Source organism: Prosopis cineraria, unplaced genomic scaffold, assembly GCF_029017545.1.
Source record: "Prosopis cineraria cultivar Desert tree isolate PC_DT_omini unplaced genomic scaffold, ASM2901754v1 PC11, whole genome shotgun sequence".
NCBI classification, from domain to species: Eukaryota; Viridiplantae; Streptophyta; class Magnoliopsida; order Fabales; family Fabaceae; genus Prosopis; species Prosopis cineraria.
In genome coordinates, this window is record NW_026555342.1 from 21,190,002 (window position 1) to 21,311,839 (window position 121,838).

Consider the following 121,838-nt stretch of genomic DNA (forward strand, 5'->3'; position numbering starts at 1 on the left):
GAATCACTTGAGTGGGACCAACGACAAGCTAAGCATCTCCTTCAACCATACTTTGTCGATCCCTTTTGCAGGTATGGTTCTGAATGTCCTTGAAATTACATAATGAGAATTAATAATTGTAAATATGGGGGAAGAGGGCAATATGGAAAATAGATTTATGTTTAAAATATTAGAATCAATCTTGTTCGAAAAATAGTTCTGTAAAGAGAAGCAAGAAGGCTAAGCTCAATAAATGTTTGAAATGTCCATATTTATTTTCTTGTTGCCAGCTTTTCTCAGGGGCATGGATATTTGTATTTCATTCTTCAAGTTTATTAAATTTTATGAAATCTATTCCAATTGAAAAATCTGTTGTTCAATGTATCATTATAGTTATTGTTATATTTCTCTCATATCTCTGTTTCCTGCTTCACAAGAAAGTGATGCTAATAACAAATATGCGAGAAAGAGAAACATAATATTATGAATAAATATATATATTGATTCAGCGATTATCTTAACTGTTTTTATCTGCAACATTTGATTGATTTATGTTCTTTAAATTGTCGTAGTTCTGTGACATGGAAATGTGCAGGAACAGGTTTGGTCCAAGCAGCAGTTATACTGTGTGAAGGCAGTATCAGAATATATATGGAGCCACAATCACCCCTGAAGTGTTGCTTAATAGTTGATTCCAGGAGTGTTGTATATTGTTTGATGACGTTTCGATGCTTGGTGAGAAAACATTTGTGTGCAGTGTTGTTTGTGACTGCGCTTTTTTTCTTCTATAAATATGGACTCTGGTAATTCTGAGTAAATTTTATAACTATTTTCATATTTCTTATAAGATTATGGAAAATATTTGGGAATTCCTCTTCATGGAAGAGCGTCTTTCTACCTAATTTTCTCTAACTGGAAAGAAAATTTCTTAAACATTGCAGGTGGCTTTGTTTTATAATTAAATATGTGATTACTGTGATTAATTTCTTGCTACAACATACAAATAATGTTGATCCCAAAGGAGCTACTTGATGAGATTGATAAATTGTGTAGCAATTTTCTGTGGGGCAGTTTTGATGAGAAACAGAAAGTTCATTTAGTTTACAAAAGCAGGCTTTTATCTTTAAGCTTTGTTGGAAGATGCAGACTAATGAGAACTCATTGTCAGTGAAAGTCTTTAGGACGACCTAGCATACATTTATCATTGTGACTAATAATACCTTTGATGCAAGGAAAATAATAATTGAAAATTTTATAAGATTTGGATATTGTTTAGAAAATTTGAAGATTAATTAGTAATATTTTTATTTTAATTACCATCATATTTGAATTTATGTTACTTTTCAGAAATTACTATTTTATTTACATTTAATTTTGAGATCTTGTATTTAATTAACTCATAAGTTAGGTTAAGACTTATAAATAGTATATGAACTCATTTGTTTTGTACATAAAAATTGCTATCATTTTGTCTTATTTGGGCTTTTCTTTTCTCTCCAATTTTGAATTTTCCAAGTTTTCTTTTAGCAAAAAAAAAAAGGAAAAGGAAAATCATATTTAAGGACCATTCAAGTAAATTATTTACAGATAATCATTAATAACAAGTTTTATTTGAAAAAAATAATTTACATTCTTATTTTAATCATAATTCATTCTATATTGATTATTATTTGTGAATAATTTATTTTAGTGGTCCTTAGATGTGATTTTAAAAAAAAAAGGTAGTGAACATATATGTTTAACTATGTCTCATATCAATTTTCAAGGAGAATGACATTTAATTCTTAAAAAAATAAATTAATAACAGTTAGATTTTTGATAAAAAAATTTATAAAATAAATTATAAATATCAACTTAAACAATTACAAAAACAAATTTCTATTAGCATCTAAAAATTATATTTGATATTTAAATATTTATTTGTAATTAAAACTCCTGAATTTATAACAATTTGGATTGATGTTTTTAACTTATTTTTTAAAAAAATTTATTAAAAATTTAATTGATATTAATTCAGTATTTTAAAATCTAACTGTTATTCTTTCTCAATATTTACACTCTAGCCAAAAAAAGATCAATATTTACACGAATCTAACGGTGAACACGTTTTAGGGCCATTCAATATTAAAATGCGTTGGTCCCACCCACCCCTGAATCAATTTGCTTTAATCTTTTTCCCAGTAACCAAACAGAAAAATATCAATTCCTCAAGTAAAATCTTGAGTATCGCACAATTCTATTTTATTTTTATTATTAATAATAATTTTGTTGACAGATCATAATTAATATTCATTTTCATTTGTTTGCTTCTGGTTCGCTACATGAATATTCTATTCAAAAGATGAATAGATTGCTAATAAAGAAGGTAAAATAAGAAATTCCATGTAGGGACAATTTTTATTTTGCAACCATAGATAATATCTCAATTATGAAAAAACACAAAGGAGTTGAAGAACTTCCATGGTAATACGAGGGAGGGGGGATTCAGGGGGCGTAGGAGGAAGGTGCAGGGTGTGGCATTCTCACCTGCAATATATATATATATATATATATATATAAAGCCAGATTTATGAGAGACAAATTTGTTTAAATATTAAAAATTTAAAAAAATAATTTAATAATTAAAAATTGATAAATAATTAGTTATGTTTTAATTTTCCTACCATATTTTTTATTTTTTGAAATCATTGAACAATTAACTTATTATTATTTAATATTCAAATGAATTTAAAATCTTAAAATATCAAAATTTAAGGGGTGCAAAATAGAAAACGAAGGCGAAAAATATAAAAAATTATGCCCACATATATATATATATATATACACAAAGTACAAACTTGCTAATCATCAGAGTTTTTGTTCTATTATCAATACTGTATCAGTTTAGTAAATTTAAACTTGAAAATGCAAATAGTGTTGATGTTAGAACTTCCACTAGAAAATGTTTTATTTTTTTTCAATTTAGATTAGTTTAAATATTCATTAAATCCCTTCAAATTGATAAAGGCTTAGGATATCAGATGCCAATATTACACTAAAGAAATTACACAACTTGCTCTCTTTCGTACAAAGTTATGTCGTGTAAGTAAATGATTTTGAAATTTTTTAAGCATCATAGTCAAATTGCCCATAGAAATATACCGAAAGCCAACTTTGCTTGTCTCTTTGCTCTCTCTTTTTTATTTCTTGCCACTACGCACACATGACAAAACTTTCTTATATCTAAGGCATTATCTTTTTTGTTCTAATTACCTGACATTTATGTGCTCTCTCACTCAATTTCTCACCTGATTGGGTGAGATTTTACCCCTGAAATTAAATATCAATTCATTGTTTGTTCAACGTGGATCGCAGAGAATGAAGGACATGGAAGAGTTCACAAGAGATTGGAGGAAGGAGATGCTACGTATAACCCAAGTGGGATCTGAGCTTTGTGTTCTAAGAGAAGCTTGGCAGGTTTATTTCCTCTTCTTCTCTTTCTTGATTCTTCTCTTTGTCCTCTGTGTATTTTCAATTTTTCCTTTCAGATTAATTAATCTTCATGCTTCTGCAACATCCAATGTCTTCTCTATTCCAATCCAGCCCCTGCCCAGTCTAATCCAAAGCATTGGACAAAAAAATTGATGGTTATGTTCAGGATGTAGAGGGATGTTTGTGTTATGGATTAATTAGTTTCAATAAAACTTACACTTATAGTCTGTACAAATATTCATATTCATTTTACTTTCAGAAAGTTACTTGACATTTTCAGAAAGGCAAAGATTGTATGGGACTATAGGTACACAATTTTTCCCCCCAAAAGGGACTTTTTGAAAGTACATAAATAGGGTTTGGAAGTAGATTTGAAGAATAGAAAAATTTGAATTTGCAGGACTCAGTGAAAACATTGTAATGTACAATGCATGCATGTATCAACAAGAGAGAAGAGAAAAAGAATTCTCTCTCCCATATTCTTGAATGAAAACTGGAGCTTCATTAATAATGAAACATATTCAACCAAAAAAAGATTGAAAATGAACAAGTGTTATGTAACTTATTATTTCTTGATTTAATTATTAATTAAAAAATATATAATTGTTGGTCTTGGTAGTTCCTAGACTTTTTTTGTTGTTGCTTCAAGTCTTGTAAATTTCATCTATTTGTAAAGTTAGTATCTATATTTTTAAATATGACTATAGGAACTTAATGATAGTTAAGGAATGCATAAATTATATTACTTCTTATGCATAAATAATGATGAGTCATATGAGAAATAAGTAGAATGAGGGAAAAAAAAATCTTGATGTTAAATAAGAACCCTTAAACATGCAAAAGATGAAGCTTTGAAGGAAAAAGACACCATAACTAGGATAGGAAAATAGAAATGTTAGTAGCCATTTTCAAAACTTGTTTATCCAAGAAAGCCTAATTCTGGAGACTAAGGGTCTCTTTGTTTGTGTTCCCAATTCTTTTTTTTTTTTCAATTCGTTTTGCAATGCAGTTTTTAAAATTATTTTTAAAAAAACAAAAAAAATATGTTTGATTGTATTAATTTAAAAATAATTTTGGAATTGAAAAATTGGCTAATAGTGATGCTCATCAGTAATTAATGACAATGGCTTATGACAATGATTAGTTAAAGTAACAATTGTTTTCATTTCAATAATCAAATGCAATGTATTTGAAAACAAAAACTGCTTCAAGATATTTTAATTTTTAAAAATAAAAAATTTTTGAAAACAAAAACATATTAAATTCAAAATATTTTTTCAAACGAGTTTTTTTGTTAAAAATTATTTTTTAAAAATAAAAACTATTTTTAAAAATAGAAACCAAACATGGTCTAAGCTTGATACCGATTCTACCATTCACTCTCTCTCTACGAAGCTTCATCCGGCTGAGCAACACATTATGGAATCCCTAAAAGAAATTTGCACATTTCATATGAAAATATAGTGTTGAACGGTCATTCTCACTTTCCGTTAAGAAACAAACGAATCACAGTTTCAACTTTGTAGGAAATGGTGGCTTTTGAAGATAGCTTGAATCTCTCTTGCGTGAACATTTGGTGCTAGCCAAAAAGTCATGGTAAAAAATAAATAAATAAAATTAAAATTAGTAATTCAAGTTAAGTCTAACTAATAAATCCAAATAAAATTAAAAAAATCTAGGGGCAGGTTTGGAAATTTTAAAAAATTTCTTTTCTCCTAGCTTATTTGGATCATTCAAATAAGCTTAAATCTAAATAAGCTTAACCTGAATATTGAATTTTTTTTATTATTAATAAAATAAAATTAAAATAAAATAAAAACTGAAAATATTACATTTTTAATATAAAAATTGAAATATATGGCTATATATTTATATAACAATTCAAATATTTATGTTAATCTGAATAAACTTGAAATCTCAAAATGTTAAGGACATGCTTGATTATATAAGTTTTTTTATATGTTTAAATATTTTAAACTCAACCTAAATAGCTTGCTAGAATTAACAGTTATAAGATAAATCACAACCTATGAACCTCAGCTTCCTCTTTTTTTGCTCTCTAATATCTATATCTACAAAATCCATCACTACCCCACTCCCCACTCCCAAGGTCTCATCAATTGCTGCTGCCACTCACTTCCGTAAGTAAATCTTGCGCCCATACAGGCTTCAAGCTTCAAACGAAATAAGGCTTCAAAGAACTAAAACCAGTCGACCTTATCACCCACGTGCGTAAATACATACAGATTAATGCAACATATTACAGAAACATAAACCCATAGCATCTTGAAGGCATTTTTTTTCTTAATATAAGATAAAATTAAAATAATTAATGATTTTTTCCAATTTTATCCCTTGTTCATATATTAGCTTTTGAATTTCTACATAGCAATTTAGTATGGTTAGTTAATTGCAAAGAAAGATAAAATTTTAAATATATAATTACAATTTCTTAATAAACGTGAAATTGGCTAACTTTGTCTAATAAATTAAATAAATATCATATAAAAATTAATAATTTTCTGGCCAATCTAGAGAGCCAGTGTTTAGTTGGTTTGTTTTTTTTTTAATTGCTTTATCTTTGTTCAATTCTAATGTTTCTAATAGTAGATTTCATATGAATATTTGAAAAATTAAAATAGCTTATAAATCTTATTTAAGATCAACAATCTAGTTTGAATGGATTGTTCATGTTATTTATTGACTGTAAAATGTTAAAATTACCTTCGTTACAAGATTTCAATAATTAGTTTTACAATTTTTATAACATCATAATAAAAATATCATCATCATCATCATCATGGCACCATTATGCCTGGGCTCACGTGTTAATTGGCACAGGTCTGCCGTCATTCTTCCACATAAGGCATTGACTTTGCCTTCAACCATACCAAAGCTTCATATCTTCTTTCATATTGCATTCTTGTCTTCTTCTTTAACATCTTCTCTATTGTTCTCTATATTTTCTTTCGTGTTCTTTGCATTTTCTCATTTCCGTTTTCCTTTGTCTCTGATCTAAACACCGAAAAAAAAAAAAAGATCCTGGATTTACTGCTTTTGCATCTTTCGATCGCTGGCATTTCTCCTTCAAATTGATGTTCCTATTTGTTGATCTCTCCTTATCTTCTTTCACAAGTTCATCTCATGTTTCTGCTGAAACCTTCAGATATATATATATATATATATATATATTTTGGTTACCTTTGATTTCTGTAAAGCGTCAACCTATTTCTTCAAGTTGTTCAAAACACCTAGAAAAAGGTGGTCCCTAATGCTTGATCTATGTTGGAACACTAAGGAAAGCTGATTATTTGCTGGTGGTAGATCGGAGGTTTATATATATACAAACACCTTGAAATTGCAAAGATTAACAATATTCAAATCTGTCACTGTAAGTTGAAAATATGAATTTATGTCATATGTAGTTAGTCAGTGTTTAATTGATCTATTTACTAAATTCAATTTTAGCCCACATTTGACAACAATTAACACAATAAATGTTACCAAATTGAATATCAACAATAATAGGTAACGTTTTTAAAAGAAAATGCTATTACTTGACGGAATATAACTAATTAGATAGCATTTCAAATGAGTATGGTGTTTTGTTAGATTGTTGAAGTGTGAGTGAATTTAAGTAGATGTGAGAAGTTCTATGTTGGATAAAGCTAAACTTAAAAACTAATATAAATTAAAAAAAAACTTATAAACTTGAACCTTAAAATTTTGAGTGAAGATATGACGTCTTTCTTCTAATCTTCCCCATTGCTCCTTTGCGGATTCTCAGATGATCACTAACCATTTTTAACAATTGGTGTCAAAGCTTGGCTTTGTTTGAAACTTGTAAGACCCTTATTATGCACACATTTGATCCCAAAATTTGGACTTGCCTAAATTGCAGTAGGGACTCATAATCCACACTGTTTAAAGCCCGAAAATGGAGTTGGCCCCTAAAAAATAGAGACTTAATGTTTGAAATGTCTTTAATATTGGGAGCTTGTAAACTCACATTTGAAGGGAAGATTGTTAGGTTGTCTAAATATGAGTGAACTTAAGTATATGTGAAAAGTCCTACATCAAATAAAGTTAAACTTAATAATTAATATAAAATAAATAAAAATAACCTATAAACTTGAGCCTTGAGATGTTGAGTTAAAATGTAGTGTTCTTCCTCCACTCTTACCCTTTTCTCATCCCGTTTCCTAATGATCACTCCCTATTCCTAACATGTTCAAAATGACTTGGTTTATATTTTCTCTCTATATATATATATATATATATATTACCATCATATCCTAAAAATGACGGGCATGTTGTTGAAGGAAGTATTTAGTTTCTCAAATTCCATCTATCTTCATTTATACTCTTTGAATCTTTGCAATTGCGTGGCGCTGGCTAATGATTTGGCAAATATTTTCGAAGTAATATTTTATATAATCATTCACTATTTAGTTACTTGAATATGTAAGTGCATATTAAAAAAAAAAAAAAAAGAACAGAGCATCACACATACTCACATAGCATTGTACTTCACCATAAGAACATTGACCTTCATTTTCTGCTTCTTCTATTGAATAGCATATTCATACATTCATATATATAGAACTTTAACTAATCTGTTGATGACCTATGAATGAATGCTTTGGACAATATTCAACCCTGAAAGAGACAACAAATGGGACTTGGTTTTTCTCCACTTCCTATCTCAACTTTTGAATCAATTTTTAAATAATTAGGATTTAATGCTTCATAAAATTATTATTAAAATATTAACTTCATGAAAATAAATAAATTTAAAATATACCAAATTTGATCTAAATTATAATTCAAGATTTAATATTGTAATTAAAAAATTAAAAAATTATTTTATAAGACGTTAACCAAAACTTTTTAAGATTACAGAACGCAGATAACTAGGGGCAACAAAATCCAAACCACTAATGATAAGATTACCTTTATAATGGATTTTTGGGCCTTGGCAAGAAAAGATAAAAATATCGTAGCAGTAATAATAATAATGAGATGATTAAGGTTTGTTTAGTACGTACGTAGGACCTGTGGTGGAGCAAGCAGAGAACCAAAATTTCCAAAAATTTTAATTTTTTTTCTTTAGTATTGTAATGATATTATACATACTACTGCAAAAATTTAGTTGTAATGAATAAATTTATTAAAAATTTTATAATTTTTATAAATATAAAATATAAATTAAAAGTTGATTGTGTAGATGTGAGCGTTCATCCTCCATTCCTCCTTATGACAAAGCCCAACAACGCCTTTCACGTGCTTTTCTTCCAGCTTCCAGTCTGAAGGGAACGGTTCTCTGCTCATCCAAGAGATGAGATCTGAATCGTTTAAATTTAGATTTTAATCTGGACAATTTAAATTAAAAATATTATTTTATATTAATTTATTAAAATAAAAAATTATAAAATAATTTTAATAAATTTTTTGTTTGATTTAGAAGGTATAATTTAATATTAAAATTTTATAATTAATTTATATTGATTATTCGTATGAACTTTAAATAGTCCAACAATTCAGATATAATATCTAAATTATACATAATACATCTAAAAAATTTAAAATATTCAATTATAAAAATTTTAATGTTAAATTAGTCCTTCTAAATTAAATTTAAATTTAAAAATAAAAAATTTATTAAAATTATTTTAGAATTTTAGAATTTTTTTATTTTAATAAATTAATATAAAATAATATTTTAAATATGAATCATTTAAAAAAATTTGAATGCCTCAGATCTCATCTCTTAGATGAGCACGCATTGCTTATCCAAGAGATGAGCAGGGAAACTGTTCTCCCAATCTAAAACATTATTTTTCCCTTTGAAGATATGGAAGTAGCTAAGCCATGAAAATCCAATAAATTGATATATAGAGTATCACGGTCCTCACAAGTATCACAGCCTCCGTAAGGCCTCAACACCAATTCCTCATCACAACTTCCTTATCCAAAGAATATCACTTCTTTCTCTTTCAACCTCTCTTGCCTACAGTTTTGTGTTCTACCTACTTCACCTTTTCTGTTCTCTGAACGAGCGAATTTCAACTCTGACCCCTTAAATTATCAAATTCCTTGCGTGTTCGTTGTGGATCGTAGAGAGAAGAGTAGAAACTTAGCACATAATCAAACATTTTGAAGAGATTGCAAGAAGAGGGTGATATTGGTGGGAAAGACATGGGTGATGCGACGCTGTGACCATTATTTTAGTCTGCAGAAACAACCCAAGTGGGGTCCGAGTTTCGTGTTCTAAAACAAGCTTGGTAGGCTTATTTCCTGATTTTTTTTTTCTTTCCTGATCTCTTTGTCCTTTATGTTTTTCCATTTTATTCCTATCATACATGTGTACTAGCAGGTCTTTGTTTATTATTTTTCTATTTGGGATACCGTTGTTTAGATATATTATATTCTTCCTCGTCATGTTGTACCCAGTGTGGTTGGGATATTATAAAATGTTTATGAATATTTCAAAAAGCATTATTATAAATTAATAATTAGTAAAGTATCCGTGCTATGCTCGGATTTTATATTACAATTTTTATAAATTAATCCAAAAAAATAATTTGTAGTATATATTTTATTCATATATATCATCCTATATGCAATGAGATTGTGTAATTATAATCATTAATATTATATACATATATATATTTTAAAGTAAAGTAAATGGTAAAAACTAAATGTATACCTTGTAAATGGATGCAATGAAAAGTAGATTAATAAAAATTTATAATTATTTAGATCAAATTGTTGAAGGCATCTCTATAAATAATATTGAAAGTTATATCTTTCGAACAACCATTCTCATTGAGAATTAATATTTTTAGACTCTCAATACTTCGAATACGAGAAACAATAACGTATAATTAATTGTTAGTGAAAACACGATGAGATATGTACAAACCAATATGAGACGGGATCTAATCTTAGCTCTTATTAATGGGAATTGCAAAGGCCAACACAATGAGAAACTTTCTCCATTTCATAGTAAATGACAAGTTGACAACCTTGAATTAGATGGACATATAATAATACATGGTATATATACTTTCATCCTTATAATTGATCCAAACATTTCTCAGGCTTCAATAACATGTTTTCTAGTTCATGTAATTATCAAACATGTATCATTACATAACTCCATAAACTAATCAATGTTCAATTCGAATTAAAATAATTGGGCCATCCATTTTAAGCTTTATTTCATAATTCAAGATGCATGACATTGTAATTTAATTTAGAAAATATGTATAATGCAAGTCATTAATTAAATTCATATCCTCATCATCTTTAGTAATACTATTAAAGCTCAAGTATACAACTCTCTTTTTGAGTAAAACCAACACGTAGATATTTACCTTTTCAACAACAGCTAACGTAGGAGCTAATATAACCTTATCTTTAAAATATGGAGAATTATAGATATTAGTAAGAAAATTTGAAAAAGTTGAATTAACAATGGACTTTATTGGATTATTTAAACCATTAAGTAATAAAACAATTGAGATTTTAATATCCATAAATCCTTCATTAGATCCAACCACAGTTCTATTACCAATTGATATAACTCAAATAGCAAAATCCATAAGAGCACTAATAGATGCTCTATTATTTGTTGTTAGTAGTTTCATCTTTATTGTTAGTGTAATAAGTTGACAAGTGTCTCAAAAACAAAGAGTTAATGGTTGCAAAAACAATGTTTTCTCTTAACTCACTTAGAATAACATGAGTGCCAAATTTACTTGAAATCTTCATCAAACACAGTTAACTTTTTCTTCAAAAGGAGGATCACTAGCTAATGTCTGCTTAACTTCAAAATATCTTTTAAACATTTATCAAAAGTTTCAAGACAAAACTTGTGTGTCATTAGAGCCTCATCTCATCTAATTAATAACTTGTAAACTAATAATTTAGCCAAGTTACTCCCCTGTTTCATGCTACATATAGCGTATTCAGTCATAGAAAGAGGAATACAACATTTGAGTGAGTTATATATCTTCTTGGGTGTATTAGAGAAGTCATCTCGCATGATGTTACATTGATAATTATTTTATCTCTAGATCTTAATGAAGTATAAAGTGTCTACCAAACATACATCTTCCTAGTACTGCCATATCAATATAAGGAAAAGAAAAACATTTCCTTTATCAAATTCCATGGCGTCAATAATTTTATCATAAATCTTCTTGTTTTTTTTAGAAGTTAGACTTTGAAGCAACCTTATCATATCATCATATATAATACAACCCTATCATAATTTAGTTCATTTCTTATTAATTCATTTTCACCTGCATTCAAATTTGACATGTTAAGTAAAAGTATAAGCTCATAATCTTTAAGATTTTTTTATTAAATTATAGTATTTTCTCAATTTCAATTAGAGCTTGTAATATGAGTCAAGTCAGCAGGTCCAACCACGCCAAAGAGTGATGGGTTGGGTTGTACAATTTAGAACTCAGTTAAATGTTGGCTAGCTTTAGCTAGCATTATTTAACCTGACCCTATCAACCCACGAGCTAATCCGCTTATAATTTTTCATTTTAAATTTTTTATTGTTTAATTATCCATTCCTTTCTCTTCCAATCTTCTTCATTTTATTCTAACATCTAATTGGAGTAATCTTCCTTATTTAATTAGTGTGATATATAGCTAGAGTGAAATATATTTAGTAGCCAATACCATTTATTTTAATTAGAGTAAAATAAAATCATCTGATTATCTCCCTTCCATTTTCCTAAATTTACATGGACCTCCCTTTTATTTTTAAATCTACACTTTAGTTTAATGTTTAGCCCTGATAGGAATATTCAAGTAAATATTTTAAAATACTTTAAGTTTTTTAATTTTAATTATATTAAAAACCCTAAGTATTAATTTTCCTTTATAATTTATTTGTCTATACTCTCCCTCCTTCAATTTAAGTAACTTTAAATAATTAAATCTGAAAATTTTAAAATAATTAATTTAGAAATTTTGTAATCAGATTAATAAAATTTAAAGAAAAATAAGCACAAATTATATTAACTAATTTATTCTCATTATATATTACTTTCATATTTCATTAAGCTTCTTGTATATAAGCGTTTAAAATATTATTTTAGACAACTTGTACATTTATATTTTAAAAAATTATTAAACAAATGAGTTTGAAAAATTAAAAAGTTTAAAATATGAATAAAATGTTAAAATATATATATGCATTAACATTTTTTAATATATTGAATGATTGTCAGCTAACATATATATTTAAAAAAGGTACTTTGACTTAATATATGACTTAACAATTAACTAATAGTTAGGTAAAGGGAAATAAAATTTTTAAAATAAAAATGAGATTTGTGTTTTGAAAATATTAATTTTAGTCAAGATTTTTGTATGTTTAAAAAAATATAAAAGACATATCTTTAATTAAAACAAATTATAAAAGAATTAAATTTATTTTACTCTTTTAATTATTATAATATATATGTGGATGAAAATCCAAATTAAAATTGACAATCTTTTTGGAATTTTAATTTATCTAGCTTAAAATTCATAATTAAACTTAAAGTCTTTTATATTAAGAACTTAAAGTCTTTTTATTATTAACTACATTATATTAGTAATACAAAATAGCTGAATATATTGGTCAATATTATTAGTTTATCCTACTAAAATTATAATATTATCAATATTTTAAATACTTCTCCAAGTTAAGATTAATTTGTTGAAATCATTTTACTAAAGATATATTTCAGAGATAATTTTTTTGCACATTTAATTGGTCAATATTTTTTACACTTTTAACTTATTTAGATTACATATTTAAAATTTAAATTTAAATATCTATTAATTAAATAAAATGATTGGTTAAGTAAAAATATCATTGAATTAATTAATACTATTTTTAATAGTCAAATATAAATAACATTATTTAATTAAAAAAATATGAGTATTTTTAAATTTGAAACTTCACACAAGAAATAATCAATATCTTACCCTTTTGATAATATTTGATTTTATGAAAATTCATCAAATTTTAATATTTCATAGTAATTTGAGTTTTAAAGATTTAAATATAGATGAAGAGATGGATAAAAATAATTTATATTTTTAAAAGATATACTGTAACTATATAAATTTTTTTTTACATAAATATTTAAAAATTGAGTTCAAACATATCCACAAACCAACAATCATAGAATCACTAGAAGAATACTAAAATAAAATCTTACATTTATATAAATTAGTCATGCACAATAGACTCGAGAATGTTACAAAGTTAATTAAAGGGTTGAATGACCAATTTGTCTCTTAAACTCATTTTTTGTGCAATGTTTTCTTCTAATTTTTGAAGACAATGTAATATCATTCCTACAGTTAATAAATGATAACTTTAATCATTAGTTGGCAAAATAATTATTGAAAAGGACCTTAAAAATTATAAAAAGGAGACCAAAATTTTTTTTCTTGATCATTCTGTGTATTTTTTCTCTTTGTCTATATTTTTGGATCTTTTTTCATAATTTTTTATTTAATTAAGGTTCAAAGTTAACTTACATTTGGAGCAACACTATCCTTTAATAACCCTTAATTAAATCCATAAGTGTGAAAAGGAAATAGTAAACAACATCACTTATTTATAATTGGTATAATATCTATATGGGAGGAAAATTCTATTTGAATTTGACAATCTTATTTAAACTATAGATCTTTAAAACTATATTGGTTAACATTTTGAAATTTAAATAAAATTTTTTGAGATCCACAAAATAATATTAAATATTATCAACCAGATAATTTTTTAACTCATATAAATATAAAAAAGAATATTCTTTTTTAAAATCAATTTTTTTTCAAACTGGCCCATTTATAATTATTATAAATTATAATTTGTTTAAATAGAGTATTTATTATTTGATTTAAAAAAATAGGTGTGGCACAATTTAAAGCACTCAAAAAGAGACACGTGTTACAATTTGAAGTATACATAAAATAACATGTGACATTTAAAAATATACATATTAAAATAATCATTGCCTAGTTAATTTAATAACTTTTTTGTAACTTCTCACGAAAATATTTTATACATAAGATCAGTTTAAATAATTAAAATAACTTTAAAAATTTGAATTACATTTAGTATAAATAATTAATATGAGTACTTTTAAATTTTAAAATTTAAAATAGAATTCATCTTTAAAATTCAAGTTAATAGATCTTTAATTACTTAAAATAAGATGCTAATCTATCAATATAAACATTTAAAATCATATTTTAAAATAAATTTAGCTATATAAATATATATTTCACACACACACACACACACACTCTATGACACACACACACACACACTGTGACCATTATTTTAGTTTATCTATAAATATTTAAAATTTTTTTCCAAACTTATTTATAAACTAACAGCAAAAACCTAACTTCTCAAGTATCAAATCATATATAAGATGCATACAAAATTATTAATAAGAGTTGACCCAAATCTTATAAGAGCTCAAGTTCATAAACTCATTTTTTGTAAGTCTGATATTTATTGATAAGATTTAGGGCTAAGCTTAAAAGTCTGTATAGTTTTTTAAAAAAATTAAAAATTTTAGTTATACTAATACATATATAGATTATAAAGTACCTTAATTAAACATCTAAAAGACAATAATAACCTTTGATGTATAATCAAAATAATATAAACCACAAAATATAATATAAGCTATACAAATCTTAATTTTCTATCATCTAAAATGTAAATATAATGTTAAAGTATTTTGGTAGAAATTTATTTTTGACTAAAAATTTTAATATGATTTAAAATTGATTAGTTGTAATTTAACATATATTTAAAATTTTACTGAAAATCTTTTTCATTTGGATATGAATGATAAAATTTCATCCAAAAACTGTTCTTGATCTCTTTTCATAGCTAAAAAAATCATATAATATTGTATCCTTAAAATAAAGATATTAAATAAAAAATTAATGATATATATATATATAAAAATATAAAGAAATTTAATTATTAAAATATCTCATAATAAAATAATTTTTCAAAAGTAAAAAATTAATTTTAAAGTAAAAATAATGTTTAAAAATAAAATAAAATATTAAATTGAAAATACATTGAAAACGAAAGATTAAAAATAATTATATTATATTTATAAAATTTATCATAAAAAATAAAATTTAAAATACTATATTATAATATCTAAAAGAACATAATTTAAAGTTGCTAAAAAATATTAATTGATTAGTGTTAAAATTTATATTTTAAAAATAATTTTAATATTAATATTAATATTTATTATAATTATATAATATTTTTTGTATTTATTAAAAATCCTAATTTATTGATTGTATACAGTAAATAACTAATTAAATGAGAGAAAATATTATAAATCTAAAGATATTATATAATTGTCTCATAACGAAATAATAATTTGAATTTCAAATAGATAGATCAATACATTTTATTAGTTATTTTTTAAGTTGGACCAGTCAAAATATAACAAGAATTTAATTTTATTATTGTATGAAATTTTAAAATAATCTACTTACTCCATTTTAAATTGTTCAATTTAAATTTCAAATAGATAAATCTATTTAACATAAAATAAAAATCTATAAAAATGATAAATTATCTGGAACCCAACTTCATACTCTGAATCTATTAAATAAATAGGTCCAAAAGAATAAATAACTCTTTCAAACCTATTTATTTTATTTGATAGGAGAGTTGTACATATTAAATAAAAACATTATTATTTTCAAAAAAACAAATTCAAAAAATTTAAATACATACCAACTATGTAATTATCATTTGTTGCCTCCTTATTTGCAAGTTTTAGAATATTAACAAAATTAAACCCAAAATGATAGATGGAACCCATCTCAAGATGCAACTTCACATTGGTAGAGAATATGAAAGTTCATCTTGTAAGGATGATCTATTGTCTTACATGATCAAGAACATTGAGAGCCCCTAAATTTTAAAATTTTGTATATTTTAAAGAGATGCAACCTATTTTCAAAAATGTCTTGCAAAAGGCTTTCAAATGATTGCCGAGATTTAGTCACTCTATAGCAATGTTGTCCCATAGATAAAATAAGTATCATATATTAGATATAATTGATGTAATCAAATTATAAAAAAGAAGTACAACATAAACACTTACTCCATCATTCTCGAAAACTAATTCAACATTATTGAATTCTTTAGATGTATTTCTGCCTGTTAATCTTCAAACGTGAATCACCTTAATTACAATGCACTAATCCTTTTTTGTTTTATTGATGATACGAATTGCATAAATCACAAATGTAAAAGCTATGAATAGTATGAATAATAGTTGAGAGAAGAATAAACCTAATGCAATTAAAAAATTGAGTTGGACATGAAGGTATGAAATGTGCTATTAACATATCCTAGTAATTTATAATGCAATAAGGCTCATTTAGGAGGGAAAATTAAGAAGTAATTTAATTAAAATATCAAAATAATAGATATTAAATATTTATTTTTTGAGTGTAGATATTAAAGGAATTTGAATTTTACCAAACTTAATATATGAATTTAACATAATGAAATCCTGATTATTAATATATGAAATTAATAGTTCAAACAATGGGTTCAGAATTCAAATTATATAAATATGGAAAAAATTAATATATGAACTTAATATAATCAGACCCAAATAATTAAATATATTAATATCTATACTTTATCATAAATATATTTTTTGAAATTCATGAAGATAGATTTAAATAGTAAAGCACATATTCTTTTTCTAAATATTTAAACAAATGTATATTAATTTAAATTTGGATCCTAATATATAACAATATATATATACTTGAAGTTATGAACCCGGGTTTTCACCATATATTTAGGTTTGATAGAGTTATTAAATAAATATATATTAATTTGAATAATTTAAAGGAAATTTAAGGAATATTAAGTAAAACAAAGGAAATTGTGGTTCTTTTTATTAATCTGATTGATATTTTTATTTTTTTGGCATGAAATTGCTAGATTGATTTTTAACTGTAATATGAAGTCTGAAGAATTCCTTACCGAATCATTTATCAAAAAATATTGATACTTAATATTACTAGATAAATATTAATTTACTAAGTCATATATATAAAAAATATTGAATCTAAATTTTTGTCATATATTAGGTTGGATAGAGTTATTAAATAGATAGATATTAATTTGAATTTAAACATGACCATATTTAAATTTTAAATAGATAAAAATAGATTTTTTTATGCATATAAAAATTAATAATTCATCCCATACGAAACTCCAAATCTGAATAATTTATTTTAAATTTCTCAAAAAATAATAAAACATTCCAAATCTAACCTCAAATTTGACTCCAGAGTGCATAATTGCATGAAAGATATCCCGAAGCATAAAATTGTAGAAAATTTAAAAATGAACACGTGTTTATTATCTAAAACTATTTTTTAATTATGATTAAAGTGACTTTATTGTTCAATGTTTTGTGATTTCTGTTTATAAAAAATTGTGCTTACCACAATTTTTAAGCTATTGTCGAGATTTCTCTCCTCTTCTATCATATCACTTTTATCTTTGTTGTTGCTTGAGTTCATTCCATAAATTTTTGTTGTTTCATATTCTTGCTCATTTTATAAGAAGAGTTTGTTTATGTAATAATCCAAAAATTTTAAAAAAAATTAAATATATAATAATATGTATTTATTTTAAATATATTAATTCTTGGCATAAGCGAGAAAGTAAGGGAAGTGTAGCGGTGCCTGTGCAGGTAGGTAGTTTTTGGTAGGTCTCAAGTTCGAATTTGACGGAGACTAGAGGGAGAATTATGTTTTGGTTTTTGTTTTTTATTTTTTTTATTTTTTTTAGTAAATTACCAAAGTGCCGTTCTCTCAAATATGATATAGTATCTTCCTCTTCGATTTTTCCAGAGACCTGCGAGGGAGAGAGGGAAGCAGCTCTGATCCAATAATTATTCGATCGTTCTACTGCACCTTCTCCTTCGTCCTTTCCGATTACAACCTTCGCCGGCGTGTTTGCCACAGCTCCGTCCGGCACTGATCAGCAACCCATGGCTTCCGTTTCCTTTCTTCTCGTCTGTTCCAGCCCGACGAAAATCTTTCTTCTGCGCTGATGGTGTGATTGTGAGGATGAGTGTAAGATGGCTTGCTTTCTTTTGCTTGCTTTATCAGTCACCGATCTGTTCACCTCTTCTCTGTGCTCTACGACAGTCTCTTTTCCCTCCTCTGTACAGGCGCAACTTTCTCTTCCTCCCCCTGTTCATGCGTGTTGGTTTATATGAGGTGAGAAGCTTTGATCTCTTCTCCTTTCCTTAGAAAATTTATGTGCGTGTGGGTGAAGTGATGGAGATGAAATTTTAATTTTTTTTTTTCTTTTGGTTCTGCTGCTGCCCGTGCTGTGTGGGGAGGAGAAAAAATGAAAATTCAAAGTTGGGCTAGAAATGTATCTTAAAGTTTCATCATGGTATATACGGGTCTGAATTTATAAGCTGAAGTAATTTTATTTGGATTGATTGATTTTGAGGATTTGGTGGGATGAAGTTGGAAGAGAAGGGTTTAGGCATAAAATTTGAGGTTAGTGCTTATAAGGTGTTCGATGAAATACTTGTTTGAAGTTGCTTGATTTTAATTTTTTTAAAATTTTATTTATTGTGATGAGAGGCATGATTGATTCAAAATTTTTTTAGGTGAGTTTTATCTTGAGCATTGCAAAGAATTTGATTCTTGAGTAATAGTGTGGTTAGTTGAATTTTTAAAAATTTTATATTGTGCAATTTATAAATTCATAATTATAGTAGTGTTTATCATTTGATCTTGAGAATATATTTAAGGTGTTTGAAAAATAGGTAAAAGAAGTATGATAAATTTAATTATTGGTGTTTGGAAATTTTGCACACAAAGTGTTTGACACAAAATATAAGAAAATCATATCTCATTTAAATAGTAGTTATGATTGGAGTAATATGAAGTAAATTGGTGGTAAGTGATGATATTTGGAAAACCCTTAAGATATGAATTTTGGCTTTTGAATTTTGAATACTTTCAATTGGTTGGGATTGTGTCAGTAGTGAAATAAAGTTTATATTACTACAGGAAGCAAATTGAGGTTTTATTTATACATTTTCTTATAGGGTGTGTGGAAAATGAGTGACTTGATAAGAATTGAGGAAAGAAATTATTGGATTTGAAATTTAGCAAGTAAGTGAATGGCACCCCAATTAATTGATTAATAAAAGTCATTCATTGAAATTATTATATTTTTATGTATATTGTTGTTATCAACAACTATGATATATGTTAGTAATCTTGTTAATTAAATTATCTATTTTTTATAGATTATAGAATAATTTTAATGGATAATTAAATTATGATTTGTGTTAGTATTTTTCTCGAAAAGATATACTTTTAAGGTTGATGAAGGAAATTTTTTTAATTATCAAATTCTTGAAATTTTTGGCTGCTCAACAAATGCAAGAATGGACATTATTTATGAAATTTTATTATGACAATTATTGAATTGAAGTATAAGATAATTCATGTGAGTTTGGTATTGAGAAAGAAAATTATATTTTAAAAATGATTATTTTCTCGCATGTTTGAAAAGTAATTTTTAAGAGGATTTTAAGTAGGATACTGTTGCTAACGATAGTTCCGTTAGCCCCTGGGGTCTTGGATAATGACTAGCTAGTTTGAATTTTGTGAGCATCACACTCATGTTTGTTATTCGTGGGCCTCGTACTTGCGTTTGATTTCGTGGTTTTGAGCCGTGTTTGGTTAGTATTACTCTCGTAAACTGTGTGTCCACGTTTATTTTCGTGGTATAAGCGACGTTTGGTTATTTTATCCTCCTGAATTATGTGTTCATATTTGTTACTTGTTTTGCAACGTCCTTAAATTATTAGCTTTTGATTGATTTGTAAATACATATTTCATTGATTTTATGTAATAAAGGATGTTATTTTTATTTATTTACTAAATCCATTTTATTTTACAAGAGCAAAGCGTTGAGACTATTTTGTTATTGTAAATTTAGTGGTTTAGTATTTTTGAAGCTATATGGAATTTCTTAATTTTCAAGTTTATGATTATATCATATTGATTGTTTTCAGCTAATATGTTTGAATTTTCAATATTTGTAGTTAATAAGTTTGTTACCTTTACTTAAATATAAATAAATTGTTCTCTTTTAGCATATCAAAGTCAAGTAATTTTAATTTACTCATGTTTTATTATTATAATTGATATCTTTAGATTTTGTGAGTTATTATATTGAATTATTTTCCTTGTAATTATTTTACATAATGGTAAGTTTATTATTTTGCTCTTTTAAATTTTATTTTTGGGGATGCTATTTACTGTAAAATATTTTGGTTTCAGATTCATTAGTTAACGTTGGACCTCCTGCCGATCATTAAGGGCTTGCAATTGTGCTGGATGAATATTTATCTTTGTAAATCCTTTCTCTTTTGATGTAAATATTCAATTATGTGTTTTATTTTGAGATTTATGTTTAGGTGCTCCATGTTAACTATAGTTAGGATTTTGATTTTTGTTTTATTATGTTGACTGTCTATGGCTGGGGAATATAGTTCTACTTTGTGGAATGCATATTATAATATTTTCTGTTATAGAGATTTTGGGAGATCCTATTTATGAGGGAAGTTCTGTTGAAATTTCTATAAAAATATTAAAACTTTCATTAAAAGAAATATTATTAAAGATGTCATAATTTCAATGCAAATCTAATTATGCTTTTGAAAATGGAAAATTTTCTTGATTTGAGTCTTAAAGAATGTGTGATACAATTTATATCCTATGCCTGTCATCCTCTATTTTTGAGGCGTGACAGTTTAATTTTAGGGAGCTGGTTGCCATGAGATCAGCCCGGTGTGACATAATAACTTTTAAAGACAGTATTCTAAGGCACGACTTAGATTATGATTTTACTTGCTATTACCAGCACCCTGTTTAAATTTTATTTTTCAACCATATACGGAAACACTCAATATTCAATTCAATTTAGTTTGATACTCTAATTTTGTGTGTGCCGCTAAAATCAGCATTTTGTTTCTCTTCTAGTTATACATGTATGCTCTAGCAGGCTTTTGCTGATTTGGTGTTTTTTTTTTTTCATCATTATTATTTGGGGATGCAGTTGTTTAGATATATTCCTGCTCTTCATGTTGTTCGATTTATAATTTTGAAGATCATATATTTGATCCTTCATAATGTTTTCAATATGCAGCTAATAGGATACACCAGCTGCTGCAATATGCATTGTGCATTTTATATTCCTCGGTTTGTTTGAATTCTTTGAAGCCTCCATGGAAGTTGTTGCAAGTGTGACAAGCATCATAGGCTTGTGTTGCTCATTGCATGAAGTAGTTAGAACAAAGTACAAGCACTTGAGAACACCCACGAGGAGTATTCGGCAGCTGAATAATTTGATGCATAGGCTGATTGCTCGCGCAAGAGGTGTTGAACATGAAATAAACCAACTGCAGCATCTAATGGGGGCAGAATCAACAAATTTCTGTAATACATGGCTTAAGCAAGTTGATCAGGTAGAAAGAGAAGTGTGCAACCTCGTGGATGAAAATGGCCCGCATAGGCAAATTAAAGGATGCTGTTTTATTTGTTCAAGAATCAAGTTAGGGGAACTTGTTGAAGAGAAGATCCAAGATATTCGTGAACTTCTAGAGACTGTTCCAGATTCAAAGGATATTGCTATTCCTGTAAGCAGAAGAGGTGATATTTTGCCTACAACGCCAATGATGGAAAACCAAACACACAAACTTACTTTTATGAGGATTTGGGAGTTCTTGTTTGATAGGAATGCCAGAAGGATTGGTGTCTGGGGAATGGGAGGAGTAGGCAAGACAACTATTATGTTAGCAATTAACAATAGCCTGTTGAATAATAGTAGCGAATTTAACTGTTATTTGGGTGGAAGCGTCAAATGATCTAGAGAAGTTGCAGCAGGATATAGCTGTGAAGTTGAATTTGACTTTTAAAGAAACTGATGATGAAAGAATAAGAGCCTTAAAATTGTTTCATACTTTTAAAAGAAGGAATAAATTTACACTGATTTTAGATGATGTCTGGGAACCAGTCAATCTTGAAAATGTTGGAATCCCTGTGCCAACAGTAAAGAATTGTTGTAAATTAGTGATAATAACTCGAAACATTAGAGTGTGCAGAGAGATGGAAACAGACAAAAATGTGGAAGTGAAAGTTCTTTTAGAAGAAGAAGCATGGAATCTCTTCAAGGACAAAGCTGGGGAACAAGTGCTATCAAATCCAAATATAAAATCAATTGCAATGGATGTGGCAAAAGAATGTGGTGGTTTGCCTCTAGCTATTGTTGCAGTTGGACGTGCATTGAGAGACACCACTAACATGAGAGAGTGGGAGAATGCATTGGAAGAGTTAAGAACTTCAAGTATTGATACATACAACATTTATGAAGTAGTATGTTCTCGTTTGAAGTTGAGCTATTCAAAACTAAAGGATGATACAAGGCGACATTGCTTTCTGTATTGTGGTTTATACCCAAAAGGTCACCTAATTGAGGAGAATGAATTGATTAATTATTGGGTGTGGGAAGATTTATTGCAAGGTCCAAGCACGTCTGTTATGAAACGAAAGGGGCAAATGATTATAGATGAACTAATATCAGCGTGCTTGCTGGAATTGAAGATTGAAAATGGGGTGAGATTTGTTAAATTGCATGATATGGTAAGAGATATGGCCATCCCAATCTTGAGTACAAAGCCTAGATGCATTGTGAATGCTGGCATCGGACGAGTAAAGCCACCAATACCTCCGGAATGGAGAGAGGATGTTGAATGGGTATCGTTGACGAGAAATGATGTGAAATCTATAGACTTCAGTCCAATGTGTCCTAGACTCACTTCTTTGCTGCTTCAATACAACTCATTTGAAGAAGACATATCACACCACTTCTTTGACAACATGCATGGGCTAAAAGTTCTTAATCTCTCCTATACTGGGATTAGTGTTTTGCCGGTGTCTCTTTCAAATTTGGAGAATCTACATGCCTTGTTGTTGAGCCACTGTTGGAATCTTGATAAAGTTCCATCCTTAGAAAGGCTCACTAAATTGAACTACTTAGATTTTTCATTGTCTAGAGGTTTAACAGAACTTCCACAGGGGATGGAACAATTGACTTATTTGAGACACCTAGATTTCTCCTACACGTCTATCCAAAACTTACCAGCTGGACTCGTATCCAAATTTACTCTTCTGGAGGGCTTGTTGATGTTGGGTTCTCCTATGATTGGGGTATCATCTGTGAGAGCAAATCGCACCTTGTATCCAGTGATAGTGGAAGAAATCATATCCTGTCGTAATCTGTCTCTTCTACACATGCAATTCCTTGACTTTGAAGACTATCGGGAATTTGCTAAATTAATGAAGTATTATCAATTAAAGGAGTTGAAGCTTCTTGTCGGCTTTTCAGAATCAGCGCTTCTAGAATTGTCTGAGAAAACTAGTTTGGCAATATGTGGGGGATACGAACGAAGCAATGTTTCAGAAGACGAGATTACTGCATTGATTCCACGAAATGTAGAGGAGTTAATAATATCTCAATTTGTCGGTATGAAATGCTTGTCTTTGCACTTATGGAATGCAATGTACTTGAAAAGGTGCCAAGTAAAATGGTGTCCTGATTTGGAATGCATTTTTGAATCAGAGGAGAATAATTTGTCTCGGCTAGAGACAATGCATCTGAGTCATTTGCCAAAGTTGAGGATGATCTGTGGGAAAGTGGTGAGACCATGTACTCTAATGAACCTCAAGAGTATTCATGTGTTTAAATGTAATTCGTTGAAATGTCTGTTCCCAAGGCAGCTCATGGACGAGCTTAAAAGTCTGGAAGAAGTTATCATCATCAATTTCTGGTATATGGAAGAAATTATTGAAGGGGAGAGGAATACAAACGCTGAAGACAGCAGCCAAGCAGCCAAAGTGTTCCTTCCAAAATTGCAAAGGTTGGAATTGTATCATTTGTCAAGTCTGAAAAGCATATACAAAGGGAACATTCAATGTAATTCTCTACGCGCTATTGCAGTTGTGGGCCGCAATGCTCTGAAGAAGTTGCCTTTGGGTCTGTTTGGAGTAGAGGCTGGTCAGCAAATCTCACTATCAACCACTCTCCAACAAATATTATGTCACAATGAATGGTGGCAATCGCTGCAATGGGACCAACCTGAAGCCAAGAATCTCCTTCAATCATACTTTGTCGATTGCGATAAGCGGTATGTTTCAAAAGATTTTCCAATTACCCTAGTACGCACGTATATATACTGTAAAAGGAAGATTTAAGTGTTTTAGCCTTATACATTTCTATTCAATTAAATTAAAAAAATGAATTTTAAAAGTATTAAAAATATTAATAATTAAAGAATTTGTTATAGAATAAATAGTATATAAAAATTCACATGTATTGATTTAATTACAAACAATAAGCTTATTAAATATACAATGATTTCTTAGTTGTAATTTTTTTATCCACTACATATAATTTGATTATTACATTATTCAATTTCTCATAGTAATGTGGCATGGAGACATGCAGGGACGAGTTTGCTCCGAGCAGCAGTAATATACCGTGAAGGCAGTATTCTAATGGAACGAGCCACAATATCTTGATTTAATTCCGCACGTGAGTTGTTAATTTATATTACTGTTAATGCTGATTTTAATTTTTATAAAGTTTGATGTTTGGTAAGAAGACATATTTGGGTGCACTTATTAGTTTCTTTTGATCTGAATGATTTTAAAGCTATTTTCAAATGTATTTTCTAGATTTGTATAGCTGCGCATGCATATGCTTTTATGAACGATTTTGGCTTCTGTTTGCTTAGTAGGATGCCTGTGATCATTTATCATTTAGTTACCTAAATTAGTAATTGCATGGTAAGAAACAGAGCATCTATCACAGGGTATTCAAAGCACATTGACCCGTCTATTGTTGATAGCCTATGAATGGTTTGGACTTTAATATATGCTTTCTTGCTTATCATTTTTCAATTTTTCTTCTCAAAACCATATTAAATATTGAGGTGAAACAACGTTTGAGCTCAACAAAACTTGCGTGCATGATGCATTATACGCATAACACACGATTATAGCATGGGCAATAGAATTTAATTAGAACGTGACACTTTGCAACATGCCTTCAGATGCACACTTCCTCTAATTAAATAATCACTTAAAAAATAGATATTTATATAATTGGAATAACTATTAGTCATTTGAAGGGAATTAAGATAAGAGTTTTAGACGAGCAAATACAGCTTTCATTATAATTAAAAGAGTAATTAGACCCCACAACATAATAGTAGTTGTAATCTCTAAATCACCACTTTTCTAATATCATCATTACCAAGCATTAACATTGTCTTAGATTTAATTAATTCATATTTTGCTTCCATTCTTTGTGTGATAATGATATGCTTGACTTGAGCCATAGTGTGACTAGATATTTAACAAGTCTTAGAGTCAACCATGGGAGAACAATACTTTACTCAATCACTTTATTACTTAACACAGACAAACATATATAATTAACATATACCTTATATATGTGTGTCAAAAAAATTATGCGGAAAATTTAATTATTTGCCTTGCATTTTCCAAATTGGATGTCATATAATCATTCATCACTTAGATTGCTTAAATCAGAAATTGCATAGGAAAAACAGAGCGAGCATCTACTTAAACTGGCATTTGTTTTCTATTCTTTTTTTTTTTTTTCTAGCTAACATTTTCAAACTGTATGAATCTATACTTGTAATTTATTTTTCAAACTGTTATAGATTACTTATTTTAGAACTTTATTGTCATTCTCACTTTTTAATTGATATAACTCATTTGATGATATATGCAGGGACAGGTTTGGTCCAAGCAGCAGTAATATGGCATGAAGGCAGTATCTGGACATGAAGCCACAATCACTACACAAGTTATGCTTGATCGTTGATTCCATCCAGGAGCGTTGTTCGTTGTTTGATCTTCAAGATTTTATTTATAACGTTTGATATTTGGAAAGAAAACATATTAGTTGTGTGCACCTGTTATTGTAGTGTTGTGCCTACTGCACGTACATTTGGTATTTCTAAATTTGTGCTCAGACTGAGTTAATTGCAAGCATATGCCTTCAAGAATAAAACGTGTTTTCTTTGGTGTGATATATCTCCATTGGAAGGTTAAGAAAACCAACCCCACCATTAAGCCCGTTGAAATATTAATTCACGCCTTAATGATCGGATCATAATCGTTGTTGAACTAGCCATAAATAAGTTTATACATTTTAAAAATATATGTGTAAATTAAGAAACAATAATCATCCATAATAACAAAAAAAATTAAATCCAAATAAAAATATTATATAGAAAAAAGGTAATATCCATCGATACTTTATCACTTTAATCCTATGTAATATATAGATATTATTTCTTAATTTATAATTTTATAATGCATATTTAAATATTTCTCATATATTTGTTCATTTTTGTCTTTTTTATATACTTATTTGATTTTTTTAAATAGCATACTTATTTGATATATATAGATATACATAAATTGTATCTTAGAAACATTGACTAAATTTTAAAAAACGAAAAAAATGTGACAAGTTCAATTGGTCTAACCACTGATTCTATGGGTTTTGACTTGTTTGAGGTTAATTCAATTAGTTTTATGCACCTCCAATTTTTTGTGATAAATTTAGACGTGGTTTGAATGGAAGGAAAGTAGGAGGAAAATATATATATATATATATATAAAGAAATTTAGAAGATAAACTTTTAAAAATAATAAAATAAATTTACTTCTTTTAAGAGTTTTCTCTCCTATTTTTTTTCCCTCCCTATTATTCTCTTCATCTGAACAAAGGGGCAGAGTTTAAGATGAGTCCATCTTTTGAAACGGGTCCCACTAATTATCTCACACTAATAAACAATCTACCATTCCAAAAGGCTAGACTACTCCTTGGGCGTTACGAATTTCAATTTGGAAGGTTGATTGATTCATGAAGTTAACTTTCCTAAGATAATAAAATTAATTAATTAAAATTTTTCATTTTATTTTCTTAAAACTAGTTTAAGCCACACCTTTTGCATCAAGTTTAAAATAAGTAGTACTATTCATTATGATCAATAAAAGAAGCATGTTAACCAACAAAATCCTTTCCAAGTACTGCCTTGTTTAATATCATAATGCATTTTTTAAAGTCTCATGTTAAAAAATATAAGACATTTTGGTCTTTTATTTATTATTCCCAAATATCCTCCTATTGGAGTCAATCATGTTTAAAGCATGGTTAGGCACTAAATGTAGGTACATTTCTTGATGGAAATTTTAACTTTAATTCGTCACATTGTGAGAGATTAATTCTTTCTTTTGGACCTAATTACTCCCACTAGTTGGTGAGGAATTTTGGTCTTGCAAGTTGCAATTAATAATTTTTTTTTAAAATATTCTTAATTAGAAGGTGTAATTAATAAAATTTATAATTGAGTCATTTCTTATAATTTAATTAAAAATGTCCTATAATTTTTAAGAGAAGGAGCATGTATGACTCATGAATAGATTTATAGGCCTTATTTGGTAAATGGTATTGAAAAGTTGGGGTTGGGCTTGTGATTGAGTTAGCCTACCTTTTATCATCTTCGATACAATGATTGGTTACTATTTGGGATTGTTAAAACCCATGAAGGTGGGATCGAGCAAACCCACATGGGAGGGGGCATTGAAGATTTAAACTTTTCACACAAAAATGCCTCCCTTTCTTATCAATTAAACCTCCATCGTCGAAATGTTGCCTCTATCTCCTTTGTCTCCACATTCACCTCCTCCTCCCTCTTCGATCTAGTGCACAGTTGGTGGCTAATCAACAGAAAAATTTGTTTACTAGAGTTGGAAACAGGTGATGACGAACAAAGAAAGCTCAAGAACAGTGGCAACAAAGGCGACGTTCAAGAAGGAGAAAGAGAACGATGGCTGAGCATGTTCGATTTGTATGTGAACAAGGAGAACAATGCCATGGAGGGAGACTCTGAGAATACCATCGTCGACGTTAGTGAGTGGCACAAATGGGACTGGTAATAGATTCTGGTTCGATGCTATCTCTCTTTTCTCCAGCTGTCCATCGCTGGTGGTTGTATAGTTCAAGATCTGTGTTGAGATGGGGTTTTGAGCTTCAAGTCACGGGGCCATTACTCTCCTCCCAAAAAGCTAGCTCATTAAAGGATGCGCTATGCAGCGTACCCATTTATATAGCTAAAACTCTCTCCAAGTCCCTCCGATATGGGACTTGACAACTTTCTCGACCAATCCGTGATGCCTCAGTCACAGGTGGCCACCGACTGGACAAACTCAGGTCTGATTCTAATATCATTTTATTACGATGCCATTACTCTCTCTCCAAAAGCTAGCTCATTAAGGTGTGTAGTACATCCGTTTATATAGTTAGGACCCTCTTCAAGTCCTTTCGATGTGGGACTTGACATTCAGCTTAGATACAAAGATATTTTGTAGCTATAGAGGAAGAAGCAATGAATATGGTGTTGATATGTGGAATCAGGTAACTGGGAAGAAAGTAAACTTCTTTTGTATATGAGCCCTTTAGTTGGTCCCTTGGTGATGTACATACGTAAATGGGGCGAGGGAAGCAATTGCTTGCGGGTGGCTAACCTTCACCTTCCAGATCATGGATATTGTAGTCTTTTAAAAAAATATAATTACATATATTAAATATTTTTTTTATTTAAGCATGCCCATAGCATAAGTTTTACAACTTATTCCCACTCCTAAACCCATTCCCATGCCCACTCATAAGCTCATTCCCAATCTCTTAAAATTCATCTTGTGTGAACAAGCCATAAGAGTTGAGCTAGTCTCTATTAAAAACTTTATTACAAACCCCTGCTTGGACGGAAAAAGGTAGAAGGAAATGTAACTAAGAGAGCAAATGCATATTTGTAATACACTAGCGTTATAATTAAAAAAAATGAAATTAAGATAAAAAATGCAACATAAGGTAAACTATGTGAATCAACAATTAAATAAAATTATGAAACGAATGTGAATCAATTAAATTAAATAAATCTTTTTTTTCTTATTTCTATTTTATGGATTCCTATTTTTTTTTTTGATAGCATAAGCATAACTTCTTTCTTATTATTCAAATATATGCTCCGAATATCTTTTCTTAAAATTTTATTTTTTTACAGATAATGCATCGTCAGCAAACATGTTGGCTTCAAAAAACACATTTTTTTTGTTCTGCTTGGTTTTTTTTTTTAAAAAAAAATTAGACATCTATGGAAAGAATCAGAACTAATAATTGGATAAAGCTATACCGATTGTACAATGATAGAATACAAATAGGAATGAATATATACAATCTTTAGACCCAGAATTGTTATGATGTTGCAAACAAATATTTTGAAACACAATAATCTTGCTATGATCTTGTCCAACACGAAGAAGATACAAACTCTATGGTTAAATTAAACTACATAATTAAGATTGGGAATCATGAAGGTGCGAACTTAAGCTCCGACTCTGCTAACCATTTCCAAACAGTGAGCAAACCAGTGCCGTCTCCAGTGAAAAAGAGTCCACCAGGGCGCCTTCTATCACTCGAATCAATCTTCCTCTTGCATCGAATCTAATCAAAGAGGAAACACAATATTAGCGCTTGACATGACAACATACAATGTTAAAAGTAATATTGCTGAAAAGTTAAGTATTAGCAATGGCATTTGTCGCTGCAGAAACTACCAATCAGTAACTTTTTTATCGCCGCTGAAAAGTAATACTGGTTTACTTACACACATGACGTCTTGTCACCCTTCACGTGTCACTCTCACCACATGCCACATGTCACTATATCACCCTTCATGTGTCACCTCTACCTCACGCCATGTGTTATCATCTCTCTCCTTTTATGTCCCATCATTTTATCATTGAATTGAAATGAACTTGCAGTTTATTATTGTATAATTAAATATATATATATATATATATGTTATTAAACTTTATAAACACACATATATATTAAATATTAAATATTATAAAATATCATTACTATCCTTAAATACTTCAATTTAATTCTTTTCATATATTAAAATTGCAAATTATATTATTTATTTGTTTAAAGTAAACTATAAATATAATTGATACAATGTCATTTGTGCTATTTATTTTAATTTTTTTTACTTCTTGAGGTTGTTATATTATTTATTTTAATATTCATATTTAAAATTATGATATAAAACATATCTAAGAATAAATAATAAAAATATTGATGATTATACATTAGTTTATAATTATTTATGTTTCTAGCTAGTTTTATTTAAAATTTTATTTTTACTTTTAATTAATAATAACTCTTAAGTAATGTAATTGACTTGTTTTTACATTACATTTTATTTTTTTAATTATTTTTATTTTTAAATTATAATTTTATAAGAAAATTATATACTATATTATTTAATTTTTTTATATTTATGTCGTAAGATAGCATCAAACAAAAAAAAATCATATAGAATCACATAAATAGATATATTTTATATAATGTGAAAGTTAAAAGTAGAATTTTAAAATATTTTATTTTTTTCTTTTTATCTTTCTCTTTTCTATCATTAACCATCAAATTGAAAACATCTAAACGGGCATCAAACTTTAAAGTTATTGGTGTTAAATGTAGAATTTGAATTAAAAAATTAGATTTAATAAAATATCATTCTATGAGTGAATAAATTTAAATATCACATATCTAATTATTATAAATATGCAGTGTTATTATTTAAAATACAAATTTAATCATCAAACTTTTGAAAATAGAGACTCATTTACCACATTATATACATTCCAAATTAAAATATCAAACATTAGCTTTTTAAATGAATTTATCACTTCACATAGGGGTATGCATTAATTAATTTAGTTGGATTTGGTGTTAATTAACCAAAATCAATTAATCAAACTGGTCTAAATAATTGGATTGAATCAAACCAAATATTGCTGATAACAAAAACTGATGTGTAGAGCATGTTTGGATTATTTTATAACTTAAGTTAGGATGTGTCAATTGAGGTTAAGATGAGAAAAGCTTTAAAAAACTTATTTGGATTACAAAAAAATTGCAACTTGAGTTAGAGTCTGAACAAGCTTTTTTATTAAAGCTAGGATTTCTAGCTTTTGTGTTCACATTGACTTCTGTGTTGGTCTATTGGCTTATGCTTTCTCTCTCTTCTCTTCTATGTTTGATATTTAAGATTTTTTACCTTATTAGTTATAATTTTAAATTTAATTTTTTTAGTTATTAATTAGTCAAAAAATATATATTAAAAATTTCATACTTATTTTTGCCATTAAACATATCAACTAGCTTTTGAATAAAATTATTCAAATAAATTTTAGTTTATTTAACTGACTTTTTTTAACAAAAATATTCAAACATAAATCATATTACATTGACAGACTTTTCTTCCAAGCAAAGAACAGCTCCGCTATGGCCATTTAACATTGCCAATGGTTTAAATGGGACATTAGCTTCAGAAATGGCACTCCATGCATAAATAAGACCATCCTAGATATGAGATAAAGGCAAAGTGAGATCATAATAAAATCAGGTGTAAATATAACATCGAACAGAACTTGGCAAAACATTTAATAAACAATTAATTACCATTGCTCCAGCAAAAAGTACATCGTTGCAAACAGCCATGGAAAGTATATGACCCTTAGGTCCATCAAGAGTGAGCTCAGCAGCTGTCTGAATGTTGCAAGCCTTCATAATAATTAATCACAACAAGACAATCAATGTGAGTAAAGTTAAGCATGAAGCATGAAACATAAGAGACACAACAAATGAAGAAGTTTTGGAGCTCACTTTAGCAGTATTGCCCACACCAGCAAAGACCCACGAACCCGCACTGATCAAACACCTTGCTTCAGCACTCCGATTTATATGTTTAACACATTGACCCGTATGGCAGTCCCATACACCAACTGTCCCATCAGTGCTACTGGAAAATAGTTTGTCCGATACAACCGGAAGTGTAATTCCGGTGACAATCTAGAGCTGTAATTTAAGGTTTAGTACTCGAGTAAAAATAACAATATATAAAATGATAGGACAAATGTTAAGACTTGAATAATGGAAGAAAAATGAATTGATTAATTTGATGATTATGATTGAACCTTACAACAAAAATAATCCTTCACTTTGAAGGGTTTATAACAACAAATTAGATGTACAAACCCCAAACAATGGGGACTAACCACGAGGGATTACAATTAATTTCCCCACCCAAATGCCTAGCCATAATCGCTAACCATGATTAACCAATTTATGTACCTTCTTGTGTTGATGGAGCTTAGTGAACGGAGAAACGGCATGGCCCTGAAACCAGGAATGCAAGTTCCAACAACGATCGCCATGCGCGCAATTTCCATTGATCCAGTACTTGCAAACTATTGCTGATGACTGGGGTTTGGGCTTAGAGGATCTTGCACCGTTATCGGCTTTGCCAGTGCGTGCAGTTGAAGTTTGATTCTGATTCTGCAGAAACCTTGAGGGCTTTCTGGTGTCCCTATGACAAGCAACCTCATCACTTCTCCTTGCGACCCTTGTATTCATTTCTCGTTCTCTCTCGATCACCTCTCTCTCTCTCTCTCTCTCTCTCTCTCGCGATCACCTTTCGTGTCTCTTTCGCTTTCTCACGAAGTCACGATCACTCTATCGTGTCACTCGCTCCAGGCTTGTTCACGCAGGTCCTTCTCGCATCCCTCGCTCTCATTTTAGAGTGAGAGTGGCCAGGTCATTTAAAAATTTTAAATCTTAACAAGATATTTGAAATATATCCAGATTTCCTGAAACTCAGGTTTTATATTTAATATTTTTAAACTTTTTTTATTACCGATGACAACTTTCAACTACTTAGATATATGCTTGATCACCAAAAGAGATTTTATGGAATTTATCTAACATAAATTAAAACCTATATATGTGTTAAATCCTATATTTTTTTATTTTTAGTATTATTTTCAACAAATGTTTTTATTTGTCTTTATTTTAAATTGAAATTGAAATACTAATAATATTAAATTCACTCTAATGACCGGATGAACACTAAAAAAACCATACAAATTATCTAAAATCTTTTCACCTTGCATGCTTCAATTTTATTGTTATTTTCATTGGCAATGCATCTATATATCCAGATAAAAACAGATCCTCTAATTTACCAAAAGAAAAAATAGATCCTCTAGCTAGAAGTTGATGATCGCACATCTATCCCTTGTTTAACGCCAAAGATCGCAAACCTATCCTTAGAGAAGGAAAATTTATACTTAAATTTAATATAATTTTTAAGTTAAATGATCTGCCAAGTGCCAACGTATCTCACATAGTCAATGTTCAAAATAAAATATCATATAAATTTTTTTATCTCATACATATGATATGTATTCACTATTTTTTATTTTAAAAGTATTTTTTTTTAAATATAATTTTATGATGATTAATAATCAACTGGATTTACAAGTCATATGATTAAATAAATTAACAATTTAAATCAAAGTACAATTACCAGGTTGTAAAATTATTAAAATTAGGAATTTTTTATCAACATTAAAGTCAGGCATTAAGATAATATAAAATTGACATCTTTAATTCTCAATGTTTAAGATGCTTTTGTTAAGATTTTCTTATATAAATTTAATTTTTTTATCATTAGACAGTCATCATGTATTCAAGCCTTAAGTCCTTAAATAGTTAAATAAGTCTTCAATTTCAAGTGCATTGCCCTGGAATAAATCTAGTCTAGTCTACAATATTAAGTAAACATTTGTAGGATTGCACGGTAGATACATAGAGTGCAATCTGAATTTTTTTATTAAAAAAAACATATTTTACTTTTTAATAAAATCTATCTATATGTTTACCAAAGAAATCTATCCATATATTATACTCCTATATATAGTTCGTTGGATGAATATTGTAGACCTATACCTATCTGACTTATTCATATGACTTTTTTATTTTTTATATAGGAAATTTTTAAAATTATAATCCAGTAAATATTTAAAAATCTGACATAGTAAATGAGAATACAAAATAATAAAAGCCTCATGGTAAAAATAATACTCCCTCTGTTTCTATTTGTTGGAGAAAATAATCAGATCTACGAGTAGTAGCAGGTTCACCATATACTGCAGTTAGTCAAAAAAAGACGACCCGTCGGTGATGATATCAACTTTGCAATGGACCCATTAGATGGAGGATTCATTGAATATGTTGAACATTGACAGAATTATCAAAGGACTTAGCTGTATTTTTGTAAATTTTTGGGATTTAAATTTTCTGAAACTTTGAAACCGTTGGAGTTTGATGATGTACATTTGAACCTGTGGAGTTTGATGAAGAGAGGGACTAATTGAAAATATATTTTTATTAAAAACTCAAACTATAGTGTACACAAACACCCATTACCCTACTTATATTTTTGTCTCACTCTCCTCTCCTTTTCTTTTTTTTTTAGGGGTGTTTAACTTAGACTCATCTTGATTGACTCGGTATCGTCCCGATCATATTAAAACGGGTCTTGTCTCGACCCGAAAATAATTGTAATGAAACTTTACGGGACAAGATAGGAAAAGGGTTCGGGACAGGATGGGACACGGGATTACCATCGGGACATCCCATCCCGTCCTGAATATTATAGATATATATATATATTATTTTTTATTTCAAATATATTAATTATATTAATATAATTTATACTTATATTAATTATATCAATTATAATTTCAATACTTGCAATTCGTATTTAAAACTAAAGTGTTTTTTATATTGATAATTTTAATGACATGAAGTAAACATGGTGATATCTTTCTTTATAATATATTAATTCTATTAATATAATTTATTCTTTTATCTATTTATTTAATAACGTTTATTTATAACGTATTTCTTACTTTATTTTTACAAGAGTAATTAGCTTAGTACATCTCTACTAAAGTAGGAGAACAATGATTAGAAGAACAATGATTTGATGTTGTGCTCGACTTGTCTGTTGTTGCTACTCTTATAGCCTAAAGATCACTTATATTTGCCATTATAATGTATAGTTATGATTAATGTAATTCAATAATTGACTTTAAATTATTGTGATGTACTTGTGTTGTTTTGATTTTAAACTTAATAAATTATATCATTTAAAATTTTAATGAACATTATTATTCAGATCTCTAATATTATCCGATTTATCGGGATGGTGAGACGTTTTGATCTTGTCCCAGTCTCGTCCCGACTCCTAATGGGACGAGACGGGACGGGACATGAGACCAACACGAGATCAAAATTTAGTCTTGATCTTTTTTTCTAGACGAGAGTGACTCGGTCCCGTCCTGTCCCGTGAACACTTTTACTTTTTCCCTCTGACACACACACTACACTCTTAAATAACAAAACGGGACACAGGATAAAAATTCAATCTTAAATTCTTTTTAGACAGGACATGTAATAGGGGTGTCTCGATCCTGTTTTGTCCCATAAACACCCCAATTTCTTCTCTTCTTCCCTTATGTTCGCTACCCCACACACACACACACACACACACACACACACACACACATTGACACACACATGTTTGTGCTACTCCAATGTCGGTGGAGTTTTTCTCCTCAGCCTTCTCGGTCCTTCTTCTGTCGCCATTCAAACCTAATTCCTTATTATTCTAGAATTATCATTTACAGCTTGTATTCTTCATAATTCTAGAGACTTCCTTATTTAATTATTTTAATTAGTCGGTGATTTCTTAACAGTACCCAATGAACCTAAACTAAAATATATCTAAGTTATTAAAAATGGATTTGTAATAATTCTCCTCAAGCCACCCACTCAAACTATATCTAAGATGATTTTTTTTTAATGGTCATTTTTATAACTTCTCTTTCTTGTTTATTTTATAGTCCTATAATACAAGAATCTTCACGGGCAATTTGGATTCCATATAGATATTTTTAATTGAGTAGTTGCGATGTTGCTAGATTTTGAACGGAAAATGACAAGACTTTTTTTAGTAAGAAATTGTGTTAATGAGCACCAATCGTTTACAAAATCATGTTATCTGCCAATCAATAATTGAAATTAATTTTAAAAAGATTCGCCATTAGACTCCAGAAAAATTGGGAGTTCCATGAGAAAATTTTGTCCCATAGTTTTGCGAACATGGCTATTGGTTGGAGTATATTATATTTTATATAATTTATGACTTAAATACTGAGAGTCCTTAGCTTGCCATTGGTTTGTTAATTGAAGCATCGAATTCTAAGACGTAGGATTTCAAGTTAATTGATGTACATTCACACACTAAAATGATATGTATAACAAAACACTTTTTTTTTTTTGTCTCCGGTACTTGCTCCATTTTTATTTTATTTTCAAATGCAAAAAAAAAATGACGAGATTTGGGCCAAAAAAAATGAAGTATCAAATGTTTATTTTATAATCCTATAATAAAAGAATCTTCATGGGCAATTTGGGTTCCATATAGATATTTTCAATTGAGTAGACGCCGCTAGACTATGAATAGAAGATGACGAGATTTTTTTTTTTTTTAATGAAGGTCAATTTGTCTTAATGAGCAACTTTCGTAGCAAAATCATGTGATCCAATTTTTTTTTTTTAATAACATTATCATTGTCGAAAAGCATGCACTCCACGTCAAAAAGAATGGGTCCCAGACAACATGGCTTTGTTCAAAATACTAAAAGCATCTTCACAGATATATTGGTCAAACAAAATAAGGCTCAGATACAGTGGCCAAACAAAATAAGGCTCAGATACAGTGGCCAAACAAAAAAAGGACCAGATGTGTTGCTCAAACAAAAAGCAGATATTCCTCTTCTATTATCTCTTCGTCATCAATCATTCATTCTTTTCTCTTTCTCGGCTTGCCACTTCCTTTCTATGAATGAGTGAGATCTGAGCCCTGAAACTATGAATTCATTGCTTTTTCAACGTGGATAAGAGAGAATGAAGGACATGGAAGAGTTCAAAAGAGATTGGAGGAAGAGGTGGCCTACTTGATTTCTCTTACTCTTTTGTGCATGGGTACTTCATAAAATTGTATTCTTTCACAGTTTTACTGTTCATAACATCACCCCATGCTAGCTCTCTCTAGATTTCTTAATTTCTCAGCTTGTATTTAGACGTCTTTTCTGCACTTTTCTCTGTGTTGCTTGTATTGACTTATTTCTGCTTTCTTTTGTCTCACCCATATTTTCTTAACAAAAATCCAAAATCTGCTCCTCTTGCGTTTTTTGCTGGCACTTTTCTATTGGTGGGATAATTTAATTTTAACTTGCAGTTTTGTGATATTTGTTTAAGAAGAAAAATCCTAAAAAAAAAAGAGGTTTGGATAATTTCCCATAAGCTACAAATCATGGTTTTGTGAAAATATATTCAAAAATAATTTATAAAATAGTTTATATGATTTTTAGAAAAATAAAACTGAAAAGTTGAATTGAAATACAGGTAATAGTGTGCATGTTTGGATAACCAAATTAATCAATTCTAAAAGCTAAAACCATAGCTTAGTGAAGATATAACCAAACACCTCTCTTATAAGTCAAAATCAATTATGAAATCAAAACTCATCATTATTTTTTTTAAAATATCCAAACATTTTTTTGGTACAATGTTTTCTTTTAATTTTAAAAAATGATGCAACATCACCCTTACTATTAAGAAAAGCTAACCAGAAAATTACAGAAAATGATATAAAAAATAAGATAAAAGAACAAAAAAAAATTATAGAAAAAGACCCAAAATTATAAATAAGGAGTGAAAAAATTACATAAAAGGATCAAGAAAATTTTATTGATCCCTTTGTTTTATTAATTTTTGGTCAACTAATACTTAAAGTTAACATTTATTAAAGACAGAAACCACATTATATCATTTTTAAAATTTAAAGGGAAACATTATTTTAAAGATGAGTTTAAAATCCTAGATACTCCTAGACTTATAATTTAGGTTTAAATTTGTCTATTACCCCTTTATTTTATAAGTTTTCTTCTACTTTTCATTTCAACTCTGTTTTCCCTGTATTGTGCTCTGATCTATTATTGGCCATCGCTTTTTGACATTCACCTCCTCCCAGATTCGATCATTGGTATTCCAGCTGCCGCCGGTGATCCACCATCCAGCGACTGCCTCCGTTGATCTCCAGTCACCAGGTTGTGGCTGCCCTTCACGGATTCACCCACCCATAGCTTCAAGACGTCTGGAGTTTTGGCACAGTGTCCAAAATTTGAGCTTCACTTTTATTTTATCTTTATGTATGATGCGGGGGCTTTCTTGTCTTGTCTTGTGACCTTCATGTCTTGTGAATACCCCTTTCTTTTTCCCTTACTTCGATTTGATTAAATAGAACTATATATGGTGCATGGGGGAAATTTTTAACTTAAGAACCTGAAGTTTGTTTTTTCTTTTCATATAATGTTATTTTTTTAGGTGTTAGTGTAAAACTGCTCCAACTGAGTGTTTATGCAATGTGTGCAATGCAACAACTTCTTTTACTAGAAATATTTCTTGGAATTGCAAAAACTCAATCCAATCAAACAAACGGGTTTATAACACGTTGAAGCCGGCCCAATTATCAAAGACAAACTATTAAGTCACACAAAACTTTCAAATTCCAAGTATGTGAAAACCAAGCATCATCATTTAGCCGGTTGAATAAAAATATAATATGATTACCATAAGTCCCATACCGTGGTATAGAAACTAGAAGAAAAGGAAGACACTCGTTGAAAGAAGCTCGTTTATTCTCTGAATCAAATTGTGGACTACATTGAAGCATGGTCCTATTTATACTGCTATGAGCAGTAAACAAAAACAAAGGAGTAAAAAGAGAGTTACAAACATTATAACTGGGTTTTATTGATTATTATTAGCTTTGGAATGTTTTGGCTCAACGGACACAAAGAGTGGCAGTGACGATATGGTGTGATGAATGGAGGTTACAAGCAGTAATGAAGCTAATAAAGAGCAACAAATCATGCTTCCATTTCATCCTCTCTAAGTTGGGTGAAACTCACCCTCAAGTCAAATCCAGCATCATCAATGTAAGATGATAAATCAGTAAAGTTGAAGTTGGCAAACACTCTATAAGCACCAGGCAATTTCACATTATAAGCTTTGCTGTTGACCTTTTGCACAATCTTAAATGGACCATCAACTCTTGGGGATAGCTTAGTGTTTGGTTGTTTAGGAAAACATTCCTTTTGTTAGTGTATACAAACCAAGTTTCCCAAGCTAAAAGTTTGATATCTCCAATTCTTTCACGTTGAGTATTGTATTTCAAGTTTTGTTTCTTTATTTGTTCACAAACTTATTTATGCAACTTCTTGATTTCCTTAGCCCTTAAATCTACATTAGAACTATATTGTTACTTATCAAGTAAAGGGTTCAAATCTAGTAGGGACTAAGGGGACTAGCACTGTAAACCACTTCAAATGGATACTTCCAATTGGTTGGTTAACAGAGTTATTGTAAGTAAATTCAACTTGAGTAAGAATGAGATCCCATTGCTTTAAATTCTTTCCCAGGAAATTGCGAAGAAGATTGCCAAAAATCTTGTTTATAGCTTTAGTTTGACCATCCATTTGGGGATGGCTTTCATTGCTAAACTAGAGCTTAGTCCCTATCTTTTTCCATCTATAGTGTCCTCCAAAAGTAGCTGAAAAACTTAACATCATAATTAGAGGTGATAGTCTTAGGAATGCCTTATAGATAAATAACCTTTTTAAAGTATAAATCTACCACTTGAACTACATCATTGGTCCTTTAGCATGGAATGAAATGCGTCATCTTTGAAAATCGATCCACAATTACCAAGAGAATCTTTCTGCCTTTGAGTTAATGGTAAACAAAAACAAAATCCATGCTCACATCTTCTTATGGTGCTTCTAAAACCAATAGTGGCATGCATAATCTTGTATTTTGACTCTTGGCCTTAGCCAAATGACATATTTTGCATCATTGTATATGCTGGCTGACATCTCATTCAGGCCTTGGCCAATAGAAATTCTCCTTGACTAAATCAATTATTTTGTCTCTATCGAAATAACCATCTAGCCCTCTATCATGAGCTCCCCAAAGTATGGCCTCTCTTATGGAATCCTGAGGAATGCATAAAGTTTTAGCTTGGAATAAAAATTCATATATCTGTAAAAGCTTGTTGAAAGATTGATTTATAGTTACTTCTCACACTTCTCGAAAATCAAGGTCATCCTACTGCAGTTCTTTAACAAGTTCAAACCAACAACTTTAGCCTATATTGTTGTGAGCAACACATGTAACTAGCTAAGAGCATCAACTATAGAGTTTAAAGTTACAGCCTTATGCTTGATAAGGAATAGGTAAGAAGACTGTAAGATTTCGGTCCAACGGGCATGTTTGCAACTAATCTTCTACTGAGAATTCAAATACTTGAGGGCTTTATGGTCAAAAAAAGTATGAACTCTTTGCTTATAAGATAGTGACTTTAGTGTTACAAAGCTTGGACGATGACCTAGAATTCTTTATCATAGGGAAAATACCTAAGCTTGGTATTATTGAGCTTCTTAATAAAGAAGGTGATGGGATGTCATCCTAGCTTAAAGTAGCACTAATGCTAGTATTGGAAGCATCCCAACTAATCTTAAACACTTAGCCAAAATTAGGAAGACCTAAGATAGGAGCTTCATTCAATCTCTTCTTTAGCTCCTCGTAACTTTTTTAAGTTTGTTTTGTCTACTAAAATTTGTCACCCTTGGTACAATCTTTTAGTGGTGTAGCAATAAATCTAAAATTATGGATGAACCTCTTGTAGGAAGAAGCTAATCCATGGAAGCTTCAAACTACCTAAACAAATCTTGAAATTGACTAGTTGTTAATGGCTTTAACTTTGCTTGGATCAACTCAAACACCCTTTGCAATGATGATATAACTTAACAACACAACTTCATTAGTAAGGAAGGTGCACTTCTTAAGATTGACATAAAGCTTTTTGTTCTCGCAGGGCTTGTAAGACCTACTGTAAGTGATTTAAGTATTCTTCTTGACTATTGCTGTAAATAAGAATGTCATCAAGGTAAACAACAACAAATCTACTAATGAAGGGTCATAATACTTGATTCATCAAGTGCATGAACATTTTAGGGGTATTTGTCAACCCAAAAGGTATCACATTTTACTCATACAAGTCATCTCTTGTCTTGAAAGTGGTTTTCTACTCATCTTGTAACACCCTCAAATTTACAAACTGATTTTTTGCAAAATATTAAAACCATTATCATGGTAGAAAATTTTCTTACCATGATACATCCAAGACATAACACAAGTCTTAAAATATCCAAAAAGGCAATTAAAACTATGAGGGACAGACATAATCTTCATGGCATGATATTTAAATCAGATCATAAATCAAGAGGGACAGACATAATCCTCTTGGTCATATAAATACTTTTAATAAAAAGGATTAGAGTTTACATGCTTCACAAAGAAGATATGTCCTAAGTTGGCACAAGATATATTGTATAATCCAAAATAAGAGGCAACGTAAAAGATGGTGTCTCATACACTATAGTTACACCTCTGGTGCTTTCTCGGCCGGACTCGCTCCTGTAAAAATATTAACCACGGGGAATGAAACTTAAAAGTTCCAGTAACCAAAAATTAATATGTAATGATGCATGCGGTTGTAACTAATCATGTGATTGCTAAGTGGGCACACAAAACATTTAACAGAACCATATTTTCAAACAAACCGAACAAGTATTTAATTTGCATGACTGTACCTTATATCCTCCTTTCGCCATGCTCGGACACCAAATCACCCAGCCAAAGGTGAGTTGGACCAAGCGACACGCCACTCATTGGGTCCAATGAGGGCTTACCACGTGGTAATAATTAACTGAACAGAAATTCTCATTAACACCATATATTAAAATACCCTGACAAGTCATGCATCATTCAAATATCCAAACAGGAATATATCCAAACAATAACATCTCATCATGATAAACAAAAATAAATTTTTAACCCACTTGGCAATGATTTCAAACAAGTATATAACCGTATTTATTTTTAATAATTCATAATTTTTCCAAACAACAAAACAACACATAACCATTCACAAACACACCCATCACAACACATTAATAATGGTTACCTTGTGTCTTGAATAACAAGTTTCCCTTCACAACTCCTCTTTCACCACTATCTTTGTCAATATAATCTACATAATTATTTCACAATATTATATATTAATTTTACATTGAAATTAATAAATAACTCTAAATTAAAGAGTTAGAAAGTTTTAGATTTAAAATCCATATTGACACTAATTTAAGATTTATGCCTCATTTAACTTTCTAAATTCTTTTCTAAAATTCTCGTACCCTAATAAACTATTTTTAAGCCTCAAATTACTTCTAGTATTACAATTTCATTCATCTATATTCTAAAAATTCGTTTAAAAATAAATTAAAAATTTTAGAATTATCCTGAAACCTCAAATCACCTTTCTATAACCTCAAAAATATCTATTCATACTTAAATAAATATTTAATAATTAGAGGTTCATCCCTACATCTCAGATTCCACATAAATTCAACCATATAGATCTAGATTTTAACTTGAAATTTCTTAAACATGAGTTTCAACCTCAAAAAAATATTCTATAATATTTATTATATCCCCAAGAGCTTTAACCTATATTTTTAATCCATCATATCATCAGATTAACTATCCTATAGAAAAATTCTAATCAGAATATTTACTCTATTCTACAAAATAATCATATCACTAGAAAGCTAATATTATTTAGAAAATAACTAAATAATTTTTTTTAAATACTAATCTAAACAGGAAAGTTGGAACCTACCTGAAGAAAAAGAAAATAATCTCCCCTATGAGAAAACGCCGAGCAACGTGAGAGGAAGAGAGAAAAATAATATAAAAATGGGATTGTGGTCCCAAAATTATATTAAAAAAAACTATAAGTTTAAATTTAATTATTCAAACCTTTGAGCCATTACTTGCAATTTTCACAAATTGCATCTTGGGCCTTTAGTTATAATTTTCACAAATTGCAACAAAAATTTCTTCATGCTTCCTCCACAATGCACCTCCTCTTTTTATATATGAGGAGGTGCCTTTCATTCCCACATCTAACCGACGTGGGACTAAACCCCCTCCCTTTTTTTTTACTTTCTTTTCTTTCCTTTTTTTTTAACTCACACACACACATTAATTTTTTTTAAATCTTAAAATTATATCTTAATAAAATATTTTTTATATAATTTTAAACTTAAGTTTTTAATTCATAATTAAATATCTAACCATATTATTATTTTCAAATAACCTCAAATAATATAAATTCCTATTATTATCATCATTTTTTTAAAAAAAACTTAAATTTCATAAAAAAAATTTTATCTAAAAATTAGGATGTTACACATCTCCTAGATGAATTCTAATTTGGTGGTATCCACTATGAATGTTAATTTTGGAAAAGGCAGTAGCACCATGTAGTTGGTCTAACATGTCATCAATTTGGGGTATCGGGAACCAATACTTGACAATGATCTTGTTGCAATTAATGTATGATGACTTTCAATATTTTAATAAATTTACTAGTGTTTTCAATGCAATTGGAAGTCATTTTGTGAAATTAATTAGCAAAGATGTGATTAAGTGGATAATTATTTGTGAGATTTGAGGTGGATAAAGTTCAATATAATTATTGAAGTTAGTAGATTAATTATGACATTAAATATGACTTTTATTCATATTAAGAGGCCCAATTGATGGGCCAAAGCTGATAATTTTAAAGCCCACAAGAAATTGAATTATGTCCAGTGATGTTGCAGCACCAATTTTGGATGTCGCAACATTAAACCAGTTTTTAGCAAAATGCACAACTTTACTTAAAATTGTGTTTTAAGGGTTTCTAGCTATCATTTCCATTTCAGTTCATCTCTAACCAGCAACTGCACATCCAGGGAGCATTCTAAGGTAGACAAAGAGTTGGAGAAGCTTGGGGAACACTTGGGTCTTGCAATTTGTGGTAGAAATCATCTTTTTTAAGCTTTCTTCTCCCTTTTCTCTACATTTTGATATATCTTTTGTTGAGTATTGTTGCTTTATGTTGTTTCAATGGTTGTTAGTGGCTGAACACGTTTGACCTAGAGTAATTATGAACTTGTTGATGGAGTAGAGCTTGTTTTTATGCATTGGTTATGCTTAATATTAATTTTGGTTGCTACATCTTGCATTAATTTATCTATTTAATGTTTGGCCATCATTAAATATGAATTTGGGTGTTGGGATTTTTCCTTGACAAAAGAGAATCTCAATTCGATCCTTAGATTGAGTAATATAAGATTAAATTATGATCTAATTTGTAATTAGGATAGAAATATACTTAATTACCTCATATAATCAAATTAGAGTGAGTTGGAATTAAAGTTGCCTCTTAGATAATTTTGTTGAAAATAATATAATTAATTTGAGAGAGGGTTATTTGAGGTTTGAAAGGCCCTTATAGCCATTAACATTCTAGATTAACAAAATTAGCATTAAAATTAATTAATTAGGTGAAAAGCAAGATCTATAAAACTAGCAAGGGATTAGTGACTCTAGATTGCATTAGACATTTGTAGTTGTTGGATTGAGAATCTCATTGCATTTTATGCATTTTACTTTTTAATTTTGCTTAATCAATCACTTCTAATTGGTTTTGCTTAACGTGAATAAAAATAAAAACTTTAGTGCTTAATTGTTATTATGCTTAATTCCTTGTGGGATCAACCTTGACACATTACTTTATTGCACTTTGACCCATACACTTGCGGAGGAACAATTTGTGTGCATCAATGTACATTCTCCAACTCTCATCCTTCTTAGATACTAGAAGAACAAGTATAGTATAAAGGCGAACACTTTCTCAGACCAACCCTTTCTTCAGTAGCTCTTCAACTTGTTGCTAGACTTTGGCATGTCCCCAGAAACTCATCCTATAAGTAGATTTGTTAGGAATGATTGCTCCTAGAATAAAGTCAATAGCGTGTTGTATGTCTCACATGGGTGGCAACCTTGGTGAGATATTGGCACATTAGCACATGCCATTTAAAAATGAGTATATAGAGATACCTAAGGCTCACTCCATCAATACTTTCCCTTATTGCCTCCCAGACTCCCTACTCAAACATGGTAAGTAAACATTGATAAGATATCATGTCATAATATTCATTTCACAAACATAGAGAAACATGCTAATCATACACATGCAGTGTCATGTTTGACCACTCTTATTTCCTTCTAACCTACCTTACTAGCTATAGCTATAAGCCAACATGCATTGTCTAGCAGACTATAATCCAAATTGACAGATTAGCTTAAGCTCATCAATATAAGAGATATGCCTATTTAAAGGTATATAGGTCAAGATCGAATTATGACTCTCACTACTAGAAAAATTAAATTTAGCAAGAAACAAATCTCTTGCTAAATACCATTGTCCCTAGCTAAATTGTATTTTAGCAAGGAATTTTGTCCCTCACTAAATTCAAAGCTAAAAAAAGGCTCGCTAAATTTAGCGGGGAATTGTATTTTCCTTGCTAAATTATCGCTATAAGGGATTGAATCCCTTGCTAATATTATTTAAAATTTGATAATTTAGCAAGGGATTAGTCCCTTGCTAATTCATTGCTAAATATGCTTTTTTTAAAAAATAGTGATACCACATCATCCGCCATGTGTGTGTCAACTTGTGACATGTCACCAACAAACTTGTGCCTCATCAATTACCATGTCACTGGCCATCTTATGCCCCATCACCCGCCACATGTGTGATAACTCATGACATGTCATTATCCACCTTATGTTATGTCACTTGTTCCTTATCATATTATATATTCATTATGTTTATATCAAAACCAAGACTTGAACCCTTGACCTCATACCTTCCAAGTCTTATACTCTCCTTCTTTGCCAGTTGAATTGAAAGGCACCTGTAGTTATTATATAAGAAATTAAATATATATTATTGAATTACATAAATATATTAAATAATATATTATAAAATTACATACATATATACATATTAAATTTTATTTTCAATTATTAATATGTTAAAAATATTTATATGTTATTTAAATTATTCTTTACATTATATTTTTAATAAAATATTATTTCATTAATGAAAATAAACTTAAAATAAAGAATATATTAAATATTAAATAATTTTATTATGAATATTTTAGTTAATTTTTAAATTTAATTTTTATTCTTAAATAAAAATAATTAAACATAAATTTTTTTTACAGTGATTAGCTAGGGATAGAATCCCTCACTATTTTTCTTACTAATTATCTTATTTTAGAGAGAATTGACAATCTTTTATTATTTTCCTCGCTAATTCTCTTATTTTATAAAGAGATTGATAATCTCTCACTATTTTACTCGCTAATAGTAAGTTAAACTATGAAATCAATATCCTTTGCTAATTTCCTCACTTATTCGGTATTTTAAAGAGGAATAAAAAATCTCTTGCTAAATTTCCTTGCTAATTTGTTTTTTTCTAGTAGTGTCTCCTCTTTAAAAGACAAAACTAGAAGGTCTTGCTATCCCACATTCCCATTACAATCCCAACAACAGAAAGCATATGAACAAGGCCCTTAAGAGCTATCTACGATGCACTGAATGATGGTATACCAATGAAGGGATTAACCATACACGCAATATTCTCAGCAACTCCATCCAACCTCAACCCATCACAGTGAATCACAACAACGAACATACAAGCAAGCTTCAAAACTAACTACGTTTCTAACATGATTCATTTTTTGTTACAGACACAAGCATGTTTGAAAAGTTTAAACTTCGTTACAAATGGTTCTAACGTACACAATTATGCTTGAAAGGTTTTATATCATAATATGAATAGTTTCAACTCAAAATTTCAAGAAAAAATATGAATATCCAATATTTTGTTACAAGTCCTCAATACAAAATAATGGCCTCGACCAAGTTTAATCGATATCAAATTATACAAAACATATTATTTTCAAGTTTATGAAAGAATAAATCAATGTTATGTTAGTTTCTTAGCTTACAACAACAAAGACTTGAGGGATTGAGGTTCAAACTCCTCTCACAATGACAAATCTATACAATTCATTAATTAATACAATGCTTACAAAGTTAGTTAAAGTTATAACTCTAAAATCCCCAAATTAACAATCAACACTGATGACAAGGCAAAATTGAACTCTTTTTAAAAGTTTCAAGGCAACATTGCTAAAAAAAAAGTTTAAAATACTAGGTACCTCTTGCAAAAAAGTTCTAAGGCATTTTTTTTTCCTTTAACCCTTTTATTTTGTGGATTGTCTTATTTAATTTTCAAATATAAAAATGAGTGAATTATAGGAACAACATTTAAAGATGCTTTGTGTGCATTTAAAACTGCAGAACCAACAAATTCTGTTAATCAGTATAATGATGCTAGAATTATGATTTACAAGAAAAATAACATTTCTAATTTTGGTGGTAATTCGCTGGATTTTGTACTAACTTCTTAAATTATTTTTCCTTTTATTTCTTGGTTTTCTATTATTTTTTGTTTTTTAAAGGGAGATCCGAAAAAAGTATCAATAAAGAAAGAGACTTATCAATTTTTATTATTGTATTCCAAAGGTAGATGTTAAATAGGAAAAAAACGTTTCTATCAAAATAGTTTTGTCTCACCCGCAGTTTACTTTGTTTTTTCAGATAATATTTCTGTCCTTTGAATTGAATGTTATTTATTTATTTATTTTGTAACTTGCCGGGTTCTGGTTAAATTTTTTAAATCGTTTATTGCTTATATTTATTTGTTTGTTCGTTTTGAAGGTTTATTTGAAATGAAATAGTATAATTATAAATAAGGAGAATCTCACATCTTTATATGGATCTGGTAAAAAATTTATTCACAAACAAAGACTAATATAAAATTGATGGTTATTAAAATGAAAATATGAACTTATTGTTTCTGTATGAGACTTGTTGTTACTATTTGTTTGTGAAATAAGTTTCTTGTTAAATCTTTATATATAACTATCCTATGAACAAAGTACATGATTGAAGGGCATTATCTTTATGTTAACGATCATTAGAAAATTTTGGTTACACTTTGTATTTTAATATAAAAAATTTAAATTGAATATATAATAAATGTACCAAATAAAATTATAATTTTGAAAAAGATAATCTAAATCAAACAATAAAAAAACTAAATGCAAATATAAATTTTTATTTTATTAATATATTTTTTAATATTTCAATCATTAAAATTTGACGCCAAGATTTTGAAGGGCACTCTTAGTAAATCTTGAATGGTTTTTTCACCACGAAAGCAAGAAAAAAGGTTTATTTTCTTTCCACAATTTGCCCTGCACTCCTACGTGCGTTTCTCTTTCTTTTCTCCAAAGTGTATTTACATCCTCCCGGGGGCAAATTCAAGTTTTTGCTTCTGCAACATCCGGCTTCTTCCTCGTACGTATTTGTCCTCTTCCTCTCGTTTACCTTTGGCTAAAGACGCAAATTTGACCCTTAATTATTTTTCAAGAACCCTTAATTATTTGAGAAATAAATCTTCAGCTTTCACAAACAAAACATCTAGTAGGCTCCATTAACTTTTATCTTGTGTGGGGCGCTTAATTTTTTTCTAAAAATGACACATGACATGCCACCTCGGCAAATAAAGGCGCAAATTTAAATATATATAAACTATTTTTTAAGAAGTACTAGGTATAGCTTATACTATAAAAAATAAATTTTCCTACACCTTTTCATCCAATTTTCACTAAACATTATTTATTTTTATATTTATCAGAATCACAATGTGTCAATGTCTTCAATTTTTTTACCTTCGTTCTTAGTCTCATATGGAGTAAGAGATTTAAAGAATTATTATTTAAAGGTATTCACGTGTTTTTATCAAAGAATTCTTATTTAAATGAAACCTTGTCTTCTTCTACTTCGTTAGCATCTTTTTCATGAATGTCTTCAGATAAAAACTCTTTGAACCTCTTCTTCTCAAGCTAAAACTTGGAATGAAGGCAAGAAAACTAGAGAAATTGACATGTTGTGAGTCCTATGATTCTGAAAATAAACAGCGTTTAGTCAAAATTGATGGAAATATATTAGATGGTTCATTTTCTATAATAGAAGCTAGCTAATGTTCTTCAAAAAATGATTTATGGCTAAATATGCATCTTTATTTATTGAGGTGGAGTGCCACGTGTCATTTTCCAAAAAAAATTGTGGGCCCCGCATAGAAGATAACATCTGACATATAGAAGTTAACAGAGGCTGTTAAATGCTCCATTTTTAAAAGTTGAAGATTTATTTTATATCACCTTATAATATAAATTACCTAATGCTACAAAAAAAATAATTGAAGATCAAATTTACACCTTCACCTCTTATCTTACAATATTAACAAAATACAACATATTTTTTTATATCAAAAATGGAAAAAAGCCTCCTCCTAGGCCTGGCTAGGCCTCCAAGGTTGGAAATTAGAATGCCAAGACTCTAGTCCACCACTTTGTCCTTTTCCATGTTCTGATCCATCCCTGCATGCCCAACCTCATCCTAACAAGGTTGAGTTTGGGTGGCTTGCAATTGATACTTGATCAGTAAAGGCCTTCAATTTTAAAATAATAATAATAAAATCTTTTTAAAATATATAAATGATAATTTAATCTCTCAAAATTTCATAATTTTTTTAAAGTTCTTAGAAACGTTTTTATCATTAATGAATTTATTTAAATTACTAAATTGCCCTTATTAAAAAATAAACAATTCATAAGTTTTGTTTAAATATTTATAACTTTCCTTCTTATATTCACAACAATACAATAGCAAATTACAATTTCGCATATTAAATTTCTTATTTGTTGTTGTATTGTTGCAAATATAAGAAGAAAAGTTGTGAATATTTAAACAAAACTTGTAAATCATTTATTTTCAACAAAGACAATTTAGCAATTTATATAAATTTATTAATGATAGAAAAGTATTTAAAAACTTCAGGAAAATTATGACATTTTAAGAGATTAAATTATTATTTATATATTTAGAAAGTATTTTATTATTATTTTCCCTTCAACTTTTCTTACTATTTATTGAAACAATTTGAAGACTCAATTTCTCAATAAAGTTTGGTAGTTCACGCACTTCCTCGCATTTACTCCTTCACTTGATTTCCCTCACTCTTGAATACTTGATGGCTCATGTGGCTGCACACATCACACCACAGCACAAAATCACATTCTTCTTGTGGTCCTATTATAAAATACTTCTAAATACGTTACTAAAATCAAGAGGTAGTTAAATTATCAAGTTTTACATAAAAATAAAATAAATTTTCAATTTTACTTCTATTTAAATAAAAAATTTTAAATTTATATTACATTATCTCTCATAATTAATTAATTATTGAAAAAACATAATTAATACCCTATTAATTGCTTTATACTAAGAACCAAATAAAATTTTTAGAAGACATCTCATAATAAGGAATGGATGGAGTATATATGTCACAAAATAATAGGAAAGGTCATTATATATAGGGTTAGAAGACAAATTAACCCCTAAACTATATGTGTCATACCCAAAAAATAAAATGTGATTGGCACAGCATATGTACCACAACACACATCCCTTAAGCCTAAATTCAAGAAATGCTTAATTATAACTATAAATGTATTCTTCAAGGAGAGTAAGATTTATTTCATATAAGCTCTTTATGATAACAAAATTCATAAATTTCTATAGAAATTTCAACAAAAATTTTCAAAATACAAAGTATAATATATAAAGTCAAGTTTTGCAAACAATTAGAAATTTAGCTGAAATAATGCTTCAACTCCAATTTGAAAGTGTACCCCTCAATGGTCATCTCAAAATCCAAAGTCATCTACACTATCTAAAATTAAACATATTTTTAGTGAATAACATCCCAAGAATAAAATTTAAAATAATATGAATGAATAGATTCAAGTAATTATAAATAAATTAAAGAGAGAATCTATCAAGATAATATAACAACAAAATGTGGGTTTTAAATATTTTAGAGAACCTCAAAAATACTGGAACATTAAATTTCCAATAACAAAGCAACCTTATCATTTGATCTTGAGAAATCAATAAATAACATAAATAAATATAGGAATATTTACTAAATAAAATCAATGAAATATAAATTTCACAAATCAATTAAAAGCTAATATTCTAAGTACTTTAGAGAACAGATAACAAAATGAATACACATTCTACAAAGATAAATAATTAAATGCGGCTTATGCCATGAAGACAAACATTGACACATAATCCATGAAAATAAATAACCAATGCGTCTTACACCACAAAGCCAAATGTCTACACATAGTTCATGAGGGTAAATAACCAAATACGGCCTAAGCCAAGAAAACAAACTTGAATATACAGTCTACAAGTGTAAGTAACCAGACACAGTTGAAGCCACGAAAACAAATATAAGTACCAGACTCCTGAATCACAAATGTGAGAACAAAGCTCACAAAAATTAAACTAATAAATCATTAACCATAGCGTGTTACAAACTAATGGAATTGCTATTAGTAACCCGTGTTCTATTTATAGTCCTCTCAAAATCACATTTTCAAACATGTGAGAAATAAATTACTTGTTAAAATATAATTTTTCTCTTCTCAACAATAAATTTGCAGGCATCGTTTGAAATATCAATCCTTCTAAATATAAAAATTCGCGACTAATGTTTCATGAACTTTATCTCTAATTTCCATGATTGTTTTCATTGAATAAAGGGGTATAAAAACTTGTAAAAGTGTTTTCGTCAGTTTTCATCAATCTTATAAGTGTATGTCATGACTTCAAGAGCTAAAGTAATTTAATTAACAAAAGTAATTAGTGCTAGAGTAGAAATATATTTTGATAACTGTAAATTATTGAAAATAATTTTTAATAAAAAAATTGTAAATATATAAATTGATTGGAATATTATCGACTAACTTGAAGTATTTTCAAGTACTAAAATCCATGAAGTATTTTCAAGTACTAAAATTCACTCCTTAAAACTTCAATCAAATCCTTCTTCCTCTAAACACCCCGGCGCATTGGACGGAAACCTCTATTGACGATGGCATGAGTTCCTTTACTGATGCGCCGATGATGAACTTGAAGACGAAGGAAGAAGAACATTCTTGAAGCCCCCTCTCTCAGTTGATTTGCAATGAACGGGAATGAAGAAAAGGGGGGAAAAAACCGATCAGTGTTTTATAAAATTTTTAAGGAGGGCACTTTGGTAATTTCACAGAGCTAAAGCAAAAATAAAATGCAAAATATATTATTGTAAGTCTTAATATTATTTTTTTTCTGGGTCATTACAATAGGTCCATGAGCATTTAAAACTCTAAATTCTTTTTTGATGTCAAAATGAAGTAATATTGCTCCCACCATTAATAATTATTAACTTTAACTGTTAGTTAATCAAAAAGTTACAGAAAAAAACCAATAATTTTTTTTATCTTTTTCTGTATTTTTATGTCTTTTTCTGTGATTTTTAAGATCATTTTTTATTATTTTATGTCAACTAGTGGTCAAAATTAATTTTTATTAATGATAAAGATGATATTGTATTATTTTTAAAAGTGAAAGGGAACAATATACTGAAAATGAGTTTATGGTCTCAGAGTGTCTGAGGCTTATAGTGTAGGGATCACTTTTCCATTTAACTCTATATATATATATATATATATATATTTACTTTTCATATTTATTTGTATTTGTATTTGTTGCTAAAATCAGCATTTTGTTTCTACTTCAATTATACATGTGGTCGAGCAAGTTTTTATTATTATTATTATTATTATTATTATTATTATTTTGTAATTTTAATTTCTCACTTGGGATAGCATTGTTTAGATATATCCTTGCTCTTCATGTTGTTCCATGTTAATTGTGGAGATCATATAGTTGACCTTTCATTATTTTTTTCAACATGTAGACAGCAGGATAGATCATCAGCTGCTGAAAGATATCTTGTGCTTTCCATATTCCTGTGTTTGTTTGAATTCTTTAGAGCATGCATACCTTTTCCCATGGAATACGTTGCAGGTGCGACCAACATCATCGGCTTGATAGTTAGTTGCAAACTGCATGAAGTAATTATAATCAAGTTTGAACACTGGAGAACACCTAAGAGGAGCATTGACCAGCTGGATGAGTTGATGCGAAGGCTGGATGATCATAGAAAAGATGTTGAAGATAAAGCAAAATGGTTAAGGCTTCTAAAAGGGGCAGTAAAAACAAAGGAATGTAAAGGATGGCTTCGACAAGTTCATCAGGTAAAAGCAGAAGTTAGAAGTCTCAAGGATGAACCGGCTAGAGGATATTGTTTCATTGATTCAAGAATCAAGTTGGGCGAACTTATTGAGGAGAAGAGTGGTTATATTCGTCAACGATTAGAGGATGTTCTGCGTTCAGAAGATTCAATTGCTATTCCTGAAACCAGGAGGGGTGATATTTTGTCCGCAATACCAATGATGGAATTCAAAACACATGACCAAATTTTTAATGAGATTTGGGGATTTTTGTCTGACAAAGAGACCAGAAGGGTTGGTGTTTGGGGGATGGGGGGAGCGGGTAAAACAACTATCATGTCAGCGATTAACAATCGCCTACTGACAGAAAGTAGTCAATTTAATTGCATTAAATGGATGTAAGCAACAAACGATATATGCAAGTTGCAGCAGAATATAGCAGTGAAGTTGAGTTTGACTTTTCAAAAAACTGATGATGATATAGCAAGATCTTCAAAATTGTGGCAACCTTTTAATAAGAGGAAAAAATTTGCGTTGATTTTGGATGATGTTTGGGAACCAATCTCTATTGAAACTGTTGGAATTCCTGTGCCAACAGTAGAAAATGGTTGCAAATTGATAATAATAACTCGCAATCTTAGAGTGTGCAGAGAGATGGAAACAGACAAGAATGTCGAAGTAAAAGTTCTTCCAAAGAATGAAGTGTGGAATCTCTTCAAGAACAAAGTTGGGGAGAAGGTACTATCAATTCAAGAAATACAACCAATTGCAATGGATGTGGCAAAAGAATGTGGTGGTTTGCCTCTAGCTATTGCTGCAGTTGGACGTGCATTGAGAGAGACAACTAACCTAAGAAAGTGGGATAATGCATTGGAAGGGTTAAAAACTTCAAGTACTGGTACATACAACATTGATGAAGTTGTATGTTCTCGTTTGAAGTCGAGCTATTCAAAACTAAACGATGATATAAGGCGATATTGCTTCCTATATTGTGGTTTATACCCAAAAGGTCATCTAATTGATGAGAATGAATTGATTAATTATTGGGTGTGGGAAGATTTATTGGAAGGTCCAAGCACGTCTGTGATGAAATGCAAGGGACAAATTATTATAGATGAATTAATATCAGCATGCTTGCTGGAATTAAAGATTGAAAATGGGGTGAGATTTGTTAAATTGCATGATATGATAAGAGATATGGTCATCAGAATCATGAGTACAAAGCCTAGATGCATTGTGAATGCTGACGGAGGACAAGTAAAACCAGCAATGCCTCAGGAATGGAGAGAGGATGTTCAATGGGTATCATTGATGAGAAATAATGTGAAATCTATAGACTTCAATCCAACATGTCATAGACTCACTTCTTTACTACTTCAATATAACGCATTTTAAAAAAACATACCACACCGCTTCTTTAACAACATGCATGTGCTAAAAGTTCTTAATCTCTCCTACAGTAGGATTCGTGTTTTGCCTGTGTCTCTTTCGAATTTAGAGAATCTACATGCCTTGTTGTTGAGCCACTGTTGGAATCTTGTTCAAACTCCATCCTTAGAAAGGCTCACTAAATTGAAGTACTTAGATTTTTCATTTTCTAGAGGTTTAACAGAACTTCCACGAGGGATGGAACAATTGACTGATTTGGGACACCTGGATTTCTCCTTCACTTCTGTCCAAAACTTACCGGCTGGACTCATATCCAAATTTCTGAAGAATTATAAATTCAAGGAGTTGAAGCTTGTTGTCGGGTTTTCAGGCTGCGTTCTAGAATTATCTGAGAAAACTAGTTTGGCAATAGATAGGGGATACAAACTAGGAAACGTTTCAGATGCCGAGATTACTGCATTGATTCCACGAAATGTAGAGGAGTTAATAATTTCTCATTTTTATGGTGTGAAATGTTTGTCTTTGTACTTATTGGATGCAATGTACTTGAAAAGGTGCCAATTAAAATGCTGTCCTGAGATGGAAGCCATTGTTGAATCAGAGGAGAATAATTTTCCCCGGCTAGAGACAATGAATCAACATGATTTTCCAAGGTTGAGGAGCATCAGTGGGAAAGTGGTGAGACCAGGTACTCTAATGAACCTCAAGAGAATTGAGGTGTCATCCTGTGGTTCGTTGAAATGTTTGTTCCCAAGGCAGCTCATGGACGAGCCTAAAAGTCTCAAAGAAATTACCATAATTGATTGCTTCTTTATGGAAGAAATTATTGAAGGGGAGAGGAATACAAACGTTGAAGACAACAGCCATGCAGTCAAAGTGATCCTTCCAAAATTGCAAAGGTTGGAATTATATGATTTGCGCAGTCTGGAAAGCATAAACAATGGGGACATTCAACACAATTATCTACTTAAGTTGAAAAATGAGCGGGCCGACCCATATAAGCTCGGCCCTTATGGGCCCAGCTCTTAAGGGCTCGGGCTTTTAAGCCCGATTTTTTTGAAATATCTCATTTTTTAAAACCTGACCCTTTTATAAAGGGTTCAAGGTCATGCCTGTAAACTTTTATTATTATTATTATTATTTATTTGTTGAATTTTTAGAAATTAAAATTTTTTATTATAATATTTCATATATTTTTAAAAAATACAAATTATAATGTTTAAAAATTAAAAATAAATAATAGAAATTTTAATTTTAAAATATAAACATATATTTTAAAGTTTAAATTCAATTTAAAAATTAAAAATATTTTATTTTTTAAGAGAAAAATAAAAAACGAGCTTAAAAGAGCCGCCTGAGTCTGAGCCCTTTTTTCTGGGGTTATTATAGCCGGGCTTGAAAGTCTAATTTTCTTAAAAAATGTTATTTTTTCAAACTCAAACTCTTATAAAAATGAGTTTAAACAGATAGTCTTTCTAGCCCGACTCTTGTTGTCAATTTTATTCTCTTTGGAGTAGAGGCTGGTCAGGAAATCTCACCATCCACCACTCTCCAACAAATAATATGTGAAAACGAATGGTGGCAATCACTGCAGTGGGACCAACCTGAAGCTAAGAATCTCCTTCAATCATGCTTCATCGATTACTATAACAGGTATGTTTCATTAGATTTTCCAATTACCATAGTACGTCCGTATAGATACTATTAAAAGGAAGATTTTAGTGTTTTAGCCTTAGATACTTTTATTCAATTAAATTAAAAAATATATTTTAAAAGTATTACAAATATTAAAAATTAAAAAATTTATTATAAAATAAATAATATATAAAAATTCATATGTCTTGATTTAATTACTAACAATAAGCATATTAAATATACAACGATTTCTTAATTTCAATTTTTTTTATCCACTACATATAATTTGATTATTACATTATTCAATGCAGGGACAGGCTTGCTCCGAGTAGCAGCAATACAGCGCGAAGGCAGTATTCAAATGAAACTAGCTACAATATCTTGATTTGATTCCACATGTCTGTTGTTAATTTACTGTTAACATTGATTTTTTTTTTTTAATAAAGTCTGACGTTTGGTAAGAAAACATTTGGGTGCACTCGTTAGTTTTGTTTGATCTGAGTGATTTTAAACATGTTTTCAAATTTATTTTCAAGACTTTTATTGTCCATCATATGCTTTTATGAATGACTTTGGCTTGTGTGTGTGGTAAGTGAGACGTCTATGATAATTTTTCAAAAACTTGCATGCATTGTACACAGAACACAAATTATAGCGTAGGCAACAGAATTTTATTAGATATTGCCTTAGATTTAATTAATTAATTCATATGTTTCTTCCATTTTTTTTGTGATGTGCTTGACTTGAGCTATAGTGTGAAATAGATATTTTAACAGTTTTTAGAATCAAATATAAGAGAACGATACTTTACTCAATCACTTTATTACTTAATACAGACAAACATATATAATTAACATTTTTCTCATATATATGCGCCAAAAAAAAATTATGAGGAGAATTTAATGATTTTTCTCGCATTTTTCAAGTTGGATGTCACATAATCATTCATCACTACTTAGATTAATTAAATCAGAAATTGCATAGTGAAAAACAGAGCGTCTACTTGGAATGACCTTTGTTTTCTATTCTTTTTTCAATAACATATTCACATGTTCGAAGAATTTCAACTATGGGATGTCTCTATTTCTTTTATCTCCTTTTTTCCTCCATTTCTCATATCTTGACCGTTCAATCTGTGTGGTTCTCATCTAACCCTCCAAAATGCCAACTGTCATGTACTGTCTTTTTAATTTTAAATAATATCCTTTCGCTCAACCAACTTCCTCTCAAAATGTTTTCGAATTTTTTATTGAAATAAATACAGCTTTCTTTGTTAAAAAACAAACTCTATTAAATTTTATCAAAACTATTTAAATTAAAATTGTATTATTATTTTTTTATTTTTTATAAGCAAATTATTCTTGAGTTTTAAATTAAAATTATTGTGAATTTAATAATTAAATATTTGTTTTTATCTTTACTGTATTACTTATAGGAAAATATTGTTAGGGTTTTGTATTTAATCTTAAGCCGGCAGACCGCGTAATCAAGGACTAGAGCCTGTCCTTTTCTTTGATATTTCTCATTAATTAATCGTTAATAATAATCCATAAAAAGAAGACCAATAATATATATATATATATATATATTTTCAAGTGAAACAAGCAAAAAAAACTAGGGACAAAGTTAAATTAAAAAAAATAGGAGTTTAAATGGAAATAAAAAAGGAATATGAAAAATTAGAATGTGACATTTGAAATTAAAAAAAAAAGGATATGGAGCTCAAAATGAAATTGATAGCCTTATAAACAGTTAATTAATAGCTTAAATTGTTTCTTACAAAATTAAGCACCCATTTATACATTTAAACAATACTAGATTATTTGTTTATCTAACTTTCCCTTGTATGGGATAGCATAATAATAATTTCTAGAGAAGACTTAAGTAATTACTCTTATACACTTAATTCTTAATTTATGTCCAATCTAATTATAACAACTGAATTTTAAAATATTAAAAATATTTATAATAAGAGCCTGTTATAGAATAAATAATATATAAAAAATTTACATATTTTAATTTAATTAAAAACAAGTGTATTAAGTATGTAAAACTAAATATATGAGTTTTTCCACATTGACATGGGATGGAGGATGCTAAAGAAAATTTGGCTGCACCATTAATACTTTATTCGAAAAATAAATGAAGTATGAAGAGTTATTTGATGATGAGCAAGACTTACGTACTTAACATATATATTTAATATATTTTTATCCAATCAAATCAAGATATATATATATATATATATATTTTAATATGTCAATAATATTAATAACAATAACTTATAATATAATAAATAATCTATAAAGACACACATGTCTTAATTTAATTAAAAATAAGCACCTTAAATATATTAGGTTAAGTATATAAGTTTTTCCTTTTGATCACCACGACAATTTTTATTGGGAGAATTACATTCAAAGATCACTCAAGAAAATTATTCATAGATAAGGACCAATACGAAATATATTGTGGTTAAAATGAGGACGTATTTTTTTTTCAAATGAAACTTGTTATGAGTCCTTATCTATAAATAATTTATTTGACTTATTCTTGAATGTGATTCTTCCATTATTTTACAACTATAGAGTATGTTTGTCTCAATTAAAAAAATAATAAAAATAAAGAAGAGCGGGCCGATTCTTGCTATTGGCCCTTTTATTATTAAAGTGGTTTAATTTTGTTTATACTAAAATAAATAAATAATTTTCTATAATTAACGCTAACGTACATTGAAATTGACTGTGCTTAAATTGCTAGGTGCCTTCCTCTTCCATTGTCAAGGAACGACGCAATGACTAAATTTAGGGTTTGAGGTATGATGCGCAATTTGATGAAATAAGTCCCAGTCATAGTGTCACACTCACTAAGAAAATCACTTCCCATTCCGTGTGAACATTAGACTCATTTAATTAGCCCGAATGTTAATTTCAACGTACGGTTGTCTATTCATGATTTTTTTTTTTAATAAACAATGATTATTCATGAAATTACCTGCACCTGGGTCTCCAAGAAATCTTTGCCAAATGCTCCAAATCAATTTAATATGCAAGAATAAGAAAAATTTAAAAACAAAAAACAAATGTAGGTCCCATGACAAACCTTCGTCACCATGAAAAAGTGATGAGAGGGAAAATATCAAAATCAATGCACTCTTAAAGAGTTTTTATATTAAATAAGTGCATTAAAAATCTGAAATTTCACTGCGATTCATTGATACTTATGCCTAAATAAGATTTTCTAAGAAAAAAACATAATTACCATCAAAATTTAATAAATTTTAATAATTTAACGAGTTATTGTTAATTTTGTGTGGTTAGTTGTCAAAACCTTAATGTGTATTTGTTTATGCAGGAACAACACTTAGACAATTAAACTTGTGTGCAGTTATAATAATTTATTATTTTCGAATGGTTTGTTGTGAATTACATATAGTTACTTGTCAAAACCTGAACGGATGTTTATTTATATGAGACCAACACTTGTACAATTAAACCATGCTTTTAGTTATAGTAACTTGTTAATTCTGAGTAAGTTGTTATTAATTACATAAGATTATTTGTCAAAATATAAATAGATACTTGTTTATGTAAGACCAATTGACACTTGTATAATTAAACTTGTGTTATCAGTTTTTGTATCTTGTTCATTTCTATGGGTTGTTAATTATACATGCATGGTTATTTGTCAAAAACTCGAATAGATACTTGCTTATGTATGATCAACACTTGTATAAAAACAAGTGCTATCAATTTTCACAATTTGTTTATTTTTAAATGGGTTGTTGTTAATTACACATGATTATTTATCAAAACTCGAATGGATATTTATTTAAGCATTCATAAAATATTAGGGTTATTTAGGTCATTTTTTACAAAATATTATTTTCAAATAGGTACTGGGGGTGCAAAGAAATTTCATATTTCTAAGGTTATTCTGTGATGTAAAAACTCTCCAGAGATTCTTAAATGATATTTTGCCAAAATGAAATCTAACAGAAAGAAATTAAAATTGATTCTCTTAAACCTTAAAACCTAATCTTTTGTTTGCACAAGGGAAGACTTCTAAAAATAAAGAGTACAAAAATTTATTATTTTTAGAAATTTTTCCTCCTAATTTTCTCTCATCTTTATTTTTTCTTTTCATTTTTCTCTCCATCTAAACCAAGCCTAAAGGTCTATAAATTAATAAGTTATTAGATATCTCTCCTATTAAAAAAAATGCACCAATAAAAGCTAAACGAAAAGAAAAAAAATACTCTAAACACGTTTTGGGGTTTATTTAAAACCCATTACAAACTTAAATTATTAAACACAAAAGAGTTAACCTAAAATTAACAAATATTAAAGTTGTCATTTATAATTAGGCTGGATGAAAACAGTCTAAGCTCATGGGCTCATAGCTCATATCCTCATGACTTGCATGTAAGGGTGAAAATAGGTTAGGTTAAACTAGATTTTGACCAAATAGGCCTGAACCTGTGTGGTAAATCAAAGCTTGAGCTTGGCTTAAAGTCTATATAAGACTTTTTTCATAACTCAAGCCTGAGCTTACCTAAAGCCTAACATGACCTGGCCTAAAAGCTTATTTAAAAGCCTACTTAAAAGTAAGTCTTTTAAATAGGCTCGCATTTTAGTTTTAAATGTCTCAAATATATTTTAAGACTATTATAATATATAATATTATTATATAATCCGATCTATCAATTATAATATATGATAATTGAAAGGACTGACCAACTATAATATAATAATAAAATAACAACATTGAGATTAATATAAAAGACTAATATGATTGAAAATATAATTAAAAATAAAAAAGAATGGATTGATTAAAAATCAAATGGTAAAACTAATATGCTTGTGATATATTACATAATATATATATATATAGGCTGGCTTGTTGGACTCATAGGTTAGGCCTTGAAAAAATAGGCCTAGCCTATTTGACTAAATAGGATTAGTTAAAAGACTGAATCTGGCTTAAGCCTATTTAGTAAGTAGGCTAGGTTAGGTCTAAAGTAGGTTAGGTTGTAGGCTCCTATTAAAGATCTAGCCTATTTTCACCCCTACTTACATGCCCTTTTATGTCTCTCAGTTCATTTGGAAGCTTTCATCACTTATCTTTTTAATTTGGACTTGTATTATCACACGTCAATACTAAACTATGACTAGCATGAAATAGAAAGTGAATTTATATTTTATAAGTCTTGATTAGCTAGAGATTAAGCTAAAATATCGATATATAAGTTGTGTGTGTATTAAAGTTCGTAAAGTTTTAAATATCTTATAAAAATTTTGGCAAAAATTTTTCTGTAAATTAGACCTCCCAAAATTTTTATAATAACAAAACTTATTAGCTAAACCAGTAAGAAGACTAACTCCATTTCAACAAATTATATACTAGCAATATAAGACTAGGACCTAACTACGATATATATGGAGCACTAAATTAAATCATATAATACAATACATAGTTTCACCAAAAAGTGATATTCACAATGCGCTTCCTCTTTCCAAAAACAATAAGGCCCTTCAATGATCTACTGGAGGTGTAGGGTCAGCTACAATATCTAGACCAAAGAAATTTCTGATAAGTAGCATTCCAATCAAAATTATAATATAATTTATGAAGATAATAAATAATTAAAGCAAATCAATAAAATAATTAAACATATACTTAATTGACAATAGATAACAAGTTTTCTCAATAACACAATCGTGAAATTTAACAATGCTAATAGAAAACTAAAAATTTATCAAAATTTGTGTTGCTCATAGATTTTAAAAATTTCAAGTAATAGTATTGAAATGACCATAAGTTTAATTTTTTTAAAAAAAAATTCTCCTAATTAATATTTTATTTAAATTAGTTATAACAAGTGTTTTACTATAATTTATGATAGTACCTTACTTCAAGGTCCAGTCCAAATCTTGCTGAGAAGTAGATTAATTTTATTTTGTTTTAATAATGTAAAAATTACCAAAAATGCCCTCATCTATTATGTTTTAAAAAAATTTGGGAACTTTTCTGTAATTTTTCCAATTGTTCTTTGACCAGAATTTTTTTTTTTCTCTTCTCATGCGAAAAGCAGAGCATCGTTCAGCATCTATTTCTTTCCCTTCTCTTCACTGACATCGTGCTTCCTTCTTTTTCCTTCTCTTCTTTTCGTTAACTATTGTTAAGCTTCCTTCTCCTCCAGTCAGCTAGCCGTCAACAAGTGCGTCATCTCTGTCCACCGCGTATCCTCCTTTGTTTATTCTTCTGCTGTGGTGGTTGCTGTACGATTTTCTTCGCTCAGCAACGTTGTCTTGTTCCTGGATCGTTTTGAGTCGCCGCTGTTCTAGTGGCTATGCGGTGCGCCACTCTTTCCTCCTCCTTCTTGGTTTTGTTTAGGTGTGTGGGTGTTTAATGTTTGAGATTCTGTTTTTAAGATGCTGTAAGGTTGGATTGTAGCTGTCTTCTTCTCCCCTGTTCTGTCACCCCTTTTCTGTCCCTTCCTTTTCGTGTTGTGGATGATCTGAGGTGCGGCAATTTGTTCCTTCACTTCTCTGTTGTTGCACGAGCATCTGTTGGTTGAGATTGTGAAATCTTTCCTTCCTTTCTTTGCTGTCGTGGATACTATGGAGGATGAGGATTTAATTTTCTTGAATTAAGATTGATTTATTTACTGATTAATGGAACTTGGAAAGCTGATTAATTATATGTTTATGTTAGAAAATTTTTGGAAAATAGAATTAAATAGGAAGAAACTTGGTTATAGTTGAGGCTCGAATGTTGACGAAGTGTTTGATAAAATGTATAAGAGAGAGTCTTGTTATACAGTGGCTTGATTCTTGACATATGATGATTATATTATGGATTAAATAAATTATCATTGGAAGACAATTATCTTTTATGGAATTTGGGGTGTTATTTGATTCAAATATCTATTTTGTAAAATTTGTGGGAGTTGGAATCAAAGAAAAAATGTTTGATTTGAGTTTAAGAATTAATGCATGATAGGTGTTTGATAAAAATGTCTATTAAAAAGAGTTTTATTTAATTATGTAATTTATGAATTCTATCAATTATTATAATGATGCATTTGGCATGGGCTCTATTTAAGTCAACGTAGTCTTGTGGTGATCTTGATTACGCAGTTATTAGTTGGTTAACTAAATTTTGAAAATTGCACTATTGATGATTTATGAAGTATGGTGTTGACTCATATTGGGAGGCACTTAAGGTGTTTGATAAAGTGTGTTGTAGAACTATTTTTTTTTTTTTTTAGAGTTGGGTCTGCACTCATGTAATATACATATCTTGATTAAAATTTAACTACTTGTGCTTGAGGGGAATTGGAAAGACAAATATTTTATATATATATATAAAATATTGAAAGGACTGAAGGACTTTAGTTATACATCTGATTGATTTAAGAACTGAGTGACTATAGTGTTGTTATAGGAAAGGAGTTTATTAAATGTGGATAAAAGTCACTAAAATTTTGTATTATTGAATAGGGGATTTGGAGAAAGAAAATTTCAATTGAGGTAGTGAGAGAGGATTGAAGCTTTAAAGGGTGAATTTTGCACTTGAGAATATTATAGATAGGTAGATAGCGTCTCAACTGATTTATGAATAAAATTCTTTTTCCAAAAAAAAAATATTTTTTTTTCATAGATCATTTAATAACAATTATATTACATATTTATTACTTTGTTAATTAAATAAAATATTTTTTTCATAGATAATTTAATAACAATTATATTACATATTTAATACTTTGTTAATTAAATTTTGTTATCTTGGGAAATTGTAAAGAGATATTGAAGGATAATTGAATTATGACGTGTGTATGTTTTTCCTTATAAATGATACTTTGAAGATTGATGAAGTTATTTTTATTAGCATTGGTAATATTGGGTTTTCAATAAATGCAAGCATGAACATCAATTATGAAATTTTATTCTGGCAAGTTTTTAAAGTTCAAAATTCTTCATGCGAGTTCGATTTTGAGAGTGGAAACTGTATTTTAATAGCTATGACTTTCTCAATTGTTTGAAAATGGATTTAGAGGGAATTTTATACAGAACACTGGTTGCTAACGACAGTTCTTTTAGCCCTTAGCACTATAGTCAACGACTAGCTAGTTTGATTTTCGTGAGTTCTGTCTTCGTGTTTGTTATTCGTGAGCCTCGTGCTTACGTTTATTTCGTGGCTTCAAGCCGTGTTTGGTTAGCATTACCCTCGTAGACTGTGTGTTCACGTTTGTTTCGTAGCTCAGGCTATATTTGGTTAGCATTACCCTTGTGGATTGTGTGTCCACATTTGACTTTGTGGCAAAAGCTGCGTTTAGTTATTTATGAACTGTTTTAATAAATCTCTAGAAATATGAATTTTTAATCAATTAATGATTTCACACTTTAATGATTTTTAATTATGAAATGTTATTATTTTCATTTATGTATTTATTTAATTATTTTGATTTGTCAAGATCGAATGGTAAAGCTTCTTTGTCATTATAAATTTAAAGTTTATTGATATTGAAGTTATATGAAACTCTTTTTTTTTGAACTTACAAATTCATTCACATTAAATTACTTTCTCTTTAAATTATGTAACTATTATATTTTATCCACTTTAATGTTTCAAAAGTGTTATGGTTGGGATGTTATTCACTGAAAAATAATTTTTGATCTCAAATAGCCTGTATCTTTGTCGGATCATTCAAGAAATTTTGTTATTGGATTGAAGTTGAGACATCATTTTGGTTACCTCTATTTTTGATGTAAAATTTTAATTTATGTATTGTACTTTTATAAATAATATTACAGGTGCTCCACATAGTTATGGTTAGGGTCTTTATTTTGTAATATTCCATCTGCTGGTTACAAAGAGCTGAGCTCCTAGATGATGTAATATTTCTTTAAAAATTTGTATCGTAAAGAAATTTTGGGGAAATCCTATTTTCAAGAGAAAATCCTATTGGAATTTTCACAAATATTATAGCTTTATTTAAATGAAAAGTATTTTTAAAATGGAATAGTTCTTGAATTAAGTTTAAGGGATGTGTGTTTAGGTGCATATCCCATGTCGGTCACTCCCATATTATGAGGCGGGACAAGTACAACCAGGTAGAATGCTTTTGGAGAACTAATAATAAAAATAAAAAATTGGTAAATTTAAATTTAAATTTTAGAGGGCTTTATCAGAAAACAAAATGCAAGCGTAGACAAATACTCCATAAGAGTAAATAACCAATCAAGAGTGAACACATAGTCCATGAGGGTAAATAATAATCAAGCACGAATAAAAGCTATGAAACAAGCACAGCAGGAGCCACGAATCAAGTGCAAGTATGAAGCCCATGAAAACAAGCATAAGTACAATGCTTACGAATTACCATCCCTCCGATCCACGTGCGTTGTTTATTATTTTTCTTTGTCCTTTGTGTTTTTCCATTTTATTCCTATTATGTATGTGTACCAGCAGGTCTTTGTTTATTATTTTTCTATCTGGGAGACTGTTGTTTGGATTATATATTCTTCCTTGTCATGTTTTACCCTGTTGTTTAAATATTATTTTTCAACAATATATGGAAACAATTAATATTCAATTAAATGAAGTTTGATGCACTAATAGAAAGACCAAATGATATACGTATTATTTGTGTATGTGTCGCTAAAATCAGCATTTTGTTTCTCTCCTAGTTATCCATATATGCTCTAGCTGCCTAGCAGGTTGCTTATTGTTTTTTTTTTTTTTTTAAATTTGGGGATACTATTGTTTAGATATATTCCTGCTCTTCATGTTGTTCCATTTATAATTTTGGAAATCAAGTATTTGATCTTTCATTATGTTTCCAATATGTAGCCATTAGGATACACCAGTTGCTGCAATGTACATCGTCTGTTTGTTTGAATTATTTGGATCCTCCATGGAAGTTGTTGGATGTGTGTCAAGCATCACAGGCTTGTGTATTAGTTGTCTACATGAAGTAATTGGAAAAAAGTACAAACACTTGAGAAAAAGGAGTTCTCAAAATCTGAATAATTTGATGGAAAAGTTGGAAGCTCATAAAAAAGATGTTGAACATGAAGTAAATAAATTATGGCATCTAAAAGGGGCTGAATCAAAAAATGTATGTAATTTATGGCTTAAGCAAGCTGAACAGCTGAAAAGAGAAGTAAGCAACCTCATAGATGAAAATGGCCTTCTTAGACCGGATAAAGGATGTTGTTTCATTTGTTCAAGAATCAAGTTAGGGGAACTTATAGAGAAGAAGATCGTAGATACTAATGAACTTTTAGAGAATGTTCCACATTCAAATGATTCAATTGTCAATTTTGTTACCAAGAGAGGTGTTTTGCTGTCTGCAACACCAATGTTCCACATTCTTGTTTGATGAGCATGCTAGAAGGATTGGTATTTGGGGGATGGGAGGAGCAGGTAAAACAACTATTATGTCAGAAATTAATAATCGCCTGTTGCATAATAGCAATGAATTTAACTGCATTATTTGGGTGGAAGCATCAAAGGATCTACAGAAGTTGCAGCAGGATATAGCTGTGAAGTTGGATTTGACTTTTCAAGAAGCTGATGATGAAAGAACAAGAGCCTCGAAATTGTTAGAAGCTTTTAATAGGAGGAAGAGATTTACACTGATTTTAGATGAAGTTTGGGAACCATTCAATATTGAAAGTGTTGGAATCCCTGTGCCAACAGTAGAGAATGGTTGTAAATTGGTGATTATAACTCGAGATGTTAGAGTGTGCAGAGTTATGGAAACAGATAAAGATGTGGAAGTGAAAGTTCTTTCAGAAGAGGAAGCATGGGATCTCTTCAAGGACAAAGCTGGGGAACAAGTGCTATCAAATCCAAATATACAATCAATTGCAATGGATATGGCAAAAGAATGTGGTGGTTTGCCTCTGGCTATTGTTGCAGTTTGACGTGCAATGAGAAACACAACTAATATAAGAGAGTGGGAGAATGCACGGGAGGAGTTAAGAACTTCAAGTACTGGCATATACACTATTGATGAAGTGGTGTGTTCTCGTTTGAAGTTGAGCTATTTAAAACTAAAGGATGATACAAGGCGGTCGTGCTTTCTATATTGTTCCTTATACCCAAGAGGTCACCTAATTGATGAGAATGAATTGATTAATTATTGGGTATGGGAAGATTTATTGGAAGGTCGAAGCACGTCTGTGATGAAACGAAAGGGGCAAATGATTATAGATGAACTAATATCAGGATGCTTGCTGGAATCAAAGATTGAAAATGGGGTGAGATTTGTTAAATTGCATGATGTGGTAAGAGACATGGCAATCACAATCATGAGTACAAAGCCTAAATGCGTTGTGAATGCTGGCATGAAACAAGTAAAACCAGCAATACCTCAGGAATGGAGAGAGGATATTCAATGGGTATCGTTGATGAGAAATGATGTGAAATCTATAGACTTCAGTCCAACGTGTCCTAGACTCACTTCTTTGCTACTTCAATACAACTCATTTGAAGACAACATATCACACCACTTCTTTGACAACATGCATGGGCTAAAAGTTCTTAATCTCTCATATACTGGAATTCATGTTTTGCCGGTGTCTTTTTCGAATTTGGAAAATCTACATTCCTTGTTGTTGAGTCACTGTTGGAATCTTGTTGAAGTTCCATCTTTAGAAAGGCTCACTAAATTGAAGCATTTAGATTTTTCATTTTCTAGAGGTTTAACAAAACTTCCACTAGGGACGGAACAATTGACTGATTTGAGACACTTGGATTTCTCCTTCACGTCTGTCCAAAACTTACCTGCTGGACTCATATCCAAATTTACTCTTCTGGAGGGCTTGTTGATGTTGGGTTCGCATATGATTGGGGTATCATCTAAGAGTGCAGAACGCACCTTGTATCCAGTGAAAGTGGAAGAAATCATGTCCTGTCGTAATCTGTCTCTTCTACACATGCAATTCCTTGACATTGAAGCATATCGAAAATTTGCTAAATTTTTGAAGCATTCTCTGTTAAAGGAGTTGAAGCTTGTTGTCAGGGTTTTTGGCGACGTTCCAGAATTATCTGAGAAAATTAGTTTGGCAATACATGGGGGAGACAAAAAAAGCGACATTTCAGTAGCCGAGAGTACTGCATTGATTCCACGAATTGTAGAGGAATTAATAATTTCTTCTTTTTTTGGTATGAAATGCTTGTCTTCGTACTTATTGGATGCAATGTACTTGAAAAGGTGCCAATTATATGGGTGTCCTGACTTGGAATGCATTGTTGAATCAGAGGAGAATAATCTGTCCGGGCTAGAGACAATGAATCTATATTGTTTGCGAAGGTTGAGGATGATCTGTGGGAAAGTGGTGAGACCATGTACTCTAATGAACCTCAAGAGTATTCATGCGTCATACTGTGATTCGTTGAAATGTCTATTCCCAAGGCAGCTCATGGACGAGCTTAAAAGTCTGGAAGAAATTGCCATCAGATGGTGCCCCAAGATGGAAGCAATTATTGAAGGAGAGAGGAATGTAAACGCTGAAAGCAGCAGCCATGCTGCCAAAGTGATCCTTCCAAAATTGCAAAGGTTGAAATTGAAGGAGTTGCCAAGACTGAAAAGCATATACAAAGGGGACATTGAATGCAATTCTCTGCGCACTATTGAAGTTGAGGACTGCGATGCTCTGAATAAGTTGCCTCCGGGTTTGTTTGGAGCAGAGGCTGGTCAGCAAATCTCACCATCAGCCACCCTCCAACAAATAACATGTACATACACATGGTGGCAATCATTGCAGTGGGACCAACCTGAAGCTAAGATTCTCCTTCAACCATACTTAGTCAATTACTTCAACAGGTATTACTAAAGATTTGCCCATTACCAAGTACGTACGTATATATACTATTGAAGGAAGATTTAAGTGTTTTAGCCTTATATACTTTTATTCAATTAAATTAAAACAAATGGATTTTAAAAATGTTAAAAATGTTAATATTCAAAGAGTTTATTATAGAATAAATAATATATTAAAGAATCACATATATTAATTTAATTGCAAAGAATAAGCATATTAAATATACCTCGATATTAATTTTTTATCCACTACATATAATTTGATTGCATTATTCAATTGCTCATAGTAATGTGGCAGGGAGACATGCAGGGACAAGATTTTGAGTCCGAGCACCAGCTATACTGCCGTCAGCAGCAGTTATACTGCCTTCAGCGGCAGTTAGATACCTGAAGACAGTAACAGTATACGAAGGGAGGCATGGAGCTAGCCGCACAATATCTTGATCTGATTCCACGAATATTGTTAATTTATTGTTAATGTTGATTTTTTCTTATTAATGAAGTTTGATGTTTGGTAAAGAAAACATAGTTAGTTTTGTTTGATCTGAATGATTTCAAAGCTACCTTATTTCTTTTCAAGATTTGTATTGAACGCATATGCTTTCATGAATGATTTTGGCTTGTGTGTGTGTGTGTGTGGGGTAAGTAGGATGTTTATGATCATTTATCATTTAGTTACCTAAATTAGTGATTGCATGGTCAGAAACAGAGCATCACAGGGTATTCAAAGCACGTTGGCCTGTTTATTGATGATAGCCTTTGAATTTAAGTAATTAGTAATTGCATGCCTTCCGGCAAACATTTACTCTAATTAAATAGTCATTTAAACATAGATATTAGTGATTTGAAGGGCAATAAAATAATTTAAGACTTTTAGACGAGCAATTGTAGCTTTAATTATAATTAAAAGAGTAATTAGCCAGCAAAGATAATAGTTGTAATGATCTAAGGACTTGTTTGGTTTCTGTTTTAAAAAACCAAAAAATAAAAAAAATAAAAAACTTTTTCTGATCAATAAATGTTTTGAATTTAATTGTTTTCAAAATCATTCTCATTTTTTTAAAAAAAAATAAAAACATCTTAAAACTATTTATATTTTTTTCAAAATGCATTATATTTAATTATTAAAAAATACAGTTATTGTGATCAATCACTATCACATGTTATTATTATTAACTACCGGCAACTATTACTATCAGTTGATTTTTTTTAATTTTAAAACTATTTTTAAATTAATGCAATCAAATATATTTTCTTTTTGTTTTGTTTTGAAAAATTTTTTTAAAATATTTATTGCAAAATAGTTTTTAAAAACAAAACTGAAAACAGAAACTAAACAAGCTTAAAATAATCACGTTTCTAATGCTATCATTACCAATTATTAACAATGTCTACATAATTACATTTAATTAATTCATATTTTTCTTCCATTCTTTTTGTGATATGCTTGATTTGGGCCATAGTGTGAAATAGATATTTAACAATTCTTAGAATCAAATTATGAGAGAACAATACTTGACTCAGTCACTTTATTACTTAGCACAGACAAATATATATAACTAACATATGCCTTATATCTATGTGTGTGTGTCAAGAAAATTATGAGGAGAGTTTAATTATTTTCCTTGCATTTTCCAAGTTGGATATCATATAATCATTCATCACTTAGGTTACTCAAATAAGAAATTGCATAGGAAAAACAGAGCATCTACTTAAACTGACCTTCGTTTTCTGGTTTTTTTTTTTTTAATAACAGTTTCAAACTGTATGAATCTATACTTGTAATTTATTTTGAGAAAATTTTGTGAGGACCTAACTGTTATAGATTACTTATTTTAGAACTTTATTGTTATCCTCACTTTTTAATCGATATAAGTCATGGGACGATATATGTAGGGACGGGTTTGGTCCTAGCAGCAGTAATACAGCATGAAGGCAGTATCTGGACAAGGAGCCACAATCACTACACAAGTGATGCTTAATCGTTGGCTCCATCCAGGAGTGTTGCTTCTTGTTTGCTCTTCAAGATTTTATTTATAACGTTTGATATTTGGTAAGAAAACTTATTATTTGTGTGCGCCTGTTATTGTAGTGTTGTGACTGCATGTACATTTGGCATCTTCTAAATTTGTGGTTAGACTAAGTTAATTTTAAGCATATGCCTTCAAGAATGAAACGTGTTTTGTGTGTGTGTGTGTGTGTGTGTGTGGGGGGGGGCACATTTGCATTCACTACAAAAAAAAAATTTTAGCGGCGATTATTAGCGGCAACAATTAAAGTCATTGTCAAAGGTTTACTTTTGATGGCGACAATTAAAAATCACCGCTAAAAACATACCTAAAAGTTGCCACCAAAAGTAAATTGTTAACAACGATTGTTGCCGCCAAAAGCTCCATTTCGTGGTGACCTTTAATTGTTGTTTCTAAAAATCACTTTTAGTGATAACAAATTATCATCGTCAAAAATATTTTCATTAAAAATTAATTAAAAAATAAAAAATAACTTATGTAATTACTTTTAACAACGACAAATCATCGTTGCTAAAGATATTTTTATAACAAAATATTAAAAAATTTAAAATAATTTATATAATTACTTTTGACATATTTTTATAAAAAAATAATTAAAAAATTAATTATTTTTAAAGGTGACAAACTATCTCAATCAAAAGCATTTTTATAAAAGATAATTAAAAATAATTTATATAATTACTTTTAGCGGTAACAAACAATGGCTACTAAAAGTATTTTTATAAAAAATAATTAAAAATTAAAAATAATTAATGTACTTATTTTTTACAACTACAGTTTGTCACCGTCGAAAGTATTTTCATAAAAAAATAATTAAAAATTAAAAAATATTTTTATAAAAATTAATTTACATAATTACTTTTAGTGACAAAATTTGTTGTCACTAAAGATATTTATAGATAGAATGAGAAATAAATAACATTGAAATATTAAAATTATACATAAATATTAAAATGTTAGAGTCGTATAGATGTTGTAAAATGCAAATGACATTGCAAACTATTTGACATATTGTGCAGTCAATGTTTGGCTTAGCATACACATGATGTCCACTTCATTTGTTGAGCTCTACTTTTCACTATCACAAGATTATTTAAATAAGGGACTCCATATTTGAAGGTTATTTAAATAAGTAACAAATAAAATAGGTGAAGAATACTTAACGGTTTTTTGAATTATGGATGAAATTATGTATAAACTTATTAAAGTTTATTTATTTTAAATTGTAAAGTTATTGGGAAGTATTCCCTATTATCTTTAAATTAACTCTGGTAAAGAGATTTTAATGAAAGTCCAAACTAATTTTGTAATGACCTCAAAAAATTAATTAATTAATTAAAATTATTTTTCCTTTCCTATTGAGATTTTATTTAATTATTTTATTTATAGCATATGAAGAGTGTCAGCCTAATGAAATTTATACTGGTTACTTATAAGGAGGTATAGAGTTTGATTAAGCCAAATGTTAGTTTATTTTCTTTTATATTGAGAAAGTACCAAAGTACCCTTGCTTTTTATTTATAAAAATAGTATAATATTAATAATAAAATCTGATGAGGTATTATTTTGATATTTTCCCCCACAAACTTTAGGTCTTGTTTTATAATGTTTTCAATTTAGTGTTTTATTCAGAACCTTTTCTTTTTATTCGAATGGTAAAGGATGAAACAGAGCATTCTAGTCTCTCTTTTTTACCCCACTGCTATAGTACTTCCCTGGTTCTTCATTATCGGTCATCTCTCTGGCTCTTCTCGTCAAGTTCTTTTGCTCGCTGGCGACTTGCGTTTCTTTGCTATTGCTGGTTCATTCGTCGCCCTTCTTTTCACCCATGTTCGTCAACTATGATGGGGCTTGGGTAGCTGGAATTCTCTTCCCCTGTCATCATTTTTTGTTGTATCAACGTGAGGTGAGTGGTCTTTAACTTCTCCTCTTGTCATCGTGTCTCTATAGCTGGAAGAGTTGGAGTTGTTAGACTTTCTCTCTTTAGTTCGCTATTATTTGTTTTCTTTCCAGTTTTGTGGCTAACGATAGCATGCCTATGTTTAGTTTTCATTTACTCTTCCTCCTCAACTGTTAGCATCACGTGAGTCCTTGATTTTTCATCTTTCCTTCCTCTTCAGCTAAGGGTGCCGTGGGAGTGATAGTTGTGAGCTGGAATTCTTCTCTTTTGTTTTTTTTTTTTAAAATATACCTTTACCCTTCTTGGATGCTGTCATATTTGGTTTGGGAAATTTAATTGTTGATTGGTTGATGTTATGCATTAAGCTGAGTATGATGAGATAGAGTTAATGCTGGGAATTGATTAAGTTGTCAGATATTTATTGTGAACTAAACTTGATGCATTGAAGGTGATTGTAAAAGTATGTGAAAGAAGAATATGGTGGATTGAATGTTGTTAAACTTTCATGTTATAAATTGGAGGAGTATATGCAAGTTGGCTTGAGTTATAGATTAGAATTTTAAAATATTAAAATGGGAGAAAGGATTATATAGAAGGCTTGTATAGTATTTTATAGTCTAAAGAGAGTATAAGAATGGTTGATATGGTTTATTATGATTTATGATTGAAAATAGACCACAAGAAAGTTTGAGGACAAATTGGGATTTGTCAAATGATGTAACTCACTCAAGTGTAATTGAAACGTAATTGGTTAGAGTATTATCTTTAATCTCATTTAGATTGAATGTAACATCACTAAGTGCTTGGAGAATTTCTTGATAAATGATTTTTGAATTATGATTTATTTTGCTAGAAAATTAATGGCATTTTTGAATTATGATTTATTTTGCTGGAAAATTAATGGCACCATTAGAATTAAGGTGAGAAGTTGAAGTGAATGAGTTTTAATATTTTTGAAAAATTCTCAAGTGAGTGGATAGTATTCCAAATAAATTTTTAGTAATATGTTTATAATAATTTCTTTATTGGAATTTTAATTTTATTCCTCTATAAATTGTATTGATATCCCTTTCAATTCAAATTTTTTTATAGTAATTGCTTTACTTATGATTTATATTTTTGATAAGTAACGATTGAAATGGATATACGACAAATTGTATTATTTCTCATAAGTAGTTTGATTATGTAATTCTATAGTGATATAAAATTTTTATTGCAATGATTCGTGTATGGAGGAAATGATAATAAAATTTAAAAATTTTGAGAGGTCTAAATTATAGGAGAGATTCTATTGAAAATTTTACAAAAACTATAAAACTTTACAAACTTTAATATTATATATAACTTACATATATTGCTATTTTAGCTTAATTTTAGTTAATAAAGGCTTATGAAATGTGAGTTCACTTCATATTCTATGCCGATCATACTTTTAGTATCAGGGTGTAACAAATGGTATCAAAGCTTAGATTATGCGGTTACGTTGAACAAGGATTTTTCTTTGGAGACCCAATTATAATTTTGAACCTGAGCATAATAATAATTGAGACTTCATTGAAGGCCTTTTAGGGAGTCCCAAAAAGTCATCATTTATCCTATTTATCCTGCTTCCTATATGATTATTGTATTTCAAACTAAATATATACTATGTTTCCTTGTATAGTGAGAATGCTGCCTAAATGTCTTCCTTTCGATAATAGGACATATGATAGGTTCTCTACTTCACATAATGAATTGCCCCTTAGTGGTCGAGGGTAGGGTCATAGGTGAGCAAGAATTAAGGGTGGTCGATCCCATAGTCATATTTAGGACATTTTATCTGAGGCCAAACCTTCAAACTCTCAATCTCTTGAGGGTACTTCTTCATCTACATATGGTAATGAAAAGGAGACTATTAATGCTGCTAAAGAAGGGATTGCTATAGTAAAACTGACTGAATTTATCAAGCTAAATCATCTTACTTTCTCTAGAACTGACGAAAAATAAAACCCAATGGCGTTTCTTGAGGGCATTGGAAAGAGACGTTGAACTTTGAGATACCCATATCTTATGTTTCTCCCTATGCTAGTGCTCCAATTCTTAGACGTTATTTCGAGAATCCTAGATAGCAATCTCAACTAGCTTTGAATCAACTAAGCTATGCTAGAGTTTCTAGTAAACACTTGGCCTTGTTGCAAGGCATTTGTGATTGTCACAAGTATGGAAAGGTTGGACATTTGAGAAGAAATCATCCTCTTGTTCAATCAACATCTAGTTAGGGATCTGTTCGACCTCTTCCCTGATTGACTACTTAGGTTGGAGCACCTTTTGTTTCTGTTGCTGGGGGTTTGTTAGAGAAAATATCTGAAAAGAAAGGATAATTTTCAAGGTAAGGACAAGCCCGTGTATTCTTCAAGATCATAACAATTCTGGGTCTAAAGATTATTTGCACTCATTCCTATTTGTATTCTATCATTGTACAATCGGTATAGATTTATCCAATTATACTAGTTCTGATTCTTTCCATAACTGTCTCATTTTTCTTAAAAAAAAAAAAGCAGAACAAAAAATTTTTTTTTTTGAAGCCAACATGTTTGCTCACGTTGGATTATCTATAAAAGGGGAAAAAAAAAACTAAAGAAAAGATGTTCGGAGCATATATTTGAATAATAAAAAAGTTGTGCTTTTTTTCTTTTTCTTTTTTTTTTGGCCAACAAAAAAGAAGTTATGCTTATGGTGTCAAAAAAATAGGAAGTTATAGAATAGACATAAGGACAAAAGACTTATTTAATTTTATTGATTCACATTCGTTTCATAATTTTATTTAATTGATTCACATACTTTACCTTATGTTGCACTTTGTTATCTTAATTTCATTTTTTTATTACAACACTAGTATATTATAAATATGCATTTGCTCTCTTAGTTACCTTTCCTTCTACTTTTTTCTATCCAAGCAGGGGTTTGTAATAAAGTTTTTAATAGAGGCTAGCTCGACTCTTATATAAGTCTATCCATGAATTATACATACTCCTTCTCTTAAAAATTATAAGATAGTTTTAATCAAATTATAAAGAATGTCTCAATCATAAAATTGTATTAATTACACCTCTTAATAATTAAAAATATTTAAAAAAACATTATTAATTGCAACTTGAAAGACCAAAATGCCCCACCAGTAGAGGTAATTAGATCCATCAGAAAGGGCTAGTTCCTCATAACGTAATGAACTAATATTCAAATCCTCAACAAGAAATGTGCCCATATTTGGTGCCTAATTGTGAATTGAACATGATTGATTTCAATAATAAATCTCTTATATATTAATGATAAACTCCTTATATATCAATATAAAATAGTCATACTCCTAAATTTTTAATAATTTGGTCCATATTTTCTTAACACAAGATTTTTTTTCAACATATCAAATAAGGACATTAAAAATTTGAAATTTCATACACTCAATTGATACTTATATGAAAATAAGATTTTTTGAGGAAACGCATAATTATCCCTAAAATTTACTAAAGTATGGATACTTGTTTATATAAGATCGACACTCGTATAATTAAACTTATGCTATCAGTTTTAATAATTTGTTAATCTTGAATTGATTGTTGTTTATTACATATGGTTACTTATTAAAAGTCGAATGAATGCTTGTTTGTGCAAGATCAATACTTGTACAAGTAAACATGTGCTTTCAGTTATAGTAACTTGTTAATTCCAAGTGAGTTATGTTAAAACCTAGTGTTGTTGATTATAAAATAAAGAAGATTTTGTTTTTGTAGAGATTTTAATTTGTGTTTAATGGCAATTACGAGTAATTGGTTTATATATTTAATCTCTATTATCTTACCCGAAGCTCTAAATGTCTTTAAATTTTATAATTGAGATAAGTATTTGATTTATCTCAAATTCTTTTTTGAATCTATCTTGGGTTTTGAAAAAGTGTAGCTTGAGTTTAATTATGCTATTAACACTTGGATTTTATACTTTAAGTTAAGAGTTTTTGAAATATTTCGTTTTGACCTTTATTAGGTATTTTCTCTATATCTCTTAAAATACAATTCTATTTAATGTGAAACTTCTTTCATTTGAAAATAGACTTGTACAGATTTTCAAAGAACTATATTTCACTCAAAATAGATTATAAACTAAATTGTTATGATTTTTCAAATTTTTCTATCAAAGCTTACAGACTTGTTGGTATACGTTTTTGACCTTTGCTCACCTTTTTGATCATATCTCTCAATTGACTTTGAATTATCACTGGGTATTGTTTCCTTGAAAACTATAATTCTATAGATTTTCAACCATACCTAATTTTCCTTATTTGGATGTAAATTGATTGTGTTATGACCTTTAGAATTAGACCTACTTTTTCTGGTCATTCATACTAGTAGAAATCATTTATACTCAAATGTGTATTCCTTGATTCATATCTTCTTTCCTACCGGTATGTTGAATTTCTACCTAAGGATGTGAGTTCTACCCAAATGTCTTACTTTACTCTTAGCCTTCCATTTTCATGATATTCTTAATGAGATATTTGGGTTACTGGTATATTAGAGACTTACCCAAATATCTCATTCCCACCTAAATGACTTTGGTGCTACCAGTATATGTCTTCGAAGAATCAATGTCTTTTAAGTAAATCATTTTGGTATATCTCTCTTTACCCATATGAAGCTCTTCACTGTCTATCATTAATTTACTCATACTTTTATTGATATATCTTCACTTCTACTAATATATCATTGAATACTTTACCTCTGCTTTTCGTTTCAAAAACAAAGCATCTTGGATCTCTTCTAAACTCTAATCTTTTCAACTTCAAAGTGTTGTGTCCACTTTTTTATCATTCTAGAATACTTTTAAATACAATCACGGGTGAAATTAATATCTTACTTCATTTTTTAATTTATTATTTCTACCCGTATATCTTTGCTCTATCGGTATCAACCTTTTTTACCTTTTGTTAGAGTATTTAATGCACATGGCCATTACTTTCTTTAAGTCACCAATAACACACAACAATGCCATAAAGCACCATTTTATTGGCCTAATCTCTAGGAAACTCAAAAGGAAAGAAAATGAAGTATCTAATGGCTAGACTAAAGAGTCTAATGGATCTTTTTCAAGCATTAACTATAAATACAAGCATTTATAAAGACAAAGAAAGAAGAAAACTATTGAGTTAATAGGAGAGCTTATTCATTTACTTGTTCACCTACTTTCTACTATAATATTTATTACATTTGAGCTTCATTAATTATATATATACTCTTAAAGATAGTTTTGAATGGTAATAGTTCATTATTGAACTTACTCTGTTCACCTCTGTTTTACTCACTTGAAATAGAGGAACTTAATCTGGAGGAGCTTAAGGGGAGTTGATATTATCTTTGTAAGGGGAAGAGTTATAGACTCAAGAATGAGTTTGAATTGTATTGTGACAATCAAGAGCCTAGCTTAATCTTGGTGGAGATAGTAAAAAATCTCAAGTGTGTCTAGGGGATTGGACATAGGTTCAAGCGATTAGAACTGAATCAGGATAAACACTCTATACAAAGCTTATCTTCCCTTCATTCAGCCCTATTTGGTGATATTGTTCCTAACTCCATTTAATTCTTGCATTATTTGCTTTAAATTTTATTTAGTCCAATTCACCCCCTCTTAGATAGACTTTGCAAGTTATTATTAATTACATAAAATTATTTGTTAAAACCTAAATGGATGTTTGTTTACGTAGGATTAACACTTATATAATTAAACATGTATTATCAATTTGTGCAATTTATTCATTTTTGAATGGTTGGTTGTTAATTAAGCATGGTTACTTGTCAGAACCTAAATGGTTGCTTAAACGAGTATCTATAAAATTTTAGAAGTAATTATGTCTTTTTTTCATAAAATATTATTTTTAGATAGGTACTTGGGGTGTGAAGAAATTTTAGACTTTTAAGGCCCTTCTTTAATATAAAAACTTTCTAAAGGTCTTTAAATGATATTTTCTCAAAGTGAATTGTGATCGAAAGAAATTCAGATTGATTCACTTAAACCTAAACCTAATCTTTTGTTTGGACAAGTATAGAAAAATAGGGAGGAAAAAAATTCGGAGGGAAAATTTCAAAAAATAAAGAGTAAAAGAATTTATTATTTTTGGAAATTTTTCTTTCTAATTTTCCCTCTTGTCTATTTTCTTTCCATTTAAACCAAGCCCAAAGGTCTATAAATTAATAAGTTATTAGATATCCCTCCTATTAAGAAAATACACTAACAAAATCCAAACGAAAATTGGAAAAAAAAATTAAAAAAAAAAACTCTGAACACGTTTTGGGGTTTATTTAAAACCCATTACAAACTTAAATCATTAAACACAAAAGAATTAACCTAAAATTAACAAATATTAAGGATGCCATTTATAATTAGGCTGGATGAAAACAGGTCAAAGCTCATAGGCTCATATATAGCACATATCCTCAGGCCCTTGCATGCCCTGCCCTTTTATGTCTCCCAGTTCATTTGGAAGCTTTCATCACTTATCTTTTTAGTTTGGACTTCCATAATTGTAAATTCAACCTCTTTGACACTTAGATAAGTGACAATTCTTGATTCTGTATCTTTTCTCATATAGCACATCTTTGGCTTGTATATGTAAAATGATTCCTTGCGAGGCCACCTTCATGACATATGTTCTTGCTCAGATGTAAAATAATTCCTTGAACTACGTACATGTGATAAGTGATAACCGGTGTTAATTTTTTACAGGGTGGAACAAGGTGTTGTGTATGATAATAAAAATAAAAAAATAACAATAAAATTTCTTCGAATAATGTAAATGATAATTTAATCTCTGAAATATTATAATACCAATGAAGTTTTAGGGACTTTTTTGTCATTAAAAAATCAATATAAAACCAAATTGCTCTTAGTTCAAGTGTCAATTTCTATTCATAAGTTTTGTTATAAGATTCATAACTTTTTTCTTAAAATTACAAGAATTCAACAGAAATTCGCAAATTCTGATATTCTTCAAGTGTTGCAAATATTAATTATCATTCGTAAGTTTTGTTCTAAGATTTATAACTTTTATTTTTAAAATCATAAGAATGTAATAGTAATTCACAAGTTCGCATTTGAAATTCTGAATTAAGGGTAATTTGATCATTTTTATTAATTTTTTAATGACAAAAAAATCCCCAAAAATTTTAGAGAAATTATGGCTTTTCAAAGGATGAAAATATCATTTATATAATTCAAAGAGATTTTATTATTATTTTTCCTAAAAATAACTTGTTATCATAAAAATTTATGCTACAGCTTGCATATTAAGAACATAAAACAATAATTTATTTTATTTTCATACAAATTGTTTTAAAATATGCTATCCCATGCATATTACAAAATTTCTAAATCTTTTAAACTTAACAGTTCAACTTGTATATCTGAAATATATAAGTGAACACATTTTTTCATATTAGTTGAGTTGTAAATTAAAATAGTGTGGTAAATTATAAGACTTCTTCCAAAATATACAAGCCTCTAATTGTTGCCAATAAGACTGACATTGCATCGTCTTCATTTGTTAATGGGGAGAATTGATCTTGCAATGATTGTTATACGTTTGTTATTAACAACACCAATAATTAATTAAGAAATAATATATTTGTTCTAATAATATCTTATTAAAATGTTAACACTTTAATATTTAATAATTTTTACAAGTGTTTTTTTCAGGTAGCAATAATATTCTGATAATCACTGAGTAAGTTGTTAAAGTCGTTGGTCAAAATGGTTTTTTTTTATCCTTTACATGGTCAAAAATAATATTAGTCTCTTGAAATTTATTTATTCTTTAATCGATATTAATTTTCTTACGAGATTATTTAATGTAATTTTAAAATTTTTTTCTATAATTTTTTAATCAATTAATAATCAAATTTAGCCTATTTAACAGTAAAGGTGAATTGTACTATTTTTAAATGTTGAAAGTGAATATTGCAATGTAAAAAAGTTTAAAACACCAAACATTCTTGTGTCAATAATTTGAGGGCAGAAATGCTCTTTAATTCTTAAAAATACATGTATGTACACATAAAACCAATTTATTTTATTAGAATTTTTTTAGGAAAAAAATAAAAATAGAAGGTCACAAAATAATAAAGAAAGAATGACAATTAATTTCTAAAACATTAAATTAATAACAATTAGATTTTTGATAAAAATTTTTTGTAAATATGCTTTTAATCCTTTAATTTTATATAAAATTTTATTTTAGTCCCTTAATTTTATAAAATGCATTTTTATCATTTAACTTTAATACTGTTAGTTTGATCACAAAATATTTTTATATTAAATTTTTAAATATTAATAAAATATTCTCAAATACTGACTTATTAAATTTAATTTTTTTAAAATAATAATTATTGTCATAAAAAATTATCATTTAAAACTAACGGTATTAAAATTAAATGATTAAAAAAATGATTTTTAAAATTAAGAGATCAATTTAAAAATTTATATAAAATTAGAGAATTAAAAGTATACTTTAATAAAAAAAAATTAAAAATATAAGTTGCAAATATTAAGTTAGATAGTTATAAACACAAACCTTAAATAAAATTTGAGAGTTATATTTAAAATTTAAATTTATTATCTGCAATTAAAACTTTTGAATTTACATTTACTTAAACTAATATTTGTAATTCGTTTTTTTAAATTTTGTCAGAACCTAAGCATCATCAATTTAAAGTTCAATTTGGATCTAATTGTCATTCACCCGCAAGTAAACAGAGGAGAAATATTGAATACCGAAAAAAATCAGAGAGAGGAGAAATTAAAAAAAAAAAAAAAAAAAAAGACGCGCAACTCGCATCGCGCTAGATCATGGAAAAGCTGGTCATTAGAGGAGAAAAGGAGTTGAAACATTAAGAAATTTATAATATATAATATTCCATCCAAAAAAAAAAATTATAATATTATATTACTTATTTGAAAATGTGTTTATATTTTAAAATTAAAATTTATATTATTTATTTTTTTATTTTTGAAAATTATAATTTATATTTTTTCAAAAATATAACATTATAACTAAAAAATGAAATTTTTAAAAATTAAAAAATAAATATAAATATAAAAAAACTTATGGACTCGGCTTTGAACCTCATCAGTAAGGGTCAGGTTTGACGCAATGGACAATTTCAAGGCAGGCTTTTAGGCTTGAGAATCCCAACATTTTCTGATTCAGAATCCCAAATTAGTTTCTCTTTTACATTTCCTAAAACACGTCCAAGATTTTGGCTATTCTCTGTCCTGCTCGTCTCGTGTCTTAACTTTCATGGCTATGGAGATAAGTGTACAAAAGGAGACACTAAAGTTACACGTATCGGTGCAGTTATTGGTGTTAGCTCCGGAATTTGTAGAGAGCAGCAAATGGAAATGGAAATTGAAGCTCAAAACTACAACACATCAAAGACTCACAAACTGGCTCTCTATTTCCAGAGCGCCACCAAGGAAGCCTTCAGAGTCACCTCTCTTGGTAAGCAATCTATAGCATTTGCAAAGAACACCGTTTGAGAAAAACACTGACAAATAGAGTCAACTTTTAATTTGGTCTTTATCATTTCTAATAATTTCGTTTCCCACTCATTAAAGTGCTTGTAATTTCTACCCAAACTGTAAAGCTGAATCTAAAAGTTTTCTTACCTCGGTGTTATTTGTTTACCCATCACTGTGAACTCACAGCTTAAATTTAGAATCCAAGTCAACAGAATATTAAAACTATTGACCTTCAAATTTTGAACATTAATAAGATAGCAGGGAAACATTGCTACAATGTAACAATTGAATGACTAGATTTTTTCCTCCCCACAAAAAGGAATTGTGGGAAGACCAAAATGAAAGTCAACCTATGTTCAGCCTTTTGGTTTAGTTTGTACAGTTCCCTCTTAATTGTACTAAACCTGGTTTCAGCTGAAGAATTAATTGGAAAGCAGAAAGTAGAAGTAATTATAGGGATGCATAGATGGCAGGAAGCAACTCTAGCGGCTGAAGTTGGAAGCCAAGCTCAAGTTCCAATCATATCCTTTGTGTCGCCTGCAATTACCTCACCATTGGCACAGAAACGATGGCCTTATCTGGTAAGGCTAGCTAACAATGTGACTGCACAAGTAAAATACACTGCAGACATAGTGAATGCTTTGAGTTGGCAAAGAGTAGTAGTCATTCATGAAGATGATGTCTACGGAGGTGGAGACTATGGGATGTTGTCACTCCTTTCTGAGGCCCTCCAAGACTTTGGTTCGCTAATTGAGTACCAGTTAGCTCTTCCAGCAACATCAGTTTTATCAGATTCAGATTCAAGAGGGCTAATCAATGAAGAGCTGATTAAGTTAGTAAAGCAAACTCAATCTCATATTTTCATTGTTTTGCAGTCATCCTTGGAAATGGTGACTCATTTGTTCAGAGAAGGTTCAAAGATGGGACTTGTGGATAGAGATTCAGCTTGGATAATCTCAGAGAGCATAACTAATTTGCTTGACTCTGGATAAGTCTGTTATTTCCTCCTATATGGGAGGGTCTTTAGGAATCAAGACACACTACTCAGAAAATAGCCGTGAGTATCAAGAATTTCGAGCTCAGTTCGGGAAAAAATTTCCTGCAAGGAATCCTGAGGAAGATAACAGCAACCCAGGATTTAATGCTTTGCAAGCATATGATAGCATCAAATTTGTCATTCAAGCAGTAGAAAGAATGGCAAGGAACAATAGTAGCAGCACAAAGGCTTTGCTAAGAGAAATATGGTCTAGCAGTTTTCTAGGTTTAAGCAGGGAAATCCATTTTCAAGCAGGTCAGCTCTTGCAAAATCCTATCCTGAGGATAGTAAATCTAGTTGGGAAGAGTTATAAAGAAATAGACTTCTGGACTCAAGAAAATGGGTTCACCACAGGCCTGCCTACAGGAAAAAGTGAAGAAAATGCTACTGGCAACACACCAAGTTTGGCTCGTGTAGTACAATGGCCAGGGAATTTGCATAGAACTCCAAAAGGTCGGAATATGCCTATTAAGCAAAACCCAACGAGAATTGCAGTTCCAGGAAGAACTTCATTTTCAAAGTTTGTCAAGGTTGACTATGGAAAAAGTCCAGATCAGAATAAATACAGTGGATTCCGTATTGAGGTTTTTGACAAGGTGCTTGGGCTTTTGGAATATGATCTACCCATGAGTTTCATCCCCTCAATGTAACTTATCCTGATCGGGTTCAACTTGTGTACAACAAGGTAGCAATTCTTCTTCATCCAACCTTTTCTCTCCTTTTTAGACAAAGAAAAGCAAAAGTTATATCAGACATCATTTATTAGAGTTCTGTTAAAAACAAAAGAAATTATTCTTGGTGAAGTTTAAGCAGCCAAATGTATGATATTTTTTTCCTGCCTTAACTAGCAAGCACTTGCTTCCTTTTTTGAAGCCCATCATTGTTTTCATTCCTGAAAGTTAACTAACTAGTTAATTTTGATTTCTAAAGTATAGTTCTATCAATCTAGCCTCTCAAGAATTAGGTTCTCCATCATTTTTGTCTTTACTTCTAAGCAAGTATAAGGGTTTGCGTGTGCATGTATACTTCATAGCTTATATTCGGAGAAGAAATTTAAAAGTTCAGTGTGTGAGATAGAGCACTGAGTCTTGTTAACTTTGAATTTATGTACCATTTTGGTTCAACTTCAGTAAACTAATAAGTCATTTCCATTTACTTCTTTTGGTTGTCATGGTATAACAAAGGTGGTGGAAGACATATGATGCAGTGGTTGGTGACATGACCCTACTAGCAGAGAGACTGCAATACGTGGATTTTACTCTGCCTTATGCAGAATCAGGATTGTCCATGATAGTTCCAATGAGGTCTCAAGAGTCAACATGGATGTTTCTAAAGCTATTCACCCGGCAAATGTGGGCGATAACAGGTGGAATCTTGATTTACACAATGTTAGTAGTTTGGTACCTGGAACGAGTACCTAACCCAGAGTTTCATGGCAATTGGAAGAGACAGTTTACCACTGCTCTTTGGTTTACCTTCTCCTCCCTATTCTTTGTTCATAGAAAGCATTTTTGCTAAACTTCAATGAATAAAATTCTTTGCTGCACTGAACAAGCTTAACTGTACCATCTAACACTTTATATTGTACTTGGAGATTACAGAGCATGCTACTAGGATTCATTACCAATATTGTCATGTCTCATGGTCATCAGTACCTTGTGTCAGTACCAATGCTTCTTCTTAGGCTAAAAATGACGACTGAACTTAGACTCGGTTATCTGATTAATCATACAGGGGAGCAAATGGATAGCAACTTATGTCGTGCGGAAATGGGAGCATAGCTTCTTCTAGTGATGATTCTGAGCTCAAGCTACACTGCTAGTCTTTCTTCAATGATAATAGCTCAACAGCTGCAGCCAAATGTCGCAGGCATTGAGCGGCTGAAGATGAACAACATGGAAATTGGCTGTGATGGTGACTCATTTGTTAGAACATACCTAGAGAAAGTTGAACAGTTCAAGCCAGAAAACATCATCAACATAAGTAGTTAGTACTACTATGATGGTGAATTCAAAAACAATCCTATCGCAGTAGCTTTTCTCGAACTCCCTTATGAAAAGGTATACGTTATTACCTACTGCAAGGAATATTCTGGCTCCACACCAACAACCAGATTTGGATGACTAGGATTTGTAAGTAATAATAGGATTCCATGTCTTTATTAACTTTCCTTGAATAAGACTTGGACGCAATGTGATTTCAGTCGTGTAATTATAATAAACATGATTCATCTATATTTACATGGTTAAACATTTTACTTGGATTTTCCTTATCAATCACATTATGCAGATGTTCCAAAAAGACTCCCAAGTGGCCGAAGATGTTTCTAAAGCAATATTACAGCTGTCAGAGGATGGAGAACTAACGAACTTGGAAGCAAAATGGTTATGTCACTCAAACGAGTGCATCAGCAACTCAACCTCCAATGATACACAAAGTTTGAAGCTTGAAAGTTTCTGGGTTCTCTTTGTCATTTCTGGGGTCACATCTACCATCTGTTTACTATTTTCTATCATTCACTAGCAAGGATTCTGCAGGTAACTAAAAATATGGCTCAAGAAGGCAATGGACCCACAAGTGATATGACAGTTTGTATTAGAGCAGTTGAATAGTTAAGTAGTTTCATAGCAGAAAGCTTATTCAAGAAACTCATTTGTATGGGTCCACAATTGGGGCACAAAAAGATGCAACTGACTGTTCTTCCAGATGGTACTACGTCAGTGCCACAGATTCACCTTATGCATCAAGAAGATACTGCTTCCCCAGAATCAACCGTCATTGTGCTCTCTTGACCACTACCAGACACACAAATGGAAACCCCTGATAATAGATGACTTACAAGAAGGAAAGTATATCTAACTATCAGAGTCCTAGTTGGCTAGTTCATGATCCAATTATAGGAATGTAACTGTTGTGCGAATAGGTAATGTACAAGTTGTTTATACTAGAGTGAGAAGTTTTTGTGATTTCACACTGACTTCTTCACTTAGTAGTCTCTTTTTGAAATGCCCAATTAGGAGACGTGTAAATATATCAGAAAGAAGCCTGTGTTTGTACAGTCCTGAATCTAATGACATACATGAGCAGCTGCTCAATCTCATGCCCTTCTCAATGGCTGGCCATCCAAATTTGAAGGGCAAAAAGGAAGGATAAAATATCAGCCACTAAAAATAATATACTTTATGCTTAAGCATATATTCTAAAGCCCCACTGAAGGTTGCAGTGTTCTGCTTCTGTGTTTTCTGCAACAGTGGGAAAAATGTAGGCATGAAGCACAATGAGAGAGAGTAAAGACGAAGAACTATCAAACGATTAGATTAGTACCCAAATATTATTCTCTGACAAAGGTTTTGTCTTGGTGCCAACCCGAAGATTTTAAAACTAGCCCTTGCACATGCTCTAATTGACAGACGATCCCTCCAATCATCTGGCAATGTGTTTACCAGAGATTTATAAATAGGATTATACAGCTTGGAGCAGGTGGGAGAGAGAGACCAAGTGACAGGAATTGTACCTGTTGTTGAAAGTGGTTCCAACTCCCAAGAGAATTGTTTATTTTATACTCATAAATAAAACAAAACGCGTGAAGTCTTTTTGTTACTTTGTTAGCTAAAACTTGATCCTTTTGCGATTTTAAAGATAATTTTTACTGTCAACCTTCTTTACTTTATTGTCTGAAAACAAGATTCTTCATTTGTAATTTATATTGCAGATTGATATTTTTAATTAATTAGTAATTTCGATGTTCCTAAATTTTTAAAAAGAAGAAGAAAGAAAGATTTTTAATGAGGTAATTGCTGTCAAATGAGCAATAAATTCTAGTGATTTAAATATATGTTGACAGTTCAATTGAAATTAATATGATGCTTTTTGATTATTTTTATATATTATTTTAATTTAAATCTATCATATATTTATTTAAGATTGTAAGAGATATTTATTATTATCAAATATAATATTTTTAATTGATGAAAAGCTCTCTATATATTTTATTTATCATTATTTATAGCAGAGATAATTGTTGTAATTCTTGTTTCCTGTAGTAAAATTCTTCACCTATTGCTCATTGATTTTTTGTCCCTTACATTGGAGGTTTTATAATGTTAAATTTTATGTGTCATTTTTTCATTGTTTTCCTTAATTTTTTATAATTTTTAATTGTTTTATCTTGTTTATTTTACCTCATTGTTGGCTTACTTCCCAACAATGTCTAAAAAACGAAAATTAATTTATAAGAATTACCATTAGACCCAAGAAAATGAATTAAAATTCTGGTTTATAATCTTAATGAATTAGATGAAATATGAAGAGTTTATTTACAATAAGAAAAATATGAAGAGTTTATAACAAAAAATTTGCTTTATATAATTTTTTTTTCAAAGAGTTAATTGTCTAATCTCTTGTTACAATTAATAAAACCTAATTTCAAGCACCAACCCTAATGTGGTTATGCAAGATTAGCAAATATATCTATTTTTTACTAGCAAAACCATCCATTCAATATGTAAATATTAAGTTCTTATATTATTTTACACAAATTTTACACTTAACCTAACCCTTTTAAGCATCAATCTAGTGAACTCAATATCTAAATGGTGGCCAAACATTTAAAAACATTAAAAAAAGAGTAAAATAAACACACACACACACACACACACATATATATATCATTAATTGCCAAAAGAGAAGAGAAACTTAGTGTTAATGTATAAAAAGGTTCAAAATAATCCTAGAGTAAAGAGTTTAGTTACTCATAAACATAAAAAAGCTACAAATATATAAAATATTCACAATCATAATAGATTACAAGGAGAGAAATGGAGAAAAGAAAAGGAACTAAAAAAATGAAGTTTTAAATGTTTTCAAAGCTCAAACTCAATTCATGCTCAAACTTTAGCACAATTAAATTTTTAAAGTGTCTTCAAGTGTGTAGAATGATGGCCAAAGTTGAGAATAGATCACATCTACTCTAAAACTATACCTTTTATGAGATAAATAAAGTGCTTTGTTTTGTTATTGTGAACAAAGTCATGACTTTGTTCTGTTTTGCACTATTTTCTCAATTAATGAAATTTATTCTCTTTATACTTGATTTTTTTATTCAAAGGCCTTTCAAAAGCATCACCAATAGTCCAAAAATGTTTTCATCTTAATCTTGAACTAAAATAACATAAATTAAGCCCAAAAATATTAAATTAAAGCCAAGTGTGCAAACTCAAAATAAGATACACATTTTTTAATTACCCATGAATTTTTTGTTCTACTGAAGGTTTTTTCACGTTAAATTTCATGTATCATCTTTTATTATTTTTTTCTAACTTTAATATAATTTTTAATTCCAATTTTTTATCCTGCTTAGTTTCTCTTATTATTTGCACACTTCCCAACAGTATCTAACACTAAATAAACGAAAATTAATTTATAAGAATTACCATTAGTCCTAACAAAATGAATTAAAATGTTGGTTTATAATCTTAATGAATTAAACAAAATATGAAGAGTTTATTTACACAAAAAAAATTTGCTTTATATAACCTTTTTCAAAGAAAAAAATTGAAAATTCTATAAGAGGTTATGGTTTAGTTTAGTGAATTGTCCTTGTGGCAGGGAAATAGTTTACCCATAGAATATATATATGTATATATATATATTCAAATATTTTAAAATTTTTTCTATTTTAAATAATTTTTCCCATACTAATACCAAGGCAACATACTTCATCCTTTCCTGTATATATAAGAGATTTTTTATAATCTTTTTATGTCTCTAAATATAAGAAATTTTTAATATATTTTTTAATAAATGAACCATTATACTTTTATTATATTGAAAAGGAAAAAAAAAGTATTCTCATTACTTTATTTTAAAAAAAATTATGTTTTATTTACAATAATTAAAAATAAAATTAAAATGCTGTTATATTTTTGAACAGATAATTAATTTTTATTAATTTACATTATTCAATTAAAAAACTTTTATATATGAGAACGGACGGAGCTTGGTGGTAAGAAAAATAATAACAATAATAACACTGATAAAAATATACCAAAGCCAACGTTGTGTCTTTGTTGCTTGCTTTTTCTCTTTTTTAAATACACATACGAGCCGCCTTTTTCACCCAAGGCGTCTTCGTGGTTTTTACTAAACATTTGCTAATCTCTCACTCTATTTCCCGGAAAGAGTGAGATCTGACCCCTGAAACTATCAATTCGGTGCTTGTTCAACATGTGGATCCAAGAGAAGAGTAGAATCTTCACACAGAATCAAACATTTTCAAGAGCCGCACCATAGAATGAAGAATGAAGGACATGAAAGAGTTCAAATTAAAGAGACTGGAGGACGAGGTAGCTTGGTGGGCTTTTATTTCCTCTTCTTCTCTTTTCTGATTCTCCTCTCTCTTTGTCGTCTGTGTGTAATTTTACTCTTTCTAAGATTCAACTTTATGCTTTGAGAGCATCGATCCACTGTCTTCTCTGTTTTGATCTTTCCCTGCACGGCTTGGTCTAATGTGACTGGCCCGATAGATAAACGCCTCTTTTAAGTATTCGTACACCATATCTTAACACTTTGAAGTCTCAAAATCATTATATGAAGCTTGATCGTTCAAGAGCACGAAGCCATATCTGTCTCTATGTCGAAAGAGAGAGAAAGAGCGTGTTTTTTGAAACATTAATTGCATAAGATCTGGGTCACTAAAATGAGCATTTGTTTTTATTCCAGTTATACATGTGCCATAGTTGGTCTTTATTTTTTATTTTCTATTAGGGACTCTGTTGTTTCGATATGTTCCTGCTCTTGATGTTGTTCCATTTATAATTTTGGAAATCAAATATTTAACCTTTCTTTATGTTTCCAATATGTAGCCATTAGGATACACCGGTTGCTGCAATATACATCGTCTGTTTGTTTGAATTCTTTGGATCCTCCATGGAAGTTGTTGGATGTGTGTCAAGCATCACAGGCTTGTGTATTAGTTGTCTACATGAAGTAATTGGAAAAAAGTACAAACACTTGAGAACAGCCAAAAGGAGTTCTCAAAAGCTGAATAATTTGATGGAAAAGTTGGAAGCTCATAAAAAAGATGTTGAACATGAAGTAAATAAATTATGGTATCTAAAAGGGGCTGAATCAACAAATGTATGTAATTTATGGCTTGAGCAAGCTGAACAGCTGAAAAGAGAAGTAAGCAACCTCATAGGTGAAAATGGCCTTCTTAGACCGGATAAAGGATGTTGTTTCATTTGTTCAAGAATCAAGTTAGGGGAACTTATAGAGAAGAAGATCGTAGATACTAATGAACTTTTAGAGAATGTTCCACATTCAGATGATTCAGTTGTCAATTTTGTAACCAAGAGAGGTGTTTTGCTTTCTGCAACACCAATGATGGAATACGAAACACACGAGCAAATATTTATGAAGATCTGGGGATTCTTGTTTGATGAGCATGCCAGAAGGATTGGTATTTTTGGGGCGGGAGGAGCCGGTAAAACAACTATTATGTCAGAAGTTAATAATCGCCTGTTGATTAATAGCACTGAATTTAACTGCATTATTTGGGTGGAAGCATCAAAGGATCTACAGAAGTTGCAGCAGGATATAGCTGTGAAGTTGGATTTGACTTTTCAAGAAGCTGATGATGAAAGAACAAGAGCCTCGAAATTGTTAGAAGCTTTTAATAGGAGGAAGAGATTTACACTGATTTTAGATGAAGTTTGGGAACCATTCAATATTGAAAGCATTGGAATCCCTGTGCCAACAGTAGAGAATGGTTGTAAATTAGTGATTATAACTCGAGATGTTAGAGTGTGTAGAGTTATGGAAACAGACAAAGATGTGGAGGTGAAAGTTCTTTCAAAAGAAGAAGCATGGGATCTCTTCAAGGACAAAGCTGGGGAACAAGTGCTATCAAATCCAAATATACAATCAATTGCAATGGATGTGGCAAAAGAATGTGGTGGTTTGCCTCTAGCTATTGTTGCAGTTGGACGTGCATTGAGAAATACAACTAACATAAGAGAGTGGGAGAATGCATTGGCAGAGTTAAGAACTTCAAATACTGGCATATATACCATCGATGAAATGGTGTGTTCTCGTTTGAAGTTGAGCTATTCAACACTAAAGGATGATACAAGGCGATCGTGCTTTCTATATTGTTCCTTATACCCAAAAGGTCACCTAATTGATGAGAATGAATTGATTAATTATTGGGTTTGGGAAGATTTATTGGAAGGTCAAAGCATGTTTGTGATGAAACGAAAGGGGCAAATGATTATAGATGAACTAATATCAGGATGCTTGCTGGAATTGAAGATTGAAAATGGGGTGAGATTTGTTAAACTGCATGATATGGTAAGAGACATGGCCATCACAATCATGAGCACAAAGCCTAGATGCATTGTGAATGCTGGCATGGGACAAGTAAAACCAGCAATGCCTCAGGAATGGAGAGAGGATATTCAATGGGTATCGTTGATGAGAAATGATGTGAAATCTATAGACTTCAGTCCAATGTGTCCTAGAATCACTTCTTTGCTACTTCAGTATAACTCATTGGAAAACCTATCAGGCCCCTTCTTCAACAACATGCATTGGCTAAAAGTTCTTAATCTCTCCTATACTGGGATTCATGTTTTGCCAGTGTCTCTTTCGAATTTGTATAATCTACATGCCTTATTGTTGAGTCACTGTTGGAATCTTGTTGAAGTTCCATCCTTAGAGAGGCTCACTAAATTGAAGCATTTAGATTTTTCATTTTCTAGAGGTTTAACAAAACTTCCACTAGGGATGGAACAATTGACTGATTTGAGACACCTGGATTTCTCCTTCACGTCTGTCCAAAACTTACCAACTGGACTCATATCCAAATTTACCCTTCTGGAGGGCTTGTTGATGTTGGGTTCGCATATGATTGGAGTATCATCTAAGCGTGCAGAGCGCACCTTGTATCCAGTGACAGTGGAAGAAATCATATCCTGTCATAATCTGTCTCTTCTACACATGCAATTCTTTGACCTTGAAGACTATCAAAAGTTTGCTAAATTTCTGAAGTCATCTCAATTAAAGGAGTTGAAACTTGTTGTCGGGCTCCACAATCCAGAATTTTCTGAGAAAACTGGTTTAGCAATAGGAGGGGGAAATAGACGGGTTTCAGAAGCCGAGATTACTGCATTGATTCCACTTGATGTAGAGGAGTTAATAATTTGTGATATTTTTGGTATGGAATGCTTGTCTTTGTACTTATTGGATGCAATGTACTTGAAAAGGTGCCGATTAGATGGGTGTCCAGACATCAAATGCATTGTTGAATCAAAGGAGAACAATTTGTCCCTGCTAGAGAGATTGAATCTGCGTCATTTGCCAAAGTTGAGGATGATCTGTGGGAAAGTGGTGAGACCACGTACCCTAATGAACCTCAAGAGCATTCATGTGGCATCCTGTTGGTCGTTGAAATGTCTGTTCCCGAGGCAGCTTATGGACGAGCTTAAAAGTCTGGAAGAAATTGCCATCGATCGTTGCTTCGAGATGGAAGAAATCATTGAAGGAGAGAGGAATGCAAACGCTGAAAACAGCAGCCATGCTGCCAAAGTGATCCTTCCAAAATTGCAAAGGCTGAAATTGGACAAATTGCCAACACTGAAAAGCATATACAAAGGGGACATTGAATGCAATTCTCTGCGCACTATTGAAGTTGAGGACTGCGATGCTCTGAATAAGTTGCCTCCGGGTTTGTTTGGAGCAGAGGCTGGTCAGCAAATCTCACCATCAGCCACCCTCCAACAAATAACATGTACATACACATGGTGGCAATCATTGCAGTGGGACCAACCTGAAGCTAAGATTCTCCTTCAACCATACTTAGTCAATTACTTTAACAGGTATGGTGCGAAAGATTTGCCCATTACCAAGTACGTACGTATATATACTATTGAAGGAAGATTTAAGTGTTTTAGCCTTATATACTTTTATTCAATTAAATTAAAACAAATGGATTTTAAAAATGTTAAAAATGTTAATATTCAAAGAGTTTATTATAGAATAAATAATATATTAAAAAAATCACATATATTAATTTAATTGCAAAGAATAAGCATATTAAATATACCTCGATATTAATTTTTTATCCACGACATATAATTTGATTGCATTATTCAATTGCTCATAGTAATGTGGCAGGGAGACATGCAGGGACAAGATTTTGAGTCCGAGCACCAGCTATACTGCCGTCAGCAGCAGTTATACTGCCTTCAGCGGCAGTTAGATACCTGAAGACAGTAACAGTATACGAAGGGAGGCATGGAGCTAGCCGTACAATATCTTGATTTGATTCCACGAGTATTGTTAATTTATTGTTAATGTTGATTTTTTTTTTTTTTTTATGAAGTTTGATGTTTGGTAAAGAAAACATAGTTTTGTTTGATCTGAATGATTTCAAAGCTACCTTATTTCTTTTCAAGATTTGTATTGAAAGCATATGCTTTCGTGAATGATTTTGGCTTGTGTGTGTGTGGTAAGTAGGATGTCTATGATCATTTATCATTTAGTTACCTAAATTAGTGATTGCATGGTCAGAAACAGAGCATCACAGGGTATTCAAAGCACGTTGACCTGTTTATTGATGGTAGCCTCTGAATTTAAATAATTAGTAATTGCATGCCTTCCTTCCCAAACATTTACTATAATTAAATAATCATTTAAATATAGATATTAGTGATTTGAAGAGATAATTTAAGAGTTTTAGACGAGCAAATAGAGCTTTAATTATAATTAAAAGAGTAATTAGACACCAAACATAATATTCTTTTCGTCTCAAATTATAAGATACTTTTAAATAAAATTTTACATATTAATAAACCACATTAAATATACTTAACAATTTTATCTTTTTAAAATAAAAATATAAACTTTTAAAAATACCCATTATTTAATATATTGAAAAGAGAAAGGAAGAAAATTAATTATATAGAAAAAAAGGGTAATATTAGAATTAATATATTTAATAAAATTTTAATATAATTAAAATGTTTTATATTTTGAGAAGAGAAATTTTTTTTAAAGTGCCTTAGAACATGAGACGAGAGGGCAGTTGTAATAATTTAAGAACTTGTTTGGTTTCTGTTTTGAAAAACAAAAAAAAAATCCTGATCAATAAATGTTGTGAATTTAATTGTTTACAAAACCATTCTTATTTTTTTAAAAAAATAGAAACACTTTAAAAATATTTTTATTTTTACAAAAATACAATACATTTGATTATTAAAAAATACAGTTATCGTGGTCAATTACTATCACAAGTTACTATTATTAATCACTAACACTTATCACGATTGATTATTTTTTAATTTTAAAACTATTTTGAAATTAATACAATCAAATATATTTTCCTTTTATTTTGTTTCGAAAAAGGTTTTTAAAATATTTATTGCAAAATAGCTTTTAAAAACAAAATTGAAAACAGAAACTAAACAAGCTCAAAATAATCACTTTTCTAATGTCATCATTGCCAATTATTAACAATGTCTACACAGTTACATTCAATTAATTCATATTTTTCTTCCATTCTTTTAGTGATATGCTTGACTTGGGCCATAGCGTGAAATAGATATTTAATATTCTTAGAATCAAATATGAGAGAACAGTACTTGACTCAATCACTTTATTACTTAATGCTGACAAACATATGTAATTAACATCTACCTTATATCTATGTGTATGTGTCAAGAAAATTATGAGGAGAATTTAATTATTTGCCTTGCATTTTCCAAGTTGGATATCATATCATTCATCACTTAGATTACTTAAATCAGAAATTGCATGGGAAAAACAGAGCATCTACTTAAATTGACCTTCGTTTTCTGTTCTGTTTGTTTGTTTGTTTGTTTTTTTTTAACAACAGTTTCAAACTGTATGAATCTATACTTGTAATTTATTTTTCAGAAAATTTTGGGAGGACCAACCTGTTATCGATTACTTATTTTAGAACTTCATTGTCATTCTCACTTTTTAATTGATGTGACTCATTTGATGATATATGAAGGGACAGGTTTGGTACTAGCAGCAGTAACACAGCATGAAGGCAGTATCTGGACAAGGAGCCACAATCACTACACAAGTGATGCTTAATCGTTGGCTCCATCCAGGAGTGTTGCTTGTTGTTTGATCTTCAAGATTTTATTTATAACGTTTGATATTTGGTAAGAAAAAAAAAATATATATATATATATATATATTTGCACCTTTTATTGTAGTGTTGTGACTGCATGTACATTTGGTATCTTCTAAATTTGTGGTTTGACTGAGTTAATTTTAAGCATATGCCTTCAAGAATATAACGTGTTCTCTTTGGTGTGGTATATCTGCATTTATGGAATATTAAGAAAACCAAACCTACCATTAAGCTAGTTGAAATATTGATTCACAAGTAAATGATCGGATCGCAATCAAACTACTGTGTTGAACTAGTCATAAATAAATTTATATATTTTAAATAATATATGCTTAAAATAAGAAACATAATGATCCATAATAATAAAAATATTTAAATTCAAATAAAAATATTATATAGCAAAAAAGGTAATATCCATCTATACTCTATCATCACTTTCATCCTATCTATCTAAATATATATTATTTCTTAATTTATAATTTTATAATGCATACTTAAATATTTCTTATATATTTGTTCATTGTTGTTTATTTTATGTACTTATTTTATTTTTTTTTAAATAGCATACTTATTTGATATAGATATATATAAATTGTAGCTTAGAAACATTGATTAAATTTTAAAAATGAAAAAAATGTGACAAGTTCAATTGGTGTAACATTGATTCTACTAGTTTTGACTTGTTTGTGGCTAATTCAACCAGTTTTATGCACCTCCTAATTTTTGTGATAAATTTAGATGTGGTTTGGATGGAAAGAAAGCAGGAAGAAAATATAAGGTAAAAGAAACTAGGAAGAAAAATTTTCCAAAATAGTAATTTTTTAAAATTATTTTTAAGAGTTTTCTTTTATAGATTTTTTCCACCCTATTATTCTCTTCATCTAAAGTCTAAAGGAAGGGTTAGAATTTGCTTAAGATGATTCCACCATTTGAAACCGGTCCCACTAATTGTCTCACACTAATAAACAATTTGCCATTCCATCTAAAAGACTAGACTACTCCTTTGGCCCTACGAATTTCAATTTGGAAAGCTGATTGATTCATGAAATTAACTTTCCGAATACCATGAAAAATAATTAACATTTTCCATTTTATTTTCTTAAAACTATTATATATAAGCCTCATACAGTTTGCATTAAGTTTACAATAAGTTGTGCTATTCTTAATTTATGATCAATAAAAGAAGCATGTTAACCAACAAAATCCATTCTAAGATCATTTGTTTAATATTATAATGCATTTTTTAAGGAATTATGTTAAAAAATATAAAGTATTTTAGTTTTTTTAATTACTCATAGATATCTTCCTATTAGAGTCAATCTTGTTAGAGACACAATCAGGCACTAAATATAAGCACATTTTTTCACAAATATTTGAACCTGAGTTCACTACTTTATGAGGAAATAACCCTTTCTGCTGCACTAATTTTCCCGGATAGTAGGGCATTTTGGACTTTGAAGTTACAATTAATAATTTTTTTTCAAAAATATTCTTAATTAGAAGGTGTAATAAATAAAATTTTATGATTGAGGCATTCCTTATAATTTGATTAAAAATGTCGTATAATTTTTTAATAAAAGTATGTATTATTCTCAAATAAACTTATAGGCCTTGCTTGGTAGGTGTTAAAAAATCTCAGATAAACTTATAGGCCTTATAATTTTATAATACAACTAAGTAGATAGCATTCCTCAACATAAGAATATACATTCCCATGTATATGCTTTATTGCCGCACATGCATATGGACATGGCAACCCACACATCTGCCAAGCCTTGCATGAACATTTGTAACATCCTGATTTTTATATAATAAAGAAATTGTGGAATTTAGGTTTTGAGGAAAAAAATGATAATAATAGGAATTTATATTATTTGAGGTTATTTAGAAATAATATTATGATTAGGTATTTAATTATGAATTTAAAAATCTAAATTTAAAACCACATAAGCAATATTTAGTTAAGATATAATACATAAATAATTTTTTTTATATGTGTGTTAAAAAAAAAGAGAAGGTAGAAGGAACAAAAAAAAGGGGGGGTGGAAGGTTGTTGTTTCTAAGTCCCACATTAGTTAGATGAGGGAAGAGAAGAGGTGCCTTCATGTATAAAAAGGAGGGGGTGTGTGCATTAGGAAGCATGAGAGGCTAAGATGCAATTTAGAGGAAATTGTAACTTTTGGCCTAAAGGTTTGAATAATTAAATTCAAACCTATAGTTTTTTTTTAATATAATTTTGGGACTCACAATCCCATTTTTATATTATTTTTCTCTCTTTCTCTCACGTTGCTCGGCGTTTTCTCGCAAGGGGGGATTATTTTCTTTTTCTTCAGGTATGTTCTAACTTTCCTGTTTAGATTAGCATTTAAAAATTTACTTAATTACAAAATTAATTTTATAATTATTTTCTAAATAATATTAGCTTTCTAGTGATATGATTATTTTGTAGGATAGAGTAAATATTTTAATTAGGATTTTTCTATAGGATAGTTAATCTGATGATATGATGGATTAAAAATATAGGTTAAAACTCTTAGGGATATAATAAATATTATAGAATATTTTCTTGAGGTTGAAACTCATGTTTAAGAATTTTTGAGTTAAAATCTAGATCTATATGGTTGAATTTATGTGGAATCTGAGATGTAGGGATAAACCTATGATTATTAAATATTTATTTAAGTATGAATAGGTATTTTTGAGGTTATAGAAAGGTGATTTGAGGCTTCAGGATAATTTTAAAATTTAATTTATTTTTAGACGAATTTTTAGAATATAGAAGGATGAAATTGTGATACTAGAAGTGATTTGAGGATAAAAAAAATAGTTTATTAGAGTACAAGAATTTTAGAAAAGAATTTGGAAAGTTAAATGAGGCATAAATCTTAAATTAGTGTTAATATGGATTATAGATCTAAGACTTTCTAATTATTTAAATTAGAGTTATTTATTTTAATGTAAAATTAATATATAGTATTGTGAAATAATTATGTAGATTATATTGACAAAGATAGTGGTGAAAAAGGAGTTGTGAAGGGGAACTTGTTATTCAAGACACAAGGTAACCATTATTAATGTGTTGTGATGGGTGTGTTTGTGAATGGTTATGTGTTGTTTTGTTGTTTGGAAAAATTATGAATTATTGAAAATAAATACTGTTATATACTTCTGTGAAATCATTGCCAAGTGGGTTAAAAATTTATTTTTTGTTTATCATGATGAGATATTATTGTTCGGATATATTTCTGTTTGGATATTTGAATGATGCATGACTTGTCAGGGTATTTTAATGTATGGTGTTAATGGGAATTTCTGTTCGGTTAATTATTACCACGTGGTAAGCCCTCATTGGACCCAATGAGTGGCGTGTCGCTTGGTCCAACTCACCTTTGGCCGGGTGATTTGGCGTCCGAGCATGGCGAAAGGAGGATATAAGGTGCAGTCATGCAAATTAAATACTTGTTCGGTTTGTTTGAAAATATTGTTCGGTTAAATGTTTTGTGTGCCCACTTAGCAATCGCATGATTAGTTACATCCGCATGCATCATTACATATTAATTTTTGGTTACTGGGACTTTTAAGTCTCATTCCCGTGGTTAATATTTTTACAGGAGCGAGTCCGGCCGAGAAAGCACCAGAGGTGTAACTATGGTGTATGAGACACCATCTTTTACGTTGCCTCTTATTTTGGATTATACAATGTATCTTGTGCCAACTTAGGACATATCTTCTTTGTGGAGCATGTAAACTCTAATCCTTTTTATTAAAAGTATTTATATGACCATGAGGATTATGTCTGTCCTTCATGGTTCTAATTGCTTTTTGAGATATTTTAAGACCTGTGGTATATTGTCTTGGATGTATCATGGTAGAAATTTTTCTACCATGATAAGGGTATGATAAGGGTTCAATGAAAAAAAAATGATTTGTTGAATTAATAATTTGTGAAAAATTGGTTTGTAAATTTGAGGGTGTTACATGTTGGTATCAGAGCATCATGTTTCAAGCCTATATTTTAGTAACACTTATTTAAACTTTTGTTTGAAACTATTATTTGTGTAAATTTGATATGTATTTATTATGTGTGGTGCATTGCATATAGTCGGTTGGCAATATACATTGTTATGGTGCTTCTCATTGTATGGCCATTATATAGCTAGGCTAATTTTATTATTTATATCTTGTATCCTTTAGGAGGGGAGAGAAAATGCCTGTCACTTGCAGTAACTCAGGATTCCAACATGAGCACCTGCCACCGCCACTGCCAAACGAGGAGCCTGACTTGGCGGAATTGAGAATGCTTGTAAAAATATTAACAAACAAGGTTCAAGGATACAAACAAGAGTTGATGGAGCTAAAGAGGCAAAAGGTAACTGAAAATGGAGATAGGGCTCATGTTGAGAGTCATATGGGGGAAGGCAGTTCCTCACATCCTGCCACTCCGAAAGATCATGAGTCTAGAAGGGAGGAAATTAGGCAGGAGGAGCAGAGAGCCCCACCGACCATTACTGATGTGTAGGAAACTATTAGGAAGTTTAACCCTCCTACGTTTGATGATAACCTTAAACCATCCGTGGTAAAGGAATGGGTGAAGAGACTCGAGTCCATCTTTCGAGTAGTCACATGCACCAGCAATCAGAAAGTACAAGTAGCATTAGTGCTCCTAGTAAAAGGAGCAAGAGATTGGTGGGAGACAGCAGGGCCCAGGGATGATTCTACACTCACCTGGGAGGAATTCAAGGAAAAATTATTCAGGCATTACTTTCTATCAGAGTTAAGGTCTGAGAAGGAAGCGGAGTTCCATGCCTTTAAGCAAGGGAACCTCGATGAGGACACATTCATTGCTAAGTTTCAGGAGTTATCTAGATACTCCACGTACCTGCAGTATAGGGATGATTCTGAATGGAAGGCCAAGCGCTTATTGGAGAAGGCTAGACCAGAATTGAGGGAGCAATTGGCTCATCTAGATATCCGAGATTATGATGAAATGTGCATAAAACTACAAGTAATAGCTCGTAGTAAGAAGGAGGTCGAGAGAGAGAAGAGGGGTTATTCATATAGTAGACTCCCAACCTACCCTCGACCTACCGGAGGCATTATGAAGAAAAACCATCAGGGTTCGAGTAGCTCATGGAACCAAGGAAGGCAGAAGGGTCCATTTCAAAGGGGCCAAGGACAGAGGAGCTATCATAGTAGTTATCACGGGTCACAGAGGAGCCCAACAGTATCTACCCCTGCCCCGAGTACAGCGAGCTCTCAACAGTGCACTAAATGCGGGCGTCGTCATTTCGGACAGTGCTGGGTTTGTTATATTTGTGGGAAACCCGGTCACATTGCAAAGTTTTGTGGGGACAACCAGGGCTCAAATATGAAGAACCCTTCCCAACATCCTACTGTCTCTGGCTGTGTGTTTGCTCTTACTCAGGACACCATGAACTCCCCAGATGCCATTAGAGGTAACATCAAAATCCTTCATCATGATATTGTTGCACTATTTGATTCGGGTGCTACACACTCTTTTATTTCTGAAACTTGTGTAAAGAACCTTGATTTACCTGTGTGTATTTTACCTTTTGATATGAATATGTCTACTCCTGCGGGAGAATCTGTAAGGACTGCTAAGGCATGCCTTAACCTAGTAGTCGAGTTTAAAAATAGGAAAACAACTATGGACTTAATTATCCTACCACTGAGAGGTATGGATGTAATTGTGGGAATGAATTGGATGGCTGCAAATGGTGCTATCCTAGATTGTAGAGAGAGGAGTGTGTCTTTATCTTCTTTGTCGGTGACCCCAGTCGAGACTCAAGATCATGTTTTCTTGTCGGCGGCGCAAGTTGATAGATGTATGAAGAAGGGTTGCCAGGCCTACATGGTTTTCTTCTCTATCCAAGCTGAGATTGATGAAGGCGTGAAGAATATCCCAATTGTCAAAGAATTTGCGAATGTATTTCAAGACGAAGTCTCCGGTTTACCCCCAAAGCGCGAGGTAGAGTTCTCAATTGAATTGGTACCCGGTACAGGGCCAATTTTTAAGGCTCCTTATCGGATGTCCCCTTCAGAGTTAGCAGAACTGAAAAAGCAAATTGAAGAGCTACTTGAGAAGGGTTTCATCAGACCGAGTATTTCACCTTGGGGATCTCTAGTCCTTTTTGTAAAGAAGAAGGACGGAAGCCTCCGATTGTGCATTGATTATAGACAATTGAACAAAGTAACCATCAAGAACAAATATCCACTTCCGAGAATCGATGATTTACTGGATCAGCTTGTGGGATCCGCAGTTTTCTCAAAGATTGACTTCAGGTCAGGGTACCACCAATTGAGATTAAGAGCGGAGGATATACCTAAGACAGCATTTCGGACGAGATATGGGCATTATGAATTCATGGTGATGCCGTTTGGATTTACAAATGCTCCTGCGGTGTTCATGGATTATATGAATAGGATCTTTCGACCCTATTTAGATAAGTTTGTAGTAATGTTTATTGATGACATTCTTATTTATTCAAAGGATGAGGAGGCTCATGGTGAGCATTTAAGAATCGTCTTGCAAGTTTTGAGGGAAAATAAGCTTTATACCAAATTAAGCAAGTGTGAATTTTGGCTCCAAGAAGTAAAGTTTTTGGGCCATGTTGTGTCCAGAAATGGAGTTGCGGTGGATCCTAGCAAGATTGATGCAGTGATGAAGTGGGAACAGCCAAAATCTGTGATGGAGATACGAAGTTTTCTAGGTTTAGCAGGTTATTATCGTCGCTTTATTAAGGGATTTTCGCAAATTGCGATGCTCTTGACTAAGCTGACTAAAAAAGATGCCCCATTTATTTGGACTAACAAATGTGAAGCTGCTTTCTAAGAATTGAAAAAGAGGTTAACCACTACTCTAGTATTGACTATTCCTGGCCCTGTAGTGCCGTACACTCTGTATACTGATGCTTCTTTAAAGGGTTTAGGATGTGTTTTGATGCAAGATGACCGAGTGGTTGCCTATTCATCTAGACAGTTGAGGCCACACGAGGAAAATTACCCTACACATGACTTGGAGTTGGCTGCAGTTGTGTTTGCTCTGAAGATATGGAGACACTACTTGTATGGATCTAAGTTTCAAATCTTCAGTGACCATAAGAGCCTGAAGTATTTATTTGATCAGAAAGAGCTTAATATGAGGCAGCGACGATGGATGGAATTTCTGAAAGATTATGACTTTGAATTACATTACCATCCAGGTAAGGCTAACGTGGTAGCTGACGCCTTAAGTAGGAAGACTATTCATGCTGCACATTTGATGGTTCATGAATATCATTTGTGGAATAGTTTTCATGATGTTCCAGTAGATGTGATTGAACATCAAATGGCCGCACTCCAGGTAGCAGACTTTGAGAGCAAATTTTGGGAAGATCTCAGAGTCTCACAGCAGAGTGATGACTACTTGAAGAATATAAGGAAGGAGATAGTGGCAGGTAAAGCCCCAAATTTTACCATCTCTGATGACACAGTGATGAGATATAAAGGTAGAGTTTGTGTACCTAATGATCCAAGATTGAGGAATATCCTTTTAGAAGAGGCTCATAGGAGCAAATATACAATTCATCCCGGTATAACTAAAATGTACCATGATTTGAAGCGAGGTTGGTGGTGGCCAGGAATAAAGAAAGATGTAACCGAATTTGTTTCTAGATGTTTAACGTGTCAAAAGATAAAGATAGAACATCAGAAGCCAGCTGGAACACTACAACCGTTAGATATTCCAAAGTGGAAATGGGATGATATTTCCATGGATTTCATCACTGGACTGCCAAGAACACCCTCGAGTAAGGATGCTATTTGGCTGATAGTAGACCGACTCACCAAATCGGCTCACTTTTTGGCGATCAAGTTTACCTCTACATTAGAGAAATTTGCTGAGATATACATTAAGGAGATAGTTAGACTTCATGATATACCCTCTAGAATTGTGTCAGATCGTGACCCAAGGTTCACTTCAAACTTTTGGGGTGCGCTACAAAAGGCTATGGGTACCAGACTGAGTTTTAGCACCGTATACCACCCCCAAACAGATGGACAAACAGAGAGGACAATCCAGACTTTGGAGGACATGTTGAGAGCTTGTGCTATTGAACTACCAGGTAGTTGGGATAATCATTTGCCATTAGCTGAATTTGCTTATAATAACAGCTATCATTCTAGTATTGGGATGGCGCCTTATGAAGCCTTGTATGGAAGGAAGTGTAGATCGCCTTTGTGTTGGACAGAATTAAGTGAGAGGAGTATCATTGGTCCAGAAATTATAGAGTAGACCACCCAGAAGATTGCAATGATTAAGCAAAAATTGCTAACAGCTCAGAGTCGACAGAAGAGCTATGCTGATAAGAGAAGACGGCCGTTAGAGTTTGAAGTAGGAGATCATGTATTTTTGAAGGTTTCTTCGGTGACAGGCATTGGTAGATCCATTAAGGCAAAAAAGTTGACACCTAGATTTATGGGCCCGTATGAGATCTTGGAGCGAATTGGATCTGCTGCATATAGTGTAACATCCCAATTTAAATTTAATAGTTAATTTGGGTTAATAAAAATTTTAAAAAGTATATTAAATTATTATTATAAAAAAAGGTATGAATAAAAATAAAAAATAAAAAAATAAAAAAAATAAAAAAAAAAAAAAAATAATAATAATAAATAAAAAATAAAATATTATTAAATTATTATTATTATAATAATAAAAAGAAAGAAAGGAAAAGAAAGGAAGAAGAAGAAGAAAGCGAATTTGCTTCGTCCGCCGCCTCAACAGTAACAATAATAAAATAATAAAAAAAAAAGAAGAAGAAGAAGAGAGAGAAATAATTAAAAAAAATGTGGGACCCACTGAATTTTTATAAAAACTCACCTGTTCCTTCATTTCTTCATTCCTTCTTTCGTGCGTGAGCTTCGGCAGAGAGAGCATCTGTGAGCCAATTCACCGGTGCTGGGTTTTAAGGTAAGAGTTTTTAATAGGATATTTAGGGTGTGATTTTAAGCTTTTCAAGACTAAGTAAGTGTTCTAAAAAATTTTCTTAGTCATCCTTCTTCTTTAGTTTCTGAGTTTGTAGTGGTAGAAAATTTAAGATCTGAAAGAGGGATGAATTTATGTTGAATAAATATGGTTTTTGAGGTTGTCAGTAGTATAATAAATGTTATAGAGTATAAATTTGTTAATGATCTTTGAATTTATGGCTTATGGATCAAATTTAAACTAGATCTGAAAATATATGTTGATTTATTGAGGTTTAGATGATTATTTGGGATGAGAAATGAATTATTATGGCTATAGGATTATGATTCTAAGCTAAAGACTTAATTTTTAATTTTTGGGTATTTTAGGTACGAATTTATGAAATAAAAAGAAAATTTTGATAATAAAATTATTTAGAAGTTGATTTTTAGATTATCAATGTTTATTGATAATTAAAAGAGGAGTTAAAAATTTTACTTAATAGTATTACTATAGATTTGTATTAAGATTGAAATTAGGATTATTTATCTTTTTTTCTATTTATTAGAATTATTTTATTAGTTTCAAAAATTGAAACTAATATTTATACCTAATATGTTATTTGTAGATTGTATTACTGGTGAAGCTTGTGGTGAGAGAGAATTTTTAAGGAATAATTTATTGAAAAAGCCACACGGTAACCATGCTTTTAATTTGTGATTAGTGTTACTTCATGTTAATGGGTGATTATTGAGAAAATTATGCATTTTGTAATATTGTATAATTGTGCAATATTATTATGAATTTGTTTGATTATTGGGGAGGTGTTGGGAGACTTGCTATTATTGTTTATTTATGTGCACGTGGGTACGCCCTATTGGAGCTCAATAGGTGGTTTGTAAGGACTCGGCTAATCTACCTTTGGCCGGGTAATTAGCACCGAGTGAGGGCTACGGCTCGAGGTTAATGGAGGGATATAAGGATGGTTGTTTTGTGTTATTGTAATATTTCTTATATTTGTTGGAATTATATTATTTTTAATTCTCACTTAGTAAGCACACACTTAACTGTTTGTATACACTATCATAAATTGGCTTTGGTTACTGGGACTTTTGAGTCTCATTATGTGGTTAACAATTTTCAGGAGAAGAGCCACGAGTGACACGTGAGGAGTCCCAGAGGCTTAGTGGTATAGATCCACTGTCTCTTTTGGGTATTTAATTTATGATTTATAATGTGTTTTATATTGCCAATATTAGGGCTTTTTGTTTATTGTCAATTATATGAATATATAAATGTAATCATGCCTTTCAAACTATTTCTATTTTTAGTACAATTTGGATGACTGTAATTTTAATATTTGGTTTACTTTGGATTGGTTAAAATGGCATGATTATAAGGCCAAATAACTGGCTTGTGTTGAAAATTGACTAAATTGCTTATTTTACTTGTTGGGAGTATAAGGATGGACAAATGTGATTTAGTTTACTTGTTGGAGTATAAGGATGGACAAATGTGATTTAGCCTAATGGCATGTGGGAGGTAAAAATTTATCTGAAATGTTAATTATAAATATTTTATATTGAAATTATGATATAAAAATGTGTTGGGTGGCTGTAACCCAACTATGGTTGAGTTAAATTATTTAAAAAAAAAAATTTTGGTGTGTACAAATTTTGGTATCAGAGCTACATGTTTCAAATTTTATAATTATGAAATTGTTGTATACATTAACCTAGTTTATTGGCAATATACATTATTAAATCATAATACTTCTCCATTATTTTTTTCTTGTCTTGAGATTAGTGTTAACTTAATCATAATGTGACTTCCATCCTTTAGGAGGGGAGAGATGGTGTCCAAAACTAGGAGAGGTGGCGAAATTGCCGGTGATTCTATAGAGCCAATAGGAAATGACATACCTTCACTGCCACAACCAGAGCCCACACAGCAACAAATCGGGCAGGGCGAGCCCATACAGTCACAACTAAGGCAGGATGAGCCAACCATGAGGCAAATGATGGATCTACTATATAATCTTAGTGACCGCATGAAGAGACAAGAAGAAGAGTTGGCCGCTTTAAGACAATATAAGGAGAATGACACCCGAGAGGGAAATGGCCAACAAGAAGGAAGCCATACCAAGGTATTTAATGCGAGCCAATCTGCTGATAAAGGCTCACCTTCCTATTCTCACCATGAGACTAGTCCGAAGAATGTGAGTCTCCACTCTGAGCAACAGACATCCACGATCACAAAGATCTGGAGTACTTTTCGTAAGTTTAATCCTCCTACTTTCGATGGAAATCTTAAGCCGGCGGTGGTTGAAGAATGGATAGATCAATTGGAGAGTATTTTTCGTATGGTTGTGTGCACTTCTAATCAAAAGGTGCAGCTGGCAATATTCTTACTACAGAAGAGTGCTAAGAAATGGTGGGAAAACATCAGGACCGAAGGATGATTCCTCTCTTACTTGGGAAGATTTTAAAGCCATATTGTTCGAGAATTATTTTCCTACTGCACTGAGAGCAGAAAAGGAGGCTGAGTTTCATGCATTTCGTCAGGGTGATCTAGATGAGGATGAATTTATTGAACAATTCTCAGAATTATCTAAACTACTCTACTTACCTCCAGAAACATGAAGACACGGAGTGGATGGCTGAACGATTACTAGAGAAGGCGAGGCCTGATCTAAGGGAACAGTTAGCCCCTTTTGAGATCAAGACATTCAGTGAGATGTGCAATAAGCTTCGAATAGTTTCTCGGAGGAAGAGAGAGGCTAGATTAGAAGCTGATAGAGAGAGGAGAAAGAACCTCATGGGAAGCCCCCTATCCACACCGACCCATTGGTGGAGTAGAGAAGAGGAGCAGTCAAATCTTTGGAGGCTTTAGAAATCAGAAGAAGGGCAATACTATCATAAGGGCGAGCTACAGAGGGAATCAGAGTGGAAGTCAAGGGTCCTATAGGAGCCCAGCTACCTTTAATCCTACTTCTGGTGCTGCTAGTAATCAAGCATGCAGTAAGTGTGGGAAGTTTCATTCTGGTGATTGTTGGGTTTGTTACATCTGTCAGAAGCCTGGTCATATTGCTCGATTTTGCTATCAAAACCAAAATAGGGGTAATGATCAGAGACCTACAGTGCCAGCACGAGTGTATGCCCTCTCTGGGCCGGAGGCTACTAATAACCCTAATGCTATCCGAGGTATAATCCGAATCCTTGATAATGATGTTTGTGCTTTGTTTGATTCGGGTGCTACACACTCTTTTGTGTCTGATGAATGTATGAAAAGATGTAAATTGCCTGTGTGTACCTTACCTTTTGATGTGAAGATTTCTACTCCTGCTGGTTTGACTGTAAGGACTGCTAAGGCATGTCTAAATGTAGAGGTTGAGTATGAGGGTCGAAAGACCACCATAGACCTCATTTGTTTGTCTTTGTCTGGGATTGATGTTATTGTGGGGATGGATTGGTTGTCTGCAAATGGAGCTGTACTTAATTGTCAGAAAAAGAGTGTGTCACTCTCAGTTCTTACTGTAACCCCTGTAGAGTCCCAAAGTCCTATGTTGTTGTCTGCAGCTCAAGTAGAACAGTGTATAAGAAAGGGCTGTCAAGCTTTTATGATTTTCTTCTCAATCAAGGCAGAGATTGAAGAAGGTGTAGATCAGATTCCAGTAGTGAGAGAATTCCCTGACGTCTTTCCTACTGAAGTGATCGGTTTGCCTCCAGAACGAGAGGTTGAGTTCTCAATTGAGCTCGTACCTGGTACGGGGCCTATTTCTAAGGCACCCTATAGGATGTCTCCATCGGAGTTAGCTGAGTTGAAGAGACAAATTGAAGAGTTGTTAGAGAAGGGGTTTATCAGACCGAGTGTATCACCATGGGGGTCACCGGTACTGTTTGTGAAAAAGAAAGATGGAAGCCTTAGATTGTGTATTGATTATAGACAATTGAATAAGGTAACCATCAAGAACAAGTACCCCTTACCTCGAATTGATGATTTGTTAGACCAATTAGTCAATTCAGCGGTGTTTTCTAAGATTGATCTAAGATCAGGGTATCATCAATTGAGGGTTAGAGCAGAGGATATCCCTAAAACTGCTTTTAGAACTAGATATGGGCACTATGAGTTCCTAGTGATGCCGTTTGGGTTAACAAATGCCCCAGCTGTCTTCATGGATTATATGAATCGAATCTTCAGGCCTTATCTCGATGAATTTGTTGTAGTCTTTATTGATGACATACTTATTTATTCTCGAGATGAGGTGGACCATGCTAGACATCTTAAAATTGTTTTGGAGATATTAAGAGAGCACAAGCTCTATGCCAAGTTGAGCAAATGTGATTTTTGGCTTAAAGAAGTTAAATTCTTAGGCCATGTTGTTTCAGAAGAAGGGGTAGCAGTGGACCCTAGTAAGATAGATGCAGTGATGAAATGGGAGCAACCTCGAAGTGTGACAGAGATTAGGAGTTTCTTGGGTCTTGCAGGCTACTATCGTCGTTTCATTAAGGGTTTTTCACAAATTGCAATGCCCTTGACTAAGTTGACCAGGAAAGATGCTCCATTTATTTGGAAGAACGAGTGTGAAGTTGCCTTCCAGGAGCTAAAAAAAAAGGTTGACCACCACACCGGTGCTCACCTTACCTGTTCCAACTTCTCCTTATACCTTGTATACTGATGCTTCCAAGAAAGGTTTAGGTTGCGTATTGATGCAGGAGGATCGAGTAGTGGCTTATGCCTCTCGACAGTTGAGACCTCATGAGGAAAATTACCTTACTCATGACTTGGAGCTTGCTGCTGTGGTATTTGCCTTGAAGATTTGGAGGCACTATCTTTATGGTTCTTCTTTTGAAGTCTTCAGTGATCATAAAAGTTTAAAAATATTTGTTTGATCAAAAGGAGCTCAACATGAGACAGCACAGATGGATTGAGTTTTTGAAGGATTATGACTTTGAGTTGAAGTATCATCCAGGGAAAGCTAACGTAGTCGCCGACGCTCTGAGCAGGAAACTTGTACATACTGCTCACATGATGGTCAGAGAACATGAATTATGGAGTAGTTTTCATGCAGTAAATGTAGAAGTAGTCGAAAATCGTTTGGCTGCTCTACATATTACTGAATTTGAGAATAATTTTTGGGAAGAAATCAGAATTCGCAGCAGAAGGACGATTATTTGAATAAGATTAGGGTAGAGATTGGGGTTGGAAAGGCTGAACATTTTGATGTGACCGATGATGATGTCGTAAGATATAAAGGTAGAGTGTGTGTGCCTAATGATACTCGATTGAAAAATATCTTACTTGAGGAGGCTCATCAGAGTAAATATACCATTCACCCAGGAGCAACTAAGATGTATCATGACTTAAGACGTGGTTGGTGGTGGCCAAGGATGAAGAGAGATGTAACTGAACATGTAACTCGTTGTTTGACTTGTCAGAAAGTCAAAATTGAGCATCAGAAACCAGCCGGGATGCTACAGTCTCTTGATATTCCAGAGTGGAAATGGGACAGCATTTCTATGGACTTCATTACAGGATTGCCTAGAACATCTTCTGGTCATGACACTATATGGGTAATCGTAGATCGACTCACCAAATCAGCTCATTTTCTGGCAACTAATATCAAGTATTCTCTCGAAAAATTAACTGAAATCTACATAAGAGAAGTGGTGAGATTGCATGGAGTGCCGACAAATATTGTATCTGATCGTGATCCGAGATCACATCAAACTTTTGGAAGTCATTACAGGAAGCCATGGGTACTCGTCTGAGTTTTAGCACCGCTTACCACCCCCAGACCGATGGGCAAACGGAACGAACCATACAAACTCTTGAAGACATGTTAAGAGCGTGTGCCATTGAGCTTAGAGGTAATTGGGATAGTCACTTACCATTAGCTGAATTTGCCTACAATAATAGTTTTCATTCTAGCATTCAGATGGCACCTTATGAGGCATTGTATGGAAGAAAATGTAGATCGCCACTGTGTTGGACAGAATTAAGTGAGAGAACTGTTTTGGGGCCGGACATTGTTGATGAGACTACCCAAAAGATTGCTTTAATCAAGCAAAAATTACTCACAGCTCAAAGTAGACAAAAGAGTTATGCGGATAAGAGGAGAAGACCGCTTGAGTTTGAAGTAGGTGACTATGTATTTTAAAAATCTCTCCAGTAACTGGTGTTGGAAGAGCTATTAAGGCTAAGAAGTTGACATCAAGGTTTATGGGGCCTTTTGAGATCTTAAAACGAGTTGGACCAGTAGCGTACCAAGTAGCATTACCACCCCAAATTACTGGAATACACAACGTATTCCATGTGTCACAACTAAAAAAGTATCAACCAGATCCTTCCCATATAATTGAACCCGAGGAAATTGAACTCAGGGAGAATTTGACATTCAGAGCTGAACCAAAAGGATTATGGATTATAAGGACAAGCAATTAAGAAATAAGACCATTAGATTGGTTAAAGTAATCTGGAAGAGCACAACTCCAGGTGATGTTACGTGGGAGACCGAGGACAGTATGCGACGTGATTATCCTCGTCTTTTTGATTAAGTGAGTAGTTAATAGTTATTAATTTTAAATTTTGAGGACAAAATTTCTAAAAGGAGGGGAGAATTGTAACATCCCAATTTAAATTTTAATAGTTAATTTGGGTTAATAAAAATTTTGAAAAGTATTATTAAATTATATTATAAAAAAAGGTATGAAAAAAAAAATAAAAAAAAATAAAAAAATAAAAATAAAAAAAATAAAAAAAAAAATAATAATAATAAATAAAAAATAAAATATTATTAAATTATTATTATTATTATAATAAAAAGAAAGAAAGGAAAAGAAAGGAAGAAGAAGAAGAAAGCGAATTTGCTTCGTCCGCCGCCTCAACAGTAACAATAATAAAATAATAATAAAAAGAAAAGAAGAAGAAGAGAGAGAAAATAATTAAAAAAAAAATGTGGGACCCACTGAATTTTTATAAAAACTCACCTGTTCCTTCATTTCTTCATTCCTTCTTTCGTGCGTGAGCTTCGGCAGAGAGAGCATCTGTGAGCCAAATTCACCGGTGCTGGGTTTTAAGGTAAGAGTTTTTAATAGGATATTTAGGGTGTGATTTTAAGCTTTTCAAGACTAAGTAAGTGTTCTAAAAATTTTCTTAGTCATCCTTCTTCTTTAGTTTCTGAGCTTGTAGTGGTAGAAAATTTAAGATCTGAAAGAGGGATGAATTTATGTTGAATAAATATGGTTTTTGAGGTTGTCAGTAGTATAATAAATGTTATAGAGTATAAATTTGTTAATGATCTTTGAATTTATGGCTTATGGATCAAATTTTAAACTAGATCTGAAAATATATGTTGATTTATTGAGGTTTAGATGATTATTTGGGATGAGAAATGAATTATTATAGCTATAGGATTATGATTCTAAGCTAGAGACTTAATTTTTAATTTTTGGGTATTTTAGGTACGAATTTATGAAATAAAAAGAAAATTTTGATAATAAAAATTAATTTAGAAGTTGATTTTTAGATTATCAATGTTTATTGATAATTAAAAGAGGAGTTAAAATTTTACTTAATAGTATTAACTATAGATTTGTATTAAGATTGAAATTAGGAATTATGTTATATTTTTAATTCTATTATTAGAATTATTTTATTAGTTTCAAAAATTGAAACTAATATTTATAAATAATATGTTATTTGTAGATTGTATTACTGGTGAAGATTGTGGTGAGAGAGAAATTTTAAGGAATAATTTATTGAAAAAGCCACAAGGTAACCATGCTTTTAATTTGTGATTAGTGTTACTTCATGTTAATTGGGTGATTATTGAGAAAATTATGAATTTTGTAATATTGTATAATTGTGCAATATTATTATGAATTTGTTTAATTATTTGGGAGGTGTTGGGAGACTTGCTATTATGTTGTATTTATGTGCCACGTGGTACGCCCCTATTGGAGCTCAATAGGTGGTTTGTAAGGACTCGGGCTAATCTACCTTTGGCCGGGTAATTTAGCACCGAGTGAGGGCTACGGCTCGAGGTTAATGGAGGGATATAAGGATGGTTGTTTGTGTGTATTGTAATATTTCTTATATTTGTTGGAATTACATTATTTTTAATTCTCACTTAGGAAGCACACACTTAACTGTTTGTATACACTATCATAAATTGGCTTTGGTTACTGGGACTTTTGAGTCTCATTATGTGGTTAACAATTTTCAGGAGAAGAGCCACGAGTGACACGTGGAGGAGTCCCAGAGGCTTAGTGGTATAGATCCACTGTCTCTTTTGGGTATTTAATTTATGATTTATAATGTGTTATATTGCCAATATTAGGGCTTTTTGTTTATTGTCAATTATATGAATATATAAATGTAATCATGCCTTTCAAACTATTTCTATTTTTAGTACAATTTGGATGACTGTAATTTTAATATTTGGTTTACTTTGGATTAGTTAAAATGGCATGATTATAAGGCCAAATAACTGGCTTGTGTTGAAAATTGACTAAATTGCTTATTTTACTTGTTGGGAGTATAAGGATGGACAAATGTGATTTAGTTTATTTGTTGGGAGTATAAGGATGGACAAATGTGATTTAGCCTAATGGCATGTGGGAGGTAAAAATTTATCTGAAATGTTAATTATAAAATATTTTATATTGAAATTATTGATATAAAAATGTGTTGGGTGGCTGTAACCCAACTATGGTTGAGTTAAATTATTTAAAAAAAAAATTTTGGTGTGTTACATATAGAGTTGTATTACCTCCACAGATTGCAGGTATCCATAATGTGTTCCACGTATCACAGTTAAAGAAGTACAACCCGGATCCCTCCCATGTTATTGAACTTGAAGAAGTGGAATTGAGGGAGAATTTGACCTTTAGACCGAACCGGAGCGAATTGAGGACTTTAAGGACAAACAACTACGCAATAAGACCATCCGACTTGTGAAGGTGATTTGGAAGCGTGGAGCCCTAGGTGATGCTACTTGGGAGACCGAGAAGAGTATGAGGCGAGATTATCCACATTTATTTGCTTAGGTACATAGTTTCTAAGCTTATCTATTAAATTTTAAGGACAAAATTTCTAAAAGGAGGGGAGAATTGTAACATCCTGATTTTTATATAATAAAGAAATTGTGGAAATTTAGGTTTTGAGGAAAAAAATGATAATAATAAGAATTTATATTATTTGAGGTTATTTAGAAATAATATTATGATTAGGTATTTAATTATGAATTTAAAAATCTAAATTTAAAACCACATAAGCAATATTTAGTTAAGATATAATACATAAATAATTTTTTTTTATGTGTGTGTTAAAAAAAAGAGAAGGTAGAAGGAACAAAAAAAAGGGGGGTGGAAGGTTGTTGTTTCTAAGTCGTGGAAGGTTGTTGTTTCTAAGTCCCACATTGATAGATGAGGGAAGAGAAGAGGTGCCTTCATGTATAAAAAGGAGGGGGTGTGTGCATTAGAAAGCATGAGAGGCTAAGATGCAATTTAGAGGAAATTGCAACTTTTGGCCCAAAGGTTTGAATAATTAAATTAAAACCTATAGTTTTTTTAATATAATTTTGGGACTCACAATCCCATTTTTATATTATTTTCCTCTCTTCCTCTCACGTTGCTCGGCGTTTTCTCGCAAGGGGAGATTATTTTCTTTTTCTTCAGGTATATTCTAACTTTCCTGTTTAGATTAGCATTTAAAAATTTATTTAATTACAAAATTAATTTTATAGTTATTTTCTAAATAATATTAGCTTTCTAGTGATATGATTATTTTGTAGGATAGAGTAAATTTTTAATTAGGATTTTTCTATAGGATAGTTAATCTGATGATATGATGGATTAAAAATATAGGTTAAAACTCTTAGGGATATAATAAATATTATAGAATATTTTCTTGAGGTTGAAACTCATGTTTAAAAATTTTTGAGTTAAAATCTAGATCTATATGGTTGAATTTATGTGGAATCTGAGATGTAGGGATAAAACCTATGATTATTAAATATTTATTTAAGTATGAATAGGTATTTTTGAGGTTATAGAAAGGTGATTTGAGGCTTCAGGATAATTTTAAAATTTAATTTATTTTTGGACGAATTTTTAGAATATAGAAGGATGAAATTGTGATACTAGAAGTGATTTGAGGATAAAAAAATAGTTTATTAGAGTACGAGAATTTAGAAAAGAATTTGAAAAGTTAAATGAGGCATAAATCTTAAATTAGTGTTAATATGGATTATAGATCTAAGACTTTCTAACTATTTAAATTAGAGTTATTTATTTTAATGTAAAATTAATATATAGTATTGTGAAATAATTATGTAGATTATATTGACAAAGATAGTGGTGAAAAAGGAGTTGTGAAGGGGAACTTGTTATTCAAGACACAAGGTAACCATTATTAATGTGTTGTGATGGGTGTGTTTGTGAATGGTTATGTATTGTTTTGTTGTTTGGAAAAATTATGAATTATTGAAAATAAATACTGTTATATACTTCTGTGAAATCATTGCCAAGTGGGTTAAAAATTTATTTTTTGTTTATCATGATGAGATATTATTGTTCGGATATATTTCTGTTTGGATATTTGAATGATGCATGACTTGTCAGGGTATTTTAATGTATGGTGTTAATGGGAATTTCTGTTCGGTTAATTATTACCACGTGGTAAGCCCTCATTGGACCCAATGAGTGGCGTGTCGCTTGGTCCAACTCACCTTTGGCCGGTGATTTGGCGTCCGAGCATGGCGAAAGGAGGATATAAGGTGCAGTCATGCAAATTAAATACTTGTTCGGTTTGTTTGAAAATATTGTTCGGTTAAATGTTTTGTGTGCCCACTTAGCAATCGCATGATTAGTTACATCCGCATGCATCATTACATATTAATTTTTGGTTACTGGGACTTTTAAGTCTCATTCCCCGTGGTTAATATTTTTACAGGAGCGAGTCCGGCCGAGAAAGCACCAGAGGATGTAACTATGGTGTATGAGACACCATCTTTTACGTTGCCTCTTATTTTGGATTATACAATGTATCTTGTGCCAACTTAGGACATATCTTCTTTGTGGAGCATGTAAACTCTAATCCTTTTTATTAAAAGTATTTATATGACCATGAGGATTATGTCTGTCCTTCATGGTTCTAATTGCTTTTTGAGATATTTTAAGACCTGTGGTATATTGTCTTGGATGTATCATGGTAGAAATTTTTCTACCATGATAAGGGTATGATAAGGGTTCAATGAAAAAAAAATGATTTGTTGAATTAATAATTTGTGAAAAATTGGTTTGTAAATTTGAGGGTGTTACAGGATTCACATAGGGTAAGATTCACACGAACATCTCCCCGTGAAGTCAAGACTCTGAAAGTGTTCGAGCCATAATGTTATGCAGGCATTCTTTCAGCTCTTATGACATTTGCCAATAGTTTTGACTCCACAGTGTGACCTACACAATGTTTCCAATTTGCCATGCCTAGCTTACTTTAATATAACTTAAGAGCTAACTTCTCCCTGTGTTCATGAATGAGGATAGAAATGTTATGCTTCCTTTCATTCACCAACCATGCATTAAATGATTTTGTAAGATTGGTAGTAATGTTATCCCATCTCCTATGAGGAAACCTATTAAGTGCCAGCGATTAATATCCCTATGGTTTCCAACCATTGTCCTAACTATGGACAAAATGACATCAAATTTCCAATAGCCTCATTGAAATCTACATCTAGTCTTGCATAGACTATTACATCTAGCAATTTTAGTGTAGTCTTCTTAGTTTCATTGCTGTTCCTTCTCTTTCCCCGAGTGATTTTCAAGAACTTAGAACTATAGTTCTCCTTTACATGCCGGTAACAAAACCATATCTTTCACTCCCAAAAATAGCTTAGACAGTAGCTACAACTGCGTTATGTCTATCAGACACAATCGTTAAATCAAGATCTCTTGTAATCTCCTTGATCTTAAACAAGAACCATACACAATTGTCAAAAGTTTCTCCACTAACAATAGCATAAGCTAGAGGAAATAAATCATTATCTGTATCATAAGCTTATGCTTCCAATAAAGTCCCTTTGTAGGGACTACTTAAATGACAGTCATTTATATAGATTATAGGTCAAGCACCTTCCAAGAATCCTTTTACACAATGTCCATAAGCTATAAATAGTCGCTTAAATCTATTCGTTGGTGATGCAACCCATTTTGCGACAGTGTTGGGATCACTTTCTTGCAACCTTTCATATAGCCATGGGATTAGCATGTAAGATTCCTCTGGAAGACCATGGATGTCTACCACTGCTCTTCCTTTAGCTCTATATGCTTGTTGGTATGTAAGGCTAACACTATACTCTCTTTCTAAATCTCGCCTTATGTCATTTGCAGACCTATCTATGCTAGACCTTAAGTCATCAATTATGATACAAGATGTTAGTTTGCATCTCTTCTTGTAGGGTACCACGAGGTTATCTTGCACAGTGTGCATATGTTCTTTCTCAAACTTTCTAATCGCAAGAAACAAACTTTTACTAACTTCATATACTCCAATATTCTAAGGACAACCTTCAATCACACAACATGCAATAATCTTCCTTTCATCATTCTTCACAAACTGATATGCAAACTTATATGCCACACTGTATTTGTATAAAGCTTGTCTAAATGCCACGACATGAGGAAATATTTGCCCAACACCCATTAACACATCCTTTCACTTTGAACCATTCATCTCAGGCAAAAGCATAGGGAGACTTTTTATGGCTAAACTTTGTGTAGTTGACAATAGACTCATGCTTTGAGTAGGAGAAGGTATATTGAAGCTTTCTGTATCAAACTCTCATATTGGTGGAGAAAGTGAACTTCTATCTGAAGATGATACCATATGATCTAACTTAAAATTTACAAGTCATATTAGACATTTATCAACTTACATTAGGCTTACAATTAAGGGTAAATATAAGTGAACTTATACTTGTTGGCAATTTAAGTGTGATGGTTGTCTGGACTCTTTTAGACCCTTTCCAACATAGACATGACCACTTTTATTGTTCAACTCAATTAATTGTGCTACTCCTTTGTCATCTATGAGATCTAATAGTATGTTTGTATCATAACTTATTGTGTACTTTATGATACTACCATTACTTTCAGGCCATACATATGTTAAGATCATACTTTTCAGTTCTTTATAAGTCATCCCTTGTCTTATCAGTTTCCCACTTATAATGCCACCCTCATATCTTGTATTTCCCACCAAATTCTTGACAAATTCACCCCCTGTATGGAAGATGCAAAATAATTGCTTTACAGAACTCGAAGCCATAAGTAATCCCAATCTGTATGTCAATAAAATGTTAACTTCAATTACTTTATCAGCACTAGATGAACTCATAACTTTACAATAGGAATTGTAAAATTAACAACATAATAGAACGCTTTTAACAACTCATCATATAATCACAGAAATTTCAATACCCAACAGCTTTGTATTTTCAAATTTTGATATTGACACTTTTTATCAACTAAAAGTACCAACTCTTTCAAGCAAATCGATTGATTCATCCTATGCTCATTCCTCTCACTAAACCCATACCCATTCCTATACCCATGCCCATGCCCATACGCATACCCATAACATATGCATTTAACAGAAGGTGCCTTTGATTACTACAAATGAAATTATTTTACCTCTGTACGAATGATTGCTGCCAAGTTGTCCTCTAAAACAGTCCTTAGTTGACGTTGCTCTCGTTTCATTTCCAATCATATCACATGGAGAAGGAAGAATCACATTACATGGAGAATGCATAATCAAATAGGAGGTGGAATGAATCTTATGGATTCGTGGGTGATAAACGTTAGCAACCCCTGCTCCCAAAGTTGAAGATTGAGAAACACAGAATTGCATGTACAGGTTTTTTGTTTCGCGGGCATTTCTTCCTTTTATTATCAACAACTCATTTGTTTAGTATTTGCACTGAGGACAGTTTCATCTTTTTGTTATCAAACTTATTTTCAATTTAATCTTGAGAGACTGAACTGAAATTTTGCAATATTTTGGGAGTCACCTGAAGATATCTTCCTTCCACAGTCCTTAAATGAAATTCTCCCTTGGGCCAACCCCCACCATGTGAGGGCAAAAGAAGTCTTAGTCCTCCTATTATGATAAGCATCGAGTTTTTTTTTTTGGTCGAATGATAAGCATCCAGTATTATTTGTCCAAAATTGTTATTCTTTTATCATTTGATTATCAATACCATTCATAAAAATATAAAATTTAATTAAAAAATATTATATGCTCCAAATTTTTAAATTTTGACAATGGTAGCTTTATTTCTCAATATAACCAAAAATTGATTTCTTAAAAATATATGAAATTGGTATGTAAATATTTATAACATATTAAACTTTTTTAGTTGTATTATAATTTTAATACATGCATATTGAAAATATATGTTTAATTATATGTCTCAAATAAATATTTATGCAAATCTAATGGTGAACACAATTTTAGACCTACTCAATTTTAAAATGCTTTGATTCTCAACGAAAAAAAAATATTTAAAATGCTTTGGATCCACACATGTCCAACATCCTGACTTGACCTTAGAGTGGCCTTAATTTGTTTCATTAACTTGCTTCAACTACAAAGTCAACATTAGAAAACATGCTTTTGCCATTTTGAATTATAGAGAAGAAATTGGAAATGGAAGTGGAAATGAAACTCATAATTATAAGTGTTTGGTTTATAGGGAAGTGAGATCCGTCAAATTTAATGCAAAATTCGGTTCTTTGAGCAAGCCCATGGAACTGATTTTTTTCATGGAAGTGAGAATTTTTGGACAATGATATTCCAAATTGTGAAATTTCTTAACAACTCTGTCTCTTCTCCAAATATTAAAAAAAAAAAAAAAACCTGTGCACTCTGCATAATCAAAACACAAACCCTCACCACTTTGAACAATGTGGTCGATGATAACTGGGCAAGCGATGACGCGGCGGGGCACAACTAAAGTCACAGTGAAGCACTAAAGCAATTGGCCCAAAACACTAAATACCCGTTAAGTTAGGCCCAAGTCCACTTCTTCAAAACCTGGTTCCCGATACCAGATGCCAAACGGGGCATTATTATTGTAAGTCATAGAAAAGAAGATTTTGTAAAACCCAAGAGAATCTTTAAGAATATGCTTGAGATAAATTATGTTTTTAATAGAAAAAATGTATCATTTAATCTTTTGACGTTTTGATTTAATTATAAGTTAATTTTTAAATTTTAATTTGTTATAATTTAATCTTTATAGTTTTAACTCGGTTATAATTTAATGTTTGAATTTTAACTTTTGCAACTCAATCTTTATAACCTTAACCATTTTAATATCAGTCCCTATATTTAAAAAAAATTATAAATATTAAAACTATTTTAAAATTTTACTCTTCATAATCTTTATAAAGAGTAAAAGGATTTAATAATTTAAAATATTAATCCTAAATTTTAACATAATTTTAATATTTATACTTTTATTTTTTTAAATATAAGGATAATATTTTAAATGGTTAAAAATATAGAGATTGAGTTGTAAAAGTTAATGTTCAAATATTGAGTTACAACTGAGTTGAAAATTATGAGAATTAAGTTATAATAAAGTATAGTTTAAGAAGTGAATTATAATTGAATCAGAATTTTAAAAATTAAATGATTAATTTTTCTTAAATATAATGTATATATGATATTCTAAAAAAGGTAAATGAGCCACAAATGAAATTTTGTATAATCTAACAGGTTGAAAACAAATTGTCAGAGATATCATTTGCAACTTTACCTATTCCCAAAGATGGGTCCACCCAATCCATTCTGTGACAGATTTGGATCCCCTCCTTTAGATTGTATGCAGTGGTGGGAAGTAAATATATAATCGCCATCAGATTGACCGTGGAGGGAGGACTTGCTGTAAAACATATTTGACATATGTAAAAGCCCAAAATTACTATTCGTCTTATTTTATATTTACCAAAATATTTAATAAATCTACTTCCCATCAATCTAGACTGTTCAAATTTCAGATTGTCCACATTTAATATTAAATTTTTTAATTATTTTTATAAATTGGCTGTTCAGAATTATTCTAAATCATCTTGATTTAATATTAATTTTTGAAAATTATTATATTTTTTTGATAAATACAATATTAAAAATAAAGATAATTTCTAACAACCTCTTCCCAATTTTATTTTGAATTAAAAATTAAAAATTAAATTTGAGCAGTCCAAAATAAATTAAATTTGCATAATCAATTTTATAAAAATTATAAAAAAATTGAATATTAAATTTAAACCATTCAAATTAAATATAAACTTTCTAGATTAGT

At 30.6% G+C, this 121,838-nt stretch overlaps 7 protein-coding genes, 1 long non-coding RNA gene and 1 pseudogene across 15 annotated transcripts; 8 read left to right on the forward strand and 1 right to left on the reverse strand.

The window, feature by feature from the left end:
* The first annotated feature begins 18,420 nt into the window (after positions 1-18,420).
* On the forward strand, positions 18,421-26,690 carry LOC129286309 (probable disease resistance protein At4g27220). The gene is made up of 6 exons (XM_054922301.1): positions 18,421-18,780; positions 20,875-20,947; positions 21,743-22,448; positions 22,480-24,779; positions 25,077-25,186; positions 26,414-26,690. The coding sequence occupies exons 3-5, from the start codon at positions 21,822-21,824 to the stop codon at positions 25,171-25,173; spliced, it is 3,024 nt and encodes a 1,007-aa protein (XP_054778276.1). The 5' UTR covers positions 18,421-18,780; positions 20,875-20,947; positions 21,743-21,821; the 3' UTR covers positions 25,174-25,186; positions 26,414-26,690.
* A 3,374-nt stretch (positions 26,691-30,064) lies between these two features.
* On the reverse strand, positions 30,065-33,178 carry LOC129286311 (zinc finger CCCH domain-containing protein 48-like). Its single transcript, XM_054922302.1, has 5 exons — positions 32,897-33,178; positions 32,429-32,614; positions 32,225-32,326; positions 32,009-32,125; positions 30,065-30,199 (listed from the first exon to the last, which is right to left on the reverse strand). Exons 1-5 carry the CDS (start codon positions 33,176-33,178, stop codon positions 30,065-30,067), a joined length of 822 nt encoding a protein of 273 aa, XP_054778277.1.
* Positions 33,179-53,742: 20,564 nt separating this feature from the next.
* On the forward strand, positions 53,743-55,359 carry LOC129286312 (disease resistance protein RPS5-like). Its single transcript, XM_054922303.1, has 2 exons — positions 53,743-54,334; positions 54,449-55,359. The coding sequence occupies exons 1-2, from the start codon at positions 53,743-53,745 to the stop codon at positions 55,357-55,359; spliced, it is 1,503 nt and encodes a 500-aa protein (XP_054778278.1).
* A 30-nt stretch (positions 55,360-55,389) lies between these two features.
* LOC129286313 (probable disease resistance protein At4g27220) lies at positions 55,390-56,382 on the forward strand. The gene has a single exon (XM_054922304.1). The coding sequence runs from the start codon at positions 55,390-55,392 to the stop codon at positions 56,380-56,382; it is 993 nt and encodes a 330-aa protein (XP_054778279.1).
* A 6,791-nt stretch (positions 56,383-63,173) lies between these two features.
* Positions 63,174-67,925, forward strand: LOC129285446 (probable disease resistance protein At1g52660). 2 transcript variants are annotated; one of them, XM_054921159.1, is made up of 2 exons: positions 63,174-63,345; positions 66,847-67,925. In XM_054921159.1, the coding sequence occupies exon 2, from the start codon at positions 67,287-67,289 to the stop codon at positions 67,923-67,925; it is 639 nt and encodes a 212-aa protein (XP_054777134.1). In that variant the 5' UTR covers positions 63,174-63,345; positions 66,847-67,286. The 2 variants fall into 2 exon arrangements, with proteins under 2 accessions (XP_054777134.1, XP_054777135.1); XM_054921160.1 differs by having other exon boundaries at positions 66,854-67,925.
* Positions 67,926-67,931: 6 nt separating this feature from the next.
* Positions 67,932-70,439, forward strand: LOC129285445 (probable disease resistance protein At4g27220). 3 transcript variants are annotated; one of them, XM_054921158.1, is made up of 2 exons: positions 67,932-69,829; positions 70,114-70,439. In XM_054921158.1, the coding sequence occupies exons 1-2, from the start codon at positions 67,932-67,934 to the stop codon at positions 70,148-70,150; spliced, it is 1,935 nt and encodes a 644-aa protein (XP_054777133.1). In that variant the 3' UTR covers positions 70,151-70,439. The 3 variants fall into 3 exon arrangements, with proteins under 3 accessions (XP_054777133.1, XP_054777131.1, XP_054777132.1); XM_054921156.1 differs by having other exon boundaries at positions 70,125-70,439; XM_054921157.1 differs by having other exon boundaries at positions 70,137-70,439.
* Positions 70,440-83,036: 12,597 nt separating this feature from the next.
* LOC129285548 (glutamate receptor 2.7-like) lies at positions 83,037-86,569 on the forward strand (annotated as a pseudogene).
* Positions 86,570-90,450: 3,881 nt separating this feature from the next.
* On the forward strand, positions 90,451-94,885 carry LOC129285546 (probable disease resistance protein At4g27220). Of its 4 annotated transcripts, none has more exons than XM_054921284.1 (3): positions 90,451-90,679; positions 91,199-94,210; positions 94,498-94,885. In XM_054921284.1, the coding sequence occupies exons 2-3, from the start codon at positions 91,263-91,265 to the stop codon at positions 94,532-94,534; spliced, it is 2,985 nt and encodes a 994-aa protein (XP_054777259.1). In that variant the 5' UTR covers positions 90,451-90,679; positions 91,199-91,262; the 3' UTR covers positions 94,535-94,885. The 4 variants fall into 4 exon arrangements, with proteins under 4 accessions (XP_054777259.1, XP_054777258.1, XP_054777257.1 ...); XM_054921283.1 differs by having other exon boundaries at positions 94,521-94,885; XM_054921282.1 differs by having other exon boundaries at positions 90,452-90,687; positions 94,509-94,885.
* Positions 94,886-112,491: 17,606 nt separating this feature from the next.
* On the forward strand, positions 112,492-113,902 carry LOC129285549 (uncharacterized). 2 transcript variants are annotated; one of them, XR_008587243.1, is made up of 2 exons: positions 112,492-112,543; positions 113,691-113,902. It is a non-coding gene; the product is annotated as an uncharacterized LOC129285549 (long non-coding RNA). The 2 variants fall into 2 exon arrangements; XR_008587244.1 differs by lacking the exon at positions 112,492-112,543 and adding an exon at positions 113,166-113,239.
* Positions 113,903-121,838: the final 7,936 nt, after the last annotated feature.

Coding starts and splice junctions, on each gene's coding strand:
- LOC129286309 (XM_054922301.1), top strand. CDS start 21,822: ATGGAAGTTGTTGCAAGTGTGACAAGCATCATAGGCTTGTGTTGCTCA. Junction 22,449..22,479: donor TTAACTGTTATTTGGGTGGA/AGCGTCAAATGA, acceptor AAGTTGCAGCAG/GATATAGCTGTGAAGTTGAA. Junction 24,780..25,076: donor TTTGTCGATTGCGATAAGCG/GTATGTTTCAAA, acceptor AATTTCTCATAG/TAATGTGGCATGGAGACATG.
- LOC129286311 (XM_054922302.1), bottom strand. CDS start 33,178: ATGAATACAAGGGTCGCAAGGAGAAGTGATGAGGTTGCTTGTCATAGG. Junction 32,615..32,896: donor AGCTCCATCAACACAAGAAG/GTACATAAATTG, acceptor TTACAGCTCTAG/ATTGTCACCGGAATTACACT. Junction 32,327..32,428: donor GTGTGGGCAATACTGCTAAA/GTGAGCTCCAAA, acceptor ATTATTATGAAG/GCTTGCAACATTCAGACAGC.
- LOC129286312 (XM_054922303.1), top strand. CDS start 53,743: ATGGAATACGTTGCAGGTGCGACCAACATCATCGGCTTGATAGTTAGT. Junction 54,335..54,448: donor CAATCGCCTACTGACAGAAA/GTAGTCAATTTA, acceptor ATGATGATATAG/CAAGATCTTCAAAATTGTGG.
- LOC129286313 (XM_054922304.1), top strand. CDS start 55,390: ATGCATGTGCTAAAAGTTCTTAATCTCTCCTACAGTAGGATTCGTGTT.
- LOC129285446 (XM_054921159.1), top strand. CDS start 67,287: ATGTTCCACATTCAAATGATTCAATTGTCAATTTTGTTACCAAGAGAG.
- LOC129285445 (XM_054921156.1), top strand. CDS start 67,932: ATGAGAAACACAACTAATATAAGAGAGTGGGAGAATGCACGGGAGGAG. Junction 69,830..70,124: donor TTAGTCAATTACTTCAACAG/GTATTACTAAAG, acceptor GTAATGTGGCAG/GGAGACATGCAGGGACAAGA.
- LOC129285546 (XM_054921282.1), top strand. CDS start 91,263: ATGGAAGTTGTTGGATGTGTGTCAAGCATCACAGGCTTGTGTATTAGT. Junction 94,211..94,508: donor TTAGTCAATTACTTTAACAG/GTATGGTGCGAA, acceptor GTAATGTGGCAG/GGAGACATGCAGGGACAAGA.